The following is a 144,179-nucleotide window of genomic DNA, read 5'->3' as shown; positions in this document are numbered from 1 at the left end:
TTTTATATCGAATTTCTCCATATTTGCAACTGTACATTCGATACTACTACTAATTTTATATGTTAAAATTTGCTTATATGCTAGTTCTATTAATATTTCAAAGTAGGGTTGCCATCCGTCCGGATTTCCCTGGATTTGTCCTAGTTTGAAGGGCGTCCGGGGTGCGTCCGGCCGGTTTTTTGAAAAGCGAGAGAAATTTAACTTTTAAGTCATGCAGCAAAAAACGAAAGATAAAAACTCGCTAAGCATACACACGGTTTCTTGCACGGACTTGAGTTAGTCAGATTTTTACGATTTTTTTTTGGAAAAGCAAAAATTGGCAAGACGTTATCGTAAATACTGTTTAAGAGTACCCGGGGAAATAACCACATTTCGGCCAAATGTCCGGGAATTTTGTCGTGCCTGACCGGCGACGGGAATTTGGGTGATGGCAACCCTATTTCAAAGTCATATTCTGAAAGTTCTAAACTACTTTCTTTACTTTTAAAAATATTAATTATATTTTTATACTCTAAATATAATTCATTAGCTTCTAAATTTTTTTTCTTAACGTTACATGCATATTTTTCTCTTCTAGTAGGGCCCAACTTTTTTAAATTATTACGTATGTCATTCAACTTACTCAGAATTAATTCCAAATTATGTTCCATAAACTATGTCACTTAAAGTCACTTAAATAAAATTATTGTTCATTTTCTTGTCTTGAAATTGAAGATCGACGCTCCAAGATTGTACGTAATATGCGAAAAGAGAGAAAGAGGAGGGTTTTCACAGGGGCAAGAGGACAAAATTACGTTAAAATAATTTGGACGAAAGAAAAAATAATTAAAATAATTTGGGGAAGGGGCCGCGCACTTTTATTTTAGCTTCTATCATCAGGCTGGATCAGCTCCCTCGTCTGCTCCACCGAATCTTCCGGACGGCCGTTGCCGCATCCGTGAGAAAAACTGCTGCTGCATTTTCCTCTGCATCCACTTTCTTTCACTCCGCCTCCACTTTGTTAGCAAATAGTGGATCACGGAAGCAATAACCGTGACTAAAATCACAGCTAGTAGGATATTCTTTGTTATGACCTGGTGCTGGACGTCATTTTCTTAAAAAATTTGTGCTCTGTTCGAACCTGCCGCATTTTGGTTGATCTGAATTTCTTTGTCTTCAGTTTTGGAGTAGGATTTTCCCATTATTAATTTTTCAAGCACTTTTACTGTTTTTTTACACACGTTTGTCACCACGAAGTTCCAGAGTGTTTTTGTGACGCACTAAAAGTTTTTATAACACCAACTTTAAACTTTACTAACTACGAGCACCGAGGCACACAGGAATCCGCCGCGTCGGCGAATTTCGCCGATCAATCACCCGACACTCGCCCACGCCACGGCATGGCAGGGTCGCCATGAGGTGTGAGGAGCTGGTGCAAATAAGTAACACGACCGTCTTGGGTGAACTTATGATTTATTCTGTCTAACTTACAACTTACAAGTATGAATTTACTTATATTGTATAATACGAATACTACTATATAACATAGAATACAACTACACCACGACAACTTTTTATTTTTCTTTGAAAGTTCACAATAATTCCTAATACACTTTTTGATTTTTATATACTTCTTTAATTTCCTCTTACTATTCATTGTACATAGTGGTAAGGTATCATCACCGGTTAAATCAATTGTTGAAATGTTTTTACATGATTTAGTGTTAGAAACTGAGTTGCTTTTGTCACAAATAAGATTATCATACAAGATTTGAGTTTGGGTGGAACTTTGAGCTTGAATATGTTCTTCTAATTTTAATATGTAGTCTTCGGCATTACTCAGCTTAATTTTGAGGTTAGCAGGATCTTGAGAAAGTCTTCATATTCCTCTCTGCATTGCTCGAAGCCGTCGACGATGCTCTGTAACTCCATATTTTTCTTAAGGGGCTGTCCATTAATCACGTGATGTTTTTTTTGGCATTTTTTGACCCCCCCTCCCCCTTGGTGATACGTGGTGAGGTTTAAGACTACCCCTCCCCCCTCCCCCCTATATCACGTGTATTTTTTCGTATCTGCAAAGAATCTACTTTTTATTTATAAAAAAATACTGGTATAAGTATCATCTAATTTTATTATAGAAAATTAAAGACTACTATAATAAACGTTCAGAGGTAGACAGAAAGGTTGCAGTTTGTTTTTGACTGACATAAAAATAATGAAAGAAATGCGAAAAAGTTTTTTGTACTAGTACATGAACATTATTTAATGTACAATATTTTCGGACCACGGATTAGCAAGACTTTCTTCAACACCAATAACTGGATAAGCATCTTGCAAGTCAACATCGGTTTCATCAAGCCACTCGGCGTCATCATTTTCGCGCACTACGCAGAGAATCTCTCTTGATCTACCGTTCGATCGTCGCGTGAGGATGCGGGAAGGACGAACACTGTGCATCTCTGGAGTATTATATTGCTTGTGACAAAAATTCACATGTTCCTTAGCTTTTTTCTTTGTACAGAAGTACAATGCACACCGCTGGCATGTCCTTTCTAAAAGTATCTGCCGATCCTTCTGCAGGCTAGGACAATACAGGTCATAAATCAATTTTCCGAAGCCTTCATACGTTGGAGTAATTTCAAGAGACCGACGCAGAAGAAATGGAGCAAACGTCTTGCCATCATGCTCTTGAGGCTTTGGAATATATAGGCCTCTGGATGACTGCAAAATCGGGTAAGGAGGAATAAGGAAGCGTTCCGACAGAATGGATCGTATAGAACTCCGCATATGTCCACAGCAAGCGCGATCGTCACACTTCACCACCTGGTGATGATATTAAAATATTTTAATTGTATTGTCATATTAGTTAAGAAATATAAATGATAAAATAAAAATAGGTGACATTTTAATAATATACCTGTAGCAAATATTGACTCTCTCGTACATGTTCGCTATACCACTGCTGGGAGGGCAGATCCGGAATAAAACTTTCAGCACTGTCATCTGGCTCTACATACTCTGCTACGACGCCATGACCGTCAATAACCATATTACTCCATACTTCTGCGAGAACTTCACCAGCCTTCTGAAAGTTCTTTTTTTCAAGGTCATGGTCTTTGGTTCTCCCTTGTTCATCCAAATGGGTTCCATAAGAATCATGCGGAAGTATGAGTCCAGATAATTCCCGGCTTAAAGGCGCCATTCTTCTCTCGACGCGATTGAACGCGCTTCTGCCAGGTGCATTCGTAAAGATAAATATTGCATCTAGATCATGCTTAACAAAGTTGTGTATGGCATGGGAAATAACCTTTGGATATCTCGGGTTTTCGTCGGGTCCTCCATCAGACGAAATCAAAACAACTGGTTTCAGGCGTCCTTCTTCATCCCGCATGATTTCCTTGAAATTGCTGAAAGTAGCAAGCTTATTAAAGTCCACAGCATGAGTAGAAGCTGTCGAGGAGGAATGTTTGCCACTTCTAATCGCCACGTATGTTGGCCCTGAGTACGTTACTGCTTCAGCACGGCCCATTTCATTTTCTTTTATGATGCACCCAGCGTATACACTAGGGATCAATTTGTGCTTCGTAGCAATCACCCAATCATGATCAGGCAATGAGACACGATATTCGACATGCATCAGGAGAGGAGCTTGTTTATTTGCCGCTGTCAAGCCTATAGGCACCCGAGCTTTGTCATCTTGCGACAGAAAAAATACTTGGTTTGGTCCAAGAATAGATGCTAGCGTTTCTAAGGATCTTATTGTGGCGACACAAAAATGTTGATCGACGTGAGCTTTATGGTGATCTGCCTCAGGGCGACTCAATTTGACAGGCACAGTGACTACATGTCTTTTACCCTCCATGGTGGTATAATTTCTTGGGAGCAATCGAAGGTACGTGCCACTTCTCGAGATTTCAAATCCGTGCACTTTTAGCTTCTCATGGAGGTCAGTTAGTGTTCGGCAACTGCGAACAATTTCTGAGCGACGTCGTTCCTCTGCAGAAGCACCAAACATAGCCAAATCGACAATAGTTTTTAGCAATAGCGGTTGTTGCTCTTCCAAGCGTGGGCGACCTGGTGTAGAGCGCGTCTTAAGAAGACTAGCTACTGTTGGACTCTGATTGCAAGCAAGTTGAATCTTTGATTGTATTGATAATCTATGTGACCGAGAGTGACGCATATGTTGCTCCTTTTTCCGCAGTTCTTTTTTGCATTTATCAATTTCTTGGCGCAGTTTCATTACATCACGAGTCTTATCTTCACTAGCGCCCAGAGAATCCCTACGACGGACAGCCAAGTCCAGTTTCATCTGAAGAAGGGAGATCTGATTCTTCAACTTATCCTGTGCTGGAGTAACACGTACAGGTTGCAATATAGACCTGCTTGCAGTTGGAGTATCTGGTGAATCTTGTGCAGGAGCAGCATGTACAGGCTGCGGTATAGAGCTGCTTGCACTTGGTGTGATATCCAGTGAATTCTTATCGATACTCTCCAAATCTTGACCTTTACGTTTCCGAGCACCTGGAATGACCAACACTTAAGAGGCCGGGTTACCCTCGAAATTCTCATACATACGTATATACCAAAATCATTTTCTCATACGAAAATATTTAACATGTTTGAGTTATTTTTCAGCTTAAAATAGTAATTACCTAGGTTCCTGCATAAAATTTTTCTACAAAATATTTAAATACTAAAAAAAAATTTTTGTTGAAATATTTTGTGGTAAATTTACTACTAAATATTTAAACACTAAAAAATAGAGTAAAACACCAAAAAATATATAAATAAATAGTAAATTTACTACAAAATATTTAAACACTAAAAATATTTTTTAGTTTAAATATTTTGTAGGAAATTTACTACTTGTTTATATATTTTTTGGTGTTTTACTCTATTTTTTAGTGTTTAAATATTTAGTAGTAAATTTACCACAAAATATTTAAACAAAAAAATTTTTTTAGTATTTAAATATTTTGTAGAAAAATTTTGTGCAGGAACCTAGGTAATTACTATTTTAAGCTGAAAAATAACTCAAACATGTTAAATATTTTCGTATGAGAAAATGATTTTGGTATTACGTATGTATGAGAATTTCGAGGGTAACCCGGCCTCTTAATAAAACAACATGTAAACATTGAAATTATAAACGTTATAATAATAATTGTCAATGTACTCTGTAATATGTTGTATATTATATAGAAATATTTATTCGATAACAATTATACAATTTGTGTTCGAAATTTAAAAATTTAATTATAATACATTAAAAATAATAATAAATTTAAGTTTATATTATAGTAGGTAGAATTTGATTTAAAAAATAAAAGTTTGATTATAGATAATACATAATAATATATTAATGACAAAATCATGAATATTCATAAATACACAATGACATGGACATGGTTTACCTGTTGATGTGTTTGGCAAAATAGGAATGTACTCACTGGCATTCTGAAAATTTAATGATTAATTATCATGCATGTAAGTATAATAATAATATTGTGCAAGTAATATAACCATCCCCAGCAATTTTATTTCATCTAATATTAAAATAAGAATTCAAAACGAGACACAAGCCATGCTAAATCCTCATTTTTAGACTAAAATATTAAATAGGTATTAGTATGCCAGATATATTATTAAATAATATAAATTACTGCCATCGTTAATTAGTGAATCTTTTAGTTCAATACTAGCGTCAAAGCAAAACCTCACTCACAATCATCACGATGTTTAATAAACCCATCAACCCATGCCACGTAGACAGATTCAGGTCAATATACCTACTTTTTTAAAGTCCTGCGAGCGATGAGAAGTAGCCAATGGGGCCTATATTATATCACATGCTGTTTTTAGCACTTTTTTAAACGGAATTTATTATAATATTCCTGTGCGCCAACGGCTACCATATAACTATTAAAAACCTAAGAGATTAATTGAATAACCATTTTTAAATTACATAAAAAAAATAAAAAAATGTTTTGAATTTAAGTAATAATTAAGGTAGGTAGGTACGCTATGCCTATTAATTATTTATAAAGTAAGTAAGTATATAATTTATTTTCTCAATGTAATAAAAAATGTAAGATTTAACAATAACATATTATGTACTGCAAATAGAACTATAGGTGAATTCTTATTATTAGAACAATGTCCATAAAAACATATAGTAATACATACAAATTTTAACTTTATACCTTTTTAGTATTAGAACAATAAAAGAGGATATTGGAAGACTTCTTTGCTTGGTGCTTTTGGCGGTAATCTAGTAAAAGATCATTAGCCCACTTCATAAATTCTTCTTTCGTAGTATATTTTTGTTTCGAATTGGCCCACAATTCATTAAATTCTTTTTGAGCCACACTAGGTTTTTTGCCTTTCTTATACTCGGCAAATAGGTCTTTATACAGATCTCCTAGTTTAGACATTGTTTTAATTTAAAACGTGCGCGGTTAAACAATTTACGCATGTGTATACAGTGTTCTTCTTCTTCTTCTTTAATGGCAGATTCGTGGATTGCCAATGTCAGAGTGTATTGACAGATAGACTGTATTCAGTGTTAAAACAACAGAATAACTGACACTGACAAGCTGAGTCCGGCGGACAATTGTCGCGGCTCGCGGGAACTTCATTTCGTTCGTTGCCTGGCAACGGCTAATCAAGGTCACACTACAAGCCGTTTTTTATTTTGTACGCGTTTGACTAAAGATAAAAAGCGGCGTTTATACATAAAATAAGTACACGTGATATATTACTTTACCCCCCCCCCCCCCCCCCCCCTTGTGATATTTCGTGATTTTTTATGGACCCCTCCCCCCCCCCCCCTTTCGAGCCTCACATGATTAATGGACAGCCCCTAAGGATATCCTCATAGTCCTAACTTAACTTATTGAGTTCTATCTTTAAATCCTGATTTTTTTGTATTACAAATTCCACTTCTTTTTCGTTATCATCTCTCTCGCTTGACAGCATTTGGCATTGGTCCTTATAATTCTTTAATTCAGTGAGGGCTACACGAAGTTGCTCCTCGGTGCGACGGGCCACGGCGGAGCGAGTCGTCATTTTGCTATCCATTCTCGAGCACTGAAATGAGTTATGAAATTAGTTATATATAAAAGTTAGGGCTTAACCGGCTATATTCTAAGTAGTTAAAGTCACCTTTTACTTCCAATGCAAAAGCCAGCCTCAATATTGCAGTTCAACTCATGTACAGTTAATGTTAAAGGGAAAAAGGTTAGCAAAATGATAAGAGAGAATTTAGATTGAGAATAAGCAAAGAACAAAGAATAGAAGACAGTATAGACGGATTGAATAGTAGTTATTGAACGTGAACATAACTAATGTGTGTATAGTTTTTAAGTTTTGTGTTTGTCTGGGCTTGTTGTTTTTATCTACAACTTCGCTTCCACATCTCGTCAAGCCAAGAGAGAAATAAACTTTGTCAAGTGCGATTTTGGACGTAGCTCACTGGGTTGAGCGGTGTGAAGTGGATTTGTTGTTGTTAATTTTGTAAAGGGTGACTTATGGATTTGAAATATAAAAGCAATACTCCCCGGGATTTGGCAGTCCTCGAGAATAATCCAGCTCCAATTTGAATTCGTCCAGTCGTTGACAGCTGCACTTGGCTTGAACTTTGGTTTTCAAAATAACACAGTTTTACACAGATACTGCTAAGGGTTGAAGAGTTACAATAGTTTCTAACACTTAGATTTTTATTTTTTAGCGATTTACAGTGCAAAATTTAGTTACAAACTTATTTTATTTAATTAAAATAGTCGGGAGGTGACAAAAGTTCGTGTAGCTACAAATGTTGCCATGTTAAAAAAAAAGGTTTATAATAAACCCTAGATTCACTAGTAACTTCTTTGTAATATCTATGTTTCTTACACATTAATCATAAGTCATAACTAGCCCCAATCAGTAATAAATCATCGAGATAAATCTAAGACAGACAGACCCATTAGATCTTAAAATATTCACAATTGGCTACATTTTTTTTTTTGTGAAAATATATGGATCTGTACATAATCCAAATGGCAAAACATTAAACTCATACAGTTGGTGACCAATATAGAAACGAAGATATTTCCTAGAAGAAGGGTGAACATTAATTAATAAATATGCATCCTTGAAGTCGAGTGTTGCCATAATGTCGAGGACGAAACACGAGTATAAATTAAGTTAGTTAGAATTGGACTTACGGTTTTCTATACATTGTCAATGAAAATGTAATTTTGTAGTAGTCATTGATAAGTAAAATACTTTGTTTTTTCTACACAAAGAGATTTTATCGTAATATAAGTATTTCACTTAAAAAAATAAACAAAATTTATTACGAAGATGAGCTACTATTTTGATCAACAATTCCTCCACATTTTGTTTTTGGCACTTACACCGTATTTTATTTCCGATATTCAATTTGAGAAACCACTCTTTTTCTGTGGCCAGTAGGTGGTTTTTGCAATCATCGCTGTTTATTTTTCTTAACAGGTGGTACACAACTAACCCTGAAGCATATCCCACTATTTGTAGAGTAACATCACTTAGTTCTCCTTAATAACTCCTTTAGTAATTCAGAGAGATAAGTGCAGTTCCAGCTGTCGTATATTTGTTCTGTTGTTTCTTGATTACTATATAGTCGATTGTTGACTGAATTGAAAGACGAAGATCCAGAATGGTGTTCTTGATTACAATATAGTCGATTGTTGACTGAATTGAAAAACGAACAACAAATCATAAAAGAAAACTCATTTCTTCTTTCACTTCACTCACTCACTTTAGAAATCCGCCAAATATTGACATGAAATGTCATCAGCTGTCAATGTCAGCCATACTTTTTTTTTGCGTTTCGTTTTTGCTATGACCTGTCCGAATCGAATACACAGTATCGCAGTACCAAACTCCTAACCGTTTAAAAATAAATCATTAAAAAGTATGGTGTCGAATATATCGACAGAGCCCCATAAAGGGTTAAATTGTTCGGCCAAACTTTCTGCCGCAGCTGCTTTCTTGGCTCGATTTTTATAATCAGGATTTGATATTTGCCATAGTTCTGGCAGCGCTTCAAAATATAAAATCAATGATTTTATTTCTTCAGTCGCGCGTGACGTCATTAGTGTATCCAAAAATTTCGCGTACGTGTGACTGACACTCGTATCGGACAGCGCTTCGCGTCCTGTCTTCACGGCAGCAACACAGACACTGAACGACACCGACACTATATCTGCAACTAAGTGTCGCGACGATGTACAAACACAGACATTCGATGTATACACTCAGTGTCTGGTGTCTAGTGTCGCCGTGTATGCTTACCGTATGATAGACAGAAACACACAGTGTTGCCACTTGCCACCTTAGTACAGCACTTTACAGCAGGTACTGCGGGCAGTCTGTTCCCCAGAGCCTATATTTTCAATCAAATAATTCAATCCACATCGTTCTGTTTTTAGCACAATATGAAACATCAAAATCACAATCCGAATCATCTTCTGATGAACTATCTAGTAAATCTAATAGCAAGTAACTCGAAGGGCCATAGTATTACAACATTAATAAAAATAAGAACAGCCTGTAACACCTTAGCAGCTGAAAAGTGCGTCAAGCGGGGCGTATACCATTGAAATGTAGGGAAAGATACATTACATTACCTGTCGTATGTGTGATACATTAAGATAATTTAAAGCTGTACATCCCGGGATGTAATGTATATTAATTTACATTACCTGCTCTGTGTGTGAAACCCCTAAATTTTAAACAATCTCGAATTACCAGGCGAAAAATGTATTTTTGTTCATGTGTGTGTGTGTGTGACTTGGTGTAAGAGTAATATTTTATTATGCACCATGTGTTCCACTCCATGAAGCAGTACAGCAACATGCTTGCATTTTGCTTCTGTCCCACTTCCCGCCGGGCACTCACAGTTCAATTCCTGTGGTATTCCACTTTTGTGAAGCCTTAAATTTACTTCATATTGCAGTGGTTTGTTGTTGTTGTTGTGTTGTGTTGCAATATGATTTAATAAAGGTATTTTCACCTATATTTGACACTCTTGCCAAAACAAGGTATCGGGATCCATACAATGATGCCTTAGCTTCATTTATTTTCATGTCATCACTAAAAAATAGTATTATATTATAATTGATTGAATTGTTATGAAAAACATTTGTACTTATGTACATGGGTAATGTATACTTACAAGCAAAAATACTGTCATATGTGAGTTTGGGTTAAATGAGGTAACAATGAACTAGCATTTATGTCCCGATATGTCCTAACATCAGGAACTTCCATCACATCGTCATCGGACTGATTCTCTGCAGCTACAAAATTGAAATTCCGGCCGCAAATTTCCAATGTACAAGGTGAAAAAGATAAGAATAAATAACAACAACAGAAGTTACAATTTAAGCTCCAAGTTGAATATTTACTTAATATTGCTACGTAACTTAAAAATATTTGTACTAATTCTGCCTTTCTTCCTCTAAGCGATGCGCCTCTTTTTGTTAGCTCAGCTTTTAGGTCACTTACACTCCGAGACGAATACATAACGATTTTAATATGATTGGACCTAGTTCTGCAGAAAGTAGCCATATGAGGTAAAGTACGAACGGAGTTATAAGCGTTTTTCTGTCGATAACTAAAGGGCAACCCTTCAGTTATTTATTACTTTTCTGATGTTTTATATTTGAGAATAATTATTAGGAATAGTATAGTGGTTTTTATATCCTATCCATTAATTCGTATCGTTTAGAATAATACTAATAATAGCGTTTTTGACGTGTCTGTTTTATGCAAAATAGCTTATTGCATCGAAATTACAATAAAGAATAAACCAGCCACATAAGTTGGCTGTGTTCTGCATTAATTCAAAATGGAATAACAGTATGTAAAAGATAGACAAGAAAAAAAACAAAATGTTCTTGTACTTACGTGTTACTTCATAATAATATTTACATACCTTTATGATTTCATGTAAAATAATATTTGTGATTTGCAAGAAAACTAAAAAATCGTGTTTCGTCGTAATAAATATCATAACAAAATGTTTATTGTCTTCTTACGTTCATGATCACTAGTACTCATTTATTGACATTGCAAATCAAACAAAATCTCATCAATTTCAAAAAAACTTTGCCGCTCTCACTATTCTTCTTCTAAATTAAAATTCACCTCAGCGTTAAGCCCGTCAATATTATCATCAATTATTATCTCATCATCTCTACTCGTCAAATTATCATAGAAGTGTCTAGCATCCTCCGGAATCAGATGTTTTATGGATATTAATTATATCACGTAATTTTGGCTCCGCGATCGGCTTTCTATGGTCCATAATTTACACAGCTTACTCTTAAAATTATCTTCTTTTGGAATATTACAGTCTTGACGTCTTTTAGATGTTTTGCGAGTAATATCCAGACAGTCATAATCTGCTTGATCAAAGCCAGACTTCATATAAATATTATATTGGTCTGTCTTTGTTATTTTTAATTCTCTTGTCTTCAGCCAATTAACTTTGTTGTTACTTGTCGTTTTCTTCTGATTTACTATTATCTTTTCGAGAGCGTCAACGGAGTAAAAATCGTCACTTTGCATTTGGCAAGTTATAAAAGGGTTTTTCTTTTTGCATACAGCCATAATTTGAAGATAGTCGTCAGGCGTATAAATCCTTTGATTGTACTTTAAGGCTCTCTCAATGTCACCGAAGTCCTTATCGTTGGGTAGCTGTGGCCTGGCATCAAATACTTAAAGTAATAAATTGAAGGTTGGCTTTTTATATCAAGCACTACTTTCATCATGAGAGTAATTTTAATATTTCTGTTTTGACCGCCGTAGAAATCCGACCAAAGAATATTTTTTTTTTTAGTATCAGAGACATTATTATCAATTTGTTTCAGAAGAGATGATCTTACTTTATAATGATATATGCATACTATACTGCAAAATAGACTTAAATTAGGTACTCAAAATATTATGTGTAATATATTGTATTTATTATAATATTATATCATATAGAAACTGCACTTACCGTGTCGCCGAAGTCACAATATTACTCAAGATCAGGACTATTATGCAAGACCAGGTGATCACAAACACATACACAATTAATAAATTAATAAGAAACAACAACGTGTATAAGGTATGATCTGTTCCAAAATCTCTCACGGAATGCGGCGCACGCGTCGCTCTTATCTCCTTGCAACCTAGGTCAGTCGTCAGCTAGGCGCCAACTCATAGATAAAGTATTATAGTACGCCAGCTGTTTTGTTTTGAGCTATGGCCTATGACGTGACGTCATGTTGCAGCTGGGGTTCGCGTAGTGCATAATATTATACAGGATGTCCCAAGAAATAGTGTCAAGCGTAAGTCCAGAGTTAGAGCACCTCTTGGAGTACCCGAATCACCCCAATGTATGTTCCGCGATTATTCGTAGTTTTCGAGTTATAATTTTTTTTCTGACTTTTTGAAAAATTTCGATTTAAAAAACTTAAAAATTTAAATAAAAAAAAGTAGAACACATTTTAATGTTTTTCTTTTTGCTACTGAATAATTATCTTAAATGGTACTTTTATGTCTAAAATAATCAGCTTCGTAACTTTAGTGAAAATTTAGAAAACAGTAGTGTAAAGTCAAAATTTTAATGATAGTGAATAATTTCTTAAAAATTCAACTTTAAATTAAAAATCTAAACAGGCGAATTCATGGTTTCTAAGTATGTGTAAAAACTTCTCTAGACGCTCTGCTTTCATAATAATTTAAATAAAAAGTACTTAATAGGGCTACTTTGGCTTAAATTGGCCATCAAAGACAGCAAGGTGAAAATTTCATAAAACTCGACATTTGAATTTTTTTTTAAATTCCAATTATTTAATAATAAACCAAAAATGATTGTAGAAAAGCTAAAAATGAATTATTTGAAGGTCAAAAATAACTGTTCCTGCTGCCATCTTTAATAACCTTTGAAGGTTTATTGTAACTTAATAAATGAAACAAAATGTTATTTTCAAAGTATTTATTATTCGATCGCTTAAAGAAAGTTTTCAAAATGACGACCTTCGTGCTCAATACATATTCTACATCGTCTAAAAAAGTTTTATTTTAAATTTATAAATGTAATTCCGTTGTTTTTATTTTTTCTTCTGCTTGTCTTAATTTTGTTCTTAACACTGTGACGTTTGTAATGTCCTTGGCGTATACTAATTCCTTGTAGTATCCCTAGACGAAAAAATCTATGGGGTTCAAGTCGGGGGACCGTGGCGGCCACGGAATGGGCCCTCCACGACCGATCCATCTGTCTGGAAATGTTTCAGACAAATGTCGTCTAACATTTCTAGCAAAGTGGCATGGAGCTCCGTCGTTTTGAAAAATCATATTTCTCCGCGTTAATAGGTCTACATCTTCTAATAAAACGCCGAGATCACGTCGTAGAAATTGCAAGTAGGCCTCGCCGTTCAGTCGGTCCGGTAGTTCGAACGGACCAATCAGCTGTCCGTTTAGGATGCCTGACCACAAATTCATACTAAATTGTTCTTGGAAATTAGATTCCCTTGTGAGGTGTGGATTTTCTGTATTCTTTGGCTGGGGTGAGAGGAAAATAGTTACTTGAAACTTAATACTTCTAAATCATTGTTTTTAACGTGTTTTGCCAATATTATATATATTATCATTTTTTTTAAGTAGGTACAGTTTATGTAAGTATACAAATTATTTGAGCACATTTATTTTATCTAATTATTATGCATTTACTTATAAAGATTGTTATATATACTATTTTATTATAATTAGTTTGCACGCCAGTGTGCATCTGTCGAGCGAACGACAACAAGGCTCCACAGAACACCAGGGATCGCGGTGTAGGTACTAACCTACACCGCGATCCCTGGTGTTCTGTGGAGCCTTGTTGTCGTTCGCTCGACAGATGCACACTGGCGTGCAAACAGGTGATGATCGCGGTATAGTTACCGCGATCATCACCTGAGTGGGGTCCTTTTCGGCAGCATTCGCATTACACTACATTGTGTTTTGTAGTGTCCAATTTTCTTGCAATGATGACAACGAATTTGTTTTTTGTTTCTATTGAATTTTTGGACTTATTTTGTGTACCTCTACCTATTTATTTGCTTTCTGTGCGAAATAACGATGGATTTGCTCGACCTATTGAATTTGTCCGATAATGACGAAGAGATTATGATGTATTTAAACCGGCCCATCGCACCAAGAAAGGTTTTCCCAAGATCAGCATTGTTTGAAAGTCTCTCAGAAAAGAAATTGTTGAGACGCTTTCGTTTAACAAAGGCTACCACGGTGATTTTGCTACAGCAAATAGAAACTCATCTACGGCACAGGATAGGCAGGTAATTGATTGAATCTATCCATTGTCAACGCATGCATAAGCCGGCCTATTTACGGCCTCTATCTATGTGATATCTCCATAAAGAACAACTTTTGTGCAATACCAATATCTTTGAATTTGTTTCAGTTTGTGCAATACCAATATCTTTGAATTTGTAACTGCTGTAACTCCGATGAACCAACTTATGTGCACCTTGCGGTTTTATGCTAAAGGTAGCCAATTAATAACATGTGGTGATATGGTTGAAGTTCATGAGTCAACGGCTTGTAGAATTGTACATCGTGTGACTCATGCTATTGCAAGCCATTTATATACAATTGCAAGATCCATTTATATACAATTCCCCAGTTCAGAGGAAGATCTAAGGGATTTAATAGCAGGTTTTTATAAAATTTCTAAATTTCCAAGAGTGGTTGGTGCTATAGATTGCACACATGTGCGAATGGGCATTGTCCAAAAAAAATCACATGTACTTTTTATTTTTTTTTCGTTAAAATAGGGTATTTTAGGAATATAAATTAAATAATTTTGAAATTCATTGGCTAGTTTTTTCTTAATAAATTTTTAAAGTTTCGCTCTGACGTCATCATCGGCCGCCAATTGACCTCTGCATATATTTTAAATTTCCTTTCAATCTTATTTATAATGGCTGGTTCGTCAAATGCAAGTTCTCATTATGTGAAAGCTGATACGAGAAGCTTACCAAAAGTTCGAAACGTAATGTTGGTCGAATTTATTGCTAATTTAACGCCATTGAAGGTTAAACGTATTTGTTCAAAAATATAAGTAACTAATGGGTATTTTTTTCGTTTATATGCAAAAAAACGATCACTGACCTTATTCCTCGAAATGTTTTTGTAATGAGCAAAATTTAAAAAAAAATGGACAATCCGAATTATGTCACCTGGAGAACCAAATGCTGAAGTTTACCGCAACCGAAAAAAGTATTTTTTTAAAAATACACAGTGTGTAGCAGCAGCTAATCTAAAAGTTTTAGATATAGTAGCAAGATGGCAGAGACTTTGTACAATGCAAATATCTCAATAAATATTTATTGGGTGACAGCGGTTACGTCAAAGTAAATACATGATGACTCCACTTCCTGATGGAAGCCCCAATACAAGAGGAGAAATACTATATCAAGAATCGCAGATAAAATCAAGAAATGTTGTAGAAAGAGCCTTTGGCATTTGGAAGAGGAGATTTCCAATCCTGTCTCGGGGAATTAACATACACCTACACAGAGTGCCAGAAATAATTGTTGCTACAGCCGTATTGCATAATCTTGCTATAACGCAAAATGAGGATGCTCCTCCTGAAGATCCTGAATATCCAGTTATGGGTGAAGCTCCAGTACATAGTGCAGTAACAACTACTGTATCAAGAGGAAGTCAACATTTAGAAAAAAGGATGTTGATTGAAAACTACTTTCTACTTTCTAACTTGGTAAAAATAAATAAAATGACATCACAGTACATTCTTTGGTTTTTCTGCATACATCTATACTATCTATACTAATATTATAAAGAGGTAAAGTTTGGATGGGGTAATCTCCGGAACTACTGAACCGATTTTGATGAACCTACAGCACCCAGGATTAAAATAGGCTATATTTTATTTTCATTATTACAATTTTTAATCCGCGGGTGAAACCGCGGGGCAGAGCCAGTAGGGAATATTTCAATAAATTTTGAAAAAGTTATCTACATGGTAGTTTAGTATCAATCCAAATAATTTTGTAAGACTAATGTAATGTCATTGTGACTTGGGTTAACATAATTTGAAATAATAACATAGTGAGATTTTGTAATTATGTAAGCATTTATTATTAATTAAAAATTACCAGATAACCTGAAACTAATATTATAATAAAACTACAACTACAGTAAAATTCACATCACACAATACAGAATAAAAACTAAAAGAAAGCATTTAATATGCAGTGTTTCAGTAATTAGGTACCTACTAATGTTCAAAAATAGACTATATTAGTAATATAGTCTATTTTTGAACATTTGGTATTTTAATATCCATTAAAACCAATTCTTTTTCTCTCATCTTCTCCTTAAATTTATATTCTTTTAGCTTATCTTCTAACTCCAGCTCCAATAGTTTTTCTTTGTGCAATAGTTCTTTTTCAATAAGCAGTACTTTAAAACTGTCATTAACTCTAATTGTTTTCTTGGTAATTTCCGTAAATTTAAATGAAAATAATACTCAACACAAATATAACAAGTAATAATGGCCAGCAGTGGGACACTAATTTATTTCAATGTTATTTCAATGTCTAATTGTGCCGTATTGGGCTGTGGAAATTCGACTAGAAACGTTGGTCTAAATAGTGGATTTTTTTTTTTCATCGGTAAGAAATTTTATGATTAAATCATGTGTCCTTTATTTTAAAATCAATTATTTAATGTTAATCGTGGGTGGATGTAGTTTTGAATCATGCCATGACCATGAAATCTACGTAACTGCGTGTGTACCGCATGATTCATAATACATTGCCGCTTTAGTTCGAAAATTATAGAGCCCGTTCTGTTTGTCCGCTATTGAGCGCGCAATGGAAATAGACCAATCGATACTTTAACTCATCGCTTAGTTTCGAGGTACAGTCAATATTCTCATTTTTCTGTCAAATGAAGCAAATAGTGTTGTACATATTCTTGATTCTAATTAATCGATTTTCGAAACAGACATGAAACAGAGGAATGTTAATGTTCGCTTTGGGATATTTTGGACTCAGTAATTATGTTTTATGTAATATGTATTGATGTTCCTGTTTAGTGATTTAGTTTAGAATAATATAATATACTAGCTTTTGCCCGCGACTTCGTCCGCGTGGACTTTAGTTTATAGTTATTCCCGTACATCGATTGAGTCGTTTACGCGCAAATCAGAAAAGTATATTGTGTGGGAACCACACATTTTTCCGGGACAAAAAACATTCCTTGTCCCAGATTCAAATTAGTATCTCCAATCTCCATGCCAAATTTCCAAACAAATCAAATCAAAATAGATTAAATAGTTTTGGCGAGAATCATAAAAGTTTATTGTGCGGGAACCGTATATTTTCTGGGATACGTTTACGCGTGATGTCATGACCACGCGAAATATAACGTTCCGCGCAGCTTCGCCCGCGTAAATTAGATATTTCACAGACAAATTAGTCCACAAAAATAGCCTATGATCCTTCACGTGGTCTACTTCTTATTTGTGCCTGATAACAGAAAAATATCTCCAATGGTTCGTGAGATAAGCCTTTTCAAATAATTTCCCCCTTTTTTCCACATTTTCCTCTATTTCTTCGCTCCTATAAGTATTAGCGTGATAAAATGTAGCATATAGCCTTTCTCGATAAATGGGCTATCTAACACTGAAAGAATTTTTCAAATCGGAGCAGTAGTTCTTGAGATTAGCGCATTCAAATAAGCCCTTTCAAATAATTTCCCCAATTTTTTCCACATTTTCCTCTATTTCTTCGCTCCTATAAGTATTAGCGTGATAAAATGTAGCCTATAGCCTTTCTCGATAAATGGGCTATCTAACACTGAAAGAATTTTTCAAATCGGACCAGTAGTTCCTGAGATTAGCGCGTTCAAATAAACAAACAAACAAACAAACTCTTCCCAATTATAATAATTATAATATTATAGTATAGATATAATAAGCAAATAAGCAAACGAAAGTTTGGATCCATGCTCTTGTTGTTGCATTGCTGATTTTACAGGCATTCAAGACAATCAGGAATTAGTACTTACCGACTTTTTTGCATAATCGTGTTGATTTTTGATTTTAAATTTCTATAACAACTTATTAAGTTTTCCACACCCCGGGGCTGGCCCGTTGTGTGAGAATTAAAATATGTTTTCGCTATTTTCTCCCACGCATCTTGCTTGTCGGTTTGTTTGACTGCATCTGTCGTCTTCCCTTCAATAATATGAGAGTACTCCTTTACAGCATCACCCAGCAGTACCTGCTCCTGTTTGCTGAAGTTTGGAGCTCGAGTTCTGTTTGCCTTAGACATATTTTCGATTTTTATCACAAATGTTTTGGAGAACAGAAAATAATCACCACAAAACAATAAGCACTTTTACAATAAATTACCACGAAGCGTCATGAGTTTGACAGTTGACACATAATAATTGACAGTGACAACATGATTATTAAGGTCCATTTTACGTAAAATATGTACAAATTCTGTGTGCTTGTGCTTGCGCTTAATTTACTTGTGCTCCTGGTGGTCCGAATGTATAAAAGCTGACTCGTCATCCGAAGAAGGATACGAATCCCTATCCTCAGGTTGGAAACTCCTTACAAAGTTTTCAAGCATCGTCTTTATTTCGGATTGCTCTTGCTCAAGTTTTTCCAAGCGGCTGAGGTTCCTAGGTTTGGCCTTGGTGGAAATGCTCCGCGCGGAAGATTCGGCCTCAGATAACTCCTCCGAAAGCTCTCAGTGTGCAGCTTCCCTGGACTTCAACAAAGGTTTCGTTTTCAATTGCAGCTATCACCAACTCGTTTTGCACTGCTGAATCCCTTACTCGTGCTGCGAGGGTCATGGGATGGATGATTAGGCCAACACAAGAGGCCACTCTAGGAGTTTTAGTTTAATATTTCGGAAAGCTCTTTCCGATAAAGACGCGCAGTCAGGGGAAAAGACTCTGGCTAACCCAACAGTGGGTATTGCAAATCTGATTTTGTTCAAAATCTGAGGATCCATTTCGTCCCCTAGCAGGTCTTCTTTCTGCAGATCTCTTATTCGCCACTCCTTCCAGCCCAGCTGAGTAGTGACCCCATTGTGAGCATGTCGTTGGATGAAGCCGCCTAAAACAAATGAGAAGATTTGGTTTAAGATTTTTTTTAGCACTGCGATGGCCTTTGCGGTCCGACTTTTGTTAGTACGGTCTAAAGGAATGACCTATATGGCTCGAGGGAAAGACCCGTGCGGCCCGAAGAAACGACCCGTACGGTCCAAAAGATTGACCCGTACGGTCAGAAGGAACGACCCAAAGGATCGACTCGGCCCGAAGCATTGACCCGTACGGCCCGAAGGAATGACCCGACTGCCCGAGGGGGGGACCCCCACGGCCCAAAGGGTCGACCCGTACGGCTCGAAAGATTGGCCTGACAGTCCAATAGTTTGTACCGTATGACTACGTGACTTGAGTCGTTTGAGTCATATTTGTAACTTATTGATTGATTCTCATGTTATGTAAACATGAATATTCCGCGAATTTAGTCTGATCAATCCTTTCCGGGCTGAATGGCATGCGGATAAGTTACGGTACGTTATTTTTTTTATTTTATGAAATAAGGGGGCAAACGAGCAAACGGGTCACCTGATGGAAAGCAACTTCCGTCGCCCATGGACACTCGCAGCATCAGAAGGTTTGCAAGTGCGTTGCCGGCCTTTTAAAAGGGAATAGGGTAGGGGAAGGTAGGGAAGGGAAAGGAATAGGGAAGGGTAGGGAAGGGAATGGGGTAGGGGATTGGGCCTCCGGTAAACTCACTCACTCGGCGAAACACAGCGCAAGCGCTGTTTCACGCCGGTTTTCTGTGAGAACGTGGTATTTCTCCGGTCGAGCCGGCCCATTTGTGCCGAAGCATGGCTCTCCCACGTATAGATTAGACACGTATAGATTTAGGTATCTTATCTATATGCATTATTAGAATGACGTACAGAATGGGATAAAATACTTACAAATACAAAACTTTAAATCTGTTCTATACTAAAATGAAAATTCTCTAGAAAACAAGTAAGTAAGTACATTGGTTATTTTACAAACATTTAAATAGGATGAACTATTTATGAATACTCACCATTGTTGAAAATACACTCCTTTTGAAGAATACTTATGACGATCAATAACGATAACAATTTATTCTTATTATTAAGATCGAAGATTAAAATCGAACGAACATTCGTCGTTTACGAAGGGTTGTTTCGTGCGATTGACACGCGTGTAGTACACAAGTGAATCGAAAGCGTACTGAATACCGCAGCCAACACGCCGCCGCTCGCGCGCGCCGGTGTCGGGGCGCGGGGCGGGTGAGTTGGCGGGCGGGAGAGGTACTAGACGGCCGGCACGGGGAGTAAAGACACGAAAGGTACTAAAGGTAAATCGAAGGACGTAAATCTCAATGGTCAAGCCGACGGCACAGACCATGAAATATAATATTTTAATAACAGTTAGCAGTTTTTTTATTTTTGTTCGTTTACAATATTAAAGGAAATACTTACCTATTTGTTTTTGTCGATTGAACGTAATTTATTGCGTTAGGTTTTTTTTATTTTGTTGTAAAAAAATCCGTAGCAAGGAAAATGAGAATATCCATATCATCAACGCATTTAGTATAATGTCAGCCAGACCCTAAAATTTCGTTTATGATTAAATTGTTACATCTTGCATAACACTGTCCATACCGACTTTGTAAAAATTTTGTAATTAAGTAAGTATATTATTTTTTGATTATTGCAATTAAACCCTAGCATCCAACTTAAATAAACCATCTTTTTTGGGTCGACAAAAATACAAGAAATTTAAGCATAATTTTAAACAATCCACTTACAGATGAAAGGATATTCCTGTATTAAAAGTCGTATCTGTATGACTTCTACACCATTTCATTTAGGCATTTTAACAACAAAAATATTGTAAAAAGGTGTGTAAAAAGTAAGTAAACAAACCTATGTAAACAAATTGTATAATGAGTTTGACAGTAATTGTCATGTCAACCTGGTTGAATGTTACTCGAGTGTCGATATACATGAAAAATGTGTACCGAACACAAGCATAAATATGTATGTATTCGGGTCACATTTTGTAGAATTTTTGGTGCACTTTCTTTTGACGGAGTTACTCTTCCTTAGTTTTTATTATTCGTAGGTCCACCCCGACCAATCCACCGGTTAGGGAAGCGCTCGTTCAAGTGTTCTCGAACTGCTCGAGCGTAATGAGGCGGGGCGCCATCTTGTTGCAGCCACATTTCTGCCACTCTATCTTGAGGAATCTCAGATTCGTTGAGTATCTGGGTTAAATTATTTTCCAAAAAATTTAAATACAGAGCACCATTCAGCCTTGGTGGCGTTTCATGTACCACAAGCTGCTGGTCAATTATTCCAGCCCACATGTTAGTATTAACATGTGGGCATTCCAGCATCTGTTTGGTATCAAACAGATGCTGGAATCGATCATTTCTGATAATATGTGGGTTCACTCTTGAGTAAAAATGTAAGCTGTGGATGTTAAAAACTCCCATTCTTTTAAAATTTTACTCATCAGTCCATAGCACTTTGTTAAAGAACTGCGGATCCTCTCTGTGTCGTCTAAGCATCTCTCTGCAAAATCTCACTCTTGGTTCATAGTCAGCGGGCAGCAAAGCCCTTTGCACGTGGTAAGCATGATATTTATTTCTTTTAATGATAAGCTGTCGTCGAATCCCGAGATTTCGTGATATTTTGCGTTGGTTAATACCAGGGTCCAATCTTAACTGTCCCAGTATTTGCGCTGCATCGTTCCACTGGTCTACCTGTTCTCGCAGCATGCTCACCGGGTAAGGTTCCCTTCATGTACGCATTATGCACGCGCATAAAGACTCTGTAGTCCGGGAAACGATCTCGATTAGGGTAGCGTTGTCGATATTCTCTGGCAGCAGCCCGAGCATTGCCGTCGCAAAAGCCATAGAAGTACTGCATATCTGCATACTCCCGTTGGGTGTATGCTCTCCTCGCAGCAGCCATCTTCCGCTTATCTAGCTTATCCGTAGCGATCACAAAGTCCAATTCATACAGAGCAGGTCATAGGTAGGCAATCTATCACGAGTCCAAAAACGAAGCGTAGGTCACAGATAGGCAATCAATCACAAGTCCAAAAATGAAGCGCAAGTCACAGTAAGGTAATCAATCACAAGTCCAAAAACGAAGCGTAGGTTACAGGTAAGCAAGATCACAAAAAGTACCGTAAATTTAAAAAATACGTGTGCGTCGTCACAGGCAGAAAGTGAGACACTAAACAAAGATACTCATGCGCTTCCCCCCCGGCTCCACTACGCCCGGCATTCTACTACCTGAACTAAGACGGGCGTTCTGACCTTTTTCGACAAAGGATTAAATGGTAAGTGTGAAAGAGAGGCACAATTTTTTATATCGGCTCCAGTTTATTTTCACAGAGTTCTGATGGACCTTTTGTTTCCTAGTAAAAATAAATCGTTACCTGAACTAAGACATTTTTTGACTAAGGATTAAATAAATTAGTGTGTAAGAGTGGCTGTCAATTTCATAAATCCTAAGTGTGACAAGAACAGAACAGTTTTAGCATTCCAACGTAAAAAAAAAAAAAACTCGCCGTTAATGATAAACTAATAAATTATTTTGAATGAGTCTAATTTAATGAAATTTGGACCTTGATATGAAAAAAACAACCATAAAACAAAAACTAAAGGTCAAACAATAAAGTGTTGTACCTCATTTTAATCAATATTAAATCAGCAAGTTTTTTTAATACAGGTTCACTTTTCCGTTGTACATTTTTTTTCACAGGGTGCTCTTAAAGTGAGAAGTAATTTTTTGTAACGCTTTCAAAATTTACGGAAAAAAAATTCATTGCTCATTTAATTTGGTACCAAGAGCTGCAATAAAATTTTTGTAGTATTTTATCGAGTCTTAATACAACATCTTTTGTTTTATTGTTTTTAGTCAATTTAATTTTTTATTGATTAAATTGTAAGAATACTCGGTAGTTTCATTGAAAACAACAAACGTATTTATAACTATTCGTGCAATGAAGTTATGACCATGCTCTAGAAATATTTTTTGTTGGAAATAACATCCTTTATTTCCCTGTTTCGTTTGATCCACGACTTTTTGACCATCCATAAGTTAGATTCACAGAGTTGTTGTTGTTTTTAAGTTTTAACTTTAAGGATTATGTTTCACCAGCCATTGTCTATTGTTTTGTTCTTAGAAGTAGCCGCAAGATGTACAGTCTAAAACAAATAAGGTCATAAATTATTATGCAAGGTATTGTTAGAGAATTAGAATATTAGCCCTTTTTATTGTTTACTATTTTGAGCTAAGACAATAGTTATTTAATATTTTGAATATTATTTAGACTTTAAAGACGAGCCGCCGTTTTATTATACTATTGTGTAATTTTAAGAAGTCTTTGTTTTTGATAGCGTGAGAAATAAGAATCAATGAGTTTAACCCTAGAACCGAGGGGCTAAAATGGTCGCTTTAAAGAATCATGATGTGGCGGTATTGACGCGTTTTGAAGGAAAGATTAACGGTAATCACGCCAATTCGTCACATTGGGACGAGGAATAGAGATTCCTCGACGTTGCACACAACAATGAGCAACCAAAAACAACGAGCACTCACCAGATTTGCTGGAAGACGCCGTTGAGTGGGTTCAGTAGCTCCTCGATACGTCTGTTGGTTCTGTTGATGTCTGGGTAAATTCAGCTGGCCGGCTATCACGTTAGGATTTAGGATTCCAATGTCCACACACTATTCACCAGTAATTTTGGTGGAACTCGCGATCGCGGTAATGTGCAATTAATTAGATGCACGCGTTACAAAGTCTTGAGACGCTCTCGGCGAGAGGCGGAAAGCGAATGGCGACTCCCGCGTCAAAACAGCGTCACAGGATCGTGTCTCGCACGTCATTGGCTACTATCGTTGTGTGCGTTAACAGGTGACAAGTTGACGCGCGGTAAATATGAATTTTGAATTATTGTAGAAACGATACATTCCGCCCACCAAAATACCAACTGGGATTTTCTTAAACTGATAAAAGAAACGATAAAATATGAATAACTTACGGTACTAAGCTTAAACTGCTAGGTTGCTACTAAAACTAAGCGGTAATTGATTCTATTTGTCATTCCATACGAAGACGACACAATTTGACCAGGGGTCGTTTGAGCAAATGATCATGACGAGTTCGAATAGTTGCCACCCGAACTACTCCATCTGGTCCAGGATGTAGTGATACTACGCGTCCCAGCGGCCAGTGGAGAGGAGGTCGATTGGTATCTTTAATCAACACGATAGAATTTATTGTTAATGGTTTTGAATCTTTGGTCCATTTCGCTCGCTGAGTTAAGCCATGTAAGTACTCATGCCTCCAACGTTTCCAAAACTGCTGTTGATAAGATTGAATCAGTTGCCACCGGTTCAATCGATGAATTTTAACGTTAGTGTAATCTGGATCCGGAACTGTGGTTAAGGGTTCCAACGTTTAAAAATGACCCGGGGTCAAAACGCTTAAATCGTTAGGATCCGAACTCAGTGGACACAAAGGTCTGGAATTCAAAACGGATTCGATTTGAGTAAAGAGCGTGGCAAGCTCTTCAAATGTCAAAGCTTGATCCCCAACGATACGATACAAATGTGATTTTGCGGCTTTAATTTGGATTTCCCATGCTCCTCCGAAATGGGGGGCAGAAGGGGGATTAAATTTAAAAGAAATTCGCTCTGCTTGCGAGGCTTGTTCTACATATGATGCGAGTTGTGCGCTCGCGCCTACGAAATTGGTACCGCAATCAGAATGGATTACGTTACATCGACCGCGGCGAGAAATGAATCGGCGCAATGCCGCGATAAAACCATCGGTCGATAAAGTAGATACTACTTCAAGATGCACGACTTTTGTACTTAGGCACACGAACAAGCATAATTAGGCCTTATCTAGCTTAGCACCCCTATGGGTACCTAATTTAATTCGAAAAGGCCCTCCGAAATCAACACCTACCTCTGCAAACGGTTTCGTTTGATTAACGCGAAAGGCAGGCAAATCACTCATAAACGGTTGTAAAGGTTTCGGGTTAAGACGATAACATCGTATACATTTCGAAAGTTGATTTCGAATTGCACGTTTTGCCGCAAATATCCAAAATTGTTGTAAAACTAAATATTCGTCGTATTTAGACCTGGATGAAAGTTGTTTCGGTGAACAGATTCGATTACGGCTGTTGTAAGAACACACTTCCTTGGTAACAAGGCAGGGTGCTTATGTTCAAATTCTAGGCCTGAGTGAGCGAGACGTCCGCCCACCCTGAGAATACCTAATTTATCGATAAATGGACTCAGCTTTCGAAAACTTCGCGGTAATGATTTTCCATGTTTCAAGTTTGAAATTTCTAATGAAAAATAGCGATTTTGAAAATGTTTTACGATAATAAGTAGCGCACGATGACGCTCGACTTCGTTAGTAAAATTAGTTTCGTACGATATGCCTGTGCGGCGCGCTTTAGTAGCAAATCTAAAAATATAGGCTAGAATGCGACAAATTTTGTCAAGAGATGAATATTTCTCGAACATTTGATCGATAATGGACGGTTGTTGATCGGTATTGCTTTTGTCGATTACGAGAGCTACGCGACGTTGCTCAGATAAGACCACATCATTGTTAGCATGGGTCCTCGATATGTCCTCTGGCCAATGAGAAGGTGATTGGGACAGCCAGTGAGGCCCCGCCCACCATAGTGAATTATTCAATAGATCGCTGGGTAATTGGCCACGTGAACAGACGTCTCCGGGATTCGTAGCAGAAGGAACGTACCTCCAACACTCGGTAGGTACGATATCCTGGATGTGACTGACACGATTCGCGATAAAAGTCGCCCATCGCGACGAAGGCGATCGCAACCAAGCCAGGGTAACAGTGGAGTCACACCAAAGGAAAATCTCATGTATGGGAATCCGTAAGTTATCCCTGACGAACTTCATGAGATCGGAGAGTAGAACGGCTCTACACAACTCTAAGCGAGGCAGCGATTGCTTCTTAAGAGGAGCAACGCGAGCTTTTGCACACACGATAAAAACACGTATAGAACCGTCAGACAAGGTCACACGTAGATAAATGACAGCGCCATACGCTAATTCACAACTATCGCAGAAGCCATGTAATTGATACGATAAAGCGTTTTTACTAAAGAATTTACGTGGAATCTTTAGGTTCTTAATTAAAGAAAGCTGACGAGAAAAATTGTTCCATTGGGAAACAATTTCCGGTGTAGGAGTTTCATCCCACGACGAACCGATAATCCAAAGTTTTTGAATTAAGACCTTGGCAAGAATTGTTAATGGGGACAAAAAACCTAAAGGGTCAAAGATTCTAGCCACCTTTACTTAGAATCGTTCGTTTGGTGCAGGAATTGTTTGTCGGTTGAACGGTAAAAACGAACGAATCCGAGGCAGGCTCCCATTTGAGGCCTAAAACCTTGACAGTTGTGTCTGTCGCTTCGGTTAAAGTTCTAGATTCCGATAGACAAACCTCTGAGGGAAGATCACTCAGAAGTTCAGGGCAGTTACTTACCCATTTTCGCAGCTCAAAGGAACCACGACCAAGAAGATCGATAACCTGTGATTTTATGTCACGTGCCTCCTCCAGCGAAGAACTTCCGGTAATGACGTCATCGACATATATATCGGAAGTTAGAACGGTTTTAGCCTTCGGGTACTCGTGACCTTCATCGTTGGCTAATTGCTGGATGACGCGACATGCAAGAAATGGAGCAGAAGAAACTCCGTACGTTACGGTATTCAAGATGTACTCTTGAAGGGGCTCATTTGGATGAGCACGCCAGAAAATACGCTGATAATTGCGATGATGAGGAACTAAATTAATTTGAGGATACATTTGACGAACATCACTCATAAAAACTACTTCATGTTCGCGATAACGAAGAAGGATTTCAACAATATTGGACTGCAACTTTGGACCAGTCAGTAGTGTGTCGTTTAGCGATTTGCCGGTAGCATCCTTGGCAGACGCATCGAAGACGACACGAAGCTTAGTCGTCGCGCTATCCGGTCGCAGAATGCAATGATGCGGTATATAATACCTTCCCTGTCCGACTTGTTTAGGAGACACTAATGACATATGCCCACTTTCGTTATAATCGGTCATAAAATCGATATATTGTTGTTTAAGATCCGAATCACGAGAGAGACGTTTTTCAATAGCATGAAAGCGTCGAAGAGCTATATCTCTAGAGCCTTCAAAAATTGGCTCTCCGTTATCCTTGAAAAGAAGAGAAACGAAATATCTACCTGTCTCGTCACGGTAGTGATTATTGGTGAAGGTACTTTCACACAATTGATCTTCTGGAGAAAGACGAGAGGAAGATGGAACGGTATCGATTTCCCAGAAACGTTGAACGATAGTATTTAAATTATTGTCAAGAGCCTGAGGAGCAGGCATACCTAACAAACACGAAGAAGCGAGTTTACTTTTACCTAGGAGAAGCCATCCGAAAATAGAATTGAACGCTTGTGGTTGAGAAGCGCTAACCTTTATACGTTGCTCAAGAAGCGACTCAGCGAAAACATCGGCACCCAACAAAACGTCAATAGGACCAGGAATGTCAAAACCAGGATCAGCAAGCGGTAATGTTTTAAGTTCCCACCCATTCGGGTTGAGCTTCGCTATCGGTTGCTCGCCGCATATGTTTGGTACAACGAACATATCAAGACGGAACTTATCGTTATTGTTAACACCTATATCGCAAGTAATCACGCCGCCCACCGCAGCAGGATTACTTCCTAGGCCAAGAATTTTGACGGAAGTAGCGATAGGCTGCAAGCGCAGCTGTTGTGCAGCTCGAGCCGTTATAAAGTTTTTTTGACTTCCGGTATCAAAAAGCGCGCGAAAACTATAAATATCGCCGGATGCGTCGCGAATCTGTATTATGGCGGTCGCTACTAACACCGTCGTGGGAGACGGAGAAGAAATTTCCTTCGATACTAAGGTCGTTGAACTTGACTTGTCATCGGATGACACGGAATTAGTTTTCGGTTCACTCTCGCGATGCAGAAGAGTGTGATGTTTACGTTTACATTGTTTACACGCAAATATTGAAGTGCACTGTTGCACGGAATGTGACGCGTTCAAACAGTTGTAACACCATTTCCTGTCAGTGGTCACGGCCATACGTTCATCCGTCGATTTTGAAAGAAAAGATTGACAAGCCATTATGCTATGTTTATCGCCGCAATAAGAGCATTTACGACCAGGCGGTAATGTAGACGATACCTTAGTAGGGCTGCCGTTCCATGCAGCGCCAGTACTAGTACGAGAAGAAACTAGTGTGACATTTTGTCGCTTCGATCTCAACGAATTTATCGGAAACTCTTTAGACAATGGCGCGGATTTGTTATTAACAGTGCGGTCGGTAAAATGAGTATCACGAATCAAAGCTTCACATTTTGAACGCAAAAAATCTTTAATTTGAATATAGGATGGAAGATCCACATCACTATGTTTTTCTTCTAATTCGCGTCTTAATTTAGGATCGAGCTTCGCTAAAATGTGATAACAAAGAACAAAATCCCACTGCTCGACAGGTAAACTTAATTGTTTCAATATATTTAAGTTTTCTTCGATAGTATCAAGCGAGTTTCGAAAATCGTGAGCGTTACCTATTTTAAAATTAACTTCTAAAATGTCACGCCAACATGTAAAAGCTAGTTCGCGTTTATTCTCGTATCGATTTCTGAGCGCATCGTATGCACTATTGTAATGCTCCGCCGCGACAGGAAACGTCCGAATTAACGATAAGGCATCACCGCGTAAAACGGAAACTAAATAATGAAATTTCTCAATATTAGTTAATTGAGAGCACTCGTGAATCAATGCGTTATAAGTTGAAATGAATTCCGGCCACGATTTTATAGCCCCTGAAAATGTAGGTAACGATATCTTCGGTAAACGTATGTTGCTACCCGGCGCAGCTGCGACTGATTCGCGCCGCGACCGCAAGTCATCCGGTTGAGAAGATGAACTCGGTTCATATTTACGTTGCAGCGTAACCACTTGAAAATACATGTCGTCGAACATCTCCTGAATCTCGTTATCTTTGTCGTCGACGTCATCCTTTAAAAGATCTAAAATTATAAAATGCGCCTCTTGAAAGTCGTTAGCAATAGATTTTAATTCTTGACAATATGAAAGAAATAACTCGACCTTTGATTGGTCAGACTGAGCCGAGTTCCCGACGTCCAAGGCTCTCGCTATACGATTATATGCGATAGTGCGTTTACGACGCAAACTAGGTAAATTATTAATCGTATAAGACGATTCGATACATTTCTTAACCGTAGGTTTAGATTTACGCCTCGCTAGATAAGACATAATTATAAATCACCACAACAAACGATAAGGTTAAGTTCGTTTCAATCGATAATAATAATTGAAAATGAATTTTAAAAGTACGTAAACAACTATGCAAGTTCGAGGAATGTGACTTGTTATAAATCTAAGCCACTGAAATAGACACTGCACTATTATAGAAATTATTTAATGTCTATGCAAGAATGTTTTACGAAAACTATTACGATATACTACTAATCGTTTGAAAATATCGATAAGAATATTGTTTAGTAGAAAATAAATTATTAACTTCACAATAATTAATTTATGAAGTGAAAAGTTCCAATCGTTACGCGCGATATGCGCATCTAGTTTAATACATCGATGGCCTGAAGTTGCGTAAACAACTTGAAGTACCTACCTAATATGCCTCGGTGCGTTCGGTACGGTGCGTTGCTAAGTTCACTCGATACGATATTATTTGCAATAATGCTAACTGCAAATTGTTAAGAAAAAAAGAACATGCAACATTGAAATAGAAATATCACTAGGCAAAGTTAGGGTTTTTTAAGTTGGAACATTTAACCTTGAATAGAAGTTGCGACAACGTTCGATAACTTTTTATGAAAATAAAATGCGGTAGTTGTGAAAAGAAATGGAGCAAAGATTAGGGGAGAATGAGGTAATGGGGGTCACTTAAGCAAGAATTAGAATACACAAGTTAAATATAACAAAATCTTTATTGCAACCGCCTCATAACAAAATTTACTTAATTAGCTATAATTGGAGATCAATAATTATCACAATAATAATCATTTTTGGAAAATATAAATATTAAAAAAAAAACCGTTTTGACTCCCATTGCCCTGAGGTGCGGGTAATTGAAGTCACCTTGTGGGCAATAAGGATCATAGAAAAATCTAGCACAGATCGCAAATATAGTCCTTGGCAGACTCCCATCCAGTACAATCTGCGTGAGCCCATAAACCACATGAGGTGCACCTGTACCAAACCTCATTATTTCTGCCAAATTCGTTGCAGATTAAGCATACATTTGCAGCGTCGTCAGCATCATCTAGTTCATCATCTTGACACAAATTCTCTGTGTCCACGTCTGATACAGAGGTATCGTTTGATTCCTGAAGAACCTTTCTCTTTACTCTTTCGGTCCCCTTTTCCGGCACTTTCGTCTTCTTTCCTTGGCCCTTGCCCTTGCTCTTAGTTATATTTTTTCCCTTTCCCCTATCTTTATCTTTGGGTGGGCAGACTGTTTTCTTTTTCTTATTTTCTTTTTCTATTAGGCTTTCTTTTATTGGTGTCGATGTTAAAATTGTTGCATGCTGCTTCTTGCAACCTCGTCTCGTATTTTGGGTATTGGTTTTCTCTGGCAACTTAATTAGCTTCGATACAATATCAAGACTAGAGACTGTTAAATCAACTTGACGTGATGTGCTAGGAACTGGTGAATATATTGGGCCAGGTGCTGTTGAAACAATCTCCACTGATGGTTCAGGGGCTGGACAATTGACTGAGCTAGAAGTACTTGGTGGCGTCATTGTTGGTAGAGGTGAATTATCTTGCATTAATGTGCCAGGTACTAAAGAGCTTTCTAAGCCTGGTGCTGGTCTATGAATTTCCATTGATTCATTATCGTCTTGAATGGCCGTAGGTTCTGCTGACTGGAGCAATTCGGCTGGTAGAAAATCTTCTTCACAAAATACATCAGGGTTCATCGGATAAATACCTGTAGCTCTAAATCCTGCCTCACCTTTACTGATGGACGCGACGTTGTTAAATGCCTTCCGCAGTAAGGATGCTACTTCGTAAGGAGTAATTTTCTCGGCTAGGTGACTTTTCATGTATAAGTCGCACTCCTTTTTGTATGCCGCTTTCAGTGGTCCATAAAATGAAACATCTAGAGGTTGCATTTTATGCGAGGTATGAGGAGGTAGAGAAAGCATATGGATGTGGTTGAGTTTACAAAATTCGTAAACAGGCAGCGATATATGGCTGGCATGATTGTCCAATATTAATAGGATTGGTTCTTCAGCAGATGGTTTAGCGTGGTGCTTGAAGTGCGAGAGCCATTCAATAAAAAGCTGCTCATTTATCCAGCCATTATCAGAGCATTTATATAGGGCTCCTGCTGGCCCATCTTTTTCAAGAAGTGGATTCAGTCTTTTTCGGGGGAAAATAAACATGGGTGGGATGAATCCACCGGCAGCGTTCATTGCACACATTATCGTTATATTCTTTCCCCTCCCCCAGCTTGTGATTGAACCTACTCTTCTTTGCCCTTTAGCTGCTAGTACTTTTTCAGGGGGTTGGACAGTAGTAATGCCCGTTTCATCACAATTAAAAATGTTTTTGGGGATAAATTTATGCTTTGCCATCAGTTCGTCCAGCAGCTGATAAAATAATTTCACTTCTGTTTTATTAAATGCCGTGATCCGATTTATGCTTGTGGCTTCTGGTTTTCTAACAGATATCTTATTTCGAGCCATAAAAGATGCCAACCAGTCACGACCAGCCATTTTAGAAGACTGATTAAAATTGTGTTTTAAGTTCATTTTTTCAGCGTACTCAAATGCCACTTTTCTTATTTTTATATCTGTGCATCCATAGAAAATGTTCGCCATCTGCTTAATCAAGTCAGCCAACTGCTTTTCTTGTTCAGCGCTAAACACAGTCAGCCGTCCCAGACGTGGCGCCAAGTTACTTTTTTTATTGAATCTTTTCTGTAGACTTGAGAAAGGAATATTCGAAGCTTTAGCAGCTTTTCGTATAGAAAACCCATCCTCTTCAATAAGTTTCATCGCCTTTTTTAAGTCATCTGAAGACCAGGAAGCCTTTGTAGTGGTTCTAACTCGTACTCTCGGCATCTAAAACCAAAATAACAAAATTTCATTATAGCTTTTGCAATGCGGGAAATCGTAATCACTAGCGGGCAATGGGAGTCACCCGATTCTCATTACCCACAAGTCCGTTATGAAACAAAAACATAAATACGAAATATTATGTTGGAAACACTTGGGATTTAAGTATATAATCATAACACTGAATGTACAAGTAAAGACTTAAAAAAGTAACAGACAAGTAGATCAATAACTATAATACTTACTGTTTATTTTTCGTTGGTGAAAATTTAGATCGGCGAGCCGCAAAAACAAAACACACCTCTCGTTCTCTAGGCCGCCGACGCACTGGCGCGGCGCGCTCGCAGTGACAGCGGGGGCTCGGAGCGGGGCGAGGAAGACCGTTAGCGCGTTTCTATTGGTTATATTTTTGGAGATAAGTGGGTGACCACCATTACCCGCTGACCCCCATTGCCCGGTCTTCCCCTATGCTTATTTTTCGTTAATTTGGAATCCTAAACTATGTTTGTAGGTATGATTACGAATGAATAAATCGGTATTTGGCAGGCTGAATGCATTTTTACCTAGAAATCCCTGGTTTCGGCACCAGAAGAATGTGGCGGTATTGACGCGTTTTGAAGGAAAGATTAACGGTAATCACGCCAATTCGTCACATTGGGACGAGGAATAGAGATTCCTCGACGTTGCACACAACAATGAGCAACCAAAAACAACGAGCACTCACCAGATTTGCTGGAAGACGCCGTTGAGTGGGTTCAGTAGCTCCTCGATACGTCTGTTGGTTCTGTTGATGTCTGGGTAAATTCAGCTGGCCAGCTATCACGTTAGGATTTAGGATTCCAATGTCCACACACTATTCACCAGTAATTTTGGTGGAACTCGCGGTCGCGGTAATGTGCAATTAATTAGATGCACGCGTTACAAAGTCTTGAGACGCTCTCGGCGAGAGGCGGAAAGCGAATATAGCGACTCCCGCGCCAAAACAGCGTCACAGGATCGTGTCTCGCACGTCATTGGCTACTATCGTTGTGTGCGTTAACAGGTGACAAGTTGACGCGCGGTAAATATGAATTTTGAATTATTGTAGAAACGATACACATGATATGAATCATAAGTCATAACGCACCTTTAAAGTAATACCGTGAATAAATGAAATTATCAAATTTTACAGGGGAGCAAATATTAGAAAAAAGTCACTGTTTTTTCTAAATAAAATCTGAGTTCAGGGTCTTTTAAGATATTTAATGAGTTTACATGATAGATCTCTGTTTATATTATGACATGCCATTTAAAAAAGTTAATTATAATATTTATAGCTTTATTTATTTTGATTTATATTTTTATAGTAACACTTTACCACTAATTTTTTTGTTCATTACTGTAAGTGCAACTAATGTTACAAAACAAAAAACTATTAAAACTTCATAATTTAACATAATTAAAAGTTAAGACAGTATCTTACCGTCTTAACTTTTAACTGTCTTATCCTTTTACATTTTAAAATACTTTGACTGAAAGCAGATCAACTGGAAATAGCAATTAAAGAAAATAAACATAGTAACGATCACAGCCTCATTTCTCTATCCACGAGAGGTAGATACCTACTTTGAGCTAACAAAAGTAATGTTCACTTCTATCACTTAATTTAAGAATAATGAGTTAAACCTATTGGCATGTAAATTATATATTTTGATTATAATAAAAAAATGTTACACTCTAGAGATAAACTTTATTGGATTAATCTCTAAAAAAATAAAGGCAAAGCTGTGACTATACAAACTGTAACATTCCATCCAATGAAATTGAATTATAAATTGCGTTATTTCATAACACGAAAAATGTGTCTAAACAAATTGTAACACTTTACCTATTCAAAAAAGAAAATATTTTGTGACTTAAAGCAGTGTTTATCCAAATAATCACACTGTTGTTAAAACCTTCCGTCATCACTTTATCACGATCATGTTCTTATTGGTATAGACACAATATTGTATTTATCGACCCGAACAAAACTCGGCTTAGTAACGCTTTGATTTACCGCTAAATGGCGCAAAACACTACATGTGCAAAAAAAACAAGTTTATCTTGTAGTTTACTATTATTTTAGATAGATGGCATTGATACCTCAATTTATGAAAAATTTCGTTTAGTAACGGTATTACTTTAAAGGTGCGATAATATGATTCGTTTTTCTAAAATCGCAAAATGCAACTCTGCTTGCAATTCATTTCTGTATTTTTGTACTGATTTGACATTTGTAAGTTTGACAGTTTTAAAAATTCATTTGTTGAATTGATTGAGAGGAATTGCTAAATGTGACCATTTTAGCCCCGCTATACCCATCTTAAACTTTATCTAACGGTATCCTGGGGTACTAGTGCACCCCAACAATAATAACACATTTTTAAAAAGATATTAAAGATTTTATTATTAAATCAACTTACATAGACTTTTTACCAATAACCTCAGTCTTTCTAAACATAATTAAATCGCATTAATTAGGTACTATTAAACAATTTTGGCATATTTTGTTTTGGTGAACAGTACAAATGAAAGTTTTGCACGTCTCACATTGCGTACGTGATTTGCGGTCTTTGGACCTCGGATAGAAAACTAAGTTACTACATGTTCTTCACAAAGTCTCGTAAGCGGAGGAACATATACTAACGAGTTGAAGTGAAGACGAAATGATAAGTGTAAAAAAAATATATGATGTACATTACTATAAAAACTACCAACGAAAATTGGTTTGAACGAGATCTAGCAAGTACGGTAGTTTTTTTTTTACGTCATAAATGGTAAACCTTAAATTAACTTTCATTAAATCAACTGAAATATAAAAATAAATCAAAAACCTTTTAATTTTATAAAAATAAACCTTATTGCAGCTGTGGAACCCTTCATGGGCGAGTCCAACTCCCACTTGGCCGGTTTTTAGTAAACATTCTCCCTCCAATAATTTCGTATGATGAAGTAACTTTTTGAAAAGGTCTTCATTAAGTAATTATTAGCATAACTTGCCTGGGAGAATGATATTGCAATTTTATTAGCTGCTACTTGTTTTATTCCAGTCATTCCTTAAATTTCTTCTTTGAAGATGGATGCCAGTGTAAGTGTATTTTTGTTGCCGATATTGCTATCGGTCTGGGTGGATTCTGTGTATACTATGCACTCCTGAGAGTGGGACTTCTCCGGGAACAAGCGACTGTAGCCGGGTTTGCTATACGGGATTTAAAATGACTCATCAAGAACATCCCTGTCTTCAGTATCAGGCCTTCGCCAAAGATTAAATACACTACGCGAAAAGAAGCGACACTTAAACATGTGTGCTCGTAAAATCGCTCACGGCTACGTGTGCGTATCTGGACGTCTACCATGAGGATGAAATTTCAATGTTTCGGACGAATATTTGAGGCGTTTTCCACTATGAAGTACTTTCGTTTGGAACTTCGATCCGACCGAAGATCAAGTGACGTTTCTTGTATCAAACCTTACCACAAGCGCTTTTTAGACGCCCGAAGATTTGAATTTGACAGCAGATTTCTCGGGTGTTTTATGTCAAAAACTACGATAACTAAAGTGTTACCTTTTGATCATCGTAATATTCGTAACCGTTAGAAAGTGATATTTTCGAGTAATTATGGTATGGTATCTCTTTATAAATAGTTTCGTTTTGCGTCAAGCTAAATATTTTATATCAATATTAGATTGTATTTTAGTTAAAATGGCGAGACTCTTATTACTAGATGAAGCTATAGAAGAAGAAAACCAAGAACGAGTGAGAAATCGTCGTCGGCTTAGAGAGGGTTTTGATCATATAATTCCCGATTTTGAGTTTGTGAGCAATTACAGACTAAATCGGGAATTATTTCAAACCCTCTGTGAGGATATCATACCACACATGCGCAGGAACAGAAATACTCGGGGAATTGATCCTGTGGTTAAGGTATGCAATAATGAAAAAACTATGTAAAAATATGTTTACTTATTTATCTTAAATCTTAATGTATTTTGTTTTTAACAATCCCTCGATCGGGGATTCTCGGAAATGCTATTGCATTCTATTGTTGTCGCAGTCACCGGTGTCCTTACGGGGCTTGATGGGTTATTAATTATTATGCTAACAATACATTAATACATACCTATACATTATATTACTTATTTATATTATTTAGAGACTAGTTTTTGTAATTACCTACCTACATTAAAACCCTTTTACGAAATTTCACAGGTTCTTACAGCACTTAACTTTTTTGCTCGGGGCAGCTACCAAGGGTCAGTGGCCCAAAACATGGATGCACCAATGTGCTAACAGTCGGTATCGAATTCCATAAGAGAGGTAACGAGTGCAATCAATACAGTCAGCATATTGAGAAAGTACATAAAATTTCCTCAGACCATAGGTGAAAGGAACACCATCAAGAGGAAGTAAGTCACTATAATATATACCTTGTAAGCCACTCAGATGCTTTTATATTTAACATTTAGCGCTCTTCTTCCAGTCGGAGGAATCTATTTCTTACTGAATCCGCAGGAGGATTCCGTGATCTTCTAAGTTGTCTTGGACGTGCTGCTTAAAACAAATAATCATTAATTAATATAGTTGCACCATTACATACAGTTGTGTAGTTTTATATATAAAATATATTTTGCAAATTAATGGTTGTCGAATAAAAAAATGTTGAATATAATTAAATTGAAACAGGAAGGTATCAATAAGACAAAAGTACATATTATATATCTAACAGTAATATGTTCCAGTTACACAATGTGTAGTATTTTATTGAAACTTAATTATAATATATGTGTAGTATTTTATTGAAAATATAGGCTCATATTACTTACGTCGGGTGGAAGGTTGTTCTGTATGATGTACGGCGGGATCTGTCGCTATAACCCTTTCACTGTATGTAGGTAACATAGGTTCTGTAATTTGGATTAATAATTTGCATTATTAATTGGAAGTATTAAAATAAAATAATAAATTTATTTGACTATGAATAATAAAAACTAAGGAAATATGCATAAGTTATGCTTGTGTTTGGTACTCATTTTGTAGACTCTTAGTTTTTTATTATTTGTAGAGTGTAGATAGGTATTTAATTTCTTATTAGGTATTATTATGTAGGTATATAAAAATTCTGACAATAGTCTAAGACCTAAGTAATATTATTTTTAAATGATTATATAAGTAACATTAATCTAGAGTTTTATTACCTACTTGTCTCACAGTCAACTCTATCTAAACAAAATAAGTATAAAATAGGTACCAACCAGTATGAATTTCAATTAATTCTTGTGTTCTAGGGGGGCTGGCTATAGCTGGCTGGCTGCCAAGCGGCGATGGCATGCTTTCAGACTGCTAAAAAAATTCTCATTAGAATGTTTCCATTATATAATATATGGATCAACAAAAATATAAAAACTACCTACCACAACAAAAGCTGGAACAGCCGCTGTTGTTTGGGGCTCTCCAAATCCATCCCCCATTATGTTTAACACTTTAGTGTCCCATCTTGAAAGTGGTGGTGCCGAAGGTGGACCACCTCCAGTTGTGGTGGCTGACCTGCGTGCAGCAGCCACATTTTTTTTGGCCCAATATTTTTTATCTGTCCACACCTACAAAAAATAAGACTTATTACTGTAGGTATACCATTATGAATTAATATTTAAAATATGTATTCTGATGAAAACTTACTCTGAATAATATGAAAACTTACCCTTTGCCACTGCTGGACAGTTTTGGTGCATCCGCCCATCGCATTAAGTGTGTCACAAACATCACGCCAAAGGCGCTGGGCTTGCAATCTCCCCTCTACGTTTCTTAATGTCCCGCGAGCTAAGTCTCGGTGCTCCTCAAGAAAATTGAGGAGCGTCTCTATTTGAGTGGTGCTTGGAGCCGTCATTTCCGATTTAAATTACTATGAGCACAAAGAACCCGAAGAAATTACGAGTAATATTAAATCATTATAAATTAATTTAGTTAGATTTCTCCAAAAACGATTCAAAATATTCCAACAGCTTGTTTAGAATAAATTGAATCGTCGAATCATTTGACGGGAGTTATATTAAAAACTGTTGCCTAATTCCAACAGTTTTTAACACAATTCACATAAATACGTCACGTTATGTTACATATTTTATTATTTGTATATAAACATACACTTTTACCAAAATTTAAAACTTCCAACCGAATTGTCGTAACTTGTCTATAAATACCATGGAACTAATAAGTACTACCGTACAACTGGAATGAGCTCTTGTCCGTGAAACCGAGCCGAAAGAGAAATAGCACATTGACCATTGCGTCCTTTTCTTACTAGGGTGACCATATAATTTTGAAATTTAGAGAAAGTTTGTATTTTGTTTGTTTAGAGAATTATTGTTTTTTTGAACGTTTGAAATTCATTTTGTATTGTAGGTAGATGTATAATGAAATTATAAATTACGATTGACGACATATATGTAATCACATAATATGGTGATAACTGTTTCTACGCACATTATACGAACCAGGAAATATTCTAGTATGGAGAATGTTAAGTAAGGAAAAATAAAAATGCATATGCATACTTAAAACAAACAGTTCATTATTTTTACTTGCGTATTGTTCCTTATTAATTTTTATACAGTTACGATTGTCACACATTAAATAATAAACACTCTTATGATTTAACGGTTTAAGACGCAGACTAGAGCCATGAATGACCTCGAGTCGAACATCACTTTTATGCTTATGGTAAATTCCATGCGTGTGAGGACGGAATCCGTTAATTTCTTGACAATTTTACATATTCGTCTATTTCTCGAAACTACAAAGTTGAATCAAAAATCTAAATCGGTGAGGTGTTTCATTTATGTTTCATACGTAATTGTACTCAATATCATTTCTATATTTGACTGCATATCTAATAAAAATGGGAATCTTTCTTAAATGTTCATCTTTCAGAGGCAAGTTCGCGATTTTTTTCTATCGAGCGAAGTTTACGAAATCATATTTTCGAATTGGCGATTACGCCAGATATATAGTCAAGTATAACTCTGATTTTTTTGATGACGATATCTGTTATAGGCTTCACACAAAATGGTCCTCAGTGAACTCAATTAGCTCACTTCAGCCTCTTAATTATAAAACGCGATGTAAATAAAGGTGTCTATCATTTAATCCTCATAAATTGCTAAATAAAATCGTTTTATGCAGCTTTTGTCTCAAACCTATGCTGCCCTTTGAAATTCTTGTGGATTTTAATTTTGTTGCATGGTAAGATCTTAAGTTAAAATAAGAATCTGATATCAATTTAACAAGTTGAATATCGTGAGGCTCTTCAGATTGAAAACACTGCCAAGGATGAGAAACTTCCAGATATTTACACAATTTGTTATGAAATTCTTGTACAACATATGAAATCATTTTTTTTTTATTTAGATTTTGTAATGAATCTCGTGACATTACAGTAAATAATTTTTCGCAATACTTTAAAGTTTCGAATACATTTTATTTAGAACATTGCTATTAATGAAACTACGGCATCTTGTGAGCTTGTGACACTCGGTGTGCTGAAAATTAAAAAAAAAACTAAAGTTACAACTTAAGTCTACTAATTTAATAAAAATACAATTATAATTATTATAGGTATTTGAATGTAAATTAATATAATAATATGGGTTACCTGTATTGTCTGCACCACATGTAAGGTCACTCAAAAGGTTATTTGATGAAGGTGACACAGGTGACATAGTTCATGGTATTTGGGTGCTAAAAAAAACATTGTAAAAACCTTATTTAGAATAAGAAACATCTAGGACATTAAAATATATTAATTACTTACTTAAAACAATGCAATAAAAAGGGTACCTTGATCATGCACACCACTTATTGAATGATTTAATAAGTGAATTAAATCCTTGTACCATATCCCAAAATCTGTCTTAGATGTTGTATTTTGTAAGACTATGATCACGAAGTGTCTTATGCTATTTCTGGTTAGATATTTATAAGTAGGTAGTGCCTTATGCCACGTATTAGGCCATATTCTTATAACATCTCTAAACAACCATTGACATTGGACTTTTTTCTTTCTTCTTCTTCGACTTATTATTTTGTTTTTTATCTAGTATGAATAATAGTCCTTTGACATACTATATTTCAATTATTATTGTAAATGAATCACGATGAATTTAATTTCGACATATTATAAGGGGGAAATTATTGTAATAAGTATACTTCCATTAGGTCTGAATGGTTATTATGATACTAACTTAAACTTTGACAAATAATGATGTAAACTTAAATTAGTTAATAAGAATATTTTGATATAAGTATAAATAGGTAGATAATTATGTAAAAACTAACGAACTAACTGTAAGTAAATTCTAATAACTTGACTAACATTTATTTAACATTTTGCACGTCGAAAAATCGACAAAATATGTGAAACACTGCTTGAATTGTATCACCCTCTGTACCATATTTTTGCAAATAAAAATTATTATTATTATTATTATTACAAAACGAGATGCGTACTTAAGGCCTCCACGATCTATAAATGTGGTAAAAGCTGAAAATTTAAAAATGTCTATGCAGTATTCATGATCAGTGTTCTTGTTTGTCAGCAAAACGGATAAGCAATATGAACAAGAAATTTTGCTCACTATTTTATTAGCAATACATCCTGCAATATAATAAATAATATTCATTTTAAAATCACTAACATTCGACTTTTCTATAAGATCAATTAATTTATTAACAGACTGATCGTTATCGTTATCAGGTACATCAAAAATTGCCTTTTTCTTGTGTCTGAATTCTAGTACTGGTGTCATTTCATAATCGTTGCTGGTACAGTTTGCATTGATGCTAGGTTGTACACTATTTTTGTACAACAACTTTCGTAATGTAAAACGAAATTGCAGCGCATTGGGATTATCATTGCTGCCTCCCCTAGCTCGGACACAAGAGAAAAGCATTTCTAGATGGTCTTGTGAACATTTATACGTAAGAAAATATTTAAAATCTTCGAACTGTAATAAATCCAAAGCTAAACCCTCAAAGCTATGAATGTTCACAATAAATCCGAGTATCGGTGTTTTGCGCCTATGCTGCAAAATATTTTTGCCATCGATATTCAAAGACGACAAGTATTCCTTTGTTTCTTTTAAAACATTCATCCAAACCTCTTTATTCTCATTTTTAAGGGGGCTTTTGAATCCAGTTCCAAAAGGGTTCTTACAGTTCATTAAGTCAAATATACGGTCAAGTATTCTAATATATTCAACAGTAGCTTGACTATTAACAAAACTAGGATTGCCTGTTTCCCTCATAAAATCTATGGCATCTGCAACTGAACTGCTTAGTAATTGGCTAGCTAATCTGACGTTCATTTTTTTATTAAAAAAATTTATGTGTGCGTCACATAGTTTGTTTGCTAAAAGTAATCCTTCTTCTTGTTGTATTTTATGCAAATTTTGTACAAACTCAAATTTAATTTCCCCTTTTTGTGAACCTAAATTTCTTTCAGCAAAGACATTTCGGGCTAGCTTAAGCATATGAGGGGGATCGAAAATACAAAAAATATTAGAATTGTGAGAGGGGTGTTTAAAAAAGGTTTTCATTTCAGGAAAGTCAAATTTACATCCCAGATTGAGGTATGTTGCTACATTTGTGGCTGCCCCATCGCAAGTCAGTGATCTTACTACTATATCAATGTCATTCAATAATCGAATTGCCGTTAAAATTAATTGAGTTTGCACATTGGCACTTATTTTATTTATGAAAAAATATCCAATGGGACATTTAAATTTCTTTTTTAAAGAAATTATCTGAAAAACCAAGACTTCCGTTGCTACATCCTCGGCATTCCCTGCAGAGACAATGCCACCATAATCTACATATCCCCAGTACTTGTCCGTACTTTTGTCATAAACAATCTCAGAGCGAATGCTCATAGAATCAAATACTAAAGTAACATTTTTTAGAGAACTATCATTTTGGACTGATAGTTTCAAAAAGTCTAAAACTTCTTGCATAAAGCCAACGTTACATTTGTTTGTAGCCAGCATTTTTCGTAATGTAGCTGGATGAGGTAAAACTACACGAGTCCTTAAATGACAATATGCTCTTGCTGAGAAATAATACAAAGAAAGAGCAAATTTTTTAATTTCATCACTATACCTTACACCTTTGCTGCTTTTATCTTTGTTGAGATAATTATGTATGTCTATAAAATTTGTTTTTATCATCATCTGTACCTCATTAAAATTATTACATTTCTTCTTGATAACACTCAAGAGAGTTTTCATATTTAGTATTTTTTCTTCACGTCTTCGTAACCTTTGAGTTAGAAGTTTCACTTTTCGCTGAAGTTCTTCATTGCGTACAGGTTCATTTGTTTGAGCACTAACGTCCTTGAAGTCTTCAGTACGAAGTTTTTTGCTAGGTGGCTCTGTGGATGCGAGTTCATCTTCAATGTTATTGCATCCAGGCAGTAGTTGAATATTGCTAAGTACTTCTATTTTTTTGGAAGCAGGCTGTAAAAAATGGTAGTATGTACACTTTAATTATCTATGTGGTTAAAGGTCGAGTGTCAGTATTCAATGTAAAATAAAAACTTTATGGAAAAGTGTATTAAGATAATAGATAAAATAATATATGAGTGAATTATTTACTAAAAGAACTATTTACTAATAGCGTCGGTGGCTTAGCGGCTTAGGATGTGGAGTCGTGATCGCTAGGTCGCGAGTTCGATCCCCGGTCGGGGATCGAACTCCACGGCTTCCACGGTGAATAAAAACATCACGAGGAAACCAGCAACGCCAAGAACCCGAAAAGGTTTGAAGCATTAATAAATTTCACTTTATTGCTTTTACAAGAAAGTATTTTATGGAGAAACAACGAAATTCTAAGGCCCGTATAAATAGTCAGTACTCAAGATGCATCTCAGTCTCAAGACACGGTTCAGGCTCTGTGATTGGTTGGCTGTCAAAATTTGGACCAATCACAGAGCCGAATCGCGTCTTGAGACCGGGTTGCATCTTAAGTACTGACTATTTATACGGGCCTAAGACCCTAAAAAGGAATTTTCTTAACATTTCATACTCCAACTAACAAACTATTCGTGAAACTCACTACAAATTGAAAAAGTTCTTGCTTACCAATAGAAACAATGTTGGAATAGCAGTTTCTTTTAAAACTGGTCGAGCTAAATTAGGAATGTAATCTTCCGATTTAAAGTGTTTGCTGCATATGACAGAATTCTTAGTCACTTTCCTGTCCCCATGAGGTATAATACTCAACCACCTTTCCCGCATAGTATCATTTTTCGGTAATCTGTAAATAAAAATAATGTTTAATGTCAGCGCACATCCTACTAATTTTATAAACTCGAAAGTTTGTAAGTATGGATGGATGGATGTTTGTTACTCTTTCACGTAAAAACTACTGAATTGATTTTAATGAAACTTTACAATAATATAGCTTATACATCAGAATAACACATAGGCTACAATTTATAAAAATATTGTGTGAATTGTCCAAAATATGACTATAAGTGTCAATCCTACAAAAAAGCCCTAATCCTGCGCAGAAAAAGTCGCAGGCACCAACTAGTTTATGTGTAACTAGATGTCCCGCGCGGCTTCGCCCGCGTAAATTAGGAATGTTACAGAAACCGTACATTTTCTCATAAAAAATAGCTTATGTTCCTAGTCCCTACACTTGGTCTACTCTATATCAGTGCCAAATATTGCCATAAAATTGCTCCAGTAGTTCGTAATTTCTAATATTTCCCGCGTTTTTCCCACATTTTCCTGAGTTTCTTCGGTCGTATTAGTCTTAGCCTATAGTCTTACTCGATAAATGATCTATCTAACACTGAGATAAGTTTTTAAATCGGACCTGTAGTTCCTGAGATTGACGCGTTCAAGCAAACATACTCTTCAGGTTAATAATATTAGGTAGGTATAGATTTTTTTAATTATCGCATGACAAACTCGAGTCTCGATCTAAAAGACTAAGAAATCCATACTTATATTATAAATGCGAAAGTGTGTCTGTCTGTCTGTCCGTCTGTCTGTCTGTCTGTCTGTCTGTCCGTCTGTCCGTCTGTCTGTCTGTCTGTCTGTCTGTCTGTTACCTCTTCACGCGCGAACCGCTGAACCGATTTTGCTGAAATTTGGCATGGAGATACTTTGGACATAGGATAGTTTTTATCCCGTAAAAATGTACGGTTCCCGCGCGAAAATCGAATTTTGGCGCAACAGAGTTGCGGGCATCATCTAGTGGTATAATATGGTGGTGATGATGATGATGAATGTAATTTGCAGAGTAACATATGCTTTCCGTTCTTAAAACAACGCCGAAACTCCCAAACTTGTATCTATAAAGAATCAGGGGTTCTCTCAGCACCTTCCGAACCACGGTATACCAGGTATACCTCGGTGCAAAATCTTACTTGTTGGTAGCATATGCTTAGAATACTTCTCACGAATCCGAAGTCACTACATGTTTCCCTATAAATTTTGAGGAGTTCCCTCGATTAATTATGGATCCTTCATCAGATCACCACTTTTGTGAATAAAATACCAAATTGGGATGATACTCTATATACCAAAAAAAAATTTTAAAAATCGGTTAATAAACGGCGGAGTAATCGTCGAATATAAGAAAACGAACATAACACCTCTCCAATTTTGAAAGTCGGTTAAAATTGTAGACTATGTGATATTCTGATGTATAAGCTATATTATTGTAAAGTTTCATTAAAATCCGTTCAGTAGTTTTTGCGTGAAAGAGTAACAAACATCCATACATCCACACATCCATACATCCAAACAAACTTTCGCCTTTATAATATTAGTAGGACTAGTTGGTGCCCGCGACTTCATCTGCGCAGGAGGATTTGGGCTTTTATGACACTTATCGTCAATTACTGTTCTGTTACACATACCAAGGCTTCCATTTTGCTGGCTGAAAGATTACATAAATATATGTAAATGAATGGTAGAATATAGGGTAGTACGATGGAAGTCGTGAGTTCGGAGATTTTTTGTTCAAAACAGGAGAGCGAAAATTTACATCATAATTTATTCTTTTACATTTATTAGATATTTTAAATAATGACTACTTATACAAATTCCTAACTCCTAAATGTTATTGGAAAGAAGGTGCTCATTGTCACAATGAACTCCTTTTTACATTTTACATATGAAATGGTGATCATAATCAATATCTTATGTACTTATATTTGACTTCTACTAATGAAATAAAAAAACATTATTTAGCACAATATTTTATTTGTGGGGTAAATTGGTGTAATATGTGATACTTTCTGGGGAACAAAACTTTTTTAAATCCTGAAGGTCACTATATTTTTCAGCAGAAATTGGCAATTTGTCTGTATACAACCTTCCAGGCAAAGTGAATTCATTGTGTTGTACAGTGTTCACCTCAGTGGTTTTCTTCTTTCTTCCACTGATGCAAGCAGATTCCCAGGCCCCATTATAAGTAGAGCGGAAGCCTATTTTAGAACTTAGCTTGTCAATTTTGAGTACTTTTATAGGGCGTGAAGGAAAAGATGACTTTTTGGCGTAAATTGTGTCCAAATAGCTAGTCCATGATCTAAAATAAGACTTGTTCACCTCTATAACTTCAAATGGACTCGGCTTACAGCGGGCATTTTGGAAAATATCTATCCAATCTGATGGAAGTTCAGCCCTTGTCTTAGATTTCACCAAACCAATATTTTTGTCGCACTCCATATATGTGTGACCTCTCACTGGAAAGGTCATAGTAATTTTTTCCAATCTTTTCTCATGGTGGACTAAGTGATGCAAGAAACGAAACATAGTAAAATTTTTATTTTGCCCTCCGCACGAGTCACAAAATATTTGAAGGTGAGTTGTAGTAGGCTTCATGTAGTTATAGATGAAGTGATGGACAAGTGAGCATACATCATCACTTCCTTTTTTACCTTCTGTTTCTGGATACAGGTAAAAGATGCTTTGTGATGAAGATAATACATGCACATTGAATGCAAATACAGATAGCTGTCGTTTATAATATGTATCATTTGTTTGTATGTTAGGAGCACAAAGATTTTTTCCATAGTCAAAACATATAGCCTCCATTGAGCTGCCTGCTTCTCTGCTTCGCAATCTTGCCATCCGTTTTCTATGGTAAAAAGTGCTTGCTTGTAGCTTATGTATTTTATTGAGATTAAACAGATTTAAAATTTCCCGGTCCAGTGTGGACTTGGCAATTGTATCAGTGCATGTCTTCTTTTGAGCATCCAATGCTTTTGATTTTGCAATGAATTCGTCACAAATGCTGCATGTATCTGTACGAGGATAGCCGAAAGCAATGTTAAAGTCAGAGCAAAAAATATTTCTGTAAGTTTCATAAGATACATTTACACCTTGATTATCTTGAAGGAACATTGCATGTTTAGAGGACCGGTTGGTCTCTCTAAGAGTTCACTAGAGGTCGGAGGAGTATAGAGTAAAACTCGATATACTGTGGTGAACTGAAGTGCTTTATTGTGAGATTTGTGCTGCTTATATACAAAATTTTACATTATTATTATTATTACAGTAATTTACAGAATGTTTAAAGGTTAACTGTGATTGGTTAACAACATTAGAGAAGGACATACAGAAAGAGATAAAAATATTTACAGAAACATGAAAGAGAAAAAAATCGAATAAGAAATATTTACACGGTTTTACGATTGCCGCGCGGGAAACTGGACGCACCGCGGCTCGCGGCGCTGGCATCGTCCGAGTATAAATATGGGCTCTCGCGGGCCGCGAATTCAGTTCGCCCGCGCGCGCCATTCCGACGTCGTCTCGCTGCTGCTTGTCGCTGCGCCGGTAATAATAGTAGTGCCGTCATTTTGTGAAGATGTTATGAAGAATTCTTATTAGAAAAACGCCCTTTTCAGGGCCGGTTCATGTCCGGTATTATTACACGGACAGCTGTTTCTCTTGTCATGCGAACGTACGTTCTTTGCAGAGCGATTTTGTTCTGTGTTTCATCTTCTATAACGAACGTATACAAAGACGGCGTGCGTTCTTTTCAGAGCGCGTTGTTTTCTTTGTTTCATCGGCGAACGAACGTAGGTACTGCTACAGTGCTCCCCCTCAAGCGAAGCGTACCGGCAGTCTGACGACACGGCCTGTTCTTGTTGTCTTCTGTGCTGGACTTGCTGGTAACTTCTGCTTGATCGGTGTTGCACTTGGTAATGGTTGTGAGGTAACAGGTAAAGGTAATGAGGTAACGGGTAAAGGTAATAAGGTATTTTGAGGTAAATTGTTGGTATGTGAAGGTAAGGTAACAGGTAAATTGGTATTAGGTAAGTTGGTAATTACCGGTGACTGTTGTACATTGCTCGTTGACTCGCCGACGTAATCTTCTCTCAGTATGTAGGCGGGCTTCAAACGATCGATGGATACTGTTGCTGTGCGATCGGGTAGTTGTATTACGTAGTATTTTTCTTCTCGTCGAAGAACTTTGTACGGCCCGTCGTACGGTGTTTGAAGTGGTTTCCTTACGGCGTCGTTACGTAAAAATACGTATTCGCACGTAAGTAGATCACGATGTATGAAGATGTTGCGTTGATTACCGTGGTGCTGTACATTGTTTTTCGGCTTGAGAGAGTTGATGTTTTTTCGTAGTTGCTCGATGTAGGTATGATCTAGGCTCGATGATGATGTTGTTTCGAAGAAGTCAGCCGGTAAACGTAGGTTACGGCCGTAGGTTAATTCGGCGGCGCTGACTCCGGTGTCCTCTCGTATGGCGGCGCGTAGTCCGAGTAAAACTGTAGGTAGCTCGTCGATCCACGATGTATTACTGTTGATGAGTCTTGTTTTCAGTGAATTCTTGAGACTTCGATGCCAGCGTTCGATCATTCCGTTAGATTGCGGGTGGTACGGTGTTGTACGGATTTTTTCGATATCGTGTTAAGTTGACGAACAGCTGACTCTCGAACTGGCGTCCTTGATCGGTTGTTATTGTAGTCGGACACCCGAATCTCGCTATCCATTGCTCGTAAAATACTCTTGCGACGGTTTCGGCGGTGATGTCGGTGAGTGGTACAGCTTCAGGCCATTTTGTCGAGCGATCGATCATAGTGAGTAGGTATCTATGACCAGTCTCTGTTGTAGGCAGCGGTCCGATGATGTCGGTGTGTGTATGTTGAAAGCGATCGACTTGTGGGAATGACGACACGGCGCTCGATGTATGTCGCTGTATTTTGCTTCGCTGACATTGTATGCAGGTTTTCGTCCACTCGCTAATGTCGGAGTTCATTGACGGCCAGAAGAATTTTTGCGCAATGAGTTTTCTTGATGCTTTTGTTCCAGGATGACTTATGTTGTGAATGGAGTCGAACACGGCGCGTCGAAAGTCTTGCGGAATGTACGGCCGAACGTATTTTGTTGAAGTTTCGCATACAATCTTGATATCGGAGTTAGGTAGCGTATTTGTTTTGAAACTTAAGTTTTCTTGACTGTAGAGTGTAGGTAGCGTGCTATCTCGCTCTTGCGCGCGAGATAACTCTTCGTAATTTACAGCTGACGGCGTGTTGATTGTTTCGATGCGGCTGAATGTATCGGCGACTATGTTGTCTTTTCCGCTGATATGACGAATGTCGTGCGTGAATTCGGAGATAAAAAGTAGTTGTCGAGTTCTTCTCGGAGTTTCCGATGTTGATGTTTTCTTCTGTAGGGCGAATGTCAATGGCTTGTGGTCGGTAAATATTATGAGTTCTCGGCCTTCGAATATTTTTTTGAAATATTTTACTGACATGTAGATGGCTTGAAGTTCGCGATCGTAGGTGGTGTACTTCGTTTGCGCTGTTGTAAATTTCTTCGAGAAGTAGCCGAGTGGTTGCCATTTGTTATTGTTGAATTGTTGTATTACAGCTCCCGCTGCGGTGTCCGAGGCGTCGGAGAAAATAGCGATCGGTGCTTTGTGATTCGGGTGGGCAAGCAAAACAGCGTTTTTGATGCTATTTTTGCAAGCCATGAATGCTTCTTTCGATGTTTCGTTCCACTCGATCGGTGTTTTGTCTCGCTTTTTCGCATTATGTAGGTATGCGTGTAGCGGGGCTTGAATTGTAGCGGCGTTCGGAATGCTGTCTCGGTAGAAGTTTAGCATACCGAGGAAACGACGTAACTCTTCAATGTTTTTCGGCAGCGGAAAATCTTCGATGGCTTGTAGTTTGTCTTGTGGCGGCTTGATTCCGTCGCTGTTTACGGTGAAGCCGAGGAATTTTACTTCTTGTTTTCCGAGTACACATTTGGATGGGTTGATCGTGATTCCGTTTTCTTCTAGACGTTGAAGAACACACCGCAGGTGTTGGCGATGTTCTTCTTCGCTGCTGGATGCGATCAACAAGTCGTCGTTGAACGAGAAGACGAAGTCGTAGCCTTGCAGTATTTCGTGTATAAAACGTTGAAATGTCTGGCCTGCGTTCCTAAGGCCGGGACACATTCTCGGGAATTCGAATAAACCGAATGATGTGATGATTGCTGTCTGACGTGAAGTGGAGAAGACCAGGCGCTCTTGCAGGGACGACAGAGACCTTGTTGCATCATACTTTCGAATTCTTTCTTGACTTGATTGTAGCGATGTGGCTGTAGCGGCCGGGCGCGACAATGTAGCGGTGGCCCAGACGTCTCGATGAATATTCATCGCTGTCAATCTCGTGATGCCGGGGAAGTCTTCTAGTATGTCGTGGTACGCCTGCGTGCTGTCGACACTACGGACAGTAGGTACGTCCGTGTAGCGTCCGGGAGCGTTAATATGTAGACTGGTTCTCCCGTCGATGAGTCTTCTATTTTTCAGGTCGACGATGAGTTCGTGGTGTTGCAGGAAGTCGGCACCGAGGATTGGCTTCGAGACTGAGGCGACGATGAACTTCCATTTGTATGGTCGGCGAAGTCCAATGTTAAGTTCTAATGTTTTCTCGCCGTATGTCGGTATGACGGTGTTGTTGGCGGCGTAGAGTTGAAAAGGTAGCGGCTGGAGATGGAGGCCTTTCTTTTTCGGTATGACGGATATGTTTGCACCCGTGTCTACCAAAAAAGTGAGATTCGTAGTCTTGTCCGTGACGAATAGGCGGTATTGTTTGTTGTGAACGCCGGATTCCGCCGCTGCCAACGTTCGGTCTAGTTTTCCGACTTGTTGTTGAATGTACACGGTTGCGTACATTTTCTCGCTTCCTTGCCGAATCTGTTGTGGTAGTAACAGAATGGCGATGGTGATGGAGATCGTGGACGTGAAGATGACCGCTGACGGAATCGGGATGTCGATCTGTATCTTGAGCGTTGATAGTGTCCTCTTCTATAATTATTATTATTGGTGTATTGTTGTTTTTTCAGTTCGGCGACCTCTAGGGAGAGTTTTCGTACTTCTTCTATGAGCAGGCACTCGATGTTTGATGAAGTTGATGCGGAGTTATTTACACGATGACTTGAGATGCTATTTACATTGTTTACAGTTGACTGCTCCATTATTTTGTCGGCCAGCGCAGCTTGCTCGTCGAGTGTGGTCTTCGACTCGAACGTTTCACTGACGGCCAGGACGGAGCGAATATTTGTCGGGAGGAGGTTGGCCCACATGAGTTGTAGGGTGGAATCGGGGACCTTGTTGCGAGCCAGGTTTCGCATTCGTCTGAGAAGTTGTGACGGTTTTTGGTCTCCCAATTCCATGTCTGATAGAAGCTGTTGAAACTGCCGGCTGTCAGATTCCTCATATGCGGAGATGAGCCGGTCCTTGAGAGCTTGATACTCGTTTGTTTCTGGCGGGTTGTACAGAAGATCGGTGATTTGCTCGATGTCTTCTTTTTCTAGACGAGCGATGACCATCTGGGAGAGCTGGCTTTGGTTTTTCTGAAGGCTGCTGGTGGCTGCTTCGAAGGTGACGAACCAGAGCCTGGGTTTGTCCCTCCAGAATGGCGGAATTCGCATTGATAGGGCAATGCCGGCGATCTCTTGTGATGATAGTGACGTAGCCGGGTTGTTGGTGAGTGCCGAGGTTTCGGTCAGGGATTCGCCTATGGGTTCCATTTTTCTTCAGTAGGATTTCGGGCAGCGATTCGTGGTGGTGCAGCGTTTCGTCGAGCAGCGTTTTTGCCGAGCAGAAGTTTGTTGTGCAGCGTTTCTTCGGAGAGAGTTTTGTCGAGCAGAGATTTCCCGGGCAGAGTTTCGTCTTGAAGGTTGCTGGTTTTTCTTCGGGCAGAGTTTTCCCTTGCAGAGGTTGCTTGTTGTTCACGGGGTCACCAGTTTAGAGGACCGGTTGGTCTCTCTAAGAGTTCACTAGAGGTCGGAGGAGTATAGAGTAAAACTCGATATACTGTGGTGAACTGAAGTGCTTTATTGTGAGATTTGTGCTGCTTATATACAAAATTTTACATTATTATTATTATTACAGTAATTTACAGAATGTTTAAAGGTTAACTGTGATTGGTTAACAACATTAGAGAAGGACATACAGAAAGAGATAAAAATATTTACAGAAACATGAAAGAGAAAAAAATCGAATAAGAAATATTTACACGGTTTTACGATTGCCGCGCGGGAAACTGGACGCACCGCGGCTCGCGGCGCTGGCATCGTCCGAGTATAAATATGGGCTCTCGCGGGCCGCGAATTCAGTTCGCCCGCGCGCGCCATTCCGACGTCGTCTCGCTGCTGCTTGTCGCTGCGCCGGTAATAATAGTAGTGCCGTCATTTTGTGAAGATGTTATGAAGAATTCTTATTAGAAAAACGCCCTTTTCAGGGCCGGTTCATGTCCGGTATTATTACACGGACAGCTGTTTCTCTTGTCATGCGAACGTACGTTCTTTGCAGAGCGATTTTGTTCTGTGTTTCATCTTCTATAACGAACGTATACAAAGACGGCGTGCGTTCTTTTCAGAGCGCGTTGTTTTCTTTGTTTCATCGGCGAACGAACGTAGGTACTGCTACATATGCTTTTTTTTTACATTCAAATCTTCCGGCAAATATGTTTTATTTGAATCATGTAGACTGTAGTGACTGGAACGACCTTAAACAAAAAAAAATATATTAAAATTAAATAAACAATAAATATAACAACATAAATCTATAAAATTACATAACCTTTAAATGAATTAATATGCCCTCTTATTAAACTTTTGACATCATCATTAAGTTTTACATGACTGTTATGTTTTCCTCTCTTATCAACAGCAGCACATCCAGTTTTTTTCAAACTTGCTACTAAATATTCAACTTTTTTCCTTGTTATTCCGTGTATCGACATGAAAGCCTTTTTGCATATCATAATTTCTTTTACTTCAGAATCAATCAGAGCAAGTACTTACTCTGTACTTGTATACAGCATCGTAATGTGATATTCCTTCTTTCTTAGAAGGCCTATTAACTGGAAGTACAGAGATTAATACACTCAAATAGCTATTTTGTGCATCATGTGATCCTAGTAAATTGAAATTCTGGAGAATTTGGGTTCTTGATTCCTTAGGAACCTTATCGAAACATCCCAATCTGCAACCGCAGGCTGGACCGGATTCATGACTGGATAATTTTAACTTTTTCAACACTTCAGACATCCGACCGTGTGATTTCCTCTTTTTTGTTGTCTTATAAACGTAATTTTCATCACAATCACTATTATTTTTGTCCATTTTGAGAAAAACAACCAAAACCTAACACACAACGTACGCGTCGTAAAATTTCTGCAAGGAAGCTTAACTGACAGCTGTCACTTGTATGACACAAATGTTAAGATGGCCGACTATGAGCGCGTTCTTTGTTACAATCACTGCAATCAGCCCTTTTTAGCGTGGTTTCATAGACAATGGACACCTTTTTGCTAGGTATGAAATGCAACGAGCGCGTTTTATTCTAAAGTTGGATTTAAAAAGAACTTTACACCATTTCAGCCCCTTTTATCATGTTTAAAATTAAGTGAGTATATATATATATATATATATATATATATATATATATATATATATATATATATATATATATATATATATATATATATATTAGAAATAAAAGCGACTCAACATTATAAAAATAAAAGTCTATTTACCTATTTACCACTAAGTTGGAGGAGTTGATTTTCATTTTTAATTTGTATGTAACGGGAACCTCCTTCTTTACTGAGTAACACTTGGCCATTTGCAACCCAACAGAAACGGTTATTTTCAGCAGCACCAAAGTCACGGGCAAGAAAGTGCAGTCTCCTTGTTTTATTCGTATGATGTTCAGAGATGTACAGCGGTGTTGTACCAGCCAAACGCAGGTGTGGGGAGTTTAGTCTACACGATTTGTGTAATTCCTTAATGTCTAAACAATGTAAAATCTAAAAATGATTCGTGTTTGTATATAAAATCTTTTGGTAAGGATAAAACTTATGTTTTACTGTACATTGACGATATATTGTGTTTTGGTTCTAATGAAAGTGATATTTTGCAACTTAAAATTACTTTGAACAGAGAATTTAAAATTAAAGACATGGGATTAATCTCCAATTTTGTAGGAATAAATGTAAAGCAAAATATTGAAACTGGTATTACTGAACTTGATCAAAGTAGTTATTTAAAGAGTATTCTCAAGAGGTTTGATATGGAAAATTGTAAGGATATGTTAACTCCTATGGACCCAAATATTAATATCAAAATATTTGAAAACTGTCAGAAACCAAATAAGCAAACAGAAAAGTTATGTCGTCAAATTATAGGTGGCTTAATGTATGCTGCAATGGGTACTAGACCTGATTTATGTTTTCCTGTTTCCTTACTAAGTAGGTATCAAGTGAGTGCAAATACTGAACTGCTAAGTGCTTTAAAAAGAGTATTAAGATATGTAAAATTTAGCATAAATTGCAAATTAATTTATAAGTGTGAAGGGGTTTTGGAAGGCTATTGTAATGCAGACTGGGGAGGGGATTTAAAGGACAGAAAGTCGACCTCAGGATATTTATTTTAAATTTTTAATTGCTTAGTTTTTTGGAGTTCACGAAAACAAAATTCTGTAAGTCTTTCTTCTACAGAAGCTGAGTATGTTTCGATGAGTATAGCTGCAAGCGATGCTATTTGGCTAATTAAATTGTTAAATGATTTTAGTGTTGAAATTGTGTCTCCTATAAATATATATTCTAATAATCAGTCAGCTATAGTAAATGCAAAAACAGATAATATTAAAAGATCTATTCTAAAAGAATCTACACGAACCTTTTTGGAATGGCCTTAGAGTGAAGTTTTGGCTTGGATTAATTTGTTCCGACACTGTTCTGTCGATGTTAGAATTTTGGCATTGTTAGTAACAACAAAAACTCTTTGATCTTATAGTGATGGAGACTGTTACTGCGTCTTGATGTTAAATAGTAAGGCGAGTGTTTTTGTAGGTGACTAGTTTGCGAGCTGCGGGTCGAGGTACGGGTGGGGGTGTAAAGCGGCAATATTACTTTCGTAAAATTCGGTTATTTACCATATTTTACGTAAAATATAAATAAATTGCGCAAATTACGGTAAAATTGGATAAAATACGATTTAACTCTTACTAACTACTAACAAAACTATTGTGACCGCGCGGCTGGTAAAAGAGGGTAATGCGAGTATTACTTAAGAGGATACAACAGGGGCTAGAGAAATGAAAAAAAAGTACGTGTAATATCTATAGCTGTCTCCCTTACCTCAAGCCTATACCGCAGAACGCGATAGAGACAACTGCAGAAAATCCAGAAAATCAACGATTCGTTGTCCCCTGATTCCTTCTCCAAAACTTAACCGATTTAAGTACTTTTTTCATTAAAGATTAAAAAAAGGCTTGAGCTGTGTTCCTATGTTTTGCTTTTTTTGTATAATCTAGCCAAATCTGTTTTCTGGACGTTTGAACACAGCGGAAAATCTGGCCATTTTTTTGGGTTTTTGAACGTTCATATCTTATTTAATAATTAAATTATAAAAAAAAAGAAAACATAGGGACATTGTATTAGTGGCCGTAGATATTCAGGAAAAAAATTATAACTCTACTAGCATTATCCAGGGAGGAAACAGGGGACAACGTTTGTATGGAAAAAAGGGCGGTGTGGAATCCTCTTAAGCGAGAACTCAAATAAAATTTCAATTAAAAAGAAAGTATTTATTGCAACCGCCTGTAAACATAATTTACTTATTAAACTATCATTAGAGATTAATTTCAGTCACTTTGGCAATCAACTTTGGAAATTATAAAAGTAAAAAAAAAAACAGATTTGACTCCCATTACACCGACATCGGGGTAATGGTGATCACCCTGCGGGCAATCGGAGTCAAATAAAATCTAGCATAGGTCGCAAACATAACCTACAGCAGACTCCCACCCAGTGCACTCCGCGTGGGCCCATTGTCCACACGAGGTACACCTGTACCACATCTCGTTGTTTCTACCGATTTCATCGCACACTAGGCATCGTGTTTCCATCTGTTGCATCTTCTGCGTCATCGTCCTGGCATAAGTCGTCAGTGCCCACATCTGATACAGAAGTTTCATTCTGTTCTTGCAATACTTGGCGCTTAGCCTTTTCAAGTTCCTTCTTCTGTACTTTAGTCTTTTTGCCTCGTCCTTTGCCTTTCAATGTCTTCTCTTTTCCTTTACCTCCTTCTTTCTTCTTTTTATTTTTTTCCTTTTCTAGCAGATTTTCTTTGAGTGGTTAAGTTAAAATTGTAGCGTGTTGCTTCTTTCGAACCTGTCTTGTTTTAATAGCAGATGCTTTCTCTGGCAGTTTTATTAAATCATGCAATATACTAGATTGTTTAGGCGTACCAGGAACTTGTGGTACAACATCTGATTCAGAATCAAGTGGAACTTCTTGATTAGACATCATGAGATCTGGTGAAACAATTTGTGTTGACGTGCTCGGAACTGGTTCTTTTGATGTGCTGGGATTTAATCATTCACCTAAACAATAACACAAAGATTTATCTTAAGATATCTCGAGATAAATCTCTGTGGCCACAATGCCGTGTGTACCCGTGCATACCTCCCACCCCGCGTCCCGCATACCATCGGGAGGGTCGACATTACAGCGGTCAAGCTATATGCCAGATGTTATATGAATTGATCATCCTTATTATAGGAGCGTTTTTGCCGACATTAGTTTTATGCCTGGGAATATTAAAGAAAGGTTTCTGCCTTATCCTAGTATTGGGTCTAGGTACTACGAATTCTATTGTTTCTAACAGTTCCTGGCAAGGGGTGGAACCTGTGAGAAGATCTCTAAGAAATACCAGATCAAGTTTACGTATATATACTACGTATACGATCTGATAATTTGTTAATTTTAAAAACCGAAAGTCTTTCTTTGTATGGTAATCTATTATTTCTCTGCGGGGTGACATATGCCAAGTGTCTCGTAAAAGATCTCTGAATCTATTCGATACGTTGAGAATGGATTTCGTAACAGGGGTTCCAAATAATGCTCCCGAATTCTAGTATACTACGTACGAAGTTGTTATATACTAGAATCCTAGTGTCAGTGTGCCTAAAGTCTCTTGACAAACCCTAGCGTCTTTTTTGCTTTCTTTATCATATAGTCAAAATGTGACACAAATGTTAGTTTGCGGTCAATTAATATTGTAAGTCGCGAATTTCCTTTCCGGAGTTTTTGTAATCGAGCAACCGTCAATGTGATAGCAAGTCGATAAAACTTTCTTTTTCTTTGTAAATTTAATGTAGCGGCATTTGGAAGCATTTAATTCCATTTTGTTGTCTAGACACTACTGGTGGATACGGTCAAGATGAGATTGAAGTTACAAGGACTAGAATTATTAAATCTTCATCCGATTGGATGAAGATTTAATAATTCTAGAAATCTTCATATCATCGGCGAACAAAGAACACCGGCAGTGAGACCTTAAACTTAAGACCTGAATAATCTATGAGCCCACAAGGCGCACTAGTCCAACAGAAGGCAAACGAGTTGTTGACTTGACTATTTGCTCCCCACAGTTTGTAACACAATTAACATCTTCAGTTCTATCCTCCACTTTTGGAAGCGATCACGGGTGATTGACTTCCCTTGCCATAGAGCGAGGCATGCCGCCATATTGAATAACCATGCACGACATTTCAACTGGGCTGTGATTGGCTACAACGAAAATGTAGCATGCTGTCAAGTTTGACGTATTTCGTATTTACGAAAACAAAAATTTAAAAACGAGGGAGCAACATAAAAGCAGGCTTTGGTACGAGTTAAGGTATGGCAGTGACCGCTTCAAGAGCGTATGAATTTAGTAGGTGTAAAACCAGTGATGGCACTCTGATGGCATTAATAATGGGTGGAAAATTCCAGACACAACAGCCATGAAGCGTGTTTGGAGGATGATGTTAGGAAAACAGTGAGTGCTAACCTGGGAAAAAATATCAAAACATGTGGTTTGATGTTATCCAAAAACTATCCTATGCTAGCAGGTTCACCTGATGGAATGTGTGAAAATAGTGTTTATGAAATTAAATGAAAAGACTGTAAAAAATTATATTAATAATGGGAAACCAACCAAGAAGTTTTTTGTGCAAATGCAAATTAAAATGTTACTGTCAGGACATAAAAAAGGCTACTTCTGTGTTGCTGACTGCAACTACAGTGCCAACAAGAAAGTAAATATGAAGGGTACAGGGGCAAAACAAGAAATGTCACAAAAACAAAAGATTTCATAATAAGCATTTTAATATTTTAAAAGTTAACAATTTTCTTAATTATCATTTAAACTTACTTACTGTTTATAGGAACTTTAGTTTACTTTTAAAAGTCTTAAATGCAGTTACAAAAAATATTGTTATGAAATTAAAATTATACTAAATTATTAAAAAAATAAAGTAATTAACTTTTAGAACATACAAAAACTGGGAATGTCCACTGTGTCCCATACAAGGAATGTCCAACTAAACATGAGGAATGCTTTCAAAGTAGGATTGGGCCCCTTCAGAACAAAATCTTTTTAAATCCATTAAGTCCTTATACTTCTCTGCACTAACAGGCAAAAAATTTTGATAGGCAAATCCTGGCAATTCAAATTCGTTTGAAAAGTCAGATCCATTTCCTTTTTTAGCTACTATAGGTGATTTTTCCCATATACCATTATAGTTACTTCTGTGTAATATAACTCTGGGATGTTCCCGTACACACATTAATTCTCTTTGGGATTGTATTGGAAAGGAACATTTTTTTAAGTATTGATTTTGAAAAAATTCAGAAAATTTTCTGATATGCTCTCCTATTCCTACCTCAATCACCTCAAAGGGTCTGGGTCTTTGCCGACTGACTCTCAGCAAATCATACCACTGGTATGGGACTTCCATGTGAGCTTTCAGATTGATGAGGCCCATATTTTTGTCACATTCTAAGTATGAATGTCCTCGTATTGGATAAGTGATTTTGATGGAATCCAGGAGTTTCATTTTATGGACAACAAAATGAATAAACCTCACCACAGTGTAGTTCTTATTCTGGCCCCCGGCGGAATCACAGAATATTTCTAAATACTTCACACAACTATCCATGTGATTAGTTAAATAATGAAACAGAAATGAAACCACTTCATCTGAACCCTTACGTCCACAGGTTTCAGGATAGGTGTAAAAATAGGAGATTGCATCACCCAATGCATGCACATTGAAAGAGTACATTGATAATTGACGTTTGTAGTAAACATCATTGGTGGTAATGTTTGGCAATGACACATTCTTTTGGTAGTCCATGGCAATTGCTTGAAATTCCACATTACTTCTGCTCTTCAATCTTGCATTCTTCTTGCGGTCATTTTTTGTGCAAATTGTTCAGAAAAGTTAACCGATTTAGTTCAACAATATTACCTTCAGCTCTTAATGCCTTTGCTTTTATTGTAAACTCATCACAAGCACTACAGGTGTCTGTTCTTGGATTACCAAATGATATATTAATTTTGGTGACTCATATGCTTCCAAGTATAACTTATACATTTTCTTTATATTCAGGTCTTCAGGTATTCTTTTTTCGTATCATTTAAACTATAGTGACTTAGTCTTCCTTTAAAGGATTTTATATGCGTACAAATCAAGTTTTTAATGTTATTGTCTAATCGCTTGTTTGAACTAGACTTGCCTCTTTTATCAATTGGTGTCAGTCCAAAAAGTGCCAGTCATTTTCAATGATTTTTGCAGATGTTCCAACTTCCCTTTAGTTATGCCAAATATGGATATAAATGCTTTGTAACAGACAGGTACCTCTTTGGTTTCATCATTTTCAATAACCCTCACTTTATAAGTGAAATAGGTCTGATGGAAATTAGCATCAATTTCCGACTTTCTGCTGCGCCTCCTTTTTATTGAATTCACACTCATCAATCCACACAAGTATATATTTTGCTCATCGGTGCATTTCACACTGTTGAAGTATTTTATCAATTTTGTACGTTGATCTGATGATACACTTTCAAAACATTTTAATCTTTTACATCGGCAGTCATCTCCTGTTTCGTGCGTAGCAACTCGCAGTTTTTTCATTACTTCTCGCATTCTTCCTGTCTTCTTTCGTTTCTTTGTGTTACACATAAAACTATTATTATTTTCTTCATCACCATCAGTCATTTTACTAGAGATAATCCAATTAACTTTCCAAAACAAACCAGCAAGTCCGAACAAATCAAAATAATAATCGAGATAACCTCAAATTTAACGTAAATATTTTTCCTTGTTACGTTCCGTTACGCCAAGGACCTTCCCTATTTTGTTCCTGTACATAGTTTTACATTTCAAGTAAAATATCGGACTACGCTTGTTTTAGGGTCATTTTCAATAATGTACATGGTTTAAAAAAATGATGTATTTTTTTTATTACTGAAAAGCGATCGTTGAAGCGTATATATATTAAGTATTTATTGAATTATGATAAAACAATATCCAAATCACTAATGTTGATCTATATATTATAATATTAATATTTGAATGCATCAGGATGAAACATTTGTTCCCTTCCCAAACCCATAATTATTTGATTGAAAATATATAAAATAAAACAAACATTGCAAATTTAAGTTGTTTAATTAGTTTTGCCTTCTATAACCTTCCTTAAAAATATTATAAATTCAAAATCAACCATAACAAACGTGCATAGTGATCTTTTAAATTTCCATTACCTTACTCTTTGGACAAGATAGGAAACAAACTTATTTTTTCCTAAAATAAGGTGTGTCTAAGAACTTGGTCCTAAATTAAGAGAAATTAACATAGTATCATAAAATATAAATGAAATCACAATGATATTGTTTAAAGAACTTAGAATATAAAAAATAAAGCTATCAAAAACAGGACAGTCGCGGAATGGACTACTCTGGTAACGGAATAGAATCCTTAGGCCTATGATACATTGTTGTCAATGTTTGTTTTTTTTTTACATTGTTTGTCAAATCAAATTATTACACTGTTGTATGAAGTGTAGTGAAGGCAATAATTACACTGATTTTATTTGTCTAAAATGTTTACATTATTTACAAATATTCTTCACCAAAACATTTTCGACAAATAAAATCAGTGTAATAATTATTGCTTTCACTACACTTCATACAAAACCAGTTCAAGCAGGATATGAATTTTGTTAGGCTAGAAAATGGAACTTTTTTTTACAAGCAAAACATTCCATGTTGCGGGATACTACTGTCCTAATAGAAGGATTTGTGTTTCGAGATGATACTCTTATATCAGTTAAACATTTTTTTTTCAACTGATTGACCGCTTGACCATCATTTTCATCATTAGTTAAATCGTAGCTTATACATTCATTATCTGAACATAAACTAATATTATCTGATTCTGTTATAAGTAAAATCGGCAAGTCTGAAATATCTGTCTTAATTATTTCCTTTAAGTTATTGGTCGGATTCAAGTTATTAAAGATGTCATGGAAGTCTTCTGAGTTTTGAGTAATTATATTATCTAAAGATTCAGGCATTTCAGATATGTTTTGTTTACTGGCAATATTACTCGTTGATGGCATTAAAATAGAATTACAGTTTTTATTTATAGTAAAATTTTGTAGAGTGTGTTCCTTACATTCATAACATTTACACACATGTTCTTTATCTATATCACAAAAACAACTCAATACTCTGTATAGTAACCGTAACGAGTTAGCAAAACACAAGACTTGATGAATCTGCAACGTTCCAGGCACTGCTTTAATCGCAACAGGAAGACTTTTTTGAATGAGTTCAATTTCAGAGTTTTCTATATAAAAGAATTGTATTGTTTTTGATGTAGATTGTAAGATCGTCAACGCTTGTTTGCCATTTGTAACATCCCGGCCATAAGCAACTTGTTTGTCCAAGGTCCTTTTTACAGATCCCCCTATCCCGTCAGCTACGCCTTTCCCGTGACCACATTCAGAAAAATTCCAAGTACACATGTCTAAGCCCAGCTTCGTGGTAAAAAAGTTTAGAAGATGAAAGTTTTTCTTTTGTCTGTACTGGGAACTGGGTCCATCGGAAAAAAAATTTATGCGTTTGATTCCAGGACATTTCAGATTAAGTAAATTAATAACGGGTAAGAGATGAGCCCAAATAGCACTTGGGTCATGACATTTACTGTCGGAAACAGAACAAAAAGATTGTGCACCAGAAGCCCAGTAGATCATGCCACAATGCAAGGTGATCTGATGTTTAGAAGCTCCAAAATGTGTGGCTTGAACCTCTTCAGCCGACTTGCACTCATAATTTTCGCTGAAGTCACATAAAATCAACGCTTCGTTATCACCATGTTGTTCCATTTTTTCTCGATATTTACGTTGCTGATGTTTCCAATTATATATGTGAATCTTAAATAGAGGTAAATTCTTTTCAAAAAGTTTTATCACGTCTGTAATGATATCATGTTTACGGTTTTTTACTGTCCTTTTTGTACTGATTTGTTTTAAAACTCCATTTTCCATCTTCTCATAGTTATGATCTACTCGTTCCCATTGTTCCCAGTACACTTTTTTAGACAAAGCCTCTCCTTCCAAGGCGTAAACTAATTTCAACTCCTTACAAATCGTACATATTCCGCGCATACATTCATACATATTAGGATCGCAGGTTGTTTTTGAAATTACATCCGTGATTGACTTAACATCGTTTGGAAAAATGTCATTTCTTAATAAACAAGTAAACAACATGTCCATATTACTATGTTTTATGCATAGGCAAGTGTTCCGGTTATGAATATTTGGCGATAGTACGTAGGCAGGTTTATATCTAAAAAACGTTGTAAAACTGACGCGACCCCCTTCAGCTTTATAGATTTGATATAAATTATACAATTTGTCAGTAAGATATCGAATTTGATTCCTCTCCTTATTAACTGTTTTGCACTCTTTTTTTTTCCACTTGTACTTCGACTTATATCATCGCGTATAAAAAACAACCTCATCTCTTCTTTCATTTTATCAATTTTCGACTTTTGAGATCTCTGCACTATTCTTACACGACCTTTTAGGCCTATAAGTTTTCCAACGTAGTTTTTGCATCTATTTTGCTTTACAATAACTGTCTCAGCGATCCTTTTCATTGCACGCTTATCTCTATGACCTTTGGTATTATTATAAGCCGAACGTAGAGCACTTTCAATAACCTCTTAGTAGGGAGTTATTGGGCATTCTGTCCCACCTCCGTTCGCTCGCGCGCTCGCTCACTTTGGTGAAGGTGGGACAGAATGCCCAATAACTCCTGTTCGTTTATGCATCAACTGATGGTAAATGAAATGACATGCTCACGACATGCACCTCTGTCCGCTCGCGCCCTCGCTCACTTTGGTGTGTCAGTGTGCCACTTACGTTTATGCATCAACTGATGGTAAATGAATTGACATGCTCATGACATACACCTCTGTTCGCTCACGCCCTCGCTAACTTCGGTGTGTCAGTGTGCCATTTACCGTGGGTAAGATCACGTACCGATCATACTCCTAACTCGTGATCGGTTACGGCCCATGGTAAGATCACCTACTTTTTTACCAAAAAACATACCTCGGCTTAAATATACTAACACACTATGATGTTTAGTATGTTTAAGCTTACATTTCAGGTAATAGGAATTTAGGATCTTATCAATAATTAAACACCAGTTTTTTATGCATTTATACAAATAAACAAAATAATGTCTTCGTTTGTGTCATGTAGAATTCTTCGTCATTGATCATCCGATCTGGAAAAAGAAAACCGAATGTTATGTACATCCACACTTACATAAAATCACCATTTAGAGTCACGAGTACTTTAAAACTACGACGACGATTAAGGATGTTTGAGTAATGTTTCATCTAAAAATTATGGATTAATTATGTTTCTTTGACTTATTGGCATTCAAATAATCTCGAAAATTTTAACGTTATATTATGCAATAACAGTTTTACAGGAAATATATTATGAATTTTTATATTTAAATTTGTTATTATTAAAATAACTATCGGTTATTAATTATTATTCTGATTAAATAATTACCTCTAATATGGTATCTACTACATAAACCTCATTCAATAAACTAGATACATTTAGATTCAAATTTACTTACAATTAAATAATGCCTGGTCTAATCCTTTTTCTGCGTTCCGCTGTGATTTTTGATGAACTTCTCTAATTTTCAAGCATCTGAAAAAATGAAAAAAATAAATATATATTTTTTTTTCCATCAAACAACACACGTAAAAGTATAATAGTGTTTTATGAATAAGGTAAGATATTTATATCATATTACATTATTCAATTAAATTTATAACTCATCCCTGCCATACCTACTCTGTAAAAAAGTTAATGCAATAAAATCATGAAGCTAATTTAGGAAAATACTATTCAATAAGACTACCACATTAGATTTAAATATTTGATGGGTAACGAATAAATATATTGGTAATTATTTAATTTTAAAATGTATCAATGTTATTACATTGATACATTATTAATATTATTTATTAATAATGAATCTATTTCAAAAACTAAAATATTATCAATTTAAATCAAAACTTAAATAATTATTGTGTAATGAATTAAATCTATAATGAATACAATAACTACTACACTTACTTTTAACTATTCCTTTATCTTCCCATACACTTTTGATGTACTGAGCTGAAACCACGATGATACCTCTGCGCACTGCGTTGCAAATGAATGAGCCATCAGCCAAGACGGGAAATCATAGGAACTGCAGAACGACTGAGTCGCTAGGGTTGTCAAACCTACTATATAATATTATAGTATCCTACTATTTTAAGTGATCAAATACTATATTTCTAAAAAATAGTAGGCGAAACTACTATATTTTGCGTAAAGCAGAACGCAGTCAAGCTAAAATGAATCTTATTCCAAAAACGTTGTATTGTATTGTGTGCGTGCCACGTGATTATTTTATTTTTTCTTTTTTTGTCATCTACTATATTTTTTAAGTTGATAACTATATATGATAAATAAGTATTATATATGATAGAAAAAAGTTGGTAACTCTATTAGTCGCACGCAAATACATGCACACACGATGTTCCTGTGTTGAAACGTGAAGTTATCCATCCCAACATAGTGTTGCGATAATTCAAATTAATAGTTATACAAATAATCAGTAAGACATGAATAAATTCGATAAGATTTATCCAATAAAAATTAAACCATGCGTCAAATTCATAACTAAGTAAAATAAGGAATTATAAACATCGATAGACCGTGCTTGTAAATAATTTTTGAAACAAATAATTGTCACATTGATGTCGTTACGCATATTATATATGCGTAAATGAATTTAAAGGATGATAATTTTCATAATTTGATTGGAGGTAAAATAATCATGTTTATTACCCACAATATTCATTTATAATTTATTGGACTTATAGGGTAAAAACTGATCGCCTCTTAAATTATCTCTTTAATCGAGTTCTCGCTTCTAGTTCACATCCCTGATCTGGAAAAAAGTGCAAGCTGTCAAACAAGAATATAATATTACACATACATACTGTAAAACCAACACTCGTTTTACGGTAGGGGAGCCGAAGAGAGGATTTCTGCAGTTGCTCGAGCGCGTCAGCTTATTTAATTAAGCTAATTATATTAAGCTTGTGTATGCTTCCCACATGTCTCTAGTTAACGTGGTATAGAAATCAGCTTATCTGAGTGGGGCGTTAAAAAAAATATTTTTAAGTATCAAATTGTCAGATTAAAATAGAGAACGTTGTGTAGACCCCAAATAAGCTTTTATTTAAAGCACTTAAAGTAAAGGGAAAGATATAAAGATTTGAAATTTTCAAAAATTAAAGTCCATATTTAAAAAACAAAGCCTTCTTGATTTATTTTTTTAATCCTGCTTGACGATTACATGTTTGTTTCCTTAAATTGAATAATAAATTCCCTTTTAAGACAATTTTTATATATAATTACTTTTTTAACTTCTAAATAGCTGCATTTTGTCATTGCCCCACTGTCATAATATTTTTTTCTCCTCATTACTTAATCTACGAAATCTACTAGGTCCCCATGTCACTCGAGTAACTACAAAATTAGCTTGCTCGCCTCCCTACTATGGACAGCGGCAGAGATACAATTACAAAGCATTTCAATGAAACGCCGCAGCGAGCGCGCCACGTAGATTCGTCTTTATTCAATTTTATTCCATATTCAGCTACATTGATCAATAATAAGGTCGAAAGTTGTACTTAAGGCATCATTAGTTTAAATAACGTTTATGAAGCGTTTATATTTCATAATTACCATATTATCACAATTCACATACACACATTAAATATTCGGATTTACTTGCTTGTTTAAACAAAATAATTTATTTAATTTAATCTCTTCTTGGGAATTAGGTATTGGTTCAAGATTAAATTCGCTATAAAAGTATGCAACATTTAACATGCTTAAAAAAATGCACAGATGTATAAAGATACTTATCTAGATTTTGAAAATTTGGATGCATGATCAGTCAAATCAAATCAAACCATTTATTTCAGAAAATTTACATTCCATATAACGTTAGTAAACAACTAAGAATTGCTTATAATATATAATTAATATTAGTATATTTCCTAAAAATGTAGAATAAACTATAGTATGTAGAATAAATAACAATAAATAAAAAACTTTACTAAACATTAATTAAACGAAAAACGGATTAATTATTATTAAGTAATTGTTATTTAAAATCAAGCAAAATTATATAACATTAAAACGGACAAACATACGCACATACGTATCAACTCGCGCTTGATAACTTTTACACATTTTTGATGACAAAGACCTTTTTCCAACATAAAAGGCGATGCACGTTGGAACAAGTCACAATTTTTCAAGTGGCTTCGCACCAGTCTTCAATTTCAACGAGAAATAAAAGAATATAAAATGTCAGTGAGTATAGAATTAATATTATTATTCTTTTTTGTGATTAATTCATCAAGATGGGAAAATAATTTATATTTCTTCTTTAATAGGTCCGATTCAGAGTTTGAGGCCCCATCTGTGGTGTCGGTAGCACCGAAAAAGAAGTCAAAGGCGTCAAGCAGCAAACGCAAGGCCGGCCCCGAAAAGCAACGCGACTCATCGCCTCCGCTGGAGTTGACCCGCACCTCATCAGACAAAAGTGCTCAACGAAAGCGAAAATACTCCTCGCCGCACGAAGTTATAACTACACGGTAAGTTCGATTATTATATACTTTACGTTTGCTGAAATTCTATTTCTGATTCTGCTGGTTTTTAATTACTTACAAAGTGTCTGTAATAGTCAACACAGTCCCAACCACCATAATTCAGTTTGCATACAATGATTTCCTACTTTTTATTATTTATCAAAACTTAGTTCAGTATCCTGTTGAAGTCTGATAAAACTAGGCACCTAATTGTTTACAGTCAAAAGTGAATGTGCAATACACTTATTCCTATTTTGTTTGTTTTTTTACTAATATTTTTTCTCGATTATTGTATTTTAATGATATGTTAATTTTGTATTTTTACAGAACAAGGAGACCGGACTTATTCAATATCTTGCGGGCTGAGGAAGCTAGTTGCAGTGAACCCAAATCTCGTGGCGGGGAAATAATATCAAGCTTCTCCAGCCGAGTTTCTACGGGAACGTCTCGTCGGACTGCGAAGACCGGTGGCGAATATTTTGTGGACCTCAAGATCTACAAAAAATCGGACTACGTGTCTCACGCTGCTAATGTGCGATACAAGACGGCGCTGGTAAGTGTGAAGCTCCAGTGCGACGAGTCATCATCGTCTTGGGAGGCACTGCAAGGCTTCTTAGGACAAGCTTTTACCGAGTTTGAGGAGTCAGAGCCCGTCCATTACAGTGACAAAAAATAAAATTTACTAAGTAGGTTTACAGTTAATCAATTTATAGTAGATATTAATTTTCTTTTTATTATACTAGAATAGATTTATAACCTTTTTATTTTTTTTTTACATTAATATCGGTTACTGTATTATTGTTTTGATAGCATTGCCTTTTTTAATATAAAAAAATGCCTTTCTGTACGACGTGTAACGTATCTGTACATAGTAAATCATGGGTAGGTCATTTGCGAAGTAATTCACATAGAAAAAGTAGTAAGACAATAGAATACAGTGATGGTGTAGAAATCGTCAGCTCTGCATTTCGTAATCGTATTGTAACTTATAAGATATTACCTCTTGATCAACTTCAGTTAGCTTCAGTAGATATATTTTTTTTCGAAATTCGTAACAAGTTAAAATCTCTTTTAGATGAAAACCTTATTAAACATTCATGTGTTAAGGTTAATTTCGAACTATTTGGGACGTTTTTGAAGTTCAACAATAATTCACAAGAAATAAAATCTTTTGGAACCAAGAATAAAATATTACATAGTAATTATGATTTTGAAAAAATATATTTGGAAACAGTTAGTTATTTAAAAACTAGTATAGAGGAATTTGAGGATCGTGACAGTGGGTGGACATTTTTAAATAATTTATACATTGAGATTAATATCAATAAATATCAACCACTTAGCGGTTCGAGTTTTATCAGTTTACCCAAATCAATTCAGGCTAAAAAGGCGTGTTTAAATATTATGAATAAAGATCAGCATTGCTTTCTATGGAGTGTGACAGCAGCCTTATATCCAGCTAAAAATCACCCTGAAAGAATTTCATCATATCCTAATTTTCGTGAATTATTTAATATAAATGGAATGTTTTTTCCTGTAACTTTCCATGACATTAAAATTTTTGAAAAAAATAATCCTAATATTAAGTTCATAATTTATGGTTTAAAAAAAAGTAAAACTATTGTTGGGCCGTTGTATAAATCAGACATTAATAAAACATGCAACGAGAAAATTATACATTTGTTGTATCTAGAAAATAATAACACTTCTCATTATTGTTTGATCAAAGAACCTTCTAGACTGTTTAGAAGCCAAGTTACATCTCATCACAGCAAATTGTACTTCTGTGATTTGTGCTTCATATTTTTCAGTACTTCTAAAGAAGTTGAAAACCATTTATGTGGAGGCGTTGTAACTGTCCTCCCAAATAAGGGCTCAGTAATTAAATTTAAAAACTATGCTCGAAAACAAAACATGCCTTTTTGTATTTACGCAGATTTTGAGTCGATGCTACAAACCAATACTGAAGCTAACTGTTCTTCTAGCAAAAATACGACTACATTGCACCAACATTTACCTATAGCTTTTGGTTATTATATTGTTTGTCGTGATGACCCTAGTTACAATCGGTACGTATCATATCGAGGACCTGGTTGTGATAAGCAGTTTGTAGATTCGATTCTTAAAGACGTACAAAAAATATTTGATATACTTAGTACACCAGTCCCTATGATATTTTCTACGGCGGATAAGTCTGATTTTGATAATGCCACACGTTGTCATATTTGTGAAAATTTTATTTTTTCGGACAAAGTCCGTGACCATTGCCACGTTACTGGTCGTTACCGCGGAGCTGCGCATCCGTTTTGTAATTTACAGTATAAACGCCCTTCATTCGTCCCCATTTTTTTTCATAACTTAGCTGGTTATGATTGTCATCTTTTTATAAAAGCGTTAGGTGAGGTTCCTGGTAATATTAAAATAATACCTAAAACAAAAGAAAACTACATCTCATTTACCAAATTTGTACCAGTTACGAATAATCAGTTTTTTCAACTTCGATTCGTGGATTCATTTAAGTTTTTGGGAACAAGCTTAAGTAAATTGTCAGAGACATTAAAACCGGAAATGTTTAAAAACTTACAAAATCATTTCCCCGATGAAGATGAATTTCAGTTACTCACTCGTAAAGGCATTTATCCATACGAATATATGAACTCGTGGAAGCGGTATGACGAAAAAAGTCTACCCCCAAAAGAATGCTTTTATAGTTCCCTAACTGATCATGATATTTCTGATGAGGATTACCAGCACGCGTGCTTAATTTGGTCAACATTTCAAATCAAAGATTTAGATAGTTATACGGATTTATATCTAAAAACTGATGTGCTTTTACTGGCAGATATCTTTGAAAATTTTAGACAGACTTGCAAGCAACACTATCAATTAGACCCAGCTTTTTACTTAACAGCACCCAGTTTATCTTTTGATGCGATGTTATTAAAAACAGGAATACAATTGGAACTTATCGATGACTTGTCGATGGTGCGCATGTTACAGAGTGGTATCAGGGGAGGAGTATGTCTGTGCTCTCATAGACATGCAAAAGCAAATAATCCTTACTTAGAAAATTACAAACCATCAGAATCTCCTTCCTACGTCACTTATATTGATTGTAATAATTTATATGGATATAGTATGTGTCAATATTTACCATTATCAGATTTCAGATTTCTCAATGAACAAGAAATCAACAAATTAAATGTAACCGAAATACCGATTGATGCAGAGTGTGGTTATATTCTAGAAGTGGATTTACAATATCCTAAACATTTACATAACTTACATAATGATTTACCATTTTGTTCTGAAAAATGCATTCCACCCGGGGGGAAAACTTTCAAACTAGTTCCAAATTTATATGATAAATTTAAGTATGTTATACATTACATTCACTTGCAAACATGTTTAAAACATGGTTTAATATTAAAGAAAATTCATCGAGTGATTAGTTTTCGACAAAGCCCGTATTTGAAACAATACATTGATTTGAATACTGCTCTGAGACAAAAAAGTTCCTCAACATTTGAACAAGACTTTTTCAAACTCTTGAATAACAGTGTGTTTGGAAAAACTTTAGAAAATAATGAGAAGAGGGTCAATGTGCATTTAGTTAATTAGTGGGTTGATAATAATAATGTGACTAAGAAAAGGCAATGTGCACAAAAGCTTATCGCTCGTCCAAATTTCCATAGCGTGACAATTTTTAGTGAAAATCTAGTTGCGGTACAATTAAACTCTGATCAAATAATTTTGGATAAACCAATATACATTGGTTTTACCGTACTAGAATTGTCAAAAAGTCATATGTATAACTTTCATTACTCTGTTATTAAACCTTTTTATAAAAATAATGTACAGATGTGTTACACGGACACTGATAGTTTTGTATATCATATACGGACCCATGATTTTTATGATGACATAAAAAAACATTTTTTGCCTTACTTTGATACTAGTAATTTTTGTAATACTAATCAATATGATTTACCCATTCAAAATAAAAAAGTTCCTGGTTTGTTCAAGGATGAAATGGCGGGTAAAATCATAAGTGAATTTGTAGGCCTTCGTTCAAAGTTATATTGTATTAAAACCATAAATAGCACAATCAAAAAAGCGAAAGGAATTAAGAAAAATATTGTCAGCAATTTCAATGTTACTGATTACCAAAAAACTCTGTACGAAGGCAACATTGTTCATAAAACAAATGTTTTATTTAAGTCAATAAAACACGAGTTGTACACATGTGCTGTGAAGAAAGTTGCTCTGTCTGGTGATGATGACAAGAGAGTCATATCTAAAGATAAAATTTCAACTAAATCATGGGGACATACTAGTATATTTAACTTTTAACTAGATTTAATAAGCTGTACCTAATTAAGAAATTCTTTGTATTATTTACTTTCTTAGCATAACCTGTGTATTTAGTATGTATATTATGTAGATTTAGAAATAAAATATCATTTACTAAATAAATTTGTTTTATTTATTATTTCTCAACTACATAGATTTTGCAAGCAAACCTGCAGGCTGATGCTAAATTCAAGTAACGTAAAGTTTTATCAAGTTGAAACATGCTTTACTTGAGTAATCTGAATCCACACGTGCCGCGCGCGCATGCCAATATCCCTAGCATGGCCGCCAGTACAAATACGAAAGTATAGACAAACTGTGGACTTGAGGTGTCATTCCGATCTTTTTTCGTTCCGAAAAATTCAATTAAAATGCCACTTTATGACAGACTATAGTCCTAAAAATTCAAATAATATCCTACTTTATGACATAGGCTATAATCTGTCATAAAGTGGCATTATAATTGAATTTTTGTCGGTCGCAATTAGTCGCGTTAAAGATCGGAATGGCACCTCAAGTCCACAGTTTGTCTATACTTTCGCGTTTCTACTGGTGGCCATGCTAGGGCTACAGGTAGTACAACCTACGCTACGTATATATGAGCGCGCGGTACTGTTTGTAACATGAGTCCTCATTCATAATAATGCCACCTACATGATGCAATCACTATAATAATGTGAAGACTTTGTTTTAGTATTCATTCTTGCGTCGATAAGCACTGTAATTAGTTACTCACGTCTACATAATTTACAAAACAAAACTTAACTTATATTATAGTTACTCACGTGTACATAATTTACGTATTTTTTGGTAATAGAGTCTTGGACCTGACTACACAACGGTAAGTTGATTTATTATTGATTTAAGTCATTAAAATACATTTAAAAAATAATCGTTAATTCCAAAGATTGCTGATTTGGTGTTAAATATTTTCTTTTTTTACAGATAATGGAACGCGTAGAAGATTTGACTGCTACATCCGAAGACAATGTCTACCGACATGAATATGGGGATACTTTCCAGTATGCTCAAGATCCTTTGGAAGGATTTACTGAAGAGTTTTTAAAAATGAAAGCTCAGCAAAAGCCGAACGCTGAGATTCGGGAACGTCGTCCAGCAAAATTAAGAAAAAAATGTGTTTCTAAAAGTGCACTAAGTAAACTACATAATATCCCAGTTCATTCGTTTGTGATAAACAGCGTTCCCAAAAAAGGTTTCCGTCTGATAAAGATCTCAGTGTTTGATTTAGATGGATCCCAGCAACATTGTGACAGTATAGACGATGATAATTTTTTGTTATCCGCACAATATGTTGTGAATGAAAACGGTGATGAAATAATGGACCAAACCGAGAAGTTAGTCAGTAATATATCAAAAAAAATATGTAATTACAGTTATACGAGTTGGTTTTAGTTTACTTTGGTATTAAGTATTTGTTTTAGCTGTAGGGTCGCAATAGACTTTAGAATGAATAAGTCGATAAAATTGCAAGATATATAATTTGTATGAAAATAATATAAGTTAGGGTTTGTTTTGTAAATTAATGTGTACGTAATTATTGCTTAAATAAATTGTATGTGTGATGTGAATATATTTGTTTTATTTCTATTTCATTCAACTTTAATTATTTAAATAAAAAGCAATAAATATAAGTTATTTTTTATTGAAAGTGTACATTATTTTCTAAACACCATTTTTTAAACATAATACATTTTTTAAGGCACAATACTTCTTATGAATAAAACAGTTATACGATTCTTCCTTACAATACAGATCGTACAGAATGTTAAATCTTGGAATGTCTTTGTAACTTATATCTACAATATTATTATGATCACACAGTTCTTTCACCCATTTCACTTTCTCTTCACCTTTTACGATAATGTTTCGGTCTTTTAAGTAAGGTTTAATAATTCTTCTGAATTCTCTGTAATCGATATAGCCTTCGCTCCATCGAAACCCTCTATTTCTTTCTAACCACCGAACATTCTTTTTTTCATCATCGGTTAGCGCTGAGAATGGGTACGAAATGTACATTTGAAACCTTTTCTTTAGTTGTCCTGTTGTAGACAATTACTTTGCCTTCGATATACAAACTGCTGAGCGAAGGCAGCACATATAGGTCTTGTTGATTGATGGGGATTCGTATTTCATCATTCTTGTTGAAACTTGTTACATACGGTCTGTACGAATGATACTCAAAACTTTCGATGCTGTTGTCGTATGAGGTTTGTTGAGATATGTTTAAAATATTCATTTTATTAAACCAATTAGCTTGAGGTATTCTTTATTGCTTTTGGTAAGCTTCTTTTTTAACTGCTGTCGTGTGTCTTTGTGAGAAGATCTTTTAGGACTGACTTGGACATTTGATATGGCAGGGGTTTTATGAAAATTTATCATTTTTTTCTAAAATGTAAATACAATTGTACCTCTTCACCTCGTAAATTTATTTCTTTGTTATCAGCGTCTAACAGTCGTATATTGATGGAACTAATAGAAGTTTGATTGACTGGAAAATAAATTAAATTTTTTGGTATTTCTATTATTCGATAACCAGGAGGTACATTAGGTACAAATTCGTAAATAATATGGCTTGCTTTTCCGTTCACAAATGAACCACTAACTACATCACATTCAATCCTCACGATAGTTGTTGATAGAATGCTGACAGGATACTGTGAATCAGTGCTTATATTAGCTTTTATTGTTTCCATTCCAAAGCCTAGTATGTTGCCAATTGAATCATCTTTATTAAAATGAACGTCTTTAGAACAAAATATATTTGTTTTCAATGTGTTATTATTGCATCTTAGTTTAAGCAGTGTATTTTTTATGTTAGTTTTCAAATAATCACAAATATCTTGAAGCTCGTAGGACCCTTCAGGAATTTCGATCATTTCATTATCACCGTAATAAAACTTGTTGTTTCGTCCATCAATATTAGGTATAGAGTTGAAAGTTGAAAAGTGCAAAAGACCACATTCATAGTCTCCAAGAAGTTCCAACGTCGGAGAATAGTTTGTCGTCAAAGAGGCTCCGCTCCCGGTTATAGATACAGTGAAAGACATTTTGATACTGACACGTTTATTTATTTTTAATATTATTTAAATGTTTCTTCCAATATTTTTTTAAAAATTTAATACATAGATGACCACAGTTTGTTGTTCCAAATGCTTGATGTCTGTTATAATTATAGTTTATGGGCAAATTATACATATATTTCATCAGTTCTAATGGTGGTTTTAAATTACCAAAGCTATCATAGTATTCTACGTAGCTGTTTTGTTTTACATAGGCTACCCAATGTGTGCCAGGATTCACGTTACTATCTAAATTTACAATTCCACATTCTATTTTTCTAGGTTTTAAAGGCAACTTATCTCTCATGTAAACGCCGCGAAAGTATGGAATATCACTAGCATACTCCAATATGTCTAAATTCGTGAGCGCACGCCTGGGCAGCCGCCTAATTAGTTTTTTGATGGGTTCAAATATAACCCTGCTCCTTTTTTATGAGGTTTAATATATAATCCTTTTCCAAGAGCGACCGCTTCCATCATTCTGTTGTGTCTTTCAGATTCTTGGAGACTCTTTTGTGCCGCTTTAGAATCGTTTACGGCTTTGGCTATATCTGCCGCACCTCCTGCTAATGAACCTAACGCCGACAATCCCGCAAAAATAGGAATAAGCGGTAAAAGTCCACCACATTTTGGAAGTGGAATTATACGTGGTAAACATATTCCTTTCTTTTTGCTGAACAGTTTTTTCGCAGCTGCATACGCATATTTTATAGCAGAGTGATGATCCTTGGATTTAAGTTTTTTTAAATGGGCATGTATTTTTTTAATACCTTTCTTAAATGATTTAATACCACTTCCAGCTCTGATTTTTGTTTTCATAGCATTTTTTACTATCCACGAGGCAATCTTTTCTCCCTTACCAGCATCTTTTGATTTCAACCTCTTCTTTGCCATACTCAAAAGTTCTAAATCAGCTTTACGTCGAGCACTAGGATCTTTATTTATATAAGCAATATCGTGATGCATGCAAGCTTCATCCAATTTGTTAACTCCTCGATCGCCTTGTAGTATTCGTTTTTGAAGTTTCGTCCCAGGACCGCAAAATTGATATCCAGGTAAATGCAACTCAAACGGTAAATGGTCTATCAAGTTATTGATTACACCACTACCTTCCTTCATTGATAAGTATGTATTGTGATATAGCACTGATTATGTGCTTTATATATCTAAATAACTAATTCACTTTTATCTATCCAACTGTTTTCTTCGGCACTCAATCCTAACCACTTCACAAAAAGTTTGTTGCCTTTTTTCTTTAGAACTTTTTCGATAAGATAAATATCAGGAAATTTAGTTTTTTGTAATTCTTTTCCATAAAAACAACCAACAATGTTTTGTTTATGTTTGTCTTGTAATTGATACGTTTGAGGACTAGTTTCGTTGACTTTTATGATGCGAAATATTTCCGTTGACCAATTAGGGGTGTAGCCTTTATAAAAATCTCCTTTGTATTTACTTATACGAACAAAATCGCCAACTCGAAAAGACGATTCTTTGCGTACTTTTTTTGGCTGTTGGCTTTTGATAATATTCAATCGAACTGTATTTTGATTTGAACTGTTAACGTCTATTGGTTTATGTTTTGTAATGCGGTGCAGAGTATTGTTATAATTCTGCACAACGGACTTCAAATTATTTTTATACCATTCATATTTTCCACATAAACTAAATAATTTGTAAAGACGTAATTTTATAGTTCTTATCACTCGTTCGACGATAGAAGCTTTTTTTACAGAACATGTGAAATAATGATTTATGTTATAAGTTTTCATTAAATGCTTAAAAGAATCGTTATAAAACTCTTTACCTAGATCTGTTTGTAAGTTTTTAGGTTTTCGTGTGGATTCTGATAATATACTGCACATAGCACTTGATACAAATTTTTTAGATTTTGATTTTAACGGTCTAACCCACACGTATTTTGATAAAACATCAATTACTATGAGAACATATTTAAATCCTTTATTAATCGACGAATATTTTTGTAAGTCCACTAGGTCAGCTTGCCATAAATCATCCAGACCTTTAATGACTGTATGTCGACGAGCGAAGTTTCGTCTCGCTCCTCTGTGTAGTTCATTCACTATATCTTGTTTACTCATTCTGAACAGATTTTGCTGCAATCATGTTATCGATTTCTTGTTTTGTGTAGTAGATTTTACTAAAATTTGTAGTAGTAATTTTTTCTAAACTATGAAGAAAGTTTCTGACATTACTTTGGATTTTCATCATTTCATTTTTAAGGGCTTGGACACTTTTATCTACGTATTCTTTATTCACAGCCTCGTCGTCTTTTTCTGGAATTTGCACCCCTTTTAATTTCGATGACTTTAAATCGAATTCCCCTGTATCGGACCTTACCAATGTATCGCTAAGAATTTCAGAAAATTCAGATAATCGTAAACGCTTATGAACGTGATGACCAAATTTGTCTATATTCATTGCCGTCTTGCTGGGTTCTGCAGTGTAATAGAACTGCTAAATTTTCCTGATGGCAGCCTTATATATTTCATTTTTTTAATGATACCAGCTTCCTTCATTTCTTCAAGTATGGCATTAACTTCATTATCTAATCCCGTATTACCAGCTGCCCGAGATGCAAGTAATATTTTTAGTCTCTCAACTAACTCATTAGGATCATTCCAGTATACTAAATCAGTGTCTTTCTTAACTTCTTTCAAAATGTTGATTCCTTCACCTCGCTGAAGACTTTCTACGCTACTGGTATTATTTCTAGCGAATTTAAATAGTGGCTTTATCACGTGAGTATATTTGAACCCTTTATTACCATTTATTTGGTTCGATGGTTTCCAGTTACGTTTATGTGCATTTGTGTCGATGAGTAGCAATTTATAATTTTGTAAGTCTTCCTCTGTAATAATATCTAAATTAGGTTTTTTTTTGTACAACAATTCTGCCAGACCAGAAGTTTTTTTTAAAGAGCGGCTTCTAATTTTCAGAACTTTTCCATCATCATGTAAACGGGTTTTGCCTAGCCAAAGTTTTCCTCGTTCACTTCTTACTCCATATGGTATATCTTCTTTCAGCGCTTCAGACGATACAGACCAAGACAAAGAATCGTTTGCGATACTCGGTGATGATTGAATAGATTTAAATGAGTTCTCATTATCCTCAGAAGGTGATGTAGTAAGCGTTTTGTCAGGTGTTTTAGAACTAAAGTCGTCATTATCTGAATTTTCTTCATCATCAAGATCCGTCTCAGATTCTTCAAATTTTTCATGTGAACGATTTGAAGATTCTTCTTCGTCTTCTTCATGACGTTTTTTTTCAGTTTTGCTTGCTAATAATTTTAGCGGACTGACGATCGGTTGAAATATCGTCTCCAGTGCCATGTCATTTGTGTTTTTAGTATTTTTTATCATTTCTACCTTTCTTTTCACTGCAGACGCTGATTTCACAATTTGTTCCTTAAGATTCCGCTCCATGTTAAGAATTCTACTCTGATTGATGTCTCAAGTTATACTACTACGTAGTGGGGTACGTATAAGCTTTATAGAATAAATTAATCCACTATTATAAATGTATCAAATTTCATTCTGTAACAACCATTATTTCGTTCACAATCCTTATTGATTACCACATAACTGTACGGTTTACTCCACACAGTTGAACACATTTCACGGAATTGCGACCACGTCATATCAGACCCTACATGTTCATCGTAGATGTGTCTTAGATTAATCTCGTCTTGTTTAAACAATATGATGAGATTGGCATTATCTCTTACTAGTTGTTTCGGTATTTTAGTATAAGTTTGGTTAAGATAAAAGCAATCAATATTTTTGTGACGACCCATAGCAAAATAATCACGTATATTATTTTGATTTTCGCATGCAACATCGTCAAATATTATGATAGAATTAGGTAAGGCTTCTTGTGGACTTAAAATTTCACTGTTATGATTATACTTGTGATACGATGTATCCTCAACTTTTTCCAATACTTTTTCTAAAAAGACGTATTTAGGTTGATACAAAGACTTTGAATACACATAAAGGTTTCTGAATCGTGGACCATTCGGGTGTAGTAACAAACTGATTACTAAATTTGTTTTCCCACAGTTTGAGGGACCACAAACAATACTGCGAATGGTATTTGGTAGTAAATTTCCATGTCGCTTAACTTCATTTTTAACTGCAGGACAGACACATTCTAATTTAAGTGATTCTTTTTGTTTCAGAAATTTCATATCTGTTTAATCCAATCGACCACTGTGATTAGTGGATTATGACAAAATGATAATCATGCAGTGTGTTGACTCATATAAACAGATAGCTTCAAACATACGAAATTCAATGTTCCTATAATAGCTCTCTAGATTTTTCAGCCGTCCAATCATCGATGAGAAGCGATTTTTGATCACTTGATGCATGAACGAACAGAAGTTATTGGGTATTCTGACACACCGAAGAGAGCGAGGGCGCGAGCAAACAGAGGTGCATGTCATGAGCGTGTCATTTCATTTACCATCAGTTGATGCATAAACGTAAGTGGCACACTGACACACCAAAGTGAGCGAGGGCGCGAGCGGACAGAGGTGCATGTCGTGAGCATGTCATTTCATTTACCATCAGTTGATGCATAAACGAACAGGAGTTATTGGGCATTCTGTCCCACCTTCACCAAAGTGAGCGAGCGCGCGAGCGAACGGAGGTGGGACAGAATGCCCAATAACTCCCTACTCCTCTTCTCTTGCTTTCATTTTCAAATTTTTTTCATTCAACCTTTTGATTTCTTTTAAATGTTTCACCTTTATGCGATAAATTTGCTTCCTGTATTTTTCTATACTTCTTTGCAACAGTGTATTTTTATTGATTGCAGATTCGTATGCACGTCTTAATTTTCTAATCATGGAACTGTGGTTTTTATTCATACAAGTTGTCCCAGCAGGCGAATCACTTTTCTTCTCCTTCTTTTCACTCTCAGTTTTTTTCTCTTTCTGACTTCTTTTCTGTTCTCTCCATCTTCTTCTTTGGTCTACCTTTTCTTTTTCTGATAATTCTTGATTTTTTTTTATTTTTTAATTTAATTCTATTTACATCTCTCTTTTTATATTCTTCGTATCTATCGGGGTCTTTTTTTAGCTTTTCGCGGTACCGTTTCATCTTTTCGGCTGGTGTAAGTGGCATCCTTAAAAACAAAATGTAAAGTTGAGAAGAAACCATAAAATGTAGACCGTATACGGTATTCATATGTGTGTACAGTAATCATAATTAAAGTGCACATAATATTTTGCTAGTTATATGCATAGAATTAGAACGTTAGAAAAGGCATTCCATACAATCGTCAGCGCGAAAATGTGTCACTCTTGAGATGAGTGAGCTCACTCATCTGTGACCAGTGCGCCTTAGGACGCGGTGACAGTCGGACGTGCTTAACTCATTGTTTACCGCGTTGTTTTTCACCACATTTCGCTTCAAAATGCCGTCGTGTGCCTTCCAAAAGTGCAGTAACAACACGAGGAATACAAATAAAGCCAAAGGTGTAATATTTCACACGTAATTACTAAGATTTTATTAATATTTAAATTATTGTCTTCCATTTTAAGAGAAAAATCAAAGCGAAGCGTAAGATGAGCGAAAGAGAAAGTAGTATATGCTATTACTGTAAGACAAAAAGGACGACAATATTTTCTCGATTCGATTAAAGCGTAAAATGAGCGAAAGAGAAAGTAGTATATGCTACTACTGTAAGACAAAAAAGGACGACAATATTTTCTCGATACACATTTTGCATGCAAAAACATTGCTACAGTTTTGACGGCATACGTCGTATCTAAGTATTTTGATATCGTTGGTTATATGGATTTCAGCACACTTTATCAAAGTTATACAATGAACTAAATTCTGAGAAAATACTTTGCTGGCACAAATGAAATACTTATTAGGTATATTTATTATTATTATTATTTATATTACTCACTATTATAAAATCCTAAGGTTGTGATTTCTTACGTTTACGCGAGTATCACTCATGATATTATAAGGTTTAAACACTTACGGATTTAATCGCGGAGCACTTTTATTAATCCCGACGTTTCGGCCACTTTGCAGCGGCCGTGGTCACGGGTAGACTGAGGTGACAGGCGTCCAATTTATTGAAGTTGTTCAACTACCCGACGATTCATCAATTTTTGTTTGCGTTCCGATCTACGCAGAACGAACTCACAGTGTCATGAAGCCGAGGTGTCCTAGATTTGTGCTTTAGTTTGTTTATCACTGGATCCCAACTAGATGGCAGCACCCAACCAACCAACCAACGTCGGGTAGTTGAACAACTTCAATAAATTGGACGCCTGTCACCTCAGTCTACCCGTGACCACGGCCGCTGCAAAGTGGCCGAAACGTCGGGATTAATAAAAGTGCTCCGCGATTAAATCCGTAAGTGTTTAAACCTTATAATATCATCCTAAGGTTGGTTAAACCAATCGTGCAGTGTACACTGTGCTTAAGGGTTCCATTCCGAAACTATTTGATTCCACTTCTACGTTACCAATGTTTTGGTTTCGGAATGGAAGTCACGGACACTAAACTTAGCACCAGCAACATTTTTTACATATTTCTAAGACAGTAAAACAACTTAGAAAGTTAAACAATCTACAAAGTTCGCTAAATACTTATAGAACGCAAAAACATAATTAATATGAGGTATACTATTAAACTTACTTTGTTATTGGTTTCGGTTCGTGGAATATGTTCGTTAGACCATACAGATGTCGCGGTGTTTTTGGCGCCTGGTCACTGCCGAAGTGAACGAATTCAAGATGGAGGCCGTTTACTATTAAAAACTGTATTGCCAGTGATAAAATACAAATTGGGAATGGTAGTTTTATATGTGGGAGTTTTATTAAAAAGTGGTTTCGGAAAGGAATTTTCCATACGAAACGAATTAAGTCCAAGTATCTATTTTAATGAATTAAATATTCAGGGTTTTAAATATATCGTTTTTGCCGCTTAAAAATAAGTCATTAAATGCCAAAATACCAAATATATATCAAAGATTATAGAAGATTATGAACATTCATAAAATATTTCTCATCTAACTTGCTCTATCCTTAGTGGGACAGCGTGAAAGTAGTACTATCTACTAAAACAATCTTAAATTATGTTATGTTAACTTACTTTTATCTGTGCAACATTTAAAATACTAATAAGTTACCTATCACAGATTATAATTCAAATGGTGTATCTATCAAAGACGCACTATTTAAATTTAAAAAGTAAACTAAAGTCTTGGGACATACTGAGAATACCAATGTACACTTTTTTTGAAAATGACCCTTTAACACTTTTTGAGTGATGCCAAATTAAAATACGCGGGAAAAGGAAAATGTTGCCCTATAAAAAATTGTTTTAGATTTTTTGGACATTCCTGGTTTTGCACCTGTACTCTTCATATAATGGAAATTATGTATGATGAAAAATATGTAACAGATTTTCTTAAGAGTTCCTTTGTGGAAGAATAATGTTTATCCAGTGTTATATAAAAGTATTAATGAATAAAAAGCCAGTTTAAAGATAAATATTTGTTTTATTTTTTTAGGATAAACCTCAGCTGTTCAATCATATATTATTATATATACAGTTTACCTACAATACAATTTAAATGGTTACCTATATTTACTTATATCTATTTTTGCTGAAATAGTAATACAGAGCTAGCAATGATTTTTAGCAAGCAGTTATCAGATAAAAAGTTATTGTTAATTCTATAGCTGTAGTGATTATACCAAAAGTAATAACAGATTTAACATTGTATGTATACCACACAAACTGGTTGAAACTTAATATAGCTAAGTATGTATGTATTTACAAAATAAAGATTAATATAAAGAGTAGATCATTCTTATATAATTATTTAATCAAAGAATCTTGCAAGTTAATCAATCCGCAGGCAATAGTAATGACATCATCTAGAAGTTTGACATGATTAAGATTTACACATGCATGCGGCTTTAACATATTGAATAAGCGTCTAATCACTCTCTCAACATGAATTCTTAAGCTTGCAATTTGTTGTTTCCCTTGCCTCATGTTTTGATAGCTTCGTACCAGTTGCAACACTTGGAGGTCGTACTAAGTGCACTCCCTGTTTTCTCAAATATTGTTCTACATGTTTGAACCCCCCTGTCAGCCATCACATACATACCTGGTTGCAAACACTTTATAAAATCACAAGATTCAACCAAACACGTGTTAGTAATTCTTCCTCCATATCCTGGAGAAATATAATTCACTAATCCATTATGAGTACAAGATACAAGATACTTGATGGTGTTAGCTTTTTTGTATTCTGACCATGAGAGAGACTGGTTCAATGCTTTTGAAGGCTTTTGTACCTCAATTTCTAAGCAGTCTATAATACAACTTACATTATAGTATTTATGCCTAAAAGCCATAGGCAAATTTTTTCTTATCAAATGTTTATCTAATGCAACAAGAAAAGGCCGCTTCAAACTAGCTATCAGCGGTATATTTTTCTGAAATATCTTGCTGGCATAAGTTGGAGACATAGAAAAATCATCAGAAAGGTCTCTGAAACTGTTATTTAATTTTATTTTTTTTAAGCACTGTAGGGGCGAGGACCCCTACACTACAACGATGGGCAGAAAGGAAACTGGGGTTACCTGGTGGCTGAGGTAGCTGGGCAGATGAGCTGAGATAGGATGAGCTGATGTGGTCACACGACACTGTCACCTTCTATTTCACTGAGCTGAGATCGCGATTTACGGGAACGGCTAGCCGATATTTTTCGTATGTAACGATCGCGCGCCGGTAATGGACTGTGTCGAACTGTATGTCAAACGTATGACAGCTGACAGCGCAGACTCATGCGCAGTGTTGCCAACTGCCACATTCGTCGCGCTAAAGTTTGGCGCGAACATCCTGGGGGGGCCCGGCAATGGGCGTGAGCTGATCCCCATCTTGAGCTGAATCCAGTGGGAGCCGGGCAATCTTGCCGACAGGTCTCCGCAGCTGGCCTTGTGAGGTGGCCAAGTCCACAACTCTGATGACTCCATCCTTCCCAGGTAGTAGGCGTGTGATTCTTCCCATCTTCCATTTTTTTTTTTTTTTGAGGGTCAGTTATTTGGGGCTTCGTCCCGGTGTTCAGCGCTATCGGTTTACACATTCCACCAGGCTGTTTTCAGGTTGATAGGTATGAGCTTGGTTTGGGGCTGGTTGTTGGATTGTTGGGTTGGTGTGTGTTATAACGTGTGACGAGTTGGGGTTAATAAGAGCTGGTTGAGTAATGGTTGTATTGGGTTGGGTAGGTTGTGAGTGTGGTTTGTTTCCCATCTTCCATTGGAGCGGAGGCAGATTGTCTTCTTTGAGTAGAACCAGTTCCCCAATTTTGGGTGGAGAGGAAGAGGAAAGCCATTTGCAGCGGATTTGAAGGGTATGGAGGTAGGACTTGGTCCAGAGAGCCCAAAAACGCTGAGAGAGAGATTGGATGAGCTGAAAGCGCTTAAGGGGGGAGATGACTCTGTCATCTATTGTGTGCTCAGGTAAAGCTGTGAGCGGACGGCCTATGAGGAAATGGCCGGCTGTGAGGGGCTGATAGTCCGTAGGATCGGACGATAGTGGGCTGATAGGCCGAGAATTTAATACGGCCTCAATTCTAGCGAGCAGAGTTGAGAATTCCTCAAATGTGAGGCGTTGTTCACCGATTACACGGTAGAGGAGTTGCTTTGTTGATTTGACATTAATCTCGTCGATGCCTCCCATCCACGGGGCCTTGGGCGGATTAAGTAACCAAGTTATATTTTGAGCTGAGAGTTTATGGGAAATGGCGACATTATTGTCATTGAGAAATTGTTGAACTTCTAGGAGCTGATTCCTAGCACCTACATAGTTTGTGCCGCAATCGGAACGTATTAAAACGGGAACACCGCGACGTGAGCAAAATCTTTGTAACGTGGCAATAAATGCATCTGTAGAAAGTGCGGATACGGGTTCCAAGTGAACCGCCTTTGTAGTGAGACAAACGAATATACAAAAGTAACCTTTTATTAACCTAGCATTTCGTAGTTGACTCGATTTAAGTAAAAATGGGCCGGCAAAATCTGTAGACACGTGACTAAATATGGGCTGAGGTATAACTCTGTCGGCTGGAAGGTCGGCCATGACAGGCATTTCGGGCTGAGCGCGGCAACGGAAACATCTTATACATTTATACGTTTTATGTCGAATGATGCGGCGTGCTGATAATATCCAGAATTGTTGACGTAATATAGCGTGTAATGTATCGGTGCCAGGGTGACAATGAATACGATGATAGTGATCGATGATAAGGTATGTGAGCGGACTAGAACTAGGCAGTATGAATGGATGATGTGCATCGTATGTGAGTTCCGAGCGAGTGAGTCTACCACCTACTCGAAGGAGACCGTCCTGCATAAAAGGTGATAATCGTTGTAACCTAACTGTGCAGAGTTTGTTAATTTGCAGGCGGTGAATGTCTTCTGCGAATGAGTTCTGTTGAACAGAGCGGATCCAGAAGAGCAGAGCTTGTCTACGTTCATTTACAGTTAGCGGACCTAGTTCTCGCGAGTGTGTAGGTAATTTACAGTTAGAAATAAATCGTCGCATGTACGCTGTGACGCCGATAAGTTTATCTAATGAGCTGAATCGTGTAAGAAGATCACTATCTATACCGGGGATTGTGAAATGACATGGAGCTTGTTTAGGTTTGAGTCCAGGTAATTCCTGTCGAGTGTGAGCTGAAGGCATCTTGGGCCAGGTATCCTCTGGCAGTTTGAGCCAATGAGGAGACCACCATAAACTATGCGAAAGAAGAGAATGTGCTGAGATTCCTCTGCTGGCACAATCAGCAGAGTTTAAGTGTGTAGGTACATGACGCCAGATGAGTGAGAGAGAGTTATTAGTAATTTTGGTTACTCTGTTAGCTTCAAATGTTTGTAAACGATGAGTAGGAGTTTTAATCCACGCGAGTACAATGGTGCTGTCTGACCAACAGACGTGTTGAGATATCGTTAGATGAGCGGAGAGATGTTGAGAGACACGAGACATGAGTTGAGATAAAAGTGTAGCCGCGGATAATTCTAATTTTGGAATTGTGAGTTTATTTTTAATAGGGGCTACCTTAGATTTAGTAATTATGAGTTGAACGTTAGCCGATCCGTCGTGATTTAATTCGTGTAAATATACGACTGCAGCAAAACCATTTTCTGAGGCGTCTGCGAAGCCATGAAGTGAGTATGTAGAAGTTAATTTGTGCGGAGCTACGTGTCTGGGAAAATGTATGTTTGAGATGTGCGGAAGATCATGAGAAATGCGCTGCCAGTCTTGTGTAATGTTATCTGGAGTGGGGTCGTCCCAATCCAATTTGAGCAACCACAATTTTTGTAGAAGTAACTTCGCGCGGAATATGACAGGAGTGATCCAACCGTTTGGATCATAAAGAGAAGCTACAGTGCTGAGTATGGATCGTTTCGTTATGTCAGGAATTGGCGGTAGAGAAATGTGATATGTAAATTCATCAGACTGCGGAATCCATCTAATACCTAAAACCTTAACAGAGGGAGAATCTGAGCTGATGTCAAAGTCCTTAGGCATTTCGCATTGATCATCTGGGAAACGTTGTAAGAGTTGAGGAGTGTTAGATTTCCATTTACTGAGCTGAAAACCACCAAGCGATAATAAATTAATGAGCTGAGTTTGAAGAGCTGAAGCTTCTTCTATGGAGTCATGACCACAGAGAATATCATCTACGAATATGGAGTTACGTAATACATGAGCAGCTTGGGGATAGCGATGACCTTCATCATCAGCTAGTTGTAATAATGTGCGGATAGCATGATAAGGACTTGAACGTAATCCGTATGTAACAGTGTTGAGCGCATATGTGAGTAAAGGTCGATCAGGAGACGATCTCCAGAGTATGAGCTGATAATGACGTTGATCTGGATTGATAATAATATTTCTAAACATCATTTTTATATGTGTGGTAAAGACTACACGATGTGTCCTGAATGTCAGAATTATATCGACAATATCACGCTGAAGGGCGGGGCCTGTATGTAGGCAATCATTAAGGCTGACACCATTGGATGACTTACAACTGCCATCGAATACTGTGCGGACTTTATCATTACCTGATTTAAATATACCATGATGAGGAATATAATAATAAGGTTTATGTGTAAAAGTAGAAGGATGACAAGGTGTCATGTGGCCTAAGTTTATGTATTCGTTCATAAATTCTATGTATTTTGAGCGGAATGAATGGTCGGATTGTAATCGCTTTTCTAAGTTGAGAAATCTACGGAGAGCAATAGCATGTGTACTACCTAATTGCGGAGCATTCGATAAAAATGGAAGAGTTACGATATAACGTCCCGATCGGTTACGAGTAGTTGTTGAGCGGAATAAGTCTTTACATTGTTCATGCAATGGGTTTGAGTGAGTTGGACGCGGCTGGGGTTCTTCTGACTAACAGAATCGTTCTAAACTTTTATTTATATCTTGATGAGAATGAGAATGAGCAGAATGAGCGGATTGAGCGGAATGAGTCAAATGAGCGATATGAGCGGAGTTAACTTGAACTACTGAGTTATCATATGTGACTGTGCCAGGGAAAAGGGACCACTTAAGCGGTATGGAGTTATTGATATCTTCTAAAACTAGATAAAATTACCTATCGAGTAAAAAAAGAATCATTTTCTTAGATGCAACCATTATTTTTTAATATTTTTTTAAACTTGTAGTAGGCAAAATGTACAAGTTGAGAAAAATGACTTTGAAGTTTAAGCTCGTGAAAAATACACTTCTACTAGGAAGTTATGGAATGATTGGTACCAAGTTAATCTACTATCATCAAAGATTGAAAAAAGATATCAATGGTCTCAATAACTGTAATGGTTTGAAAGGTTTACAAAGAAGAAACATGCAAGAGTGGAAAAAATGAAGTATCTTAATTACTGAATAATTTTAAGAAAATACGCTATACTCAATGGATTATTAATTATGGTTATATATTTGAAGTAGTAAAGGAACGGAAAAAATAAAAATACTATGTATCTTTTATGTTTTTTTAATCAAAAGTATTAAAATTATCATAAATTAGTTTTAGACATTGTCATAACATAAAACAACTAAATTTTATGATTTTTTAAAGTAACATCACAAAATCAGCTAAAATATACATAAGCACAGAGATCCAAAGATAGTAATGATGCTATGTACTATGTTTTGTAGTAATTATCGTGTTTTAAAGTTTAGTGGTTTGATAGTGTTTTTCCTACGGAAATATAATTAGGGTACCACTTTGAGGACCTAGTAAAGTTTAGTGTCACAAGTAAAATAACTACTATTTAACATGATTAATATTACAGAAATCGTGTTATCACTATGTTAAATAGTAAAGTAAATGTATTTCGATAGTAAAATAAATGTTTTTCTGCGAATATTCGTTTGTAAGGAAATTATTCATTAATATTCTAAGTCAGGTACCACTTCACTAAACTTTACACTGGCTTACTTACAAAAAACTTTAAGTATATTTTGCTTACAAAAAAAACAGCTTGACAAACTAAAATAATTTAAGCAAAAAGAAATCATTTTTTTTTATTTCTTAAACTATTAACCAGATTCAGAGCGCTCATCAAGTTCCCTTTGTTTGCAAAAATAAACGTTATTTCTTTTTTGATTTCTGTGGCCCAGTTGGCCACAGTAGCCGCATTTGGGTGTTTTACGTCTTTGGCTTTCTATCGTGAGTACCGACGTCGATGGGGTTGCTGAGTCAGTACTTATGAGCGGCATTACCACGTCATGTAATGGATTTTCCGTAGCACTTGTTGTAATGGTTTTTATAGGTTCTGGACACAACACATCTTGAAACATACTGACGAATTTTTTGGAACAAATATTGTTGTCGCTCATACGATAACCTTACAGGCGGTATTGTAGTCGGACTAGCATTTCGAGTGAAATCACAAGTTGGATTAAAAACTGCGATGTTTTTGATATCTTGGTCATCAAACCTTTTGGTACATTGCAGGACTCCAGGATCATTAATGGATGCTTTGTAGTGGTTGTAAGAAAGCAGCATGGGCACGCTTTGTGGGGATTTTTCTTTAAAGAAATCGGCCCAATTGTATGAATGCACATTCATTATTTCGCCAGTTTCATTACCGACAAGAACTGCCGTAACAGTGTCTGAATTATGGCAAGCTGAAACGGCGCACTCCAAAACATCTCGGGCTGTGTTTGAATTGGAAAGACGGAATTTTTTTTTAAATAGTCCGAAGTACAAGTCCGGGGCGAATTTAGTATGTCCAACGGGCAAAAAAGAAAGCTGAAATGATCGATGCTTCCCCGTAAATGTACGCCATAAAGCGTACTGCATCATGAAATTATTTTTATTCTGACCGCAACAATTGTCAGCATGACAAATGACGTCTGTTTCACCGAGCCCAAAATTTTTGAAAAAGTGGTCTATGAATGAGATAACGGTATTTGAACCTTTTCCAGTATTACAAGCTTCTGGAATTATATACAATACAAATTGTTTTACTGGCTCTGCAGCTATGCCAAACAAACCGATTTTATATCCCGCCAAAAAGTAAAGAGGCCCAACCTGCTGCGAGCTATGAGGTAAATGTACCTGTTGCGCAAAATCAAAGGAGTAATGCATTGTTCCTGGCGATGAACATGGCTGGTTTTCCCCAAGTTTCCGGTTTCCAAATACACCTGTTGATCTGTCAATTAATTGTTTGTAATAAGCACGTTCAGTTTGAACTAACTGTAAATGTAGTGAGGATTTTTCTATCAAACTAAGCTTTTCGTGTTCGTCTAACGCTTGCATTTTGCCTAAAGCTGTAATATTTTGTTGACAGTTGGTACATAGATCCGTTCGAGGCTTTTGAATGACGATATTTGGAGCATACGTTTGCCATATTCTGTACCAAGAGCGTAAGCTCACAGCATTTTTTTCCGACAAATTTGTCGCTTCTTGGTACTTATCATAAACGTATCGTTTATTCATTGAGCTAGGAAGAATATGTAAGTCGGGGTTGTGAAAACTTGGAATACGACCAGGCAAGACTAATGAATTTTGTTCCAAAAAAGACTTTATGAATTTTACAGCATCAATTGTTTGTTGGGCATTACTGGTTCTATTTGTCGCAGAATTATGTGAAGAAGACACTGTTGCTAAATTTCCTGTAAGGACTTTGCTCTTAACATTTTTGTATCTTTTTTCCCCTAATGCATAAACAAACTGAAAAAATTTCTTACAAACAGCTATGCCTCGAAAGTAAAACGTTGTATGAGCTGCTTTTCTGATCTGTGATTTGTGTTTTTCTGTTTTAAGAGTATTGGGACCATGACGAGTTAAAGCATTTAGAGCACCCATACTAAACAAATTTAAATGATTATGGCCTAGGTCACATTTGGTATTCATTTCCTGTGCTTCTAATCTGGGCATTAGTATATCTTCACGAGGAAATTTTTCTTGGCATGACTTACCACAGCCGCAACTATCAATAAACTCTTGTTCTTCATGGATTTCCAATTGGGGCAGAAGATCGTCAGTATCAGTAAAAAAATTACGAGCGCCTTCCTCAGGTAAAACAAATTCAACGTCAGATTTTTCGCATCTTTCATTAACAGGACACTCATTTGTTTCTTCGTCAGAATCTTTTTGAATGAACCTTAAATACTCCTGCTCGAAATTCCTTAAATCTATGTCTGAGCATACACCATAATCACATTCCGATTTTTCATGACACGCGCCATCTAAAACAAAAATATAAAATTTTGTAAAACCGTACTTGCTTTATACAATGAAATTCTCGAAAATATTATTAGTTAATACCTGAGCGTGAGACATGACATACAAAAAAATTATATTAACTATTCATCATCGAACGATCTCTTCAAAAATAAATTTTTCATTACTCTTAATTTTAACTCGCGTTTCCTGGCCTCTTCTTCATTTACACCAATATTACTATCACTAACAACACGGTTAGAGGACACTTCAGCTTGAATTTTTTTAATATCATTGAATATTGTGGCCTCTTCTTCATTTACACCAATATTACTATCACTAACAACACGGTTAGAGGACACTTCAGCTTGAATTTTTTTAATATCATTGAATATTGTGGCATAAGCATTAATGCGGTGGTTTTCGGGCAAACGTTCTAGCTCATATAAAATTATTCTGGCTATATGTTCGTTTCGAGGATCTGAAATACTCAGATTGGGATAGTAATTTATGTGGGGTAAGTCCCGAGTACAATAAACAATTTCATTTTCAGAGCGCATGGCAGAAAATCTTATTTCAACTTCTCGTGTTTGGGTGGCTTTATTGGCTGTAACAAAAATAATAGTATAACTATACATATACGGATAGATAAAAGAACTACCTAATAAAAAAAAGCAGCCAAGTGCGAGTCGGCCTCGCGCAAGAAGGGTCCGTACTGTAGTTTAATTTTTTTATAGTTTTTCTCCATAACTCAGAAACTGTTTATCACATGATATCCAAAATAATTTTCGTTGAGAGTTTTTACCAAGGTCCACTTACGTGATTAATTACAAGTTTCTAGGTTTAGCGGTTTAGAAATGCAGGGGGGACACACATTTTACCACTTTGGAAGTGTCTCTCGCACAAAGTATTAGAAAAAAGACAGACAGACAGACAGACGTGACGAATCTATAAGGGTTCCGTTTTTTGCAATTTGGCAACGGAACCCTAAAAAAGGGCAAAGAGATATTGTGCAGTGTTGAACAGTTTAAACAAGGATTGCAATCCAAATTTAACATTAATTTAATACGGTAGGTACACACATCAGCATATCAGGTTAAACAGTTGCACTACACTATTACAATTGTATATACCTACATACTTATGACCGCAAAATCACACTCTTATCCATCTCGTAGGTAGCGCCAAAATTTCCGGGCCAGACATGTTTAGACTAGCTTCAGAAAAATCCAACTATGTAAATGTAACGGTGTAAATAAAATTGCGTACAATACTTACAGGGGTGATTCTACTTATGAAACTGAACATCGCTTCCTTGGGGAAAGTTGTTCAGTTTCATCAGCAGTATCACCCCTGTAAGTATTGTACGCAATTTTATTTACACCCTGTATAGTGCTAGTGGACAGTGAAATAGTTACCTACCTATACAAATAAATTATTTTCATGAATCCATCTAAGTAGGTATTAGTTTTTCTACACAGGCCGAGAACTTTTGATGCTACCTACGTACCTACATACATTTCGATTCGGTTTCTAGCTTACCTGTTCGGTTCGATGTCTGTGCAGAAGCGTCTTCTTGTGTTCTGCCATCACTTGTAAATAAAATTTGAGTTTCCTCTTCCATTTTGAATTGGGGTACGTATGTTTGTTAGTTTAGTTTGTTGGTCACAGAGGAAAAATTGTGAATTTTCAAGGCGGGCGGCGGCGCGCGGTGATGTTTTAAAGACGTGTGCGTACGAGTGCGAGCCGGCGGCTTCTGTCTGTGTTGTGACTTGTGCCGCGAGCGCTGGCCGCGGGGGCTAACCCCCCTCCGCCGCCCGCCGCGCCGCGCCGCCCGTTTGTAGGTTATTCCCCGCGCGTCAATATCGAGCCAAATGAAAAATACTTCACTTGTCAAATATTACCTCAAAGTGGTACCCTTGGTACTAAACTTCGTGACCTATTATGATACTGAAATATTATGATTATATTTGTATTATTATATACATAATGTTATTTAAGGTATTAATAACCGATTAGTAAAAAAAAACTCAATCTGCATAGTTTTCGACAAATTTTAGAAAATCGCTTATAACTCGATAACTAAAATCCTCAAAGTGGTCCCTTTTACTAGACACAGTCACATATAATTGTTTAATAAGGCTATGGGCTTCCCCGGGCCCAAAGTCACCTTAGTACCATCTAACACATGGCCTAAAACATCTGAGCCTAAAATGAGATCGATGGGCGCAGGAGTATGATAATTGTGATCCGCTAAAGGAATAAGCTGACTTTCCGAGTCATGTACTACATCGGGAATTTTTTGCATAGGTAGGTAACCTGTGACATCCTTCAAAATATGAGCGGAAGTTGTGATAGAAGGCGTGTCACTACGTGTGGGCCGAAAAGTAATTGAAACATGACCCTTAGAATTTTGTATGTGCTGATTTCCAACGCCTGTAATTTTTAATGAGCAATATTTCGGTTGTAAATTAAGTGTTTTTACTAAGCGTTGAGTAATTAAAGTTATCATACTACCACAATCAAGTAATGCGCGTGCTTTATGATAGTTACCATATTTATCTGAAATTTTCAAAACAACTGTAGGTAATAATATGGGAGTTTGTAATGAGTTATTATTATGCTGAGTAGTATTAACTTGAGCGGAATCATTATGAGCTGAATTATGAGCTGAGTTATGAGCGGATTTATGATGAGAAAAATTATTATTTGAATTATTGGGCTGATTTTCTAACTCTGAATGCTCCGTGATGGTAGGTAGTCATTGTTTGTTATTATTATTATTATGAGGCGAAGATGAATGCGACTGATGAGATGTAGATGGTTGATGATGAACGATCGTATGGTTAGTATTAGATGTGTAGGTATGAGCATTATTATTATTATCACGACGACGGGGCTGCGCGCGCAGGTGAGCAGGAAGTAAATGAGCTGATGATGTTGGCGAGCGTGGTGCATCATGACGATGAAGAGAAGTGTGATGATTTGGACTACCACAATCCTTGCAGGCGCCAGTTGACCTACATTCATTTTCGTAGTACGGACCTAAACATTTACGACATCTACCTTTTGACTCGATAAAGTCCCAACGTCCTTGAATGGGCTGATGGTTATACTTGGGACAAGCTATTAATTTGTGCTCTGTGGACCTACAATATGGGCAGTAAAACTTAGATTTAAAACTGGCTTGAGCTGAGTATACGTGCTGAACTTGTCGGGGGGGAGAGGGGGGTACATAGTGTTGGCGAGAATGAGATGGAGCTGGGCTGACATGCGGGGTACGCATGGTATGTGCTGAAGGCGAGCGCTGATACGCGGGGCTTATGGGTCTAAAGCGGAGACTGCGCAAAGAGCGGGGGGAGGGGGGTTGTTGATGGGAAGATCCCGCTTGACCTTGAGACTCAGTGCGCGCTGGCGTCGGACATTCTGTCTCGATGCAGCGCGCGTGCTCTTCTAAAAAAGAGATTAAATTATCTAAAGTGGGCAGGACATCAGATGCGCCGTATCTCCTCTCGAATAATGTGCGGAGCTCCCCATGTAGTTTACGGACTACAATTGAAACAAAAACATAATTGCTGTCCATAGGCAAGTTTAAGTTTTTTAATGCGCTTTGAGCTGAGATGAGCGGAGTGAGAAAAGTAGCTCGGATACTCGAGCGTATATGAATGTTGGGCAGACCGAGTATAATATCAACAAATCTGTCGATCAACACACGACGGTTTTCATATCGACGTGTTAATATGTCGAGCGCAACACTATAATTCTCGTTGGTTATCTTTAAATGAGAAACCATGGATAATACCTCCCCCGACAGGCATGAGAGCAGGTAATGTAATTTAACCGCGTCCGACAACGTTGCCATGTCGTCCATCAGACTACGGAAAATCGTAATAAAAGAAGGCCATTCTTCAACCAACGAATTAAACTTCGGAAGCTCAACTTTAGGCAAAACGGAAGAAGTGAGCTGAGGAGTCTCCGAAGTACTTTGTGTATTTTCGGCCGCCGTTAAAATAAAATAATAGTCCGAAATCGCACTGTCGTAATTGGACGTATATAGTTTTTCGTTATCTTGGGATAAGTTTGGGTCGTCTAGAATCTCTTGATAAATATTTTCTAACCTTGTTTTTTGATAGGGGACTTCCTTAAGACGCGCATTAAACTCCTTTCTTAATGTTTGAGAAGACTCCTTGGAGTCGCCACTAGAAAGTGCTGTCGCAATTTCTTTGAGCCGACTGAAAGCTTTGACGGCCTCTCTGAAAACGGCAGCTTGCGATTTAGTAGGCATACTAGTGTAAAGGAACCTTAACGAGCTGATAAAAATGTATATAAGTAGTTAATAAACTATGTTGAAAAAATAGTAAAGTGTTATAGTAATGTGCTGAGTTAGTATATCTGAATTCTAACGCAAGTATAACTCGGTAACAGCAATATTATGTAATGAGCGGAGACATTAAACGTTTAAGCGCGATACTTAAGACGCTTGTTATTGTAATAGTTAAAAACAATTAACAGATGTTTCCTATCGGAGCGGAGGTGCTGAGGTATGCGCGCGCGGCGAAAGATCGATCGCGATAAGGCGAGTAATTAAGTCGAAGTACCTAAATGCTAAGTTAACAACTGTAAATATTTCAATGAGCTGAACAATAATAACACTTAATGTAATAGGCACAAACTATGTGATGTATGAAACTTTCTTTGTTCCTGCAACCCGACGGAATTATGTTGAAGATATTTTTATATTGGTATTTGGGCTGAAATATATTCGGGAATTATATTGCATTTAAATTTATATATATATATATATATAAATTTAAATGCAATATAGACGCAATATATGGGCTGAAAATAATGCGATTACAATTATACAATAAGATGATAGGGGATTAAATTACCTATGCAAATTATTACTTAATATGGCGGACGAACAAAATCGTATTTGGCAAACTTGCAAAAATATTGCCGTAAGCAGGTAAAAAATGGGCGGAGGTTACTTAATTCGATAGAATATTATAATAAAATGGGATTCTAATAAGATTAGGCAGAAATATGAGCAGAATGAACTGTAGTTTTAATTTTCGCCGGGCGGGGCATTAAAGCGGGTGGATGAAAAAATTTCCTAGGAGGTTCGTATGGACCACGGGGTGTGCTGAAAGGCTCGAAATGACCAGAAAGGTCACTGGACGGCTCGAAAGGACCAGAAAATGTAGGGGCGAGGACCCCTACACTACAACGATGGGCAGAAAGGAAACTGGGGTTACCTGGTGGCTGAGGTAGCTGGGCAGATGAGCTGAGATAGGATGAGCTGATGTGGTCACACGACACTGTCACCTTCTATTTCACTGAGCTGAGATCGCGATTTACGGGAACGGCTAGCCGATATTTTTCGTATGTAACGATCGCGCGCCGGTAATGGACTGTGTCGAACTGTATGTCAAACGTATGACAGCTGACAGCGCAGACTCATGCGCAGTGTTGCCAACTGCCACATTCGTCGCGCTAAAGTTTGGCGCGAACAAGCACATTAGTATATGGTGTGTGGGAATATTTAACTGTTCTTTAATTAAATCTATTAGAATATAGTAACAGCTTTTAGGAACTCCAATGTAAGACCGCGGGTTATTCACTATTTTCTGCATTGTATATGCCAAAATTCTTGATGCCTCTTGTTTAATATCATCTTCTATTAATTCACTGCAGTCTGAAGACGATTTAATTTTTAAAGATGTCACTGATAGGGATTCACTATGCGCCACAGATGGTGTATATGAAATATCACTGTCAGAATCTGGCTGAATACCTATTAATTTCTTGGTGCATTTCTGTAAGGTAGATGTTGATGGTCTGGCAGTTTGTTTTTTGATCTTAAACGGTGAAGTAAAAGCAGACCGACAAAAAGGTCTCAACGGTGATGTCATACGATCTACTGAATACATTTCTGTTTGAACAGCTTTACTTCTGAACTTATTTGTCATGTACACTTGAATGGATTTATTTGCCATGTTAGGTGCACCTTGTGTAATATTTTCCTGCATGGCTGATGTTCCCGGTGAAGGGTCTTCAAGTTTTAGCTGTTCTGTAGCAATAGTTGTAGTTGTTATTTTTTGTAATTCTTGCTCAAATTCTTCAATTACTTTTCTTCTTTGCTTTTTCGCGATTTCTTCATCAAGTCTTTGGTGTGAGTCGGAAGTTCGTTTTCTTCTAGCGGCTTGACAATCAAATTTTAAGGGAATGCACCCTCGTTTCATGCGAATCTGCGACACTGACCTCATCACATGATACTCCATGTAATTTTCCATATCATTTGGTAACTGAAAATGAAATAAAATACCTTTATAATAGCTCATTGAGGATGTGAGTTGTTAGTTGTGACTAGGTGTAAGAGATTCCTAACCTCCAAAAAGTTTGTTTGACAATGTTTACATTGTATTATTGGTCACATTTATATTATAATATATCTACAAACTATAGGTAAAGTACCTAAATACTTACGTCAAAGTGATCTTCACAAAAATAAAGGTGAGTAGTGGGTGTTATTCCTTTCAAATCACGTCTCGCAAGTTTAAGCCACTTATTTCGTACTGTCTTGTTGAAAGGAACAAAAATAAATAACTTTTCAGGAGTTTTGATGGACGTGTTAGTACACAGAGGGACGGAACACCACCTATATGTAGAGATGGGCAATCCACCTGGGTGGGTTTAAAGTCTGGTGGGTAAAAACCGGGTGTTTTGGGTTTATTGGGTTTAAACCCCATAAAGACCCAAATTTTTGGGTGTTTATGATTTTGTACTTCATCATCGTCATCTCAGCCGCAAGACGTCCACTATACTGGACATAGACAATATTATTATGCAGCCTACAGAATAAAAAACTTTTAATTTGATTTTGAGTTTATTAAGAAAGAGATGAAAGTAAAATGTAAAACTACAGTCAATCACTGTCAGATTCAGAGTTATTACAAGCGATGAATTGTATAGGTTCGATAGGCTCTATTTCGTCTAAACTGTTATGTTCATTTACTTGCTCAATGAAAGCTTCTAAGGTATTTTCTTCATTAAACTGAATGTCCTCGCATTCAGCTTTATGTTTAAGATTCCAGTTATAACAAATGAATGAAATTTTTTCAGTTCTTTCAGTTGTAAGTCGATTTCTTTTGTTATTATGTATGTAGCCTTGGATACTAAAGGAACGCTCAGTGGCTGCCGAAGTACAGGGAGCTGATAGAATACGAATCGCTACTTTGCTTAACTCAGTGGAACCACAAATACCTTTCCACCATATTAGGGGCTCAATGCTATCTAATGAGCTCCATACAAATCCTCTGGCCCAAAAGTTTTCTTTAGCTTTATAACACGCCAAATCTGCCATTACATTTGACAAACTTAAGTGTTGGCTTAAATTGTAGATAAACTCCATACCCTTAAGTTCTTCCTCTTGAGTAAGTTCGACTCCTAGAGTCCTGGGGTCTAGAATATATGCTGCAAAATGTATTGGCCTCATTGCCATATTGCATCTTGAAGATACTGATGTTAGAATCTGCTGTTTGCTTTCTTCGCTCAATGTCGAAATCTCATTTAATGCAAAACGTATCTTAGCTTGTACATCTCTAAATGTAATGTATGTGCGATGCAAACGATTCTGGTCGCTCTCTAAGTAAAATATGCTTTCAGTGACTGGTTCCAAAATACTTATACATTCCCCTGTCTTCGTCCAGAAATCATCACTTAGAATTAAATCTTTAATATCTCTTGAAATTACCACATCTTCTTTAACTGTTAATATTTGCAAAGCTATCTTATTTGCTTTCAAACTTTTTAACGAAGTAACATGACTTCCCCATCTTGTAGCACAAGGCAATTTTAGTGTTTGTGTAGAATCTTCACCCTGCCTTGATTTTATCAACAAGGAACTTAATCGTTGACTCCTTTTAACAGTTTTTATTATATTTATGGCTTGCATAATAAACACAGTTACTTCTTGTATCTTTACAATATCTTGGCACAACAAGTTAAGGATATGTGCACAGCAACCGAGAGGAACAACATGTGGATATTTGAGTTTTGTTAATTCGAATGCCTTTTGTATATTTCTAGCGTTATCGCCAATAAGTACAAGAAACTTATTTGCTCCATATACTTTCATTACTTTTTCAACTTCTTGGCTAAGGTATTCACTAGTGTGAGGATTACTTTCTGTATTCAAACTTTTAACGTATGCAGGTTGAGGTTTTGATATAAGAAAGTTTATTATTCCTTCATTTCTTAAATTAGACCAGCCATCGCACTGAAGGTGTAAGTAACTACAAGCATTTAGTTCCTCATTTAACTCAAAACGCATTTCTCTATATATTTTATCTAAGTATTTTGTCGCTAAAGCTTTACGTGAAGGTATTTTAAATTTTGGTTGCAATTTTTCGAAAAATTGTATCCATAAAGGATGTTGCACCATCGATAGTGGCGTCCCTGTTACAAATATAGCTCTCGCTAATTCTGTTTTTATATGATCATCGGTGTCTTGAAACTCAGCATTTATTGTAGTGTTAGCAGACGACGAGGGGCTTATAAAAGAATCATTTGTCTCTATCTCTGACAGTCCAGACATTTTGGTTTTGGACGAGCTATCTTTTATAAGTTTCATAGAGTCTTTTAATGTTTCTGGAGATTTTGGACAAGTGATAAGATGTTGAAGCATTTTGGCAGCATTACTGAATTTGTAGACCTTATTACAAAGCTTGCAAGAAACAGACTTGTTTGGTAAAGTACGGTAGTGCTCCCATATGCGTAAATCTTTAGGTCTCCCCATTGAACCTAAAAAAATGAACGATGATTAGTTGGTCTGACGAAAATTCAACAATAGAGTGCCTATTTTTTTACAATGATTATTTCTTGTTATTTACAATAAATTTTTAAAAAAAAATTAAAATAAATACAAAAAACCTTTGTAAAGTTACATCTCCTCGGAGGATTAAACGCAGACGCTAGTTTATTATCGTATTGTTCTGTATTTTTCTCAGCAACTTCTTTAATTCGATTAGGTACTTACGCATATTATGTTAAAAATAAATATCTAGTACACATCTTAGGCTATCCACCATTATTATCCAAAGACGACTCTCAGCTAACTATGCACTATCATCCAAAATAAACGTGTATGGAAAATTTTATCCCAGTCGGTTGAGGATTGAGGATAATTGCATCAACATACGAACATACCTACATACTTTTATTTACATAACGCAAGCTAAATAAAAGCTTGTAATAATACATCTAATTTTAAGTTAAAATTGTTAAGTGATCATGATATAATTGTATCATTCAAAAATCCACTTACCTTTAATTATTTCTTGTTAAGTATAAATATTATTTCAAATCTGCTCCCTTAATATGCACTTTTTTACTGCTTTTCCTACCTAACACGTTACCAGGAAGTCACGTTATCAGAGTCAGAGTAATAGTGAACACGTTTGACAGTGATTGTCGTCGCCTCATATTCAGCGTCGACGAATAGGGGAATCCCCAGTCATAATGTATTGCATGCGTGGCGGTCTTACTTCAAATCCATAAACAAAGAGATAATTACAGAACTCGATACTAGATGGCGCTGTTTTTGTTTGAAGAAAGTTTGCGGGCTAAAATACATAGAATTTCATCAATGACTTCCACAAAGAACAACATTTCTGTTTTTTCTAAGTCCGTATCTCTTCCGTATATTTCATAAGATATAAGCTTGGGCTACATTGTTATGCAACGTGATTTTGTCGCTGTCTTGCTAGCAGGGTTGACAGATATACGATTTAAATCGTACTCATACTATTATTTGTCTATTTTTTAATGTACGATCGTAAAGATTATGATCGTAATTCGCACAAAAACATACGACTTTTTGGTTACCTGGCAACATTTTTATTATGAAACGAACATGCTCACATCATCAGTCACATGCAACAATTTATTGGGGATTTCCCCTTCACATCTGGCAGTCCTGCTTGCTAGAATATAGGTAAGTCAGCCACAGTTACTGACGATCGATATTTAAAGGGTATTGTTTTTGTGCTAAATATTTCATAAAAACGTTATTTAATACTTTGTGGATTATTAATTTAGTTGATAATCACTGGAAGTAAAATGGATGCTAATTTGAGAGATCAAGATCTTCGTATAAAACAGTTATTAAAAGAAAATCTACGTAAGTACTCTTTTTATACCTAGGTAGTTAAGGTATAATAAACACAAAAGGTACTTAGATCGCGTGAGTTCGAAGCATTTATTCTAATAAATTTAATTTAAAATTGTAGAAAGAAAAAAATGTCTGCCAAGCCGTAGCCGAAGCCGATCTCCAAATATATTTGGCGATAGTGAGACCCAGTGTCCAGATGATTTACCCAGCGTCGTCGCAACAAAGAAAAAAAACGAGGATAAAGTAAAAGAAAATTTACTGAAAGAAGAAACAAACTGTTCTAAATGCTTAATTTATGGAGAAGAGGATAAAAGAAATGAGTATTTCGGACTGTTAGTGGCTCAAGAATTCAAATATATACGGCCATGTGTGCGAACGAGGTGTTATGAAGAAATTTTAAAGTATCTACGGGAAGCAAAAGGCCAACATGTTGATCAACTGCAACATGAAAACACTGAAAATTAATTACTTTCATTTTATTATATATAGATTTTTAAAATTTCCTGAAATATTATTAGTTAACGTTTTATTTAATATTGTAGAATTCATCAATACAATTTATAAAAATAATTTATTGGTATTACTTACATATTTTCAAAAAAATACGTAAAAACCTATTTTTTTGGGTGATTATGGGAGTTTATGGGTGTTTATTGGGTTTTTACCAAAGCACCGGGTTTAAACCCGGTGCTTTGCCCATCTGTACCTATATGCTTTCGAATTCATATTTATATTGTAAAATTTCGAAATTAATCAAGGATATTATGTATCAATGTTTACAATTATTACTGTCGAGTCGAATGATTCCTATACCACAGATTAGGGTATATTTGACATTTGTTCCTATACAGCTGTCAAGTGTCAGCTGTACTCTAGAGTGATGTCACAAGTGACGCCATGACACTTTGAAGTGTTTTGGTGCAAACTTTAAATTTATGATTTAAAAACTAATTTTTAAATACTAAACCATAATTTTTAGCAGAAATATTATGTTTGTTGTAATCAATACATATTTCCGAGTATTATAGAACAGTTTCTCAAAATTTGTCATCATGCTTATTATTAAGTATATACATATTGTGTTTATTCTCAACAACCTCAATAATGTCACCGATAAATGTTAGAAGAAATTCAGTAGTAAAGTCGATGTAAAACTGTCACAGATATTTCCAAGTGAAGATGACTCTATTGATGCTCTCGTTTTTACAGATGTCTTGATAGAAAGTGCTAATGAAGTTTTTCCAATAAAAAATGAATCATCCATTCCCAGCCCACCGTGGTGGGATAAAGAGTGTAGGGAAGCTGTAAAAAGGAGAAAGAAGGCTGAAAGAATGTATAGTACAAATATGTCTCTTGAAAATTATTGGACATTAAAAAACATTATAAATAGTACCAAATTACTTTTCAAAAAGAAAAATTCCGAAAGTTGGCAAAACTTTGGTCCTCTCTGTCCAAGGATTCCTTTCCATCTGTTGTTTGGCAAAATATTAGGAGGTTCAAATCTGCATACAATACTTCTCATTCTGTTTCTCTTCCCAGTTCTATTGCAAATGATTTTCTTGACAAGCTGGAGGTGTAGGAGGAGCACCTCCTACAGTTAACCTTCCTAACCTATTTAATAACAATAGTACAATAGATGAAAATGAAGAGTCTTCAGAATTAAATTCCCCTTTACCATGACCGAATTAAAAAATGTACTCTCGTATGTATCGGATTCCTCTCCTGGGCCTAACGGTATTTATTATTCATTTATTTCTCATCTAAACGAAAACAGTAATTTATCAGTTTATCTTAAAATCATTAACTCAATTTTTGAATCTGGCAATATTCCATCGGAGTGGAAATGTCAACTAGTGTTACCCATTTTGAAACCAAACAAAGATCTTTCCCTCCCATCTTCATATCGTCCAATTGTAGTGTAGTGATACCTATGTAGTATCCTTGATATATCTTACCGTATATAAGCTGTAACCACTTGATTATTATGTCATAATAAAGCCAACTATTTAACCAGGCACATCTTTCATTTCTCGCTAACACCCATCCTTACATGGTGACCCTGCCAGTAAGCGATCGGGTTCACGCTGCATTCCGATCGCCTTATAAGGAATAGAGTATTTTAAACAGTGTCTCTAAGGTGAAACAATGTGTTCGTTAATATTACTGACTATTAATAACCGCGATAGACGTTTCTTAGTGTTCGTGAAGACTATTTTTGCGACAAAAAATGGGTAAGCAACAGTCGAAAGAAGAGACTGTAATCATCGCACAAAACGCTAGCGGTGGTACCAACACTTCCTGGCTGGAGCAGATGCATCAGCATACCAGTGCCATCACCTATATGCTGGGGGTGATATGCTTCGTACTGGCAATCGCAGTAATGTACTTTTCCATACGGTTCTATCGCAATTGTCATAGAAGCTGGATACGACGGGAAATTTACGAGCAAAATCTCCAAAGATCCAACAGCTGGTTCCGGCGACGTCACGAGGGTTCGCGTACCAAGGAGGACCAGCCGGGCGTGAGAATCGCATAGTGAAGTGTGAAAGTGCATTTCGGTAAATATATAATATTATAAAGTGTGGTTACTGTTGTAGCGGTACGGAAATATTGCATATTATAATGGACTTATTTAGAGGACTTTATATTTAAATTATGATAATTTACTTTTAATTTTACATTTATGGCAGAAAAGTTCGAAGAGTATTTTAATTCTTTGTCTAAAATAAAGACATATCTTGTAAAAATAGGCCCACGACGACGTGAAGGCTCTATTTGTTTAAAAAAATATAACGAAGCTAACATAATTTTAGAAAACTTTGATATTGAGTTGTTGAATATAAGACGTAATTTAGGAAAGTTTAGTGAAACTGAGATAAGCTTAATTAATAAATTAACGAAAAAGATTGAAAACTTATTTGAGGATATAAAATTTTTGTGTAAATCTACAAAACAATCTACCAAAATGGAATCTTTTAGTTTAAAAACGGCTGTGTCTTTACTTCCGATCATGGATGATACAGAAAATGTAACAAAACAGCTTATTTCTGCTATTGAGTTATATAGCTCACTACTCGATGACGAATCTAAACCTACACTTATTAATTTTATATTAAAAACCAGGTTATCTGAAAATGCGAAATTACGCCTAAATCAAAATTATGAAACGGTACAGCTCCTTGTTGATGATATGAAAAAATATTTAATTTCCAAAAAGTCTTTTACAGCTCTACAAGAACAATTGATGAGGTGTAAGCAAAATCAACGCGACATCGAGGATTACGGTAAGGAGATTGAGAATTTATTTGTTAACTTGACCATTTTGCAGGCCGATGGTGATACTAGTAAATATAATATTCTTAAGCCGTTGAATGAAAAAATGGCTATAAAGCGATTTGCAACCGGGTTACAAAACAAGCACATAAGTACTATAATTTCAGCGAAAAATTATGATAGTCTAAAGGATGCTATCCGTGATGCGGCTGACGAGCACACATCTATGTGCCCGAGGGATAGTATCATGAAATTGACAAACAGGGAATATTCTCGTAATAATGCCTCATATTCAACTAGAGGACGGTGTTTTCAGGTTCGCGGCACCTACAATCAGCGGCGAGGGCAGTTCCGGTCGCGTGGTGGCCAGCCTGCTCGAGGACAGGCGCAAGGACACAGCAGGTACCATAGCGGTTACCGTAACCGTGGTTCGAATGGTATGTACATACATAATAATAATACAGCTCGTAGTAGTCGTGGTCGAAATTACGTATCATCGATTTCGATCCATGATTCACAAAATGACTAACACCCATCCTTACACAATAGCCCTCTCATCTGTTCTTCTAAAAATAATTGAATATTTAGTCAAAAACCGCCTGGAGTGGTTCGTTGAAAGTAACTGCCTGCTTTTTTCATCCCAATACGGTTTTCGGCGTAATAAAAGTACATTGTGACAACTTAAGTACTTTTACCAACGACACGCAAATAAATTCGTTCTTTCAGCCTTTTTAGATCTTTCTAATGCATATGATAGTGTCATTATATCAACATTGAAACGGAAACCAAGGCGTTTAAAAATTCCTAAAAAAATCATTTCATTTATTTTAAACCTGTTAACTGATAGGTTTATTACTTTCTATAATAATGGCCGTAAATACATAAGAATTTTAACCAAAGGTTTACCACAAGGCTTAGTTTTGAGCCCTCTGTTATATGACATATATACTTATGATTTAGAATTGGCCATTGCAGAGTTGTTGGGTGTTGATGTTTCGCAGTATACGGAAGATCTGACCTTGTATATTGTAGGGAATAATATTGATGATGCTTCCGCTAAGTTAACAAAAGCCTTGCATTTTCTTAAGCGTTGGTTGGACAACCACGGCCTAAATTTAACCCCAACTAAAAGCTCCATAGTTCTTTTTAGTCGAATGCGTGTAACTCCTCAAGTTAGAGTATTTTTTGATAACATGATCATTCCACAAAAAAATCATCATAAATTTTTAGGTGTCATCCTGGATGAAAAGCTTTCCGGAATTCCTCATTGTGATTATGTTGTAAATAGATGCGAAAAAAATGTAAATATCATCAGATGTCTAGCGGGCGTATGGTAGGGTGCCCATCCTTTTTATCTAAAATTAGGTTATTAGGTTATAATGCTGTGTATGTATGTATTCGCAGTATATTAGAACATGCTCTTTGCTTTTGGAGCCTGGGCGTGTATCAGGATTTAAATCTTTAGACAAAATTCAAAGTAAATGCCTCAGAATCATATCTGGAGCAATGAAATCTAGTCCAATCAACGCTTTACAGGTTGAATGTTATGATCCACCTTTACATTTACGCCGTCAATATTTATCCAACAAATATTTGTTTCGATGCCTTCAACTTTATGATAATCCTATTACTGCGAAGCTTCAGCAGCTTTCTTATCATGTTTGCGAAAATTCGTACTGGTTACATAAACAAAACCCGTGTTTAATTGTAAGTTATTTTAAATTTAAATCACTTACTGCACCTATTCATTCTTCTTCTAAATTACCGACTTTTTCTTCTTCTTAAGGGGCTCTTGTATCCGCTCCAAATATTTTGACCATTAATATAGAGAGGAACTCTTCTGAGTGCCAATGAAAAATTTAATGACATAATTCACGATTTAAAGATTATCATTATATCTTTACAGATGCTTCTAAAAGTAATATTAATGACCATGTTGGTGTAGGTGTATTCCATTCCCAGGACAATATTGTCAAAAAAATCAAACTCCCTCCCGAATCTACCGTATTCTCTGAAGAATGCTTAGGGATCTTAAAAGCTTTAGAATATATTTTATTAGCCAAATTTAAAAAATCTATAATTTTTACAGACTCTCTAAGTTCTATTCAAGCTCTCAACAAGAATCCGTTTAAAATTAAATAACAACATCCTGTTATATTCGATATAAGACAGTTATTAACAGATTGTACCAAGAAAAGTACTTCAGTTTCATTTGCTTGGATCCCTGGTCATTGTGGAATAGAAGAAAATATTAGAGCGGATTCTCTTGCCAATGATGCACTAACGTGTGGTGACTTAAATCCATACAAAATCTACTACCCTGATTTATTAACTTTATCCAAAATTCATTTAGACACGTCATTTGATCAAACTCATAAACAAAAAGAATTTCTATAGTATTCAATCCGAAATTGTATCAAAACCATGGTTTTATAGTATGAATTTCAATGGAAAATGTAGTAGTACTATCATATCACGATTAAGACTTGGACACGCTTGCTCACCAGACCATCTTGCTAGACTTAATATAATTAACAATCCCTTTTGTGCCTGTGGTGCTGAGGTTGGGGATGTCAACCATATATTCTTTACTTGTCCTCTTTACAACCGTTTCCAGTTCCTTGATTCATTGTTAAAGAATAAAATTTCCTTTTCCTACTTCAGTAATTTGTTTATTACATTCTAGAAAATATATTATATTTTATCAAATATTAGCTGATTTTATATTACATAATAATATTAAGATTTGATATTTTATTCTATATTTAATTTTAAGTATTCTTTTGTAAATATATATTTTTCCTGATCCTGTCCTGAATTCCTTTTTCCAAATTCCACGTTTTTCGTAGTAATTTAATTTTGTACATTGTTTTTCCCGTTCGTTATTGGCAATTGACATTGAAAGACGACACAAAGGAACTGCTTATTTCTACAGAAATTTCTTACAGCAGCCCTACGAAGATGTACTAAGTGCATGTCATTAAAAAAAAAGACAACTGTCAAAGTGGCGCTGCTTACGATTGTTTTTTGCTGTTGCTTTCCATCAGGTGACCCATTTGCTCGTTTGCCCCCTTATTTCATAAAATAAAAAAATAAATAAATAAAATATAGCGAATATTTTATTTATTTATTTTTTTACCTTGTCGAGGCTTGACTGAAGGATTTTAGATGCTACTTCTGGGTTTTTGTTACTGGCTAGTATAGCAGTGTCGTCAGCAAAAGTTGCAATAATTACTTCGAGCATTGCAGGTAAGTCAGCTGTATATAGTATGTACAGATATGGGCCCAGCACGGATCCCTGTGGTATTCCTGCCATGATTTCCATGGAGTCTGATGTTTCACCTTCCTCGCGTACTTGAAAAATGCGTCCGGAAAGGTATGATTTCAAAAGTAGGTATACACTGTGAGGTTGGTACCATACTTTATCAAACGCCTCTTGGATATCCAGAAACACAGCTGAATAATACTTCTTGGCTTCAAGTGATTTTCTTATCTTTTCGCAGACCCGATGCACTTGTTCAACGGTTGAATGTTGGGATCTAAAACCAAACTGGTGGTCGGGTATTATACCTTCGGATTTTAATATAGGTTCCAGTCTACGAAGAAGAATCTTCTCGAACACCTTGGATAATATTGGCGTAAGGCTTATTGGCCTGTAAGATGTGATATCCTCGGGTGGTTTTCCTGGTTTCTGGATCATGGTTATAATAGACACCTTCCACAGATCAGGGAAATGTTGGACCCGCATTATACAATTTATAAGGACGGTGATGAACACGAGGGCTTTTTTAGGTAGCTGAGATAGAATTTCATTGGTTATGAGGTCAAATCCTGGAGATTTCCGATTCTTTAAAGTCTTAATGACGTTCTTGATTTCTTGTACTGTTGCTGGTTTTAATGGTGGAGATAAGCGCTTTTTTACGCCGGTTTTCTGTGAGAACGTGGTATTTCTCCGGTCGAGCCGGCCCATTCGTGCCGAAGCATGGCTCTCCCACGTATCAAAAAGTTTCTGACAAATTCTATAGAAATAACCTTTCATCTGTCACGAACTGTCAAACCATTTTCGAAAATACTTTGGAATAGTCTAAAGCCTAGGTTACACGGTGCGAGCTAGCATGCGAGCTGACCGTGTCAGTTACTGAGGTGCAATAGCTCGCACTGTGTGACCGCATCATACGAGTAACTGTTATGTGCGAGTGGGACAGTTGCTCGCAAGCGAGTTACTTCAACATTTTTTGTTTTTACTCGCAACTGGCCTTCCCCCACCACGCCACTCGCACGTCGCTCGGTCGTCAACTCGCATGATTTCGCGAAATGACAGTAGCTCGTACGCTCGGGCCCACGCCGCCGGTGCAGTGTTTTTGTAGGTTTCTAGCGTTGACATCAAAATGGCGGAAAGGTGGACATCCGATCAAAATATAAAGTTCGTGGAGCTATACAAGAATCAAACGAACTTATGGAATTGTTTGGATCCTAATTACAGCAACAGAGATTTGCGTAAAGCGTCGTTAGAACACATCCGCTTGGAATGCAATTTACAAAACATGAATGAAGTTACAAAAATAATCAAAAATTTACGCTCAACGTATAACCAGGAGTTATTGAAAATTGAAAAGAACAAAAAAAAGTGGATCTGGCACTGATGAGATCTATAAACCATCTATCAAATGGTTCGATTCTATGGATTATATTATGAAAATAATTAATCTTAAAGAAAAGGAAACATCAAGTAATTTGGTAAGTATTTTATTACAAATTATAATTACAAAGGCACAAGGCACATTCCAAACCAGTCAGGGTCCACAAAATTTACTATCCTTTATTTTTCTCTTCCCTTTTATATTCTAATAACTACTAGGTAATTATAATTACCTAATCATATAATTTTGCCATGCAACTGCTCCGTCGTCATTGAAATAATTTTTATATTTATCACGCATTTTCTCTGCTATTAATTTCGATCTATTATTAATTCTCGAGCGACGAATACTCGGTAATTCATTAATTTCGGACCTCCACTGGCCCTGAATGATTTGAAAGTTTATGATGTCTTCATAATCTGTAGTTCCTGGTGGTGTATAAGTATTTGATGCAGTAGTACGTAACCAGTTGTGTAATGTACAAGCACATAAGACGATCTTTATCGTAGTTTCCTCTGTAACTTGAATTGGCTTTCCCAAAACACGAAAACGAGATGCTAGAATGCCGAACCCATTCTCCACAATCCTTCTTGCTCTGCTCAACCTATAATTAAAAATCTTTTCGGCGGTGGTCAATGTATTTTTGTAGGGCTTTAGTAATTACGGTTTTAAAGGGAAGGCATTGTGGCGTCTCTGTCGCACCTGCGAGCTTAATTTTAATTAATATTAATGATCGGTATTTAAATCTGATAATTTTAGTTTGTAGTCTATGACACTATTGCTTATATTATATTTTAAGGCTGGAGAGAAAAAGAATGTACGGAAGACAGTTGGTTGACAAATTGTTAAAAATTATTATGGCTCGCGTCAAGCTAGAGGTTGATTTTGTGAACACGCATTTATTAAATATTATATTTCAGTGAGCTTTGAAGATCTGGTAGTTTCATTTATAGAAATATCTGCCTATCATTTCAATGATCTCCAAAGTGGTGACGCCGTACGTTCAAGTTGGATGTACATTGTCGCGGCGGCGAACATTGTGTGCTGCGGCGTGCTACGAGGCCTACGACGCATGCCATAGGACGTCGGAGACGAGGACTACAGTCCCCACCGTCACGTTCCTGGTTCCTGCGCTGGCTGCCTTGAGGTTTTTTATCTCGGCCGTCATCTTCGCCGCTACCAAGTACAAATCTGTTTTCCTTTTAACGACCCGGCCGCCGTTCCGCGACTAGATTTTCGCTGGATTTCGGGTGGAAATCAACTTATATCGGCATACTCCTAGCTGTAATTCAACCATTCCGTTTTCCGGCATTGAAAGAAGACTCCATCAAGAGAAAATCTCCCTTGAGAAGCTTCGATCAAGCCATTCGCCATATTATATTGTCGAGAATCGGGACTTTTCGCTGGCGATCAATTCGGTGGTGTGGCCCTACAGTTGTCTACTTCCGCTTTCACTTCATTCGTTTATAGTGTTGGCCGTACTTACTAGTGACATAATATTTTGTCATTCGTTTCCGAATCTTTGACTGTGACTTTTACACCTCGGAACATATGGTATTATTATCTATGCTCGGAACGGTCTTTTGTCGTTTGTGGTACGTCAATATCTGTCAAGTGAGAAAAACGTAAACAAACTTTGGTGATAACGGAAAAAGAGTTTTTATGTCGTTTTCTTCGAACTTTTAACAGTAAGTTAGTTAGGTTTTTTTCAAAGGACAATTTAGTTAGTACGTAGTTATAATGTGTATAAACGTATATTGGTAAATGTTTGGCACGTTTTGTTTGCAATTAATCACATTTTTGGGACATTGCATTAACATAGACTAATTTTGTTTTCTTACCGGTTTAACTTTATGCATATATTATGCTATTTTGCTAAAAACTAATAGTAATATTGTCAATTCACGCCAGGCACTACATTAGTTTTACGCAATTAAGGTTTTTTTGCACTAATTTCACGTGTTTTTGCCTGTAAAGTCTGAATGTTAATTTTAACAAACTAACTTTTATTTTTACAACATTATTGCCTTTAGTTTAACATTTCTTTTCATTTTAGCATTTCTTTGTGTGTTTGAATGCTGTTTTTGGGAAATAACCTTTCCTTTGTAAATATTTGTGTGCGAGAAACTTAATTTTAATTTTTATTAATAAGATATTAGTTTAAGTTACCATTTGATTAACTTGGGACATATTTGGTGCACATTATTTTTTCTTTTTTTTTCTTTTCTCGCGGTTTTTTTTGTTCTTTGTATCAATATGGCAGACGGTGAGGGTGAAGGTGAAGGATCTCAGCCAAGGTCTGAGACATGTAAAGTTTCAGTGAAATTACCTCCATTTTGGCCTAATAAGCCGGCAGTATGGTTCGCGCAGGTGGAGGCTCAATTTGACATTGCGGGAATCGTTGCTGATTCCACCAAATATAGTTATATTGTTGGTCAGATCGACCACAAATATGCAGGGGAAATTGAGGACATTTTGGTGCGGCCTCCGGAGAAAGGAAAGCAATATGAGACTCTTAAGGCTGAGCTTATAAAAAGATTATCACTGTCGGAGGAGCAAAAGGTTCGTCAACTCCTCAGTGGTGAAGAAATGGGGGACAGAAAACCGTCCCAATTCCTTCGTCACTTGAGATCTCTGGCAGGGGTTTCTCTCTCGGACCAGAACATTTTAAAGCAGTTATGGCTGAGACGGCTGCCTCAAAATGTACAGGTTATTTTAGCATCTCAGCCGGACTTGTCACTTGAACAGCTAGCGAATCTGGCTGATAAAATTACTGAGCTGACAGGACCACCGGCAGTTTTCTCCACAGCTGCGCCATCAGCCAGTGTTTCACCCTCTCTTCCTCCTTCCCAGGATCTTTTGGTCACTTTGATGGGTAAAGTTGAGGAACTTAGCAAACAGGTCAACGCTCTCTCCTTACGTGACCGACTCCGTGTCCGCAACCGGAACAGGTCAAGGTCTAGGATCTCTCGTGCGAACTCACCAGCTCCAAGTACACTTTGCTGGTACCACCGGCATTTCGGTGTTAAAGGTGCCAAATGCATAAAGCCGTGCACCTGGACCGAGCCCCCGGAAAACTCCAGAGGCAATCAGTAGTGGCGGAGACTGATTGTTCATCAGTTAGCCGCCGTCTCTTCATTACTGACCAGGTAACTAAACGCCAATTTTTAATTGACACCGGATCGGATTTATGCTGCTTCCCCCATAGCTGGCTTCCTAGACGGGCAGAATCGCCTGACTACGTGTTAACAGCTGCGAACGGAAGTAATGTCAAAACTTTTGGTACAGTCAACCTCCGGCTCAATTTAGGTTTACGTCGGGACTTTGAGTGGCTATTTGTCGTTGCTGACGTACAGCGAGCGATAATAGGTGCGGACTTTCTAGCACATTACCGCCTGTTTGATTGTCGCAGTAAGAAATTGATAGATGGTATCACCGGCTTATCTTGCCCTGCATCCTGCGCATCCGTCGAGCAGCCCAGCGTCAAAGCCATCGTTGCCGGTAGTTCCAACTTTGTGTCTGTACTCTCCGAATTTCCGGATATCACCCGACCGCCTGGTTTGCCCAGAGTCATTAAGCACAATACTGTGCATCACATACAGACTACGGATGGTCCCCCAGTTTCTTGCCGCCCTCGTCGTTTAGCGCCTCAGAAATTGATTTCTGCTAAAAAGAATTCGAGGACATGGTACGTAGTGGCATTGCCAGACCTTCTAAGAGCGCCTGGTCGTCTCCCTTGCATATGACCGTAAAAAAGGACAATTCCTGGCGTCCTTGTGGCGACTACCGCGCCCTGAACGCTAGGACCATTCCCGATAAGTACCCCGTGAGGCACATTAATGACTTTACTCACAACCTCGCTGGAGCCAAGGTGTTCAGTACCCTCGACCTGGTGAAAGCATACCATCAGATCCCGGTCTTCAAGGACCATATTTCGATGACAGCCATCACGACTCCGTTTGGCCTCTTCGAATTTCCTTTTATGACCTTCGGTTTGCGCAACGCTGGTCAAACTTTCCAGCGTTTTATCGATGAGGTCACTCTGGGTCTTGATTTCTGCTTCCCTTATGTGGATGACATTCTGATCTTTTCATCAGACGAGGGTACTCACAAAGAGCACTTGCGCACTCTATTTTTGCGTCTCCAGGAGTATGGTGTCGTGTTAAACCCCTCCAAGTGCATCCTGGGTGTCAGCGAGGTAAAGTTCCTAGGATATCACATCAGTGCCGATGGCACTCGTCCTCCACAGGAACGTGTCCAAGCACTTTTGGATTTTAAGCCCCCTGAGAATGTCCAGGGGATGCGTCGTTTCCTAGGCATGATTAACTTTTATAGGCGTTTTATTCCCCAAGCTGCTAAGTTTCAGGCGCCTCTCATTAACGCCCTGGTTGCTACCAAAAGTAAAGGCTCGAAGCGATTTCCTTGGTCACCAGAACTTCTTAAAAATTTCGAGGAGTGTAAGAAGACCCTCTCGGCTGCAACAATGCTCCATCATCCCGTCGCCAATGCACCTCTCGGTTTATTTACCGACGCGTCCAGTGTGCATATCGGCGCTTGCTTACAGCAACATATCGATGGGCAATGGTTACCGCTGGCATTTTTTAGTAAAAAACTGACCCCTCGTCAGTGTGAGTGGCCGGCGTACTATCGCGAACTTTTGGCTGTGTATGAAAGTGTACAGCACTTTCGGCACATCGTTGAGGTTCAACACGTGACTGTTTTCACGGACCACAAGCCATTGCTGTACGCTTTCGTACAACGTCGCGAAAAGCTCCCTCCACCACAGTTGAACCAGTTGTCATTTATCAGTCAATTCACGACTGATATTAGATACATTCGTGGGGAGGACAACATCGTTGCAGACGCTATGTCACGAATCGACGCAATATCCCTGGAACAGGAATATGAGGCACTTGCCAAGTCACAGGAGACAGACAAAGAGTTGTCCCAACTTCTGAAAAATTCCAGTTTAAAGCTTACAAAAGTAAGCGTACCAGGTACTGATTTCTCTTTATTCTGTGATTTCTCGACTGGCAAGCCTCGTCCTTATGTTCCCTTGGATCTACGTCGCTTAGTATTTAATAAAATGCACAATTTGAGCCACCCTGGCATAAAGTGTTCGGCTCGCCTCATAGCTGATCGCTATGTCTGGCCGTCTCTTAACAAAGATTGCCGGCAGTGGGCTCGTACATGCGATGCGTGTCAACGCAGTAAAGTGTCGAGACACAATTCGTCTCCACTTGGTCAATTCGACACTCCGACTGGTCGATTTATGCATGTGAATATCGACATTGTCGGTCCACTTCCTCCTTGCAAAGGCTTTCGTTATTGCCTAACTGCCATTGATCGGGTATCTAGATGGCCCGAAGTCTGGCCAATGCAAGGTATAACAGCTGAGGAAGTAGCGGAAACTTTTGTTCGTGAGTGGGTCTCGCGCTTTGGTGTACCATCGACCATTACGACTGACCAAGGTACTCAATTTGAGTCGGACTTGTTTCGTAGGTTGATGCAGAGTTTTGCCACTAAGCGCATCAGAACCACCGCTTATCATCCACAAGCGAATGGAATGATCGAGAGATTTCATCGACAGTTAAAGGCTTCCATCATGTGTCACGGTGGCGACTGGGTTACTGCCCTGCCCCTGGCACTGTTGGGCATCCGTTCTGCTTTTAAGGAGGACATTGGATCATCTGCTGCGGAGATGATTTATGGCGAAACTCTGCGTCTTCCGGGCGAATTAGTAGTTCCCCCTCTTCATCCTGTTGCCTCCAGCGATCCTGCTGATTTCGTGACGCGCCTTTGCCAGCATATGTCTTCAATTCGACCGACACCTGCTTCTCGTCACGGGAATAAATCCAATTTTATTTTCAAGGATCTAGCTTCAGCCTCGCATATCTACATAAGAGATGATGTTGTTCGTCGACCCCTTCAGCCACCGTATAGCGGACCATTTAAAATTCTGGATAGATCTGCCGACGGTAAGACCTTTACGGTCTCTATCAAGGGAAAATCAGTCAATGTTAGTGTCGACCGAATAAAACCAGCGTACATAGTTCAGGATGATGCTCCCTCCTCTGTAGCTCCAAATCTACCTTTTCCTGACCCTGTCATTCCTTCGTCCACAGTTACTTCATCTCCTCAGCCTTCACCTTCTACTGATCTGCCCAAAGAACCTTACACAACAAGGTCTGGCAGACGAGTGAGGTTCAGATTGTTTGATTAGTTTGCCCCCGGGGTTTGCTTTCTCCGTGGGGGGGTGGTGTGGCGTCTCTGTCGCACCTGCGAGCTTAATTTTAATTAATATTAATGATCGGTATTTAAATCTGATAATTTTAGTTTGTAGTCTATGACACTATTGCTTATATTATATTTTAAGGCTGGAGAGAAAAATAATGTACGGAAGACAGTTGGTTGACAAATTGTTAAAAATTATTATGGCTCGCGTCAAGCTAGAGGTTGATTTTGTGAACACGCATTTATTAAATATTATATTTCAGTGAGCTTTGAAGATCTGGTAGTTTCATTTATAGAAATATCTGCCTATCATTTCAATGATCTCCAAAGCATCATCTCCAACTAGAATACCATTTTCAGGCAACAATAAATTGTTTTCTAGATAAGGATACAAAGAGCAGTTTTGGAATACCCCACCATCTGCGTTACGACCATATGAGCCTATATCTACATATCTGAAAGTATAATCGTGATCCACAACAGCCATGAGCACTATACTATTTGTTCCTTTGTAGTTATAATATTCACTGCCACAATTTGGTGGTGCTTGAATTGTTATATGCTTCCCATCGATAGAGCCACAACAATTAGGGAAATTCCACCTCGAAGCGAATCCTATTTGGATATCTTGCCATTCTTTCACATTCGGTATCTGAAAAATAAAAGAGTAATGTTAATTTCAGGAACCATATCATCCATCAACGTCAGGAAGCAACGTCGCATCAGCGTTAGGAAGCGAGGAGGCCACGAATAACGTGGACCTTGATGCTAGTGACAATAGCAACAAAGCTGCTCATATAAAAGTGGTAAAGCCACCAAAAACTCTAAAGTTAAAGACGAAATTATCATCAGAACGGTCTGACATTCAAGCAGCCGTAAATGAACTCAAAGAACTAAATAGTAGTTTAGTAAACGTGTCTGCCCCGATTACAAGAGAATTAGAAGATGAATGTGATGTTATTGGAATACATGTAGCACTGCAGCTGAAACAGTTATCTTCGATTGATAGAATTGATGCGACAGATGAAATACAGGCGATACTCTCTAGATATCGTAAGAGAGCCCTCTGTGGTAGAATTATGTACACACCTTCTAATTACAGTTCCGAATGTACGCCATCACCACAGCCTACAGTAAATTATGAAATGTCTGCACTCTCTATGCAAGTGGAACAATCTTCACAATCTATACTCCATAATGAATGTACGCTATCACCACAGCCTGCAGCCTACCAGCTTGTAGAGGTCGCTACTGAAGCTTATCAACCTGTTGAACCTACAACATCTGCATTCTCTGCGCCACTGCTGGATCAATTTGAATCTATACCCCAATCTAATGATGTACTTGCTGCAGCAATATCAATCTCTAATATTAAAAAATAACGAACTAAGCTATGTAGTACTGTAGTTATTAAGTATTAATATGTAAAGTTCACGTTTAATATGTACAAAAACTTTACAAAACCATTGTGAATTTGATTATGAATAAAAAAAAATACTTACTTTGATATAATCTTTTAGACTTTCATTGATAGCAGCACACACTTCTGGTATTATTTTAATGATGGATGCTTTTGAAACTCTGAAAAATACCGACAACAGTCTATACGATATCCCAGAAGAAAGGTATACTAGGGTTATTTCCAACTTCACCCTCGCAGGTATCGCATCCCTCATTTGTGTATCATCACGTTGAATTTTTGGAGCAATCAAATTTAAAAGTATTTCCACTTGTTCAGTTGTCAATCTCATAACCGCTTTATATTCTCGGGGATCTTCATCATATAGCTCTTTAAATATTGAATTCGTTGCCCCTTTTCTTTGCAGCCAAGTCCTGACCCAAACACTTCTCTTCTTCTTCTTTTTTTGTATAGCTCTTTCAATTTCAACACAAAGTATTTTCGTAACTGCTTTTATAGTGGTATGCACTGTGATTAAACGTGTATTTTGCGACAACATTGCACGAGACAATTGATACAGACGAACTATGCGAGTACACTGGTGCAGTAGCTGTCTTCCTGCGACGCCAGCAGTTCGCATAGTGTGACCGAGCGAGGCGAGTCGAGCTACTGTCATACGAGTACACATGCACAGTAGCTGTCTACTGTCATATCAGCTGCTCGCACTGTGTAACCTATCCTTAAGGCTCATCTTAGGCTGGTATAAATAGTCAGTCCGGTACTAAAGATGCGACCCGGTCTCAAGACGCGGTTCGGCTCTGTGATTGGTCCAAATTTTGACAGCCAATCAATCACAGAGCCTGAATCGTGTCTTGAGACCGAGATGCATCTTGAGTACTGACTATTTATACAAGCATTAGAGTAAGACGCCCATTTTTTGGCGCTTTACAGACGAGCTAATAATCAATAAATGCTTAAAATATCCTCAAGATGACTAAATGTTGTGTGATTGGATGTAAAAATATAGGAACACACAAATTTCATTCAAATCTATATACCTATATAATATAATATATATAAAACTCAAAGGTGACTGACTGACTGATTGACATAGTGATCTATCTGCGCACAGCCCAAATCACTGGACGCAACGGGCTGAAATTTGTCATGCAGGTAGATGTTATGACGTAGGCATCCGCTAAGAAAGGATTTTGATAAATTCCAACTCCAAGGGGTTCAAATAGAGAATGAAAGTTTGTATATTTTGTATATAATAATACCTCATAACGCGAGCGAAGCCGCGGGCAGAAGCTCGTCCTACTATAAGACGAATGTGTGTTAAAGCTGTAAGGATTAATAATTTTGTTCCGAATAATACGGACGAGGTTATGTCGGGAGCATTTTAATGAAAATGACTTTAAATCAGTTAGTACAAGTACTTATGTATTTTATATCATGTTTTAGATATTATCTTTAACATTGCAATAACATAAATTAATATTACCATCATTTTATAGGTTTACCTTGTGCACACAGATACCTAAAAAGATGCCATACCTAGCATATTTGCATGGAATCAAAAGAAGATTACGAGTAGCGCTCAAGCAAGAGGTCACAGACTTCTACAAAGAAATATTCATAAGAACCTTTTCTCTCAGCCTTCTACCTCACAAGCACAACAGCCAACAGACAAAGACTTAGACATCATTCATTATTCCTGCCAGATTTCCAAAACGAGTTAGAAATTTCTTACAGTACCCCCAATTCTGAGAATAATATTCAAGATTTGAAGAAAACAATTTCTACTCAAACTGCTACGGTACTATCCTTGTTTTCTACTGATATTTTACTAACAGATAATGAATCAGTGCAATTTAATACTGGCTTAGAAAGTGTTGAAAAATTTAAGTTAGTCTGCAAAGCCAGATTTTGAATTGTCTAAAATATTTGGAGTGAGTAAAACACTGGTCTCTAATATATTTATAACATGGTTTAACTTTGTACATGACCTGTGGTCAATGATAGATATATGGTTCTGGGAGATTTTAATTTTGGTGATATTGTATGGGAGAATAATTTGGAAACCAAAAACACTTTAAAAGCCGCACCTACTAACTCATTAGTAACGAATATGTTCTTGGATGCTATAGCTTTTAATAATAATTTATATCAATTGAATTCTAATGGTAATTTTAATAACCGTGTACTAGATTTGACACTGACTAACAAGCCGGAACTAATTAGTGTGGAAAAATCAGATCATCATCTTGTGCCTATTGATCCACAGCACCCGCCGTTGGTAGTTAATTTGCAGATGCCAACTTCTGCCAGACATTTTAGGCCTAAACGTTCTTCTTATTTCAATTTGCAGCGTGTGATTATGTTTCAGTTTCCACGGAATTAAGTAGCATCGATTGGTCTCAGGTATGGGATAATCAGTCTACGATTGACGAAAGGGTTGAATTATTTTATAGCAATATTTTTTCAGTCATTGAAAAACATACTCCTCGTAAAATAGGGCGAGATTTTAAATACCCTGTATGGTTCTCGAAGCCACTTATACGAGCTCTTAGAGAAAAGGCTAAACTACATTCGAAAATAAAAAGGTATAATAATCCATTAGACATAATTTCATTCAAAGTTTTAAGAAATAGATGCATTAAATTGGTGAAAGACTGTTATGAATCCTTTAACAAGAATGCCTTAGTACATATCAAAAGTAATCCAAAACATTTTTGGAAATTTTGTAACAGTCGTAGATCTAAACAAACGACATTTCCACAGGAGATGTCTTTGAGTAGCGCTACAGCGAAAGGAGGACAGGAGATATGTGAACTGTTTGCGCAGCACTTCATTAGTGTTTATCAATCAGTACGCCTAGCACGAACAATTGTAAGTTTCGTATCGCAAGCGTATCGAGTTGTCGATACGAAAACGTTAGACAACTTAAGTTGGAAGCACGAAGCACTTTCGAAATAGTATCGAGACCTCGACACGATAACGTTAGTGACGTCACACCAACGTAAATATGAGTGAGCAAAATAGAACGAATGGTCGTAAAATTGAATGAAAATTTCATTCATAAACTAGATACGTATTTAATCAATTAAAAACTTTGTGATTTTAGGGCACTTTTAACATAAACGCTGTTCAAATTATGACGCAATATGAAGTATGTACCTATATAATTGCATATGTATTTATTAATACAATTTTTCTTTTAATGAAATAAGGGGGCAAACGAGCAAACGTGTCACCTGATGGAAAGCAACTTTCGTCGCCGATGGACACTCGCAGCATCAGAAGAGCTGCAGGTGCGTTGCCGGCCTTTTAAGAGGGAATAGGGTAATAGGGGAGGATAGGGAAGGGAATATGGGAGGGTAGGGAAGTAAATAGGGGAGGGTAGGGAAGGGAAAAATGGTAGGGGATTTGGCTTCCGGTAAACTCACTCACTCGGCGAAACACAGCGCAAGCGCTGTTTCACGCCGGTTTTCTGTGAGCCCGTGGTATTTCTCCAGTCGAGCCGGCCCATTCGTGCCGAAGCATGGCTCTCCCACGTCACAAATTTATTACTAAAACGATGTTTGGTGAGACTGTATTCCTATACGAACGACGCGAAGCACTTGACATTTTTGGTAACTCGAAGCTCATTCAAGGTTAACTTTGTTTTGAAGTGAACTTGTGTTGTGAATGTTGTGTGAAAGTTTTGGAATTATATGATTAACTTCTAAAACATTCTGCTGAAATGAGAACCAGCCACCCGCAATACACCATTATGGTAGAATTTATGGAAAAGTAAGTACATTTCATTTCAGATTTTATTGTTTTATGCATAATATAATATTGATTTTAATAATCTTTCAATAGGATATTTCGAACACATTTCTGTAAAGTTTTAAATTTTGGAGAGATAGTTTTTGTAAATATACTCAAGTCAAATAAAATATTAGGCTTGCCATATGCTTGATTTTTTTTAAAACAAAGTTGAGCGAAAAATATAAACTAATTTTTGTCAATAAAGAAAGGTTAAAAAAGAAGGTAACATACCTATATATTGAGAATGACTACTGGAAGATAGTCCTTTTACTAATGTCAAATTTATTTAAGGTATGGAGACTTATCTAAACCCATCGGTGGCCCTCGTGGTAGACACTATATACAGCAAAAATGGAAGGAGCTAACGGATATGCTAAACAGTGATGGCACTGGAGACCCTCGAACAGAGGAGAAGTGGCGGAAGGTAAGTTTCATATTTTCAGGATTTCATAAAATCCTAATTAGGCGCATGTAAAGGAAAAGACTATCACTTCACACATGCATGCATTTGATGGTGCATTTTAATGGTGTGGTGTTCATTTCTGTTTCTTAAGGTTTGGAGTGATTTCAAAAATAATGTTAAGAAAAAGTCAGCAAAAATAAATAGGTCCGCTCAGGGTACAGGTGGTGGGCCAGCACTTCAATTAACATTAACAGACCTTGAAAACAGGGTATTGAATATAATTGGGGTGCAGGCAGCTACCGGGATGCCTATACAAGAAGCTGGATTTGTACAGGTGTGATTTTTGTTTGCTTGGTGTAGGTATAGTATAAAGAAATATTTTATGTTTATTTTTGTAGCTATTATTGAAATTTCTCTGAGTATTTAATTTATTAACAGGCCAAAAGCGTTCCTTGTTTACAACTTGCCTACCTATTGCTTAACCTAATTAATAAAAAAGGGTCACCACTTGAGTTTTTTGTTAATATTGTGACACTTCAAATTCTTGTGTCGATGACTGGAAGGTGTTTGTGTACCTTTCTTGCTTTCTATTTTTAGCCATCATTATCCATCAATTGCATGGTATTTACTTACAAATTTTGAGTAAGCACTAATACTTATTTATTGTTCTGATTGAAATAGGTTGTTGGTGGGGAAGAAGATAGCTTGTCAAGTACTCATCTGCAAGTTACAGCCACCGAAAATGTAGATGAATTGACTGTCAACGATGTTCCCTATGAATGTACTCCAATTCCTGAAGGTTGGTATTTTTTAAATTTATCTTTCATTAACTTTAGATACTTACCTACTATAATAATATAACACATCAGGTACTCTTTAGTTTGAAATAACTACTACTTATAAAATAGTAAAATATTAAAAAAAATATCTTATACAAAACCTAGTCAAGTAGGTATCCTGCAAAGTACATTCGTCAAAAATAAGATCCTGAGAACTAAACCTAACAGAATAGTATTAACATTGTATCAAAATTTTTACAGATATATGGAATACTCCAGGAACGAGCAGTCAACCTACAGTCGCTCCGCCGCCTCTTCCTCCACAACCACCAGCACCTAAACAACCAGCAGCTCCAGAAGAAACCCAGTGGCAACCACCAAAAAAGAAGAAAAAGTCCGAAGACCCAGTTTTTAAAATATTTAAGGAGTGTGAGGAGACTGCAAGGGAGTATGAAAGGGAGCGTGACCGAATTGTGCACGAATTAGAACGAGAGAGGATTCGACAGCGTGATGTAGAGCTTCATTTACAAGCTCAGTGGTTGGAATTTATGAAAGAGGCTTTGAAAGTATTAAGAATGTATTTGGAGAGAAGTGAGTAGTGCTTGTTTGACTATCGCAGCATTGAACAAATGCACAAACCTCATTGGTTTTAAATGCTGTTTAAGTTAAGCTTTTATAATTGTATATATGTTTTATTTGGTGAATAAATAAATAAATAATAATTTATTTATTTAGCTTCATCAATACACATCACCTACACTAATCACTTCTTTTTCTAAAGAAAAGATGCATTTATATGTTCAAATTAAATTTATTGTGCTTAAATATGAATAAAAAAATATCTAATGATACCTTTATTTGGAGTTTTAAATGCTCACATAAAAAGCGAAATTAATTACTTATATTATGTAGTCTATCAATCCTATGTACTAACATGTTCCTTATGGCTCTACCACGAATTAAGTCATCTCTAGAACCATGCTCGCGAAAAGATTCTTCTGGTAAAGAAAGTGCTGATGAAGTATTTATGAAATCCTCTTCAGGATCGGGCACCATAAAATCCAATGCGAGGTTGTGTAAATTGTAAAACGCTACATGCCAATATAATAGTTGCACACCTCTCAGGGGTGTAATGTAATGTGCGGTCTTTACAAAGGCATCTCCACCTATTTTTGAGTCTGCCAAAAGTATTTTCAATTGCAACTCTGGCCTTCCCATGGATGGCAGTATATTTTGCCTCTGGAGTACCTTCAGCGGCATCCGTGATTGGTGTCATCAACCAAGGCCTCTGTGGATATCCAGAATCACCTGCAAATATATTTATTACAGATATATTTTCATTTAGTAACATAAAAAATATCTACACAGAGTTAACAGTTAAACTTTACAATTATATTTTTAAAACTTTATTTTTGTAAAGAAAGCAATCTAAATGTAAATAAATCATTACCTAAAACCACACTTGTTCATTATTTTGGTTCAAGTCTTGGATATACCTATTGGCTTGACTATTCTCCCAAATAAAAGCGTCATGGGTAGCCCCTCCATATTTGGCATTAACATTCAAAATTCTGCATTCACTGTCACATATCTACAATGTAAAAACGTACAAAATGTACAAGTGTATAACGTTATAACTGTAATCTTAAAATATTGTAAGAATATAAGTATGGTATAGGGTAGGTAGGATGTTAACATTATTAGTATAAATTTGTAAAGCAATTGTTTCTAATTTAAAGATATAAATAAACACTATTTTATTAGAAGAAATATAGTTTTAATTCTTTAGCACAAAGTGGTGTACAAAAGCGAGGGAAAACATGACAAGTATAATAGACAACTGTCATGACATTGACATTACAATCTCGTTCATAAACTATGTTCGGGAACATCTCCCTTTCTTTACAAAAATAAGCTTAACATACGTAATCACTTAAGTAACTAGGTTTAGTTCTAGTACGAACACTTCTGCTTCTGTGAGGTGGCTCTTCCGAAAGCTGCTCGTGAACATTTTCATTGATATAGGGCTCCGAAGGCTGACATGGTGTGTACAGATGAAATCCAGCAGCATCACTATGTACAGTAGGGTCAGGAGGTGGTTGCTCAGTAACTGGTACATTAGTTGTTTTACTTTCAGGACACTGATCCCCTGCGAAAGGTTTAATGTGGACCCTGTTTCTTCTATAATATTTCCCATCAACTGTAACTATATAAGATCTATCATTAATAACTTTGGTAATAACTCCAAAGCTCCACTTTTTATCAACTTCAGGATGTAGCTGAGTGATCACTCTCTGGCCAATAGTAGTTAAAAGGGCTAGTTGTTTACGATGCTTATCTACATTTCTCTTTATCTTCTCTTTTCTTTTTTTAATATTCTCTGCAACCTGAGGGATAACTTGAGGCTTGAGATGCTGTAGTGTGCAAGGTAGACTGGTACGTGTACGCCTAGAAAACAGTTTCTGTGCTGGACTGGTGTTATCCATTTCAATTGGAACATTTCTTAAGTGAAGTAGACTATACCACAAATCTTTTTTAGTTTGCAGGCTCTGAACCACTAATTTCTTTGCTATTTTCACAGCTGCTTCAGCCTTGCCATTAGACTCTGGGTGATGAGGCGAAGATGTCACATGTTCTATTCCCCATGCTTGTGTGAAAGACCTAAATTGTTCATTAACAAAATTTGTAGCATTGTCCGTACAGATTCTTTGAGGAATACCATGTCTTGCGAAATTTTTCTTGCATATTTGTACAATTTCTCTGGCAGTAAGTGAAGTTAGGCTGTCTAATTCAAAAAAATCTGAGAGGTGGTCAACAGATACTAAATATCGCAGATCGCCAACTGAGAAAACATCCATAGAAATATATTGAAAAGGATATAGAGGAACATCATGACACACCAGAGTTAATTTCTGTAAACTTGGTGAATGAGCTGCACATATTAAACATTTCTGAATAAAATCCTTTATGTCTGCTGACATGTTTGGCCAGTAAATGTTAGCTCTAGCCAGACGAAGTGTACTTGATACTCCATTGTGAGATACATGTAGTCTATGTAACATTTCACTTTGTAATGATTTCGGAATAACTACTTGATCATTTCGAAATATCAAGCCATCAGAAGTAGATAATTCGTGACTAATCCCATTAAATATTTTCAGAGACTCTGGTAGTGCAGATATGTATTTAGGGAATCCATACTTTATATATTCTATTAACTTTAACAAAGTATCATCCTTCAATGTTTCTTCCTTAATTTTTTTTAATAACTGATCTGCAATTTTTAAATACTTAATCCTGGATATGTTAGCTATAATTTTGAATACTTTTCTTTCCTTCAACTTAGTTTCCAACTCATAATTCTTATCTATCTCTGACGTGACAGGAGCTCTTGATAAAGTATCTGCAACTTGATTGTCTTTACCTTGAATAAACACCAGATGGACATTGTATTTTTGAAGTGTTAACAACATCATTTGCAGACGCTTTGGAGCGTCTACCAGTGGCTTGTTAACAATATTTATGAGCGGTCGGTGGTCAGTTTTAACTATAGTCCTCGAGCTTCCTGCAATATATTGATTGAATCTGGTACATGCAAAAACTACAGCCAACATCTCTTTTTCTATCTGCGCGTATCTTTTTTCTGTAGAGGTTAAACATCTGGATGCAAAAGAAATTATCTTGTTATCCTGATACATAGCCGCACCAAGTCCAAACTCACTGGCATCACATTCTATAGTTACTTCTTTGTTTACATCGAAATATTGCAAGGTAGGTAAGTTACTAATGAGATTCTTCAAAGCTTGAAACTCTTTTTCTTCTTCAGCTGTCCAAACAAATTCTGTATCTCTTTTAGTCAAATTTCTCAGTTTATGTGCATGGAAACTTAGATTATTAATGAACTTGCTGAGGTAGCCTACCATGCCGAGGAATCTAAGCACATCTTTTGCATTTTTTGGTGTAGGCATATTAACTATGGCATCTACTTTGGTTTCATCTACCTTTAGACCTTCATTGGTAAGTACATGGCCATAAAATTTAACAGACTTATGAAGCAACTTAACTTTTTCTCTATTTAATTTACAGTTAACTTTACGTAATCGTTGCAACAATTTCTCAAAATTTTTATTATGGTCTACTGTAGCCTCCTCAATGGTATCTCCCACTCCATATATTAGGATATCATCTGCTATGATTTCAATTCCTTTCAGGTCCTTCAGAAGACTTGTAAGTTGTTGTTGGAATATCTCGGGTGAAACGCTGAGGCCAAAGGGTAATCTCTTCCACCTGAAACGGCCAAACGGGGTCCAAAATGTTGTTAATTTGCTACTACTTTCATTTAGTTTACATTGCCAGAAACCTTTTTTTGCATCGACAGTACTGAATATCTTAGCATTTTTTAGCTCAGGTAACATTTCATCCAGGGTATTAAATTGAAAATGGGGTCGTTTCAGCGCCTTATTCAAAGGTATAGGGTCAAGACAAATTCTAAACTTCTCATTTCTATTAACAATCAAAATATTATTTACCCAATCCGTGTGCTGTTTTTCTTTCACAATGATGCCATCTTTTTCCAACTTCTCCAATTCCACTTTCAATTTCTCTCGAAGACAGATTGGAACACGACGAGCCGGTTGTATGCGGGGAGGAACAGTTTCATCAATTTCCAAAGAAACTTCACCAGGAAGACTGCCATAACCTTCAAATACATCTGCATAACTTTCCAAAATCTTATTTATATCAGTATTATGGTGAGATGAAATAGTGTCGCAGTACTTAATGAAACCTAAGGCAACACAGGCCTTTTCTGAAAGTAGTGGCTCATGCTTAACATCAACAATATGGAATTTAATTTTAAAATTTGTGTTCTTTCTTTTACAGGTAAATATGGCAACACCATAATTTGATATAGGAGAGCCATTAAAGCATTTCAACTTCTGAGTAGCTGGAGCAAGAGAAGAAAGATTATTTTTTCCAGTTATTTTTTTATACTGCTCGGCTCCCATGACACAAACTTGTGCCCCGGTATCTAAAGTACAATAAATTTTATGCCATTCATCACCCTTTTTAAATAACAAAGGCGCTTCCATATGACCAGATACTTTATTTGCTCGGACCTCTGAAATGTACACGCTGTCGTCCGATGAATCATCTTCTACTTCTATTTCCTTCACCGAAACACCTTTCTTCTTACATACAGATTTGAAATGGTTAGGACCTCCACAGCCTTCACATCGGGTACCCCAAGCTGGACAAACTTTTTTCTTAAACACATGCATATTACCGCAGATTTAGGTCGATCGTTGAGAATATGACCTTCGAAGACAGCTGATTGGTGAAGTCACGTAGTCTCGGGATCGGATAGCGGTCGGGTGTAGTGACTGAATTTAATCGACGATAGTCACCACAGATGCGAAGATCACCATTTTTCTTCGATACTACGTGCAGTGGGCTCGCCCAAGGACTTTTGCTTGGCCGGCATAGTCCTTGCTGCATCATGTTGATGAATTCATTCTTCACGTCGTTGTATCGGTGCGGCGGTAGTGGTCTCGTTCGGCAATATATAGGCGGTCCGGTCGTTTCTATGATATGTTCTACGTTGTGCTTGTTGTTAAGTTTCATGGCGGACAGACGAGTTGTACCAGGGTAGTCGGCCAGGATGTCATGGTAATACTGATGCTGGTCGATGCTTCTTATTGTAGGTATCTTCGTGCTGGTCGCTGGAGCTGCCACGGTGAGGTTGGTGATGTTATCTATTAGTCGACGGTTTTTTAAATCGACTATTAGATTGTGGAAATTGAGAAAATCTGCGCCAAGGATTGGTTTTGTGACATCTGCTACGACGAATTTCCACTTGTACGGTCTTCTCAAGTTTAGGTCAAGTTCGAGCGTCTTTTCTCCGTATGTTGCTATTGTTGTATTGTTGGCGGCGTATAACTTGAATGGGAGAGATTGAACTTTTGATCCTTTTTTTCTCGGTATGACGCTAATATTTGCGCCGGTATCAACCAAAAATTGAAGCCTTGTTCTCTTGTCAGTGATAAAAAGGCGGTAGGATTTGCTTGATACGTTAGGTTCCGCCGCTGCTAACGTTCTCCTTAGTTTTCCGACGACTTGTTTTCTTCTTTAAATGTGCACGGAGTTGTACATCTTCTTGCATTAATTCCGAAGCGGCGATGATAGTAACAGTACGGCGATGGAGTGCTACACCGTTCGCGCGAGCGAGACGGCAGGCGCTGTTGTTTATTGTTTCTATTGCTTGAGTGGGAGCGATAAGAACGGCTCGATCTGTACGGTGAGCGGCCTCTGTAGTAATGTTGCGACGACTTGAGTTCGGCGATTTCGTTTGTTAATTGTTTTATGATATCTAGGAGTTCCGGATCTCGGCTTGCAGGTGAACACGACGATGACGTTGAGGCGACGGCGGAGATTTCTTGATTTTGTTCCAGCATTTTGTCGGCGAGAAGTGCTAATTCATCGAGAGCAGCGGTCTTGCTGATAGTGTCGCTTACTACGAGTACCGAGCGAACGTGTGCAGGAAGATGATTCATCCACATTAGACGTAATGTTGAGTCGGGTACTTTGTCGCGAGCGAGATTGCGCATGCGACGAAGTAATTGAGTAGGCCTCTGATCTCCAAGTTCCATTTCTTGTAGTAATTTTTGGAATTGACGTCCTTCGCTTTCTTCGTAGACTGATATGAGGCGTTCTTTCAGGATTTTGTACTGGTTCTGGGCTGGCGGACTGTAAAGAAGATCGGCGATCTGTTCGACATCTTGTTTGTCTAGCTGGGCGATTACCATCTGAGAAAGTTGGGCTTGACTCTTCTTCAGGTCGTGGGTTGCGGCTTCGAAGCTGATAAACCATAATCTGGGACGATCGCGCCAGAATGGTGGTACACGAAGGCTTAGAGCGATGGATCCGAGCTCGTGTGTCTCTTGTGACTGCGGGGGCTGCGTCGGTGGGTTGACCTTCTCGTGGGCTTGGGCGGCTTCACTTCCTTCGGACATTGTTCTTGCTTCTTGATTCCTATGTTTCTTGCTCGGGGTCACCAATGTAGCGATGAGTAGTGCTACTTATTATTGTGATGTACAGTCGGAGGTAAAGACGTATTAAAACACCAATGGTCGGAATAGGAATGTGTATTTGTTTACATTACAGAGCTGGGCTATATTTAGAATACAATACTTAAGGTTAGTGCGTGCGAGCGGGACGGACGACAAGTATCAGTGCGTCTCTGTCTGTCTGTTGATAAGGAGGACATCGTAGTAAGTAGAGTAGCAATAGGCAGCTACAGCAATATCTCACCATTTGCACATTCAGCGAGTAGAAATGCTTCCTGCAGTAAAACAAATGTTCTATCTCTCTTTTTGGGGTGAATATATGAAAATGAGACCCATCAATGCACCCTATTACTCCAGGGATGCCAAACTTTGTATAAAATCTGTAAATAAAACATTGTTTGTACTTTTTTCTAGTTTTTATCTTATACATATATCATATATGTACTAAAATGATTACTTACTTATTTTTAACAATATTTCTCAGCTCTCGTGTTGCTGGAAATTTTATAAAAGTATTTAATATTGAAGGGGTAACAAGAGCATCAGTAACTTGCCTCACATATTTGCTCACAGTAGTTTGCCCTAAATATTTAGCCATTCCAACTATTCTTTGGTAAGAGCCTGTAGCATAAAATGATAAAGCACACAGCACCTAGAAATGAAAATAATAAAGAGTTAATAGTTTCACTGTAGCTGCATATTATGCTCACATAGTTGTATTGTGTACCCATTATGGGTATCATATAATAAGTAAGTAAGTATAAAAATATTTTTCTTAGAATGGTACATAAGAAGCTTACTTATTCAACTTACTTTATGTTCCAGGCTGATTTTTTTACTTGATCTTAGACTGGCTTCTTCTTTCAATACGCGCCATAAGTAAAAAAATGCTTCCTTACTGAGACGAAATCTATTTTTAAATTCCGTGTCACTTAGATTTTGGATATCATTTGCCATATTTTTTCTGAGACGAGCTCTCCTTGAGATTTCTCTGTAATTGTTATATAAAGTAAATTAAATTCGTAGGTAGTTTTTTTTTATTTAAAAAAAATATTGTGTTCTAAAATGCATTACTCACCTTGTTTCTCTTTGTACATTTCTACTTTCAACAATCAATCGCGCCGCAAGATAATAGTACAATGTACTACGTCGTGGGGTGCTCCGTCTTAATCTAAGCATTTTCTCACCAAATAAATCAACAAAATCACTTAAATTACTATTTTATTCTCTAAATTCACTCTGACGAAAGTTTTCTCACTGAAATTTTTTAAGTGAATAAACATTCGTGAAACTCGCAAGCCAGCCTTCGACAATTACGATACTATACGTCATTTTATGCCTTCGTGCTAGCTATCTTCATACAAACGGCTCAAGTTACGTTGCGTATTCGATACGATGACGATACGAAACTTACGTCTAAGTGTTCGTGCTCTGGAAATTAGTTTCATTTACGCACACCAGAGGCGCTGTTCAAGTTTCCATACAAAATGCTTACGTTAACGATACGAATGTTTTTTCGATAGTAGTTCGTGCTAGAGGTACAGTTCCTCTGGAAGGTAATTTACGTAATTTTATAATTAATGAATATAAAAACACTTCAACCCTTTCATCATTTAACATAGAGCAGGAGGAGGTTTATAATTATCTTAAGACTCCAGATACTAACAAAGACCCGGGACCAGACGAACTGCCACCGTTGTTTTTTAAAAAATGCGCAAAATCTCTTGTGAGTCCACTCTGTGATATTTACAGCGTAAAATTTACTTTCATGTTAAACATTTACTTCATAATAATCAGCATGGCTTCCTACCTCGTAGATCAACTACAACGAACTTAGTCTCATATGTATCCTACCTAACAGATATCCTTGATAAAAGAGGTGAGGTACATGCTATTTATACAGATTTCAAGAAAGCTTTTGACCTTGTTCAACATGATATCTTGTTACATAAAATTGAACAGATGGGAGTTCACGGATCTCTTTTGCGGTGGTGTGAATCATATATTAGGAATAGATCTCAACTGGTATCCATTCATGGCTTTAAGTCCAAAAGTTCCCTAGTACCATCTGGTGTACCTCAAGGCTCACATTTAGGGCCTCTACTTTTCATTATTTTTATTAATGATTTGTGTTTTGCTTTGAGAACATATTTTAAATTTTACGCCGATGACCTGAAAATCTACAAGGCAATTACCACTTGTGACGATACTCAGCTACTTCAGGAAGATCTGAATACTGTTTATAGATGGTGCTGCAGGAACGGCATGGTTTTAAATGTTGGCAAATGTTATTTTATAAGATACCTCTATCGGAGATGTCAGGCATTAGGGATCTAGGTGTCATCATGGACTCTGCGCTTAGTTTCCGTGATCATATGGAGAATATAATAAATAGGACTTCGAAATTGACAGGATTTGTAACAAGACAAATGAAAATATTTAATGAATCAAGTATATCCATTCTAATATTTAATTATATTATTCGCAGCATTCTGGAATACTGTTCACCGGTATGGAGTCCAACTTATCAGACGCATTGTGATCGCATCGAGCGGATACAGACGCGTATTTTTTATGTTTCAATAATCCTACGTGCAGAAGGTTTTTTAGTTATGAAGACAGACTAAATCACTTCCAAATATCGACGTTAAAAGCGCGCTGCAAAATGCTGGATATGATGTTTCTTTACAAGGTTACACATGGTCTGATCGATGCGCCTGATTTGCTGGAATCCTTGTCATTTAGCGTACCCAGAGTGGGTAGTCGTTTCCAATATCGTAAAACTTTTTCTCTATCATCATACAGGACAAATTTAGGACAACATGGCCCTTTGTATCGCATGTGTTCATCATGTAATGCTATCAATATGACCTATGACATATTCTCTGGTTCTCTTTTCTCGTCTAAAGAGACTCTTAAGGAGATCTTCGGCTAGGGTAATTACTGTTTTTTCTTTGTAAGTAACTCTAACTAAATATGTATTTAAAAATAGTAGTTAGTTGACACAATTTCTAATTGTTATGTGCATGTGGTGTTCACTTCTTAGAGAGATACATTCTCTAGCATTATTCGTTTTATACTTAATTATTTATGGCTACATGTATTGTGAATTGTATCTTGTTTTGTGAACCTAATAAAAAAAAAAATATATATATATGGCCAACAAGAGACTAGGTTAATTATTATATGCCAGAAGAATTTAAAGGCCATTCAATGCCAACCAGGGTTATTATTGACTGTACAGAAATACCTATAACTAAACCAAGTAATCCTAGGGAACAATATATTATATATTTCTTTTAGCATTTATAAAAATACAATTAAGTTTTTAGTAGGCTCAACTCCAGCAGGCTTATTTTGTTATTGTTCCCAAGGATTTGGAGGTTCTGTGAGTGATCGTCAAATGATTGAAAGGAGCAGCATTATTGATCTATGTGATGAAGGCGATAGTGTAATGGCAGACAGAGGTTTTAATGTGCAAGACCTTTTTGCCTCTAAAAACATTGGCATTCAGTCGTTATCGGTGTGCCGTAAGGTTTGCACGTACGCGCATTATATCGACTACGTGTATTAGCGAGTACCTATCCGAGTGAAAGGCGCCCGCGCTCGCGCTAGGCATCGCGTGTGCTATAATCTTTAATACCTTCGTCGTTTCTGACTACGGAAACGATGGAACCTCAACTAAGTTACTCCTCCGTTACCCAAGCCATTGTTTTTCCCACTAAGGAGCAAGCTGTTGTTATCGATGCTATTGATGACACCCCATTACGCCTACGCCCTTAGTAAAGTAATTGAGTCCACACAGATAAGATTTTTAAGCAGAATGTCTAACAACAGAATTTGTGTTTTCGTACAAACACAAAAACAAAAGCTCTTGCCGACGAACTGGTCAATAAATACCAGTGTATAGTTATTAACAACAAAAGAATACCCATTCGGCCGCTTATAACAAGAAACAAACGAATCATTTTTTCCTACGTTTGCCCGATCATCCCGCATATAGTACTAGAGAATAAGCTATCGGAATTAGGAATAAATTTGGCCTCTCCTGACAGTTTTGTTAAGGCTGGTATTAATGTATTGTATCAGCTTAAAAAGTTGGATTATATCCAAAATCAATCGCTTAGACTCTGTGGCAGTTTCATTAAAACTACTCTGATTCAAATAATGGAGAGTGAACTTTGCGTACCCCCTTTAAATATAAGGCGTAAATTTTTATCACATAAGTTCTTTCTCAAAATTTTCTCTCATAACAGTGATTGCTTACTTAATAATATTTTAATATTTGGAAGCATTCTTCAACTAGGTAAACGTTATTGGAATAAGCACGGTTATTTTTATATGTTTAACAGCTACAAATACCTTAAAGATATTAATATTTCTCATTTTAATCTCTGGCCTACATTTATTATACCTTTACATTCATTTGAGAAACCGATTGAAGATATATGTCACACTGCTATTCCTGCAACTATGGAACGTCATAATATATGTAAGGATAGTGCATCCCCTCATGAACTGAAAGTACTTAGTGAAGAATTACTCGCTACTAGTTATTTTGATTATGTCCACATCTACACAGATGGTTCAAAATCTACAAATTCTGGAGGGTGTGCATTTTATGATTGACGGCGTAAATTTAAATCCCAATTTCTGATTGATAACCCGGATATTCCTATCATGAGCATTGAGTTAATAGCAATATTAAAAGCACTAACTTATATAGAGGTTACTGACTATCAAAACGTTGTCATCGTAACAGACTCTCAAAGTTGTCTTCACCATCTGATCTCTTGCGGTAGGGGTAACATAGCCAGAAAAGAGGCTTTCCTCATTATTGAATGTATTTATCGTTTAATACGTAATGGGGTTAATGTCCAATTGCAGTGGGTACCATCTCATGTTGGAATTAGTGGCAATGAGACAGCTGACTCTTTAGCGAATGCAGCACAGTTCTTTGTGCAATGTGATCTCATATTTTAAGGATTATGTTAAGTTAATTAAAGATAATTGTTATAATGAATGGAATCAGCACTTTCAACAAAAGTCATTAACTTCTGGCATTTGGTATAGAACAATAGTTAGTAAACCTCCCAAAAAACCCTGGTTTTCTAATGTCAAGCTTAATAAGAGAGATCTCTCAGTTTGTTTTAGAATTCGATCCAATCACATTCCTCTCAATCATTTTCTTTTCTTGATTGGCGAAAATTCCAGCCCAAATTGTGTAGTATGTGATCGTTATGAGTATTTATATCATGTTCTTTTGGAGTGTGATAGGAACGAATCCCTCAGAAACGAATTTATTGTGGACACCAAATGTAGCAAATTAGATTTTTATTTTTTTATACATAATATTGTAAGTTCGGATTTCAAAGCTGAACATAGTGATAGGTTAATAAGTTTTGTTATACATTCCCTATATTTAAGAAAATTAGATAATAATGTTATTTATGTCGCCTAAATTAATTTGTTAAATTTTTGTTAAGGCCGGCTTAATCTTAATGATGTATGGCCTTTATAAAATAAAGATTAAAAAAAAACATTGGCATTAATATTCCAACTTTTTTACGGGGGAGATCTCAGTTGTGTGGCACAGAACTATTGCATGATAGGAAAATAGCTTCTCAGAGAGTACACATTGAACGTCTTATTGGTTTGAGTAAAACTTTTAAAATCTTAACCACCGAAATGAACACATATTATGTTGTTTTGGCATCTAAAATATTTTTCTTATGCGTAATGTTATGCAATTTCAGGGAGAGTATTATGAATAAAAAACATAAATAATGAACTATTGGTTTTATTATATTATAGTAATCCTTATACAAATACTTGTTTATGATTTCCCCTTTTATATACTTAATTATTGTAAAACTCATCTAATTTTAGTAACATGTTGTTAATAAAAGTTTCGTCTCTTTCTAAAATAAATACTTTCAGATCTAAGTACAAAAGTATATATTACTGAGTTACAAAAATGTTTTTCAGCACAATACATTTGGCCTTGTACTTGGAAATAGTAAGGACAACTTTGTTTGTTGACAAGTATTTGACGACCTCTGTGGGTCAATTGGTTGAGTGTGTGGCAGCTCAAGCCGGGGGTCGCGGGTTCGAATCCTACCGACGGAACAAAAAGTTCTCAATGTTCCCGGGTCTGGATGTGTATTAAATATGTACTATGATATAATAAAAATCTTAATAATATGTATAGTATAAAAATATTAAATATATTTCCGTTGTCTGGTACCTGTAACACAAGTCCTTCAGGTACCTACTGAGCACGGGGTCAGACTGACGTGGTGTTAAGCGTACATAGATATTATTATTATGTATTTGTAGGTAGGAAACAGATTCTGGACTTATGTGTCTGTTTCTGCTTACATATTATGGACACTTAATTTCTATGACAGTCTCTTCTCCAAGTAAAGCATCTGGAGAAGCACTAAGCCAAGGTCTATCTTTGGACAATACATTGTATTGCTTCCAAATCATATAACTCACAATATTTTCTCAAAGCATTTTTTTCATTTATTAGACCATGAGCGTAAAAAAGTAAAAGTAAAAGTTTTTTTTCAATAATTGTTTTGCTAAAGCTTGTAGAGATCTGCTTTTTACATTGCATATTGTATGAAAATTACTGGCTGTCAATCTATAGCTGCGGTATTCATGCCACAGGGGGGTTTGAATTTTGATTTTTGTTGAATTTTCTATTAATTTTATTTAAATTTGTGGGGTCTGTACTTTGAACCTGTTTGTAAGTGTGTGAATGCTGACGCGTGCGAGTTGCAATTGTGTATGTAAGATGTGACGTATGAACGGAGCTTAGAATAAGTAAAATATTATTTCAATAAACAGTTGGTCCAACGCTCTCGAGTCTTTCACTTGTGCCCTCCTGCTACTGCTCCGTAGTCTATATCTCTGTGTGTCCCATATACCACCGTAGACATACAGCATAGACATAACATTGGTGACCCGTGAACACGAAGACAGCTCCGACTCCGGCTAAAACTAAGACAGCGAAGACTCCGACCAACGAAGGCTCCACCCAGACGACCACCGGGCTGAAAATATAATGAACGAGCAGCAGCATAACCTGATGGGCGCCGCACCGCAAGCCTCAACAAGCGGATTTTCGCCAGCTATGAAGAAAGAAGATACAGAATTGGCAACAATTTCCATTGGTAGCAGAATCCCAGAATTTTGGAAGGATAACCCTCGCCTGTGGTTTTATCAAGTCGAGGCAATTTTAGCTCCACAAAAGACATCGGATGCGAATAAATATTTTATGTGCGTCGCGAAGCTGAACAGGGACGCCATTCAGCAAGTTGCAGACATCTTGGCAAATCCGCCGCAGCAGAATAAATATGAAGCGCTGAAAAATCGACTACTGCAAATTTATGAAGAATCGGAGGCGCGGCAAGTAAGAAAATTAATTTCCGAAATCGAGCTTGGTGACCAGAAACCGAGTCAGCTGCTTAGAAGAATGAAGGAATTAGCTAGAGGAAAAATCGAAGACGAGACCCTGAAGATTTTGTGGCAAGGTCACTTACCTTCTTCGGTCCAAGCGGTCCTAGCAGTGACGTCCACTAGTAATCTAGAAGAATTAGCAGGAATAGCAGATAAAATCATGGACACTCACCAGCCCAGTAATATCGGCGAAGTAGCAAGTGGTCAGCAGCAGCCATCGTCAACCAGCTTCGAGGTAGCAGCCATAATAGCAGAGATCGCGAAAATGAAACTGAAAATTAACCAGTTAGAAGCACAAAGAGATGGAGTCCGGAGCAGAAGCAGGAGCAGGAGCAGGCCGACTGGGAACTATGCAAGGGAGCGGACACAATCGAGACCACGTCGAGCGCCAGGGAGTCCAGGTTGGCTGTGTACGTACCACTGGAAGTATCGAGGACGAGCTTTCCGATGCGAGCCCCCATGCAGCTGGGAGAACAAGAGTGAAGCCCCCGTCCCGAGGCCGGAAAACTAGCAGAGCTGCAGCCGGTGGCGGGAGGCAGCGCAGTTTCCGATCACCGCCTAATTGTAAGTGATAGAATATCCAATTTAAAATTTTTAGTAGATTCAGGAGCATGTATTTCTGTTTTACCAAAGAGTGTAGTAAAAAATAGACTGGACATAAATTTAAATTCTAATTACTCGCTTTTCGCAGCGAATGGTTCTAATATTAAGACTTATGGCACTAAAATTCTTACCTTAGATTTAAAATTGAAGAGATCTTTTAAATGGTCATTCGTAATTTGTGACGTTAAGCAGCCAATTTTAGGCGTAGATTTTTTAAATCATTTTAAACTTATTTTAGATATTAATGGACGCTGCTTAGTAGATAAAATAACTAACTTGGCCGTACGTGGAACGATCGTAAACCATTGTGAAAGTACGATTTCCACATTAAAAATTAACCATCCAGTTTACGAAATTTTAAAAAAATATCCGGATATTCTTAAATAAAATAAAAAATAAAATAAAATAAAATTGGTTTATTTCAGATTACTCAGATCCATAAAATTGTTAGTAAAGAAACTTATCGCTATATTAGTATTCTATTCTAAAAAGAGATTTAGTCCTATTTATCATAAAGTCGATCAGAGGACAATTCCCGCTGTCGACTATCTCTCTCAGGACACTGTGGCCGCCGCCGCGGACCCTGGCCAACAGCGATGCAGTCCTTTTGCGGAGTATAGCTTCAAAACTATTTACATCCGCAAAAGCAAACATCGCTGAGGCACTACAGAAACGCGGCAGCCGCAACAGTGCTCTAAAAGCATTATTATATTGAATGCGTAAGGCATTGTATGTTTTATTGGTGTAGTTGGTCCATAAGCTGCAGGTGTAAAAAGAGGTGCAGTAGGCCTTAAAAAGAGTAATTTTTACGGCGTCCGTGCAACGACCAAATCTATGCACCAGCATATTTGCCATAACAGACAATGCCCTACGCTCTCTTTCGAGGTCCACATCGTCTCGAAGGCCGTCAGTCACGAAATGTCCCAGATATTTAAAAGTGTACACTCTCTCTAGAGGTTCATTATTAAGGTGTATAGGGGGAACAATATTGGGACATTTCCGGCCAGCCTTAAAGACCATGTACTGTGATTTTTTGGCGTTGTAAAGTAAACCATGTGAGACCGCGTATTTTTCACAAATACCGAGTAATGTTCTTAATGCACTGACAGATGGCGCCAGCAGTACCATGTCGTCCGCGTAGCTAATATTGTTAACGCAGACGTTTCCGATATGGCAACCGACACGAGTACCGCTGAGGTCCCGTATCAGTGAATCCACGTACAGGTTGAAGAGCCGGGTCGAGGTCTGCCCCCCCTGCCTCACCCCGCACTCCATCCTGTACGGTTCGGAATAATTGCCAGCCCATCTCACATAGTTCACTTGATTACAGTACCAAAATTTAAGCAAGTCGGTGAAACCGTCGGGTAAACTAAGAGTTTCCAATTTTCGCCACAAGATGTCGTAGGAGACGAGATCGAAAGCCTTGCTGAGGTCAAGGAAACATGCGTACACAGGTGTACGCCTGCTCGTGTAATATTTGACAGTGTGCTTTAGACTCATTATTGCGGTCTCCGTTGACAGTCCACGCCTGAACCCGTGCTGACCATCATGGAGACTACAATGTTGTTCCAATATGGAGCTAAGCACACTGTCAAATATTTTAGCTATTGTTGTCGCTAAAGATATTGGCCTATAATTCGATCTGTCAGAAACGTCACCACTGCGATTTTTAGTAACTGGCACAACCGTAGTCCTTATTAAATTCGCAGGTAAGTAGCTATGGACAATGCAGATATTAAACAGTAATGCCAGGACTCTTGACATATGTTTGCCCGCGAATCTTAGGTGCTCAATACTGAGACCATCGTGACCTGGCGATTTCCCTGTGGACATGTTTTTAATCGTCTTCTCTACAGTTTTACTACTTATAAAAAATTTAAGGTCACGACTTATCTCAGTATTGTGCACAAAGTCTGATGATGGGCCCAATGGTGATGACACTTTGAACTGATCTCTGCAAAGATTTGCAATTTTGTCCGCACCATTGATCCCATCAACAGCTTCGGGGTAGCCAGGTTTCAAATTCAACTGCTTTGTTGACCTCCAGAATTTTTTAAAGTTTTGTTTTGAGTGGTGAGTAGCCAGGATGTCCATTTTTATTTGAGATTGGTGGTTTTGACACCATTTTAATCTACTTTCAAAAATTCGTCGGCTACTCGTCATCTCATCATACACAAAACCTTGTCTTGGGCGGCCACTGTTAACCAACATTTGAAATTTGGACCTAGCCTCCCTGTGCGCCGCACTGACATGCTTATTCCATCCCGTTAGAGTCTTCCTTCCATGTTTATAACTCTTATTACAATAGCTTTTAATTGCCGCCGAACATAATACAGAAACTATACTATTTAATTATATAAATTGTCAACAATATTTTTATGACACACTCATATAGTTATTGCAATAGCAATAACTATATGAGCATTGGATAAATTCCGGAGGAAAATCAATTAATTTTAATTGTCTATTACATAATTCACTATAATATTCATTACTACAAGAGTGATATTATTATGTAAGAAACATAATATTTATTTTGTTTTAGGAGGATGAAAACATGCTATTATTGTATTTTTAGCCTGGCTTCACCGACGAAGTGAAAATCCGCCAAGTACAAGCAAAAGAAAATGATACATTTTATTAATATTTAGGTATTCTACTACCTGTACACGTAAAATTTTCCGTTGGTTTTATTCATTTATCGATATAAAAGTGATATACAAAGTTTGCATGTTCATTCAGTTCAGTCAGTAAGGGAAAGATTTAGTGTTTTTACGCCTAAGTATTTTGTATTCCAATGAGATACTTCATATAATAAGTGTAAAATATTGTTCTCTTTTTAGTTTCACACTATCATTTTGATAATAATTACGTAAAAGTAGTCAAAATCGTAATTTTCCATGACGTTGCACTGCGGTACACGCACACATACACAAGAAGTCCGCCATCTTCTTTGTATAAATGCAAAAACTTTTGAACGGACCGTTACGCAAACATACAGCATGGTACAGAAATTCAAACAATATGTAATATTTTTTTTTTTTTTTCGTAAACTCCCAAGCAGTCGGATTCGACCGCGTAAACAATTGAATTCCAAGTTAAGAGGCCGCGTGCCACAAAATATAACACTAAAATATTTTTTAGTACTAATTAAATATTTTGTAGTACATTACTATTTATACATTTTTTAGTGTTTTACTTTATTTTTAGTGTTCAAATATTTAGTAGTATTTATTTTAATTAATTTTTGTTAAGAGGCCGCGTGCCACAAAATATAACACTAAAATATTTTTTAGTACTTATTTAAATATTTTGTAGTAAATTACTATTTATACATTTTTTAGTGTTCAAATATTTAGTAGTATTTATTTTAATTAATTTTTTTAAGAGGCCGCGTGCCACAAAATATAACACTAAAATATTTTTTAGTACTTATTTAAATATTTTGTAGTAAATTACTATTTATACATTTTTTAGTGTTTTACTTTATTTTTAGTGTTCAAATATTTAGTAGTATTTATTTTAATTAATTTTTTATTAATTATTAAGAGGCCGGGTGCCATCGAAATTCTCATACATACGTAATTTTTATTTCATTTTATTTTATTTGGGACAACAAACAATTGCGTACATGCTTAATACTAACACGACATAAGTAAATAATGAAATTAAGGTAATTACGCAACCAACACCATTATCCACAATATAACTTATTTTATGAACAATATAACAATACCGATTACAAGCAAATACCGGTAACGTTTACATATTGTAGTAGTCGATCAACTCACAAACATAATATGAATTTTGTGGTACCTATATAAAAGAATCTTTAACAATTTTCAATGAATGTTTTTTATTAGCTGTTCTTTGAACTGAAACAAAGATAATACAAATATATCGATGTTTGCGAAATAATCGTTGTAGCTTTTCATAATTCGCTTTAATGGTGCCCTATCACCAGCATTCGTCCTGCTCGGTGTAGGAGCAAACAGCTTATGAGTGTAGTTGTCACGGATTCGTTGTGAGCGACTAGGTATGCGAAGGTAGATTTGGTTTATCAAATCATTACAGTCTATTAGATTGTGACAAATCTTATAGAGAAACATATTTTGATCAAAGTATATTCGTCTTTGTGTAAGAGTTTGAAGAGAAAATTTATCCAGAAGTGTGTTGTATGATAATCGTTTTCGTTCGACTTTATGAATTAAATATTTTAGATATTTACGTTGCACTGATTCTATTTGATCATTATATTTATTGTATAAAGGACTCCAAATGCATGTGGCGTACTCCAGTTGCGATCGGATGAGCGTCTTGTATAACATTAACATTGTTGCAGGTTTTTTGAACAAAGTACATATACGTCTCACGAAACCAGAGAGTTTGAAGGCCTTGGCAGTGATATGGGCTACATGAGCATCAAAGTGTAGTTTAGAGTCAAAGTGAATGCCAAGATCACTAATCAACGAGACTTTTTCTAATGCAGTACAACAAAGAGAGTATGAAAAATTTATGACATTGATTTTTTTTGTAAATGTGATTGATTTACACTTAGTCAGGCTTAAATTTAGCTTATGAGCAGCACAATATTCGGATAGTCTATCCAGATCCTCCTGTAATTTTACACTATCTTCAAGGGATCTTATTTTTCTAAATATTTTTAAGTCGTCAGCATACAGGAGGAAATAACTGTTTAGAAAACATTTGCCAATGTCGTTAATGAAGAGAACGAAAAGCAGAGGCCCCAAAATAGAGCCCTGAGGCACGCCGGATGTAACGGTGATCGTATCTGAAGAAAACCCCTGAATCACTACTTTTTGAGTCCTATTTGTAACATAAGATGCAAACCAGCGAAGTAAATTACCACGTATACCGTTATATTCTATCTTTTTCAAAAGCATCTTATGATCAACCTTGTCAAAGGCCTTGCAGAAGTCGGTATAGATTGAGTCAACCTGTATTTTCATATCCATACATTCAAACAAAAAATTTGAGTACAAGACTAGATTACTTACTGTTGACCGATTTCGAACAAAACCATGTTGCTCAGGTATCAGTACACTATGCAATGAAGGATAAATCGCATCATGTACCAACCTCTCCAAGACCTTAGACAAGGCTGACAGTAATGAAATTGGCCGATAATTAGTAATTTGATTTTTATTGCCAGCTTTAAATACAGGAGTGACATTAGCAGTTTTCCATACCCGAGGCACAATACCTTCTTTGAGGCTACGGTTAAATAGCACTGATAATGGAATACTCAAAGCATCGGCGGTATGTTTAAGAAAAAGAGGAGAAATCCCATCCGGACCACATCCCTTACTTATATCCAGGCTTTTCAGCGTTGAAGCCACTTTATCGCTGGAAAATGTTAAATCATTCAATAATAGGTGACTATTAATAATTGGTGTATCGACGCGTACGTCGGTATTATTGGTATTTGGTTCATAAACTGAGCTGAAAAATTTGGAGAACAGCCTACATATGTCGACTGGGCCACTACACTCCTCTTCATTGTAATGCATAGTATTAGGTATACCGGGAGTAGCAGAACGACTTTTTATGAATGACCAGAAATATTTAACATCCTTTTTTAGACTGTTTTCTATTGATTGTATATATTTGTTGAAACATTCTGCAGACATTGACTTAAATCTCTTTCGATATAAGGAAAATTGTTCATAATCAGAACAATTTTTATATTTTTTCCACTTAACCCATGCCTTTTCTTTATTTTTAAAGATGTGTATCAGTGGGCGAGAAAACCAGATAGGATATTCGTTACACTTAACAGGTCTAATGCCCGTTTGCACTAAACTTAGGAATCGCCTAAGTCCTTGCCTAATTTGTTTAGGCTACTCCTAGCGAAAAATTTGCTTGCACTAACCTTAAGCCATTCTCCACTTAGGAGATTCCTAACTTTAAGGGCCCGAATAGGAAGCGCCCAACGAGTAAGGCGATACTTAAGTAGTGTTTTTTGCGTTACACAGCATAGATATCCTTATCCTGCCCAACCTCGGTTGAAAAAAAAAAGTACTTTACGTCATTTTCTCTCTATGCCATAGAAATCGGCAATTTTTTTGATGTGCTTTTGATTTGATTTCGATTGACTGTTTAGGGTTTTATCTTAAAAAACGTAAGGGTTTAATAACGCTATGGCAGAGGATATACTAGATTTCCTGGAATTCTTAGAAGTTGATTTCAATAATGAAAGTCAAGCTAGGGCTCGCGTTACAAGATCGCGACCAAACTGGTTCCAAAATTACGACGAAATAGACTTCTTCAAAAGATATAGGATGTGTAGAAGTACAGCATTGTGGATTTTAGACCAAATCGCCCAGGATTTGAAGTATACAAGTGATAGGTAAGTAGCTATCTATATGATCTGATGTAAATATCAAATAGTTATTTTCCAGTAACATGTCTCCTTATTTATTTTAGAAATCAAAGCGTACCGCCAGTGAATCAACTGTTAATAACTCTACGATTTTATGCAACGGGGTCTCATCAAATGGCAGTTGGAGACTTGCATGGTGTTCATCCCAACAAACAATTATGCGTTGGTTGCAGGCTATTTTAATGTTTAAGGTACTACTATTGATTTATAATGGATTCAGTTATCACTAAAGGTGGTTCAGTACACTTATTAAATAAGTTCAGCTCTTCAAGTTGCATTACAACTGTAAATAACGAATCACAATTTCCTTAGTAGTTAGTGTAGTATCAGTGGCTGCGTATATACTTAAGACGTTAAAGCTTGTTTCTGCTTACAACGTTAAAACCTGTTGAAAGATCTTCATTAACTCTCTTTAACTCTTATTGCTACAAATCTGCTATAACGGAGTTGCTTTTAGATCATAAGACTTTATTTCAACTTCAGTAACGTTAGCGGTTCTGCAAGGGAGTTAATTAAGAGTGTAGTAACACCAAACTCTACATGCGTTGTATAACCCTTATATGCAGTTTACGCCTGTTATACTAAAGGCAATCATAGGTTAAATAGTTACAGTGGTTTTGTACGATCCTTATATAAAAGGTTTTGGTGTAAGATGAATTATTTTTAACTCTGTAAAAACACCATTAAATGTTTCGTACGCTTAAAGAGTTTATTTTATGCATAACCTAACCTCAAATTCTGAAAACATTTATCGAACTGAGCTCGTGACAATATTTTTGTGTATCTTTTGTGTTTGTGAATGTATGAACTGTAAGCTGTGCATTTTCTTTAAAATGAAACGGATTCATTCCTGGAGAGCACAAAAACGAAAAGGTGCAGTGAGATATAAAATTAAGCAAGAGTACCAAAAGTTTATGAAGTCGATTCAACAAGATGTCGATGTTTCCAATTTAAGTAATTGTGATTCTAAACTAGATTTTGCTGATACGGATGCAGGTTCAATACCAAATAAATGTGCTTTTTCTAAAAATGAAATACCTGCTAAGGAGGTAAACGCTTCAACATCTACTAGCCAAGAGGAAGAAAGTTATATTGAGCAACAGGGTTCCGCACAAAATTTTGACGAATTTGACTTTAATAAAGATTTTTTCGATTTTATGCCAAACACTAGCTCGGACGAAAGTGACGATTCATCTGATTTATTGACAAAAAATATTGAATTAAGGGATAAATTAAAAGATTGGTCTATAAGAAATAATATTCCCCAACGTGCATTAAAAGAACTGCTATTGATTTTTAATGAAACTTTTGGCAGCACAATTTCACTACCCATGGATCCACGTACAATTTTGGAGACGCCTCAAGAAGTTAATATTAAAAATATAGAAGGAGGAGAATATTGGCATCATGGCATTATAGAACAGTTAACCAAAATTCTAAATAGTTGGACCAAATTGCCCAGTATTATTTATTTAATTTTTAACTTCGATGGATTGCCAATATTTAAGAGCGCCAAGAAAGAGTTTTGGCCAATTTTAGCTAAAGTGGTTGAAGGCTATAATGATCTATTTATAATTGGAATTTACTATGGTACGGGCAAACCAAAAAATTTGGAAGAATATTTAAGGGACTTTGTCGCAGAAACAAAAACGTTACTTGGTAATGTAATCTCCATAAATAATAAGAATTTGTGTGTGAAAATCAAATGTTTTGTATGCGATTCTCCAGCGAGAGCCTTTATAAAAGGTATACCTTGTGTTCATTTTTAGGGTTCCGTACCTAAAAGGTAA

General features: G+C 36.6%; 10 protein-coding genes, 1 long non-coding RNA gene and 1 pseudogene across 14 annotated transcripts; 3 read left to right on the top strand and 9 right to left on the bottom strand.

Annotated features, from left to right (window-relative positions):
- Positions 1-30,350: 30,350 nt before the first annotated feature.
- Positions 30,351-31,670, bottom strand: LOC121736227. The gene has a single exon (XM_042127315.1). It carries the CDS (start codon positions 31,668-31,670, stop codon positions 30,351-30,353), a length of 1,320 nt encoding a protein of 439 aa, XP_041983249.1.
- A 5,878-nt stretch (positions 31,671-37,548) lies between these two features.
- Positions 37,549-38,250, bottom strand: LOC121736226. Its single transcript, XM_042127314.1, has 3 exons — positions 38,027-38,250; positions 37,740-37,925; positions 37,549-37,665 (listed from the first exon to the last, which is right to left on the bottom strand). Exons 1-3 carry the CDS (start codon positions 38,210-38,212, stop codon positions 37,549-37,551), a joined length of 489 nt encoding a protein of 162 aa, XP_041983248.1. The 5' UTR covers positions 38,213-38,250.
- Positions 38,251-45,229: 6,979 nt separating this feature from the next.
- LOC121736225 lies at positions 45,230-48,209 on the bottom strand. Its single transcript, XM_042127312.1, has 3 exons — positions 47,670-48,209; positions 47,457-47,535; positions 45,230-45,270 (listed from the first exon to the last, which is right to left on the bottom strand). Exons 1-3 carry the CDS (start codon positions 48,207-48,209, stop codon positions 45,230-45,232), a joined length of 660 nt encoding a protein of 219 aa, XP_041983246.1.
- Positions 48,210-63,406: 15,197 nt separating this feature from the next.
- On the bottom strand, positions 63,407-64,517 carry LOC121735755. Its single transcript, XR_006036905.1, has 3 exons — positions 64,364-64,517; positions 63,855-63,931; positions 63,407-63,488 (listed from the first exon to the last, which is right to left on the bottom strand). It is a non-coding gene; the product is annotated as an uncharacterized LOC121735755 (long non-coding RNA).
- A 1,970-nt stretch (positions 64,518-66,487) lies between these two features.
- On the top strand, positions 66,488-67,709 carry LOC121735754. Of its 3 annotated transcripts, none has more exons than XR_006036904.1 (3): positions 66,488-66,670; positions 66,754-66,954; positions 67,276-67,491. XR_006036904.1 is itself a non-coding variant. In XM_042126677.1 (3 exons), exons 1-3 carry the CDS (start codon positions 66,585-66,587, stop codon positions 67,622-67,624), a joined length of 618 nt encoding a protein of 205 aa, XP_041982611.1. In that variant the 5' UTR covers positions 66,493-66,584; the 3' UTR covers positions 67,625-67,709. The 3 variants fall into 3 exon arrangements, 2 of the variants coding, with proteins under 2 accessions (XP_041982611.1, XP_041982612.1); XM_042126677.1 differs by having other exon boundaries at positions 66,493-66,650; positions 66,752-66,954; positions 67,276-67,709; XM_042126678.1 differs by having other exon boundaries at positions 66,494-66,666; positions 67,276-67,709.
- Positions 67,710-72,205: 4,496 nt separating this feature from the next.
- On the bottom strand, positions 72,206-79,558 carry LOC121736224. The gene is made up of 4 exons (XM_042127311.1): positions 79,442-79,558; positions 78,311-78,350; positions 77,755-77,853; positions 72,206-72,776 (listed from the first exon to the last, which is right to left on the bottom strand). The coding sequence occupies exons 1-4, from the start codon at positions 79,529-79,531 to the stop codon at positions 72,727-72,729; spliced, it is 279 nt and encodes a 92-aa protein (XP_041983245.1). The 5' UTR covers positions 79,532-79,558; the 3' UTR covers positions 72,206-72,726.
- Positions 79,559-82,255: 2,697 nt separating this feature from the next.
- Positions 82,256-101,098, bottom strand: LOC121735974 (annotated as a pseudogene).
- Positions 96,800-99,535, bottom strand: LOC121735973. Of its 2 annotated transcripts, none has more exons than XM_042126981.1 (2): positions 99,463-99,535; positions 96,800-98,939 (listed from the first exon to the last, which is right to left on the bottom strand). In XM_042126981.1, exon 2 carries the CDS (start codon positions 98,932-98,934, stop codon positions 97,063-97,065), a length of 1,872 nt encoding a protein of 623 aa, XP_041982915.1. In that variant the 5' UTR covers positions 98,935-98,939; positions 99,463-99,535; the 3' UTR covers positions 96,800-97,062. The 2 variants fall into 2 exon arrangements, with proteins under 2 accessions (XP_041982915.1, XP_041982916.1); XM_042126982.1 differs by lacking the exon at positions 99,463-99,535 and having other exon boundaries at positions 96,800-96,960; positions 97,551-99,006.
- A 7,351-nt stretch (positions 101,099-108,449) lies between the features above and the next one.
- On the bottom strand, positions 108,450-116,131 carry LOC121736223 (protein ANTAGONIST OF LIKE HETEROCHROMATIN PROTEIN 1-like). The gene is made up of 4 exons (XM_042127310.1): positions 115,958-116,131; positions 114,807-115,107; positions 111,658-111,806; positions 108,450-108,872 (listed from the first exon to the last, which is right to left on the bottom strand). The coding sequence occupies exons 1-4, from the start codon at positions 116,129-116,131 to the stop codon at positions 108,450-108,452; spliced, it is 1,047 nt and encodes a 348-aa protein (XP_041983244.1).
- A 3,862-nt stretch (positions 116,132-119,993) lies between these two features.
- Positions 119,994-121,508, top strand: LOC121735776 (formin-binding protein 4-like). Its single transcript, XM_042126700.1, has 3 exons — positions 119,994-120,094; positions 120,755-120,872; positions 121,114-121,508. Exons 1-3 carry the CDS (start codon positions 120,041-120,043, stop codon positions 121,449-121,451), a joined length of 510 nt encoding a protein of 169 aa, XP_041982634.1. The 5' UTR covers positions 119,994-120,040; the 3' UTR covers positions 121,452-121,508.
- Positions 121,509-122,302: 794 nt separating this feature from the next.
- Positions 122,303-129,455, bottom strand: LOC121736221 (putative nuclease HARBI1). Its single transcript, XM_042127309.1, has 5 exons — positions 128,995-129,455; positions 128,730-128,907; positions 128,378-128,568; positions 128,161-128,296; positions 122,303-122,443 (listed from the first exon to the last, which is right to left on the bottom strand). Exons 1-5 carry the CDS (start codon positions 129,093-129,095, stop codon positions 122,303-122,305), a joined length of 747 nt encoding a protein of 248 aa, XP_041983243.1. The 5' UTR covers positions 129,096-129,455.
- A 5,197-nt stretch (positions 129,456-134,652) lies between these two features.
- Positions 134,653-135,894, top strand: LOC121736220. Its single transcript, XM_042127308.1, has one exon. It carries the CDS (start codon positions 134,989-134,991, stop codon positions 135,892-135,894), a length of 906 nt encoding a protein of 301 aa, XP_041983242.1. The 5' UTR covers positions 134,653-134,988.
- The last annotated feature ends 8,285 nt before the right edge of the window (positions 135,895-144,179 follow it).

The sequence above is a fragment of the Aricia agestis genome, chromosome 18 (genome assembly GCF_905147365.1).
Source record: "Aricia agestis chromosome 18, ilAriAges1.1, whole genome shotgun sequence".
In the NCBI taxonomy this organism is placed as follows: Eukaryota; Metazoa; Arthropoda; class Insecta; order Lepidoptera; family Lycaenidae; genus Aricia; species Aricia agestis.
The sequence above is the reverse complement of the archived record's forward strand: the minus strand, read 5'-3'. Positions and strand labels throughout refer to the sequence as shown.

Coding starts and splice junctions, on each gene's coding strand:
- LOC121736227 (XM_042127315.1), bottom strand. CDS start 31,670: ATGTGTGCAATGAACGCTGCCGGTGGATTCATCCCACCCATGTTTATT.
- LOC121736226 (XM_042127314.1), bottom strand. CDS start 38,212: ATGACGGCTCCAAGCACCACTCAAATAGAGACGCTCCTCAATTTTCTT. Junction 37,926..38,026: donor CTGTCCAGCAGTGGCAAAGG/GTAAGTTTTCAT, acceptor TATTTTTTGTAG/GTGTGGACAGATAAAAAATA. Junction 37,666..37,739: donor CTGTTCCAGCTTTTGTTGTG/GTAGGTAGTTTT, acceptor TTTTTTTAGCAG/TCTGAAAGCATGCCATCGCC.
- LOC121736225 (XM_042127312.1), bottom strand. CDS start 48,209: ATGATCGAACGCTGGCATCGAAGTCTCAAGAATTCACTGAAAACAAGA. Junction 47,536..47,669: donor GCAATGTACAACAGTCACCG/GTAATTACCAAC, acceptor ACCATTACCAAG/TGCAACACCGATCAAGCAGA. Junction 45,271..47,456: donor GCCGTGTCGTCAGACTGCCG/GTACGCTTCGCT, acceptor GTAATCTTTCAG/CCAGCAAAATGGAAGCCTTG.
- LOC121735754 (XM_042126677.1), top strand. CDS start 66,585: ATGCACGTTGGAACAAGTCACAATTTTTCAAGTGGCTTCGCACCAGTC. Junction 66,651..66,751: donor TCTTCAATTTCAACGAGAAA/TAAAAGAATATA, acceptor TTCTTCTTTAAT/AGGTCCGATTCAGAGTTTGA. Junction 66,955..67,275: donor CACGAAGTTATAACTACACG/GTAAGTTCGATT, acceptor GTATTTTTACAG/AACAAGGAGACCGGACTTAT.
- LOC121736224 (XM_042127311.1), bottom strand. CDS start 79,531: ATGCCACTTACACCAGCCGAAAAGATGAAACGGTACCGCGAAAAGCTA. Junction 78,351..79,441: donor AAGAATATAAAAAGAGAGAT/GTAAATAGAATT, acceptor ACGTCTTTTTAG/AAAAAGTATTGGAAAAAGTT. Junction 72,777..77,754: donor AAAGGTAGAAATGATAAAAA/ATACTAAAAACA, acceptor AATTTTATCGAC/TTATTCATTCTAAAGTCTAT.
- LOC121735973 (XM_042126981.1), bottom strand. CDS start 98,934: ATGGGGAGACCTAAAGATTTACGCATATGGGAGCACTACCGTACTTTA.
- LOC121736223 (XM_042127310.1), bottom strand. CDS start 116,131: ATGAGGGATGCGATACCTGCGAGGGTGAAGTTGGAAATAACCCTAGTA. Junction 115,108..115,957: donor GTCTAAAAGATTATATCAAA/GTAAGTATTTTT, acceptor TTTATTTTTCAG/ATACCGAATGTGAAAGAATG. Junction 111,807..114,806: donor TTTATTGTTGCCTGAAAATG/GTATTCTAGTTG, acceptor TGTGATGCACAG/TATTGTGCTTAATGACTCTG.
- LOC121735776 (XM_042126700.1), top strand. CDS start 120,041: ATGCTAAACAGTGATGGCACTGGAGACCCTCGAACAGAGGAGAAGTGG. Junction 120,095..120,754: donor CAGAGGAGAAGTGGCGGAAG/GTAAGTTTCATA, acceptor TGATTGAAATAG/GTTGTTGGTGGGGAAGAAGA. Junction 120,873..121,113: donor ATGTACTCCAATTCCTGAAG/GTTGGTATTTTT, acceptor AAATTTTTACAG/ATATATGGAATACTCCAGGA.
- LOC121736221 (XM_042127309.1), bottom strand. CDS start 129,095: ATGCTTAGATTAAGACGGAGCACCCCACGACGTAGTACATTGTACTAT. Junction 128,569..128,729: donor AAATCAGCCTGGAACATAAA/GTAAGTTGAATA, acceptor TTTCATTTCTAG/GTGCTGTGTGCTTTATCATT. Junction 122,444..128,160: donor ACTCGCTGAATGTGCAAATG/GTGAGATATTGC, acceptor TTTACATTGTAG/ATATGTGACAGTGAATGCAG.
- LOC121736220 (XM_042127308.1), top strand. CDS start 134,989: ATGAACGAGCAGCAGCATAACCTGATGGGCGCCGCACCGCAAGCCTCA.